The 144,179-nt window shown below is 46.3% G+C and overlaps 1 protein-coding gene across 1 annotated transcript; it reads left to right on the forward strand.

Annotated features, from left to right (window-relative positions):
* The first annotated feature begins 8,733 nt into the window (after positions 1-8,733).
* Positions 8,734-119,675, forward strand: LOC141047029 (uncharacterized). Its single transcript, XM_073541940.1, has 7 exons — positions 8,734-8,837; positions 108,072-108,221; positions 108,351-108,530; positions 108,614-108,737; positions 108,821-108,918; positions 109,117-109,207; positions 118,703-119,675. Exons 2-7 carry the CDS (start codon positions 108,141-108,143, stop codon positions 119,620-119,622), a joined length of 1,494 nt encoding a protein of 497 aa, XP_073398041.1. The 5' UTR covers positions 8,734-8,837; positions 108,072-108,140; the 3' UTR covers positions 119,623-119,675.
* Positions 119,676-144,179: the final 24,504 nt, after the last annotated feature.

The following is a 144,179-nucleotide window of genomic DNA, read 5'->3' on the forward strand; positions in this document are numbered from 1 at the left end:
AGAATAATGGAGCCTCCAGCACCGACCTCCACCCGCAGAGCCGCACTCCACATAGAGAATAATGGAGCCTCCAGCACCGACCTCCACCCGCAGAGCCGCACTCCACAGAGAATAATGGAGCCTCCAGCACCGACCTCCACCCGCAGAGCCGCACTCCACATAGAGAATAATGGAGCCTCCGGCACCGACCTCCACCCGCAGAGCCGCACTCCACATAGAGAATAATGGAGCCTCCAGCACCGACCTCCACCCGCAGAGCCACACTCCACATAGAGAATAATGGAGCCTCCAGCACCGACCTCCACCCGCAGAGCCACACTCCACATAGAGAATAATGGAGCCTCCAGCACCGACCTCCACCCGCAGAGCCGCACTCCACATAGAGAATAATGGAGCCTCCAGCACCGACCTCCACCCGCAGAGCCGCACTCCACATAGAGAATAATGGGGCCTCCAGCACCGACCTCCACCCGCAGAGCCACACTCCACAGAGAATAATGGAGCCTCCAGCACCTACCTCCACCCACAGAGCCGCACTCCACATAGAGAATAATGGAGCCTCCGGCACTGACCTCCACCCGCAGAGCCGCACTCCACATAGAGAATAATGGAGCCTCCAGCACCGACCTCCACCCGCAGAGCCGCACTCCACAGAGAATAATGGAGCCTCCAGCACCGACCTCCACCCGCAGAGCCGCACTCCACATAGAGAATAATGGAGCCTCCAGCACCTACCTCCACCCACAGAGCCGCACTCCACATAGAGAATAATGGAGCCTCCGGCACTGACCTCCACCCGCAGAGCCGCACTCCACATAGAGAATAATGGAGCCTCCAGCACCGACCTCCACCCGCAGAGCCGCACTCCACAGAGAATAATGGAGCCTCCAGCACCGACCTCCACCCGCAGAGCCGCACTCCACATAGAGAATAATGGAGCCTCCGGCACCGACCTCCACCTGCAGAGCCGCACTCCACAGAGAATAATGGAGCCTCCAGCACCGACCTCCACCCGCAGAGCCGCACTCCACATAGAGAATAATGGAGCCTCCAGCACCGACCTCCACCCGCAGAGCCGCACTCCACAGAGAATAATGGAGCCTCCAGCACCGACCTCCACCCGCAGAGCCGCACTCCACAGAGAGAATAATGGAGCCTCCAGCACCGACCTCCACCCGCAGAGCCGCACTCCACATAGAGAATAATGGAGCCTCCAGCACCGACCTCCACCCGCAGAGCCGCACTCCACATAGAGAATAATGGGGCCTCCAGCACCGACCTCCACCCGCAGAGCCACACTCCACATACATGGCTGCTCTCAGTGCTCTGTGCTGTGCGCACAGGACCTGTGATGAGGTCACAGGAGGGGAGGAGACAGGGGTCACATGATCGGGGGCCCTGACACCTTACCTCCTGTGATCTCATCACAAGCTTTTGCACGCTACCAGCAGCATCGGCGTTCAGGCTACTTGTAGATGCTGCTGGTAGCAGAGCACATAATGCCGCCCCCACGGTCACTCACTTTTAGGTGGGGAGAAGATGGAGTGCCATTGCAGCAGCCAGCAGGAATGTGGTGGGGGCCCCCTTAGAAGCTCTTGTGGTGGGGGCCCCGGGGCTGAAGCCCCGCCTGCCCTGCCTATAATCCGGCCCTGCGCGGTGGCGGATTATAATGGGGCAATTTACTGGCCTGGGCTGTGGGCCCCTTAACCCCACTGGGCCCGGGGCAACTGCCCAAATTGACCTCATTATAATCCGCCACTGATTTACACCCACATATGGGGTATCAGTGTACTCAGGACAAATTGTACAATAACTTTTAGGGTCCTGTTACCCTTGGAAAAATAAAAATTGGGGGTGAAAAGATCATTTTTGTGGAAAAAATATGATTTTTTAATTGTATGGCTATACGTTATAAACTTCTGTGAAGCCCTTGTGGGTTCAAAGTTCTCACCACATATCTAGATAAGTTCCTTGGGGGGTCTAGTTTCCAAAATGGGGTCACTTGGGGGGTTTCCACTGTTTAGGTACATCAGGGGCTCTCCAAACGCGACATGGCGTCCGATCTGAATTCCAGCCAATTTTGCATTGAAAAAGTCAAACGGCGCTCCTTCCCTTCTGAGCTCTGCCATGCGCCGAAACAGTGGTTCCCCCCCACATATCAGGTATCAGCGTACTCAGGACAAATTGCACAATAACTTTTGCAGTCCAATTTCTCCTGTTACCCTTGGTAAAATAAAGAAAATTGAACCTGAAGTATTTTTTTTGTGAAAAAAAGTTAAATGTTCATTTTTTTTTTTAATATTCAAAAAATTCCTGTGATGCACCTAAAGGGTTAATAAACTTCTTGAATGTGGTTTTAAGCATCTTAAGGGGTGCAGTTTTTAGAATGGTGTCACTTTTGGGTATTTTCTATCATATAGACCCCTCAAAGTGGCTTCAAATGTGAAGTGGTCCCTAAAAATAAAATGGTGTTGCAAAAATGAGAAATCACTGGTCAATTTTTAACCCTTATAACTTCCTAACAAAAAAAAATTTTGGTTCCAAAATTGTGCTGATGTAAAGTAAACATGTGGGAAATGTTATGTATTAAGTTTTTTGTGTGCCGTATCGCTGTGATTTAAGGGCATAAAAATTCAAAGTTGGAAAATTGCGAAATTTTCAAAATTTTCGCCAAATTTCCGTTTTTTTCACAAATAAACGCAAGTTATTTGAATGCAATTTTACCACTAACATGAAGTACAATATGTCACGAGAAAACAATGTCAGAATCACCGGGATCCATGGAAGCGTTCCAGAGTTATGACCTCATAAAGGTACAGTGGTCAGAATTGTAAAAATTGGCCCGGGAGTTAACGTGCAAACCACCCTTGGTAGTGAAGGGGTTAATAGAAGCCTGGGGTGAGAATCAGAGCGCTGAGGGATTTACCCTAACTTCCATACCGGAGATCCGTTTAAGAGAGGCCTGGGGTCAGTACCAAATCGCAGAGTGGATTTGCCCTCACTTCCATGCCGGGGATCGCTTTAAAAGGGGCCAGAATCAGAGCGGAGTGGATTTGCCCTGACTTGCATACCAATGATCCCTTTAATAGAATCCTGGGGTCAGAATCAGAGCACTGAGGGATTTGCCCTAACTTCCATACTCGGGATCCCTTTAAGAGAGCCTGGAGTCAGAACCAGAACGTAGAGGGATATGCCCTAACTTCCATACCGGAGATCCCTTTAAGAGAGGCCTGGGGTCAGTACCAAAGCGCAGAGTGGATTTGCCCTCACTTCCATACCGGGGATCCCTTTAAGAGACCATGGGATCAGAACCACAGCGCTGAGTGGAACGGTCCTAACTTCCGTACCGGGGATCCCTTTAAGAGAGGCCTGGTGTCAGAATCAGAGCGCTGAGGGATTTGCCCTAACTTCCATACCGGAGATCCCTTTAAGAGGGAAGATGTGCCTAAGGGATGGAGGATGTGTGATGGGTATATGGGCACGGGAGGGGGTGATTAATTTCTGTCATGTGCTCTCTGCTCCTTTCTGGGGGGCAGACAATGGCTGGCAGCTTATGTTCCCGGGGATGCTAGATTTCTCCTACCCGGTCAGTGTCTGCTGAGGTGTTGTCGTGGAATGGGAAAACTGTTGCTCATAACAACCAATCACAGCTCAGCTTAATTAAACAGCTCTGGTAAAATAAAAGATGCTTCGTGATTGGTTGGTGATACACACATACATTCAGCTTTATATATATATATATAGATTGTGTGGAAAGGAGAAAAAAATAAAATTAATGCAAAAATATGAGAATTATAAAACAGTTCTAAAATATATGCTTTGTAACTGATATTTTCATTAAAAAAATATCCATCTATAAATAAACCACCAACAAAAAACATATACATACGCAAACAGAAACACACACAAACATTTACTGATATGCATGCCCTAGCTATGAGCCTGTTCTACGCCCGGGTGGCGAGCATTTTTATTGATATATGGTCTCCCATCCTGGTATGTGCTGCACCACTTCTATCTTGTATGCATGGCACCCCTCATCCCTATCCTGGTATGCATGGTACCCCTGATCCCTATCCTGATATGTATGGTACCCTCAAACCCCCCAATCCTGGTATGCATGGTCTCCTCACCCTCCAATCCTGGTATGCATGGTACCCCCTCATTCATCCCTATCCTGGTATGCATGGTACCCCCTCATCCCTATACTGATATGTATGGTCCCCTCACCCTCCAATCCTGGTATGCAAGGTACCCCCTTATCCATATGCTGGTATTCATGGTTCCATCACCCCCCATTACTGGTATGCATCGTACCCCCTTATCCATATCATGGTATGCATGGTCTCCTCACCCCCAATCCTGGTATGCATGGTCTCCTCACAACCCCAATCCTGGTATGCATGGTCCCCTTACCCCCCAATCCTGATACGCATTGTCCCTTCACCCCCCAATCCAAGAATGAATGGTCCGTCACCTCCCAATCCTGGTATGCATGGTCCCATCACCCCCAATCCTGGTATGCATGGTCCCCTCACCCTCCAATCCTGGTATGCATGGTACCCCCTCATCCCTATCCTGATATGTATGGTCCCCTCACCCCCCAATCCTGGTATGCAAGGTACCCCCTTATCCAAATACTGGTAATCATGGTTCCATCACCCCACATTACTGGTATGCATCGTACCCCCTTATCCATATCATGGTATGCATGGTCTCCTCACCCCCCAATCCTGGTATGCATGGTCCCCTTACCCCCCAATCCTGATACGCATTGTCCCTTCACCCCCCAATCCAAGAATGAATGGTCCCGTCACCTCCCAATCCTGGTATGCATGGTCCCATCACCCCCCAATCCTGGTATGCATGGTCCCCTCACCCCCCAATCCTTGTATGCATGGTCCCCTCATCCCCAATCCTGGTATACATGGCACCCTGAACCTACCAATTCTGGAAAGTATGGTCCCTTCATCCCCAATCCTGGTATGCATGGTCCCCTCATCCCCAATCCTGGTATGCATGGTACCCCTCAAGCCCCCTATCCTGGTATGCATGGTCCTCTCACCCCCCTGTCCTGGTATGCATGGTCTCCTCACCCCCCTATCCAGGTATGCATGGTCTCCTCACCCCCCAATCCTGGTATGCATGGTCTCCTCACCCCCCAATCCTGGTACGCATGGTCCCCTCACCCCCCAATCCTGGTATGCATGGTCTCTTCACTCCACAATCCTGGTATGCATGGTCCCCTCACCCCCCTTTTGTGGTATGCATGGTCCCCTCACCCCCTTTTGTGGTATGCATGGTCCCCTCACCTGACCTTTCCTGGTATGCATGGTCCCCTCACCCCCCAATCCTGATAAGAATGGTCCCATCACCCCCCAATCGTGGTATGCATGGTCCCCCTCACCTCCCTTTCCTGGTATGCATGGTCCCCCCTCTCCCTCCTATCCTGGTATGCATGGTCTTCTCACCCCCCTATCCTGATATGCATGGCCCCCTCACCCCTAATCCTGGTATACATGGTCCCTCTCACCCCCCTTTCCTGGTATGCATGGTTCCCTCACCCCCCTTTCCTGGTATGCATGGTTCCCCTCAACCCCCTTTCCTGGTATACATGGTTCCCCTCACCCCCCTATCCTGATATACATGGTCCCCCTCACCCCCCTTTCTTGGTATGCATGGTCCCCCCTCACCCCCCTATCCTGGTATGCATGGTCTTCTCACCCACCTATCCTGATATGCATGGTCCTTTCACTCCCCCTTCCTGGTATGCATGGTCCCCTCACCCCCTATTTCTGGTATACATGGTCCCCCTCACCCCCCTTTCCTGGTATGCATGGTCCCCTCACCCCCCCTTTCCTGGTATGCATGGTATTCTCACCCCCCTATCCTGAAATGCATGGTCCCCTCACCCCTAATCCTGTTATACATGGTCCCCCTAACCCCCCCTTTCCTGGTATACATGGTCCCCCTCACCCCCCTATCCTGGTATACATGGGCGCCCTCACCCCCCTTTCCTGGTATGCATGATCCCCCCTCACCCCCCTTTCCTGGTATGCATGGTATTCTCACCCCCCTATCCTGATATGCATGGTCCCCTCACCCCTAATCCTGGTATACATGGTCCCCTCACCCCTAATGCTGGTATACATGGTCCCCCTAACCCCCCCTTTCCTGGTATACATGGTCCCCTCACCCCCCTATCCTGGTATACATGGTCGCCCTCACCCCCCTTTCCTGGTATGCATGATCCCCCCTCACCCCCCTATCCTGGTATGCATGGTCCTCTCACCCCCCCATTCCTGGTATGCATGGTCCCCTCACCCCCTATTTCTGGTATATATGGTCCCCCTCACCCCCCTTTCCTGGTATACATGGTCCCCTCACCCCCTATTTCTGGTATATATGGTCCCCCTCACCCCCCTTTCCTGGTATGCATGGTCCCCTTACCCCCTATTTCTGGTATATATGGTCCCCCTCACCCCCCTTTCCTGGTATGCATAGTCCCCTCACCCCCCCTTCCTGGTATGCAAGGTCCCCTCACCCCCTATTTCTGGTATATATGGTCCCCCTCACCCCCCTTTCCTGGTATGCATGGTCCCCTCAACCCCCCTTCCTGGTATGCATGGTCCCCTCACCAACTATTTCTGGTATACATGGTCCCCTCACCCCCCCCTTCCTGGTATGCATGGTCCCCTCACCCCCTATTTCTGGTATACATGGTCCCCTCACCCCCCCCCTTCCTGGTATGCATGGTCCCCTCACCCCTAATTCTGGTATGCATGATTCCTCTCACCCCTATTAAACTGCACACATACAAAAAAAAAAAATTATACTCACCTTTCTTCCCTGTGTCCAGCGCTGTCCCGTTCTGCCGGAGGCTAGGGGAGGAGTCTAGCGCCGGAGTACGCGCATGCCCATACCACGCTGTCTGGCGCCATATTGCTGAAGACACATTGCAAATGTGTCTTCAGTAAAATGGCGCTGGATCGCGCTATGCGCATGCGCGATTCCGGCCGCACTCTTGCCCCGTTCTCCGGCTGAAGAGAAGCGTCATGGCAACGCTCCTCCCGGTCAGGTAAGTATGGCACCGGAGATAGCGGTATGCAGTGTGTACGCGTACCGCCATCTCTGACGCCATACACACTCCTCACCGCTGGATGCCTCATTCTGTCTGGAGCCAGACTGCACAGGCGCGTGGCGCTTGCGCAGTCTATAAAGGCTACAGATAGTGACGCTTAGCCGGTTATAGTGTGTATATATATATACACTCACTGGCCACTTTATTAGGTACACCATGCTAGTAACGGGTTGGACCCCCTTTTGCCTTCAGAACTGCCTCAATTCTTCGTGGCAGAGATTCAACAAGGTGCTGGAAGCATTCCTCAGAGATTTTGGACCATATTGACATGATGGCATCACACAGTTGGCGCAGATTTGTCGGCTGCACATCCCTGATGCGAATCTCCCGTTCCACCACATCCCAAAGATGCTCTATTGGATTGAGATCTGGTGACTGAGGAGGCCATTTGAGTACAGTGAACTCATTGTCATGTTCAAGAAACCAATCTGAGATGATTCGAGCTTTATGACATGGCGCATTATCCTGCTGAAAGTAGCCATCAGATGCCTGTTCTTAGCTGAGAGGAGTGGTACCCAGTGTGGTCTTCTGCTGCTGTAGCCCATCTGCCTCAAAGTTCGACGCACTGTGCGTTCAGAGATGCTCTTCTGCCTACCTTGGTTGTAACAGGTGGCAATTTGAGTCACTGTTGCCTTTCTATCAGCTCGAACCAGTCTGCCCATTCTCCTCTGACCTCTGGCATCAACATGGCATTTCTGGCCACAGAACTGCCGCTCAGTGGATTTTTTTTCTTTTTCAGACCATTCTCTGTAAACCCTAGAGATGGTTGTGCGTGAAAATCCCAGTAGATCAGCAGTTTCTGAAATACTCAGACCAGCCCTTCTGGTACCAACAATCATGCCACGTTCAAAGGCACTCAAATCACCTTTCTTCCCCATACTGATGCTCGGTTTGAACTGCAGGAGATTGTCTTGACCATGTCTACATGCCTAAATGCACTGAGTTGCCGCCATGTGATTGGCTGATTAGAAATTAAGTCTTAACACACAGTTGGACAGGTGTACCTAATAAAGTGGCCAGTGAGTGTATATATCTATTCTTTCGTTTGTGTTTAAACAGTCATTGGGCTCCATTATACGTCCATTTTGCAAGCCGGCGAGAAAATCTTGGCATACGAATGACATACGGATGCTGACATGCACAATACGGAGCCACACCCTGATAATGGATGACATGCGGATGCTTAGATGTGAGAACATCGCTTCCTCGCATTCCAATCGGATGACATACGGATCACTGCTCATGAAACATTGATGCGATTCTAGGACGCTAAAAAATGAACCGAGTTTTTATAGGTTGTGTGTGACTCAGCCGGACTCTGGAAGGGGTTAAATAAGCGAGATTTCGGCATTTTCGCTCCTGGTATGGAGTCGATAGCACAATCATATGTCGCCATATAGTAGACGTCCGGTAACTGGTGATAATTCCCTCATGTGTGGGGTCTATTTGTCTCCAAGCAGAGAAATCACACGTTACATTCCACACATAACACTGTGTAGAAAAGGCGACGCAGGGTAATTGTGCCAGTAGTGAGGGGAAATAATGGCGGGAATGTCACTGACTGAGGAGAAGTCTCCATGTAGCGTCTGCACTCCGGAGATCATGTGACCCCTGACTCCTCCCCTCCTGTGACCTCATCACAGGTCCTGTGCGCACAGAGCAGCCATATATGTGGAGTGCGGCTCTGCGGGTGGAGGTAGGTGCTGGAGATTCCCCATTACTGGGTGCGGGGGACATTAACCCCTTCAGCACTGAGACTCTTTTGGGGTCTTTGTTGCCACTTTATAAGAATCATAACGTTTCTGCGCTGTTTCCTGTAAATAGATACATACGACCCAACTATGGGAGACAGGAATAATAATAATCTTTATTTTTATATAGCGCTAACATATTCCGCAGCGCTTTACAGTTTGCACACATTATCATAGCTGTCCCCGAAGGGGTTACAATCTAAATTTCGTATCAGTATGTCTTTGGAATTGAGGAAGGAAGTGAGAACAATCCGTTTCCTCATAGTACAGGGCCCCTTTCTTGCCCCCACACAGTGTAATGCCCCCATTATGCCCCTTATTCAGTATATATGATGCCCCCCACACAGTATAATGCCCCCATTATTCCCCTTATTCAGTATATATGATGCCCCCACACAGTATAATGCCCCCATTATGCCCCTTATTCAGTATATATGATGCCCCCCACACAGTATAATGCCCCCATTATGCCCCTTATTCAGTATATATGATGCCCCCCACACAGTATAATGCCCCCATTATTCCCCTTATTCAGTATATATGATGCCCCCACACAGTATAATGCCCCCATTATGCCCCTTATTCAGTATATATGATGCCCCCACACAGTATAATGCCCCCATTATGCCCCTTATTCAGTATATATGATGCCCCCACACAGTATAATGCCCCCATTATGCCCCTTATTCAGTATATATGATGCCCCCCGCACAGTGTAATGCCCCCATTATTCCCCTTATTCAGTATATATGATGCCCCCACACAGTGTAATGCCCCCATTATGCCCCTTATTCAGTATATATGATGCCCCCACACAGTGTAATGCCCCCATTATGCCCCTTATTCAGTATATATGATGCCCCCCACACAGTATAATGCCCCTTATTCAGTAAATATGATGCCCCCCACACAGTGTAATGCCCCCATTATGCCCCTTATTCACTATATATGATGCCCCCCACACAGTGTAATGCCCCCGTTATGCCCCTTATTCAGTATATATGATGCCCCCACACAGTGTAATGCCCCCATTATGCCCCTTATTCAGTATATATGATGCCCCCACACAGTGTAATGCCTCCATTATGCCCCTTATTAAGTACTAGCTGAAGAGCCCGGCGCTGCCCGGGCATAGTAACTAACTGTGGTTAGTTATAGAAAATTATAATTATCCTCCATCCCATAGTCCCATGCCCTTATACCCATCATACATATCCACGATCCCATAGGCCCGTGCCCATATACCCATCATACATATCCTCCATCCCATAGTCGAGTGCCCATATACCCATCACACATCCTCCATCCCATAGTCCCATGCCCATATACCCATCATACATATTCTCCATCCCATAGTCCCTTGCCCATATACCCATCACACATCCTCCATCCCATAGTCCCGTGCCCATATACATATCCGCCATCCCATAGTCCCGTGTCCATATACCCATCATACATATCCTCCATCCCATAGTCGAGTGCCCATATACCCATCACACATCCTCCATCCCATAGTCCCATGCCCATATACCCATCACACATCCTCCATCAAATAGTCCCGTGCCCATATACATATCCGCCATCCCATAGTCCCGTGTCCATATACCCATCATACATATCCTCCATCCCATAGACCAGTGCCCATATACCCATCACACATCCTCCATCCCATAGTCCCGTGCCCATATACATATCCGCCATCCCATAGTCCCGTGCCCATATACCCGTCATACATATCCTCCATCCCATAGTCCGGTGCCCATATACTCATCACACATCCTCCAATCCATAGTCAACCATTGCGACATCATAATGAGCGGCGGCGGGGATTGCAACCTTTGATGACATCAGCGTCGCCATGCTAACCATTGTGACATCATAATGAGGGGCGGGGCTTGGCGTGCACACACTGCTTCCCCAGTATGCAAATAGGGGCATTGTGACATCACAATGAGGGGCGGGGCTTGACGCGCACACACTTTTCCCCCAGTATGTAGATAGGGGCAAAATTGTTTGGCGAATTGGAACGCGCAGAGTTAAAATTTCGCCTCACAACATAGCTTAGGACGCTCTCGGGGTCCAGACGTGCGATTGTACCAAATTTTGTGGCTGTAGCTGCGACGGTGCGGATGCCTATCCCGGACATACACACATACACACACACATACATACATACACACACACTTACATACACACTTTGAGCTTTATATATTAGATATATGATGCCCCCACACAGTGTAATGCCCCCATTATGCCCCTTATGCAGTATATATGATGCCCCACACAGTGTAATACCCCATTATTCCCCTTATTCAGTATATATGATGCCTCCCACACAGTGTAATGCCCCCATTATGCCCCTTATTCAGTATATATGATGCCCCCACACAGTGTAATGCTCCCATTATGTCCCTTATTCAGTATATATGATGCCCCCAGACATTGTAATGCCCCCATTATGCCCCTTATTCAGTATATATGATGCCCCCACACAGTGTAATGCCCCCATTATGCCCCTTATTCAGTATATATGATGCCCCCCACACAGTGTAATGCCTCCATTATGCCCCTTATTCAGTATATATGATGCCCCCACACAGTATAATGCCCCCATTATGCCCCTTATTCAGTTTATATGATGCCCCCACACAGTGTAATGCCCCCATTATTCCCCTTATTCAGTATATATGATGCCCCCCACACAGTATAATGCTCCCATTATACCCCTTATTCAGTATATATGATGCCCCCCGCACAGTGTAATGCCCCCATTATGCCCCTTATTCAGTATATATGATGCCCCCACAGAGTGTAATGCCCCCATTATGCCCCTTATTCAGTATATATGATGCCCCCCACACAGTGTAATGCCTCCATTATGCCCCTTATTCAGTATATATGATGCCCCCACACAGTATAATGCCCCCATTATGCCCCTTATTCAGTATATATGATGCCCCACACAGTGTAATGCCACCATTATTCCCCTTATTCAGTATATATGATGCCCCCCACACAGTATAATGCCCCCATTATGCCCCTTATTCAGTATATATGATGCCCCCCGCACAGTGTAATGCCCCCATTATGCCCCTTATTCAGTATATATGATGCCCCCACACAGTGTAATGCCCCCATTATGCCCCTTATTCAGTATATATGATGCCCCCCACACAGTATAATGCCATTATGCCCCTTATTCAGTAAATATGATGCCCCCCACAAAGTGTAATGCCCCCATTATGCCCCTTATTCACTATATATGATGCCCCCCACACAGTGTGATGCCCCCATTATGCCCCTTATTCAGTATATATGATGCCCCCACACAGTGTAATGCCCCCATTATGCCCCTTATTCAGTATATATGATGCCCCCACACAGTGTAATGCCCCCATTATGCCCCTTATTCAGTATATATGATGCCCCCACACAGTGTAATGCCTCCATTATGCCCCTTATTAAGTACTAGCTGAAGAGCCCGGCGCTGCCCGGGCATAGTAACTAACTGTGGTTAGTTATAGAAAATTATAATTATCCTCCATCCCATAGTCCCATGCCCTTATACCCATCATACATATCCACGATCCCATAGGCCCGTGCCCATATACCCATCATACATATCCTCCATCCCATAGTCGAGTGCCCATATACCCATCACACATCCTCCATCCCATAGTCCCATGCCCATATACCCATCATACATATTCTCCATCCCATAGTCCCTTGCCCATATACCCATCACACATCCTCCATCCCATAGTCCCGTGCCCATATACATATCCGCCATCCCATAGTCCCGTGTCCATATACCCATCATACATATCCTCCATCCCATAGTCCAGTGCCCATATACCCATCACACATCCTCCATCCCATAGTCCCGTGCCCATATACATATCCTCCATCCCATAGTCCCGTGTCCATATACATATCCTCCATCTCATAGTCCCGTGCCCATATACCCGTCATACATATCCTCCATCCCATAGTCGAGTGCCCATATACCCATCACACATCCTCCATCCCATAGTCCCATGCCCATATACCCATCATACATATTCTCCATCCCATAGTCCCATGCCCATATACCCATCACACATCCTCCATCCCATAGTCCCGTTCCCATATACATATCCGCCATCCCATAGTCCCGTGTCCATATACCCATCATACATATCCTCCATCCCATAGTCCAGTGCCCATATACCCATCACACATCCTCCATCCCATAGTCCCGTGCCCATATACATATCCGCCATCCCATAGTCCCGTTCCCATATACCCATCATACATATCCTCCATCCCATAGTCCCGTGCCCATATACATATCCTCCATTCCATAGTCCCGTGCCCATATACATATCCTCCATCCCATAGTCCCGTGCCCATATACCCATCATACATATCCTCCATCCCATAGTCCGGTGCCCATATACTCATCACACATCCTCCAATCCATAGTCAACCATTGCGACATCATAATGAGCGGCGGCGGGGATTGCAACCTTTGATGACATCAGCGTCGCCATGCTAACCATTGTGACATCATAATGAGCGGCGGGGCTTGGCGTGCACACACTGCTTCCCCAGTATGCAAATAGGGGCATTGTGACATCACAATGAGGGGCGGGGCTTGACACGCACACACTTTTCCCCCAGTATGTAGATAGGGGCAAAATTGTTTGGCGAATTGGAACGCGCGGGGTTAAAATTTCGCCTCACAACATAGCTTAGGACGCTCTCGGGGTCCAGACGTGCGGCTGTACCAAATTTTGTGGCTGTAGCTGCGACGGTGCGGATGCCTATCCCGGACATACACACACACATACATACATACATACACACATACATACACACTTTGAGCTTTATATATTAGATATATGATGCCCCCCACACAGTATAATGCCCCCATTATGCCCCTTATTCAGTATATATGATGCCCCCACACAGTATAATGCCCCCATTCTGCCCCTTATTCAGTATTTATGATGCCCCCCGCACAGTGTAATGCCCCCATTATGCCCCTTATTCAGTATATATGATGGCCCCACACAGTGTAATGCCCCCCACACAGTATAATGCCCCCATTATGCCCCTTATTCAGTATATATGATGCCCCCCACACAGTGTAATGCCCCCATTCTGCCCCTTATTCAGTATATATGATGCCCCCACACAGTGTAATGCCCCATTTGCCCCTTATTCAGTATATATGATGCCCCCTCACAGTGTAATGCCCCATTTTGCCCCTTATTCAGTATATATGATGCCCCCCACACAGTGTAATGCCCCCATTATGCCCCTTATTCAGTATATATGATGCCCCCACACAGTGTAATGCCCCCATTATGCTCCTTATTCAGTATATATGATGCCTCCCCACACAGAGTAATGCCCCCATTATTCCCCTTATTCAGTATATATGATGCCCCCCCACACAGTGTAATGCCCCCATTATACCCCTTATTCAGTATATATGATGCCCCCACACAGTGTAATGCCCCCATTATGCCCCTTATTCAGTATATATGATGCCCCCCACAGAGTGTAATGCCCCATTTTGCCCCTTATGCAATATATATGATGCCCCCCACACAGTGTAATGCCCCCATTATGCCCCTTATTCAGTATATATGATGCCCCCACACATTATAATGCCCCCATTCTGCCCCTTATTCAGTATATATGATGGCCCCACACAGTGTAATGCCCCCATTACACCCCTTATTCAGTATATATGATGCCTCCCCACACAGTGTAATGCCCCCATTGTTCCCCTTATTCAGTATATATGATGCCCCCCCCACACAGTGTAATGCCCCCATTATGCCCCTTATTCAGTATATATGATGCCCCCAAACAGTGTAATGCCCCCATTATGCCCCTTATTCAGTATATATGATGCCCCCACACAGTGTAATGCCTCCATTATGCCCCTTATTAAGTACTAGCTGAAGAGCCCGGCGCTGCCCGGGCATAGTAACTAACTGTGGTTAGTTATAGAAAATTATAATTATCCTCCATCCCATAGTCCCATGCCCTTATACCCATCATACATATCCACGATCCCATAGGCCCGTGCCCATACACCCATCATACATATCCTCCATCCCATAGTCGAGTGCCCATATACCCATCACACATCCTCCATCCCATAGTCCCATGCCCATATACCCATCAAACATATTCTCCATCCCATAGTCCCTTGCCCATATACCCATCACACATCCTCCATCCCATAGTCCCGTGCCCATATACATATCCGCCATCCCATAGTCCCGTGTCCATATACCCATCATACATATCCTCCATCCCATAGTCGAGTGCCCATATACCCATCACACATCCTCCATCCCATAGTCCCATGCCCATATACCCATCACACATCCTCCATCAAATAGTCCCGTGCCCATATACATATCCGCCATCCCATAGTCCCGTGTCCATATACCCATCATACATATCCTCCATCCCATAGTCCAGTGCCCATATACCCATCACACATCCTCCATCCCATAGTCCCATGCCCATATACATATCCGCCATCCCATAGTCCCGTGCCCATATACCCGTCATACATATCCTCCATCCCATAGTCCGGTGCCCATATACTCATCACACATCCTCCAATCCATAGTCAACCATTGCGACATCATAATGAGCGGCGGCGGGGATTGCAACCTTTGATGACATCAGCGTCGCCATGCTAACCATTGTGACATCATAATGAGGGGCGGGGCTTGGCGTGCACACACTGCTTCCCCAGTATGCAAATAGGGGCATTGTGACATCACAATGAGGGGCGGGGCTTGACGCGCACACACTTTTCCCCCAGTATGTAGATAGGGGCAAAATTGTTTGGCGAATTGGAACGCGCAGGGTTAAAATTTCGCCTCACAACATAGCTTAGGACGCTCTCGGGGTCCAGACGTGCGATTGTACCAAATTTTGTGGCTGTAGCTGCGACGGTGCGGATGCCTATCCCGGACATACACACATACACACACACATACATACATACACACATACATACACACTTTGAGCTTTATATATTAGATATATGATGCCCCCACACAGTGTAATGCCCCCATTATGCCCCTTATGCAGTATATATGATGCCCCACACAGTGTAATGCCCCCATTATTCCCCTTATTCAGTATATATGATGCCTCCCACACAGTGTAATGCCCCCATTATGCCCCTTATTCAGTATATATGATGCCCCCACACAGTGTAATGCTCCCATTATGTCCCTTATTCAGTATATATGATGCCCCCAGACATTGTAATGCCCCCATTATGCCCCTTATTCAGTATATATGATGCCCCCACACAGTGTAATGCCCCCATTATGCCCCTTATTCAGTATATATGATGCCCCCCACACAGTGTAATGCCTCCATTATGCCCCTTATTCAGTATATATGATGCCCCCACACAGTATAATGCCCCCATTATGCACCTTATTCAGTTTATATGAAGCCCCCACACAGTGTAATGCCCCCATTATTCCCCTTATTCAGTATATATGATGCCCCCCACACAGTATAATGCTCCCATTATACCCCTTATTCAGTATATATGATGCCCCCCGCACAGTGTAATGCCCCCATTATGCCCCTTATTCAGTATATATGATGCCCCCACACAGTGTAATGCCCCCATTATGCCCCTTATTCAGTATATATGATGCCCACACAGAGTGTAATGCCCCCATTATGCCCCTTATTCAGTATATATGATGCCCCCCACACAGTGTAATGCCTCCATTATGCCCCTTATTCAGTATATATGATGCCCCCACACAGTATAATGCCCCCATTATGCCCCTTATTCAGTATATATGATGCCCCACACAGTGTAATGCCCCCATTATTCCCCTTATTCAGTATATATGATGCCCCCCACACAGTATAATGCCCCCATTATGCCCCTTATTCAGTATATATGATGCCCCCCGCACAGTGTAATGCCCCCATTATGCCCCTTATTCAGTATATATGATGCCCCCACACAGTGTAATGCCCCCATTATGCCCCTTATTCAGTATATATGATGCCCCCCACACAGTATAATGCCCCCATTATGCCCCTTATTCAGTAAATATGATGCCCCCCACAAAGTGTAATGCCCTCATTATGCCCCTTATTCAGTATATATGATGCCCCCCACACAGTGTAATGCCCCCATTATGCCCCTTATTCAGTATATATGATGCCCCCACACAGTGTAATGCCCCCATTATGCCCCTTATTCAGTATATATGATGCCCCCACACAGTGTAATGCCTCCATTATGCCCCTTATTAAGTACTAGCTGAAGAGCCCGGCGCTGCCCGGGCATAGTAACTAACTGTGGTTAGTTATAGAAAATTATAATTATCCTCCATCCCATAGTCCCATGCCCTTATACCCATCATACATATCCACGATCCCATAGGCCCGTGCCCATATACCCATCATACATATCCTCCATCCCATAGTCGAGTGCCCATATACCCATCACACATCCTCCATCCCATAGTCCCATGCCCATATACCCATCATACATATTCTCCATCCCATAGTCCCTTGCCCATATACCCATCACACATCCTCCATCCCATAGTCCCGTGCCCATATACATATCCGCCATCCCATAGTCCCGTGTCCATATACCCATCATACATATCCTCCATCCCATAGTCCAGTGCCCATATACCCATCACACATCCTCCATCCCATAGTCCCGTGCCCATATACATATCCTCCATCCCATAGTCCCGTGCCCATATACATATCCTCCATCCCATAGTCCCGTGCCCATATACCCGTCATACATAGCCTCCATCCCATAGTCGAGTGCCCATATACCCATCACACATCCTCCATCCCATAGTCCCATGCCCATATACCCATCATACATATTCTCCATCCCATAGTCCCATGCCCATATACCCATCACACATCCTCCATCCCCTAGTCCCGTGCCCATATACATATCCGCCATCCCATAGTCCCGTGTCCATATACCCATCATACATATCCTCCATCCCATAGTCCAGTGCCCATATACCCATCACACATCCTCCATCCCATAGTCCCGTGCCCATATACCCATCATACATATCCTCCATCCCATAGTCCCGTGCCCATATACATATCCTCCATCCCATAGTCCCGTGCCCATATACATAGAATCATAGAATCGTAGAGTTGGAAGGGACCTCCTGGGCCATCTGGTCCAACCCCCTGCTCAAAGCAGGATTCGCTAAATCATCCCAGTCAGATGTCTGTCCAGCCTCTGTTTGAAGACTTCCATTGAAGGAGAACTCACCACTTCTCGTGGCAGCCTGTTCCACTCATTGATCACTCTAACTGTCAAAAAGTTTTTTCTAATATCTAATCTGTGTCTCCTCCCATTCAGTTTCATCCCATTGCTTCTAGTCTTTCCTTGTGCAAATGAGAATAAAGTTGATCCTTCTACAATGTGACAGCCCTTTAGATATTTGTAGACAGCTATTAAGTCTCCTCTCAGTCTTCTCTTTTGCAAACTAAACATTCCCAAATCCTGCAACCTTTCCTCATAAGACAGGGTTTGCAGACCGGTCACCATTCTGGTCGCTCTTTTCTGAACTTGCTCCAGTTTGTTGATGTCTTTTTTAAAATGTGGTGCCCAAAACTGGACACAATATTCCAGATGAGGTCTGACCAAAGAGGAGTAGAGGGAAATAATGACTTCACGTGATCTAGACTGTATGCTTCTGTTAATACATCCTAGAATTGCATTTGCCTTTTTTGCTGCTGCATCACACTGTTGACTCATATTCAGTCTGTGATCTATTAGTATACCTAAGTCTTTCTCACATGTGCTGTCACTTAGCCCTATTCCTCCCATTCTATATATGTTTTTTCCATTTTTATTGCCCAGATGTAGTACTTTGCATTTCTCCCTGTTAAAAACCATTCTGTTAGTTGCTGCCCACTTCTCCAGTTTATTTAAATCTTTTTGAATCCTCTCTCTCTCTTCTCTAGTATTAGCTATCCCTCCTAGCTTTGTGTCATCAGCAAATTTAATCAGTTTACCCTCAATTCCTTCATCTAAATCGTTGATAAAGATGTTGAACAATACAGGGCCCAGGACAGAGCCCTGTGGTACCCCACTTGAGACATTCTTCCAACTGGATGTGCAGCCATTTACGACCACTCTTTGGGTCCGATCACTAAGCCAGTTATGAATCCACCTAACAGTTGCCTTGTCCATTCCATACTTAATCATTTTTTCAATAAGGATTGTATGAGAGACTTTGTCAAATGCTTTGCTGAAGTCAAGATATACTATATCTACAGCATTTCCTTGATCCACCCAATCAGTGATACCGTCATAGAAGGAAATTAAGTTAGTCTGACATGACTTATTAGTTACAAACCCATGCTGACTCTGTTTAATCACTTCATTCTTATCCAGGTATTGACATACATGTTGTTTAATAATTTGTTCAAAGATCTTTCCTGGTATAGAAGTCAGACTCACCGGCCTATAGTTACCTGGGTCCACCTTCTTCCCCTTTTTGAAGATAGGAACAACATTTGCTCTTCTCCAGTCTTCTGGCACTTCTCCTGTTCTCCAAGAATTTTCAAAGATTATAGAGAGGGGTTCAAAAATTTCTTCTGCTATCTCCTTCAGTACTCTGGGGTGTAATTCATCTGGACCTGGAGACTTGAATTCATTTAGGCTAGCTAAGTGTTTCCTCACTATCTTTCTGTTTATAGATATCCTGGATTCTTCTATTCCCTTAATAGGACAGTGAATAACAGTTGATGTTACATTTCCTTTCTGAGAGAAAACAGATGCAAAATAGGAATTTAAAAGTTCAGCCTTCTCAACATCCTGTCTTACCATTTCATCATTTTCATCCTGTAAAAATCCTATAGCATCTTTGACTTTTCTTTTACTTTTGACATATCCCCAAAATCCTTTATTATTGCTTTTGACATCTCTTGCAAGCCTCAATTCATTTTCAGCTTTAGATAATCTGATTTGTGCCCTGCAGGTTCTGCAGACAGCATTATATTCTTCTTTAGATATGCCTCCCTCTTTCCATTTTATAAACATTTTTTTCTTCCTTTTTAGCATGTGCTTAAGTTCTGTGTTCATCCATCCTGGTTTCCTTAACTGCTTCCTATTCTTCCCTCTTTTCGGAATTTTTAACAACTGTGCTTTGAGAATTTCATTTTTCAAGATTTCCCATCCTTCCTGGACATTTTTGTCTTTAAGGATATCCAGCCATTGGATCCCTCCAATTCTCTTTCTGAATCCCTTAAAATCTGCCTTTCTGAAATCTAACCTTGACGTCTGAGTCTTCACAGGTCTTCCGCCTCTAGTTATCCAAAATTCTAAAATAGCATGGTCGCTACCTCCTAGGGTCCCAGCCACTTTTACCTCCTCAACCATTTCCTCCCTGTTTATAAGGATTAGATCCAAGGTAGCAGTTCCCCTTGTTTTCTCCCTTACCTTTTGGAAGATAAAGTTGTCAGCAAGAGAGGATAAGAATTTCCTTGACCTGTTAGTTTTGCCTGAGAGAGATTCTCCATCCCATAGTCCCGTGCCCATATACCCATCATACATATCCTCCATCCCATAGTCCGGTGCCCATATACTCATCACACATCCTCCAATCCATAGTCAACCATTGCGACATCATAATGAGCGGCGGCGGGGATTGCAACCTTTGATGACATCAGCGTCGCCATGCTAACCATTGTGACATCATAATGAGCGGCGGGGCTTGGCGTGCACACACTGCTTCCCCAGTATGCAAATAGGGGCATTGTGACATCACAATGAGGGGCGGGGCTTGACACGCACACACTTTTCTCCCAGTATGTAGATGGGGACAAAATTGTTTGGCGAATTGGAACGCGCGGGGTTAAAATTTCGCCTCACAACATAGCTTAGGACGCTCTCGGGGTCCAGACGTGCGACTGTACCAAATTTTGTGGCTGTAGCTGCGACGGTGCGGATGCCTATCCCGGACATACACACACACATACATACATACACACATACATACACACTTTGAGCTTTATATATTAGATATATGATGCCCCCCACACAGTATAATGCCCCCATTATGCCCCTTATTCAGTATATATGATGCCCCCACACAGTATAATGCCCCCATTCTGCCCCTTATTCAGTATATATGATGCCCCCCGCACAGTGTAATGCCCCCATTATGCCCCTTATTCAGTATATATGATGGCCCCACACAGTGTAATGCCCCCCACACAGTATAATGCCCCCATTATGCCCCTTATTCAGTATATATGATGCCCCCCGCACAGTGTAATGCCCCCATTCTGCCCCTTATTCAGTATATATGATGCCCCCACACAGTGTAATGCCCCATTTGCCCCTTATTCAGTATATATGATGCCCCCTCACAGTGTAATGCCCCATTTTGCCCCTTATTCAGTATATATGATGCCCCCCACACAGTGTAATGCCCCCATTATGCCCCTTATTCAGTATATATGATGCCCCCCACACAGTGTAATGCCCCCATTATGCCACTTATTCAGTATATATGATGCCCCCACACAGTGTAATGCCCCCATTATGCTCCTTATTCAGTATATATGATGCCTCCCCACACAGAGTAATGCCCCCATTATTCCCCTTATTCAGTATATATGATGCCCCCCCACACAGTGTAATGCCCCCATTATACCCCTTATTCAGTATATATGATGCCCCCACACAGTGTAATGCCCCCATTATGCCCCTTATTCAGTATATATGATGCCCCCCACAGTGTAATGCCCCATTTTGCCCCTTATGCAATATATATGATGCCCCCCCACACAGTGTAATGCCCCCATTATGCCCCTTATTCAGTATATATGATGCCCCCACACATTATAATGCCCCCATTCTGCCCCTTATTCAGTATATATGATGCCCCCCGCACTGTGTAATGCCCCCATTATGCCCCTTATTCAGTATATATGATGCCCCCACACAGTATAATGCCCCCATTCTGCCCCTTTTTCAGTATATATGATGCCCCCCGCACAGTGTAATGCCGCCATTATGCCCCTTATTCAGTTTATATGATGGCCCCACACAGTGTAATGCCCCCATTATGCCCCTTTTTCAGTATATATGATGCCCCCCACACAGTATAATGCCCCCATTATGCCCCTTATTCAGTATATATGATGCCCCCCACACAGTGTAATGCCCCCATTATGCCCCTTATTCAGTATATATGATGCCCCCACACAGTGTAATGCCCTCATTATGCTCCTTATTCAGTATATATGATGCCTCCCCACACAGTGTAATGCCCCCATTATTCCCCTTATTCAGTATATATGATGCCCCCCACACAGTGTAATGCCCCCATTATGCCCCTTATTCAGTATATATGATGCCCCCCACACAGTGTAATGCCCCCATTATGCCCCTTATTCAGTATTTATGATGCCCCCACACAGTGTAATGCCCCCATTATGCCCCTTATTCAGTATATATGATGCCCCCCACAGTGTAATGCCTCCATTATGCCCCTTATTCAGTATGTATGATGCCTCCCACACAATGTAATGCCCCCATTATGCCCCTTATTCAGTATATATGATGCCCCCCACACAGTGTAATGCCCCTTATTCAGTATATATGATGCCCCCACACAGTATAATGCCCCCATTATGCCCCTTATTCAGTATATATGATGCCCCCCACACAGTGTAATGCCCCTTATTCAGTATATATGATGCCCCCACACAGTATAATGCCCCCATTATGCCCCTTATTCAGTAGATATGATGCCCCCACACAGTATAATGCCCCCATTATGTCCCTTATTCAGTATATATGATGCCCCCACACATTGTAATGCCCCCATTATGCCCCTTATTCAGTATATATGATGCCGCCCACACAGTGTAATGCCCCCATTATGCCCCTTATTCAGTATATATGATGCCCCCACACAGTATAATGCCTCCATTATGCCCCTTATTCAGTATATATGATGCCCCCACACAGTGTAATGCCCCATTATGCCCCTTATTCAGTATATATGATGCCCCCCCACACAGTGTAATGCCCCATTTTGCCCCTTATGCAGTATATATGATGCCCCCCCACACAGTGTAATGCCCCCATTATGCCCCTTATTCAGTATATATGATGCCCCCCATGTAGTATAATGCCCCATTATGCCCCTTATTCAGTATATATGAATCCCCCACACAGTGTAATGGCCCATTTTGCCCCTTATTCAGTATATATGATGCCCCCACACAGTGTAATGCCCCATTTTGCCCCTTATTCAGTATATATGATGCCCCCCACACAGTGTAATGCCTCCATTATGCCCCTTATTCAGCATATATGATGCCCCCCACACAGTGTAATGCCCCCATTATTCCCCTTATTCAGTATATATGATGCCCCCACACAGTGTAATGCCTCCATTATGCCCCTTATTCATTATATATGATGCCCCCCACACAGTATAATGCCACCATTATGCCCCTTATTCAGTATATATGATGCCCCCACACAGTGTAATGCCCCATTATGCCCCTTATTTAGTATATATGATGCCCCCACACAGTATAATGCCCCCATTATGTCCCTTATTCAGTATATATGATGCCCCCACACATTGTAATGCCCCCATTATGCCCCTTATTCAGTATATATGATGCCGCCCACACAGTGTAATGCCCCCATTATGCCCCTTATTCAGTATATATGATGCCCCCACACAGTATAATGCCTCCATTATGCCCCTTATTCAGTATATATGATGCCCCCCCACACAGTGTAATGCCCCATTTTGCCCCTTATGCAGTATATATGATGCCCCCACACACAGTGTAATGCCCCCATTATGCCCCTTATTCAGTATATATGATGCCCCCCACGTAGTATAATGCCCCATTATGCCCCTTATTCAGTATATATGAATCCCCCACACAGTGTAATGGCCCATTTTGCCCCTTATTCAGTATATATGATGCCCCCACACAGTGTAATGCCCCATTTTGCCCCTTATTCAGTATATATGATGCCCCCCACACAGTGTAATGCCTCCATTATGCCCCTTATTCAGCATATATGATGCCCCCCACACAGTGTAATACCCCATTATTCCCCTTATTCAGTATATATGATGCCCCCCCACACAGTGTAATGCCCCCATTATACCCCTTATTCAGTATATATGATGCCCCCACACAGTGTAATGCCCCCATTATGCCCCTTATTCAGTATATATGATGCCCCCCACAGAGTGTAATGCCCCATTTTGCCCCTTATGCAATATATATGATGCCCCCCACACAGTGTAATGCCCCCATTATGCCCCTTATTCAGTATATATGATGCCCCCACACAGTGTAATGCCTCCATTATGCCCCTTATTCATTATATATGATGCCCCCCACACAGTATAATGCCACCATTATGCCCCTTATTCAGTATATATGATGCCCCCACACAGTGTAATGCCCCATTATGCCCCTTATTTAGTATATATGATGCCCCCCCACACAGTGTATTGCCACCATTATGCCCCTTATTCAGTATATATGATGCCCCCCACACAGTGTAATGCCCCCATTATTCCCCTTATTCAGTATATATGATGCCCCCACACAGTGTAGTGCCCCCATTATGCCCCTTATTCAGTATATATGATGCCCCACAAAGTATAATGCCCCCATTTTGCCCCTTATTCAGTATATATGATGCTCCCACACAGTGTAATGCCCCATTTTGCCCCTTATTCAGTATATATGATGCCCCCCACACAGTGTAATGCCCCCATTATGCCCCTTATTCAGTATATATGATGCCCCCACACAGTGTAATGCCCCATTATGCCCCTTATTCAGTATATATGATGCCCCCCCACACAGAGTAATGCCACCATTATGCCCCTTATTCAGTATATATGATGCCCCCCACAGTGTAAAGCCCACATTATTTTCCCTTATGCAGTATATATGATGCCCCCCACACAGTGTAAGGCCCCTTATTCAGTATATATGATGCCCCACACATAGTATAATGCCACCATTATGCCCGTTATGCAATATATATGGTGCCCCCCACACAGTGCAATGCCCCATTATGCCCCTTATTCAGGATATATGATGCCCCACACAGTGTAATGTCCCATTCTGCCCCTTATGCAGTGTATATGATACCCCCCACACAGTATAATGCCCCCATTCTGCCCCTTATTCAGTAGATATGATGCCCCCACACAGTATAATGCCCCCATTATGCCCCTTATTCAGTATATATGATTCCCCCACACACGGTGTAATGCCCCCATTATGCCCCTTATGCAGTATATATGATGCTCCCCACACAGTGTAATGCCCACATTATGCCCCTTATGCAGTATATATGATGCCCCCCACACAGTATAATGTCTCCATTATGCCCCTTGTTCAGTATATATGATGCCCCCCACACAGTGTAATGCCCCCATTATTCCCCTTATTCAGTATATATGATGCCCCCACACAGTGTAATGCTCCCATTATGCCCCTTATTCAGTATATATGATGCCTCCCACACAGTGTAATGCCCCCATTATGCCCCTTATTCAGTATATATGATGCCCCCACACAGTGTAATGCTCCCATTATGTCCCTTATTCAGTATATATGATGCCCCCACACATTGTAATACCCCCATTATGCCCCTTATTCAGTATATATGATGCCCCCACACAGTGTAATGCCCCCATTATGCCCCTTATTCAGTATATATGATGCCCCCCACACAGTGTAATGCCTCCATTATGCCCCTTATTCAGTATGTATGATGCCACCACACAGTATAATGCCCCCATTATGCCCCTTATTCATTATATATGATGCCCCCACACAGTGTAATGCCCCCATTATTCCCCTTATTCAGTTTATATGATGCCCCCCAATAATGCCCCCATTATGCCCCTTATTCAGTATATATGATGGCCCCCGCACAGTGTAATGCCCCCATTATGCCCCTTATTCAGTATATATGATGCCCCCCACACAGTATAATGCCCCCATTATGCCCCTTATTCAGTATATATGATGCCCTCCACACAGTGTAATGCCCCCATTATGCCCCTTATTCAGTATATATGATGCCCCCACACAGTGTAATGCCCCCATTATGCCCCTTATTCAGTATATATGATGCCCCCACACAGTGTAATGCCCCCATTATGCCCCTTATTCAGTATATATGATGCCCCCCACACAGTATAATGCCCCCATTATGCCCCTTATTCAGTATATATGATGCCCCCCACACAGTGTAATGCCCCCATTATGCCCCTTATTCACTATATATGAGGCCCCCCCACACAGTGTAATGCCCCCATTATGCCCCTTATTCAGTATATATGATGCCCCCACACAGTGTAATGCCCCCATTATGCCCCTTATTCAGTTTATATGATGACCCCCACACAGTGTAATGCCTCCATTATGCCCCTTATTCAGTATATATGATGCCCCCCACACAGTGTAATGCTCCCATTATGCCCCTTATTCAGTATATATGATGCCCCCCACACAGTGTAATGCCCCCATTATGCCTTTTATTCAGTATATATGATGCCCCCCACACAGTGTAATGCCCCCATTATGCCCCTTATTCAGTATATATGATGCCCCCACACAGTGTAATGCCCTCATTATGCTCCTTATTCAGTATATATGATGCCTCCCCACACAGAGTAATGCCCCCATTATTCCCCTTATTCAGTATATATGATGCCCCCCACATAGTGTAATGCCCCCATTATACCCCTTATTCATTATATATGATGCCCCCACACAGTGTAATGCCCTTTATTCAGTATATATCATGCCCCCCACACAGTGTAATGCCCCATTTTGCCCCTTATGCAGTATATATGATGCCCCCCCACACAGTGTAATGCCCCCATTATGCCCCTTATTCAGTATATATGATGCCCCCACACATTATAATGCCCCCATTCTGCCCCTTATTCAGTATATATGATGCCCCCCGCACAGTGTAATGCCCCCATTATGCCCCTTATTCACTATATATGAGGCCCCCCCACACAGTGTAATGCCCCCATTATGCCCCTTATTCAGTATATATGATGCCCCCACACAGTGTAATGCCCCCATTATGCCCCTTATTCAGTTTATATGATGACCCCCACACAGTGTAATGCCTCCATTATGCCCCTTATTCAGTATATATGATGCCCCCCACACAGTGTAATGCTCCCATTATGCCCCTTATTCAGTATATATGATGCCCCCCACACAGTGTAATGCCCCCATTATGCCTTTTATTCAGTATATATGATGCCCCCCACACAGTGTAATGCCCCCATTATGCCCCTTATTCAGTATATATGATGCCCCCACACAGTGTAATGCCCTCATTATGCTCCTTATTCAGTATATATGATGCCTCCCCACACAGAGTAATGCCCCCATTATTCCCCTTATTCAGTATATATGATGCCCCCCACATAGTGTAATGCCCCCATTATACCCCTTATTCATTATATATGATGCCCCCACACAGTGTAATGCCCTTTATTCAGTATATATCATGCCCCCCACACAGTGTAATGCCCCATTTTGCCCCTTATGCAGTATATATGATGCCCCCCCACACAGTGTAATGCCCCCATTATGCCCCTTATTCAGTATATATGATGCCCCCACACATTATAATGCCCCCATTCTGCCCCTTATTCAGTATATATGATGCCCCCCGCACAGTGTAATGCCCCCATTATGCCCCTTATTCAGTATATATGATGGCCCCACACAGTGTAATGCCCCCATTATGCCCCTTATTCAGTATATATGATGCCCCCCACACAGTATAATGCCCCCATTATGCCCCTTATTCGGTATACATGATGCCCCCCGCACAGTGTAATGCCCCCATTATGCCCCTTATTCAGTATATATGATGGCCCCACACAGTGTAATGCCCCCATTACGCCCCTTATTCATTATATATGATGCCTCTCCACACAGTGTAATGCCCCCATTATTCCCCTTATTCAGTATATATGATGCCCCCCACACAGTGTAATGCCCCCATTATGCCCTTTATTCAGTATTTATGATGCCCCCACACAGTATAATGCCCCCATTCTGCCCCTTATTCAGTATATATGATGCCCCCCGCACAGTGTAATGCCGCCATTATGCCCCTTATTCAGTATATATGATGGCCCCACACAGTGTATTGCCCCCATTATGCCCCTTATTCAGTATATATGATGCCCCCCACACAGTATAATGCCCCCATTATGCCCCTTATTCAGTATATATGATGCCCCCCCCAGAGTGTAATGCCCCCATTATTCCCCTTATTCAGTATATATGATGCCCCCACACAGTGTAATGCCCCCATTATGATCCTTATTCAGTATATATGATGCCTCCCCACACAGTGTAATGCCCCCATTATTCCCCTTATTCAGTTTATATGATGCCCCCCAATAATGCCACCATTATGCCCCTTATTCAGTATATATGATGGCCCCCGCACAGTGTAATGCCCCCATTATGCCCCTTATTCAGTATATATGATGCCCCCCACACAGTATAATGCCCCCATTATGCCCCTTATTCAGTATATATGATGCCCTCCACACAGTGTAATGCCCCCATTATGCCCCTTATTCAGTATATATGATGCCCCCACACAGTGTAATGCCCCCATTATGCCCCTTATTCAGTATATATGATGCCCCCACACAGTGTAATGCCCCCATTATGCCCCTTATTCAGTATATATGATGCCCCCCACACAGTATAATGCCCCCATTATGCCCCTTATTCAGTATATATGATGCCCCCCACACAGTGTAATGCCCCCATTATGCCCCTTATTCACTATATATGAGGCCCCCCCACACAGTGTAATGCCCCCATTATGCCCCTTATTCAGTATATATGATGCCCCCACACAGTGTAATGCCCCCATTATGCCCCTTATTCAGTTTATATGATGACCCCCACACAGTGTAATGCCTCCATTATGCCCCTTATTCAGTATATATGATGCCCCCCACACAGTGTAATGCTCCCATTATGCCCCTTATTCAGTATATATGATGCCCCCCACACAGTGTAATGCCCCCATTATGCCTTTTATTCAGTATATATGATGCCCCCCACACAGTGTAATGCCCCCATTATGCCCCTTATTCAGTATATATGATGCCCCCACACAGTGTAATGCCCTCATTATGCTCCTTATTCAGTATATATGATGCCTCCCCACACAGAGTAATGCCCCCATTATTCCCCTTATTCAGTATATATGATGCCCCCCACATAGTGTAATGCCCCCATTATACCCCTTATTCATTATATATGATGCCCCCACACAGTGTAATGCCCTTTATTCAGTATATATCATGCCCCCCACACAGTGTAATGCCCCATTTTGCCCCTTATGCAGTATATATGATGCCCCCCCACACAGTGTAATGCCCCCATTATGCCCCTTATTCAGTATATATGATGCCCCCACACATTATAATGCCCCCATTCTGCCCCTTATTCAGTATATATGATGCCCCCCGCACAGTGTAATGCCCCCATTATGCCCCTTATTCAGTATATATGATGGCCCCACACAGTGTAATGCCCCCATTATGCCCCTTATTCAGTATATATGATGCCCCCCACACAGTATAATGCCCCCATTATGCCCCTTATTCGGTATACATGATGCCCCCCGCACAGTGTAATGCCCCCATTATGCCCCTTATTCAGTATATATGATGGCCCCACACAGTGTAATGCCCCCATTACGCCCCTTATTCATTATATATGATGCCTCTCCACACAGTGTAATGCCCCCATTATTCCCCTTATTCAGTATATATGATGCCCCCCACACAGTGTAATGCCCCCATTATGCCCTTTATTCAGTATTTATGATGCCCCCACACAGTATAATGCCCCCATTCTGCCCCTTATTCAGTATATATGATGCCCCCCGCACAGTGTAATGCCGCCATTATGCCCCTTATTCAGTATATATGATGGCCCCACACAGTGTATTGCCCCCATTATGCCCCTTATTCAGTATATATGATGCCCCCCCACACAGTGTAATGCCCCATTTTGCCCCTTATGCAGTATATATGATGCCCCCCACACAGTGTAATGCCCCCATTATGCCCCTTATTCAGTATATATGAATCCCCCACACAGTATAATGCCCCATTTTGCCCCTTATTCAGTATATATGATGCCTACACACAGTGTAATGCCCCATTTTGCCCCTTATTCAGTATATATGATGCCCCCACACAGTGTAATGCCCCCATTTTGCCCCTTATTCAGTATATATGATGCCCCCCACACAGTGTAATGCCCCCATTATTCCCCTTATTCAGTATATATGATGCCCCCACACAGTGTAATGCCTCCATTATGCCCCTTATTCATTATATATGATGCCCCCCACACAGTGTAATGCCCCTTATTCAGTATATATGATGCCCCCACACAGTATAATGCCCCCATTATGCCCCTTATTCAGTATATATGATACCCCCCACACAGTGTAATGCCCCTTATTCAGTATATATGATGCCCCCACACAGTATAATGCCCCCATTATGCCCCTTATTCAGTATATATGATGCCCCCACACAGTATAATGCCCCCATTATGTCCCTTATTCAGTATATATGATGCCCCCCCACAGTGTAATGCCCCATTATGCCCCTTATTCAGTATATATGATGCCCCCCCACACAGTGTAATGCCCCATTTTGCCCCTTATGCAGTATATATGATGCCCCCCACACAGTGTAATGCCCCCATTATGCCCCTTATTCAGTATATATGAATCCCCCACACAGTGTAATGGCCCATTTTGCCCCCTTATTCAGCATATATGATGTCCCCACACAGTATAATGCCCCATTTTGCCCCTTATTCAGTATATATGATGCCTACACACAGTGTAATGCCCCATTTTTCCCCTTATTCAGTATATATGATGCCCCCCACACAGTGTAATGCCCCCATTATTCCCCTTATTCAGTATATATGATGCCCCCACACAGTGTAATGCCTCCATTATGCCCCTTATTCATTATATATGATGCCCCCCACACAGTATAATGCCGCCATTATGCCCCTTATTCAGTATATATGATGCCCACACACAGTGTAATGCCCCATTATGCCCCTTATTTAGTATATATGATGCCCCCCACACAGTGTAATGCCCCCATTATTCCCCTTATTCAGTATATATGATGCCCCCACACAGTGTAATGCCCCCATTACGCCCCTTATTCATTATATATGATGCCTCTCCACACAGTGTTATGCCCCCATTATTCCCCTTATTCAGTATATATGATGCCCCCCACACAGTGTAATGCCCCCATTATGCCCTTTATTCAGTATTTATGATGCCCCCACACAGTATAATGCCCCCATTCTGCCCCTTATTCAGTATATATGATGCCCCCCGCACAGTGTAATGCCGCCATTATGCCCCTTATTCAGTATATATGATGGCCCCACACAGTGTATTGCCCCCATTATGCCCCTTATTCAGTATATATGATGCCCCCCACACAGTATAATGCCCCCATTATGCCCCTTATTCAGTATATATGATGCCCCCCCCACAGTGTAATGGCCCCATTATTCCCCTTATTCAGTATATATGATGCCCCCACACAGTGTAATGCCCCCATTATGATCCTTATTCAGTATATATGATGCCTCCCCACACAGTGTAATGCCCCCATTATTCCCCTTATTCAGTATATATGATGCCCCCCCACACAGTGTAATGCCCCCATTATGCCCCTTATTCAGTATATATGATGCCCCCACACAGTATAATGCCCCCATTATGCCCCTTATTCAGTATATATGATGCCCCCCACACAGTGTAATGCCCCCATTATGCCCCTTATTCAGTATTTATGATGCCCCCACACAGTGTAATGCCCCCATTATGCCCCTTATTCAGTATATATGATGCCTCCCACACAGTGTAATGCCTCCATTATGCTCCTTATTCAGTATATATGATGCCCCCACACAGTGTAATGCCCTCATTATGCCCCTTATTCAGTATGTATGATGCCTCCCACACAATGTAATGCCCCCATTATGCCCCTTATTCAGTATATATGATGTCCCCCACACAGTGTAATGCCCCTTATTCAGTATATATGATGCCCCCACACAGTATAATGCCCCCATTATGCCCCTTATTCAGTATATATGATGCCCCCCACACAGTGTAATGCCCCTTATTCAGTATATATGATGCCCCCACACAGTATAATGCCCCCATTATGCCCCTTATTCAGTATATATGATGCCCCCACACAGTATAATGCCTCCATTATGCCCCTTATTCATTATATATGATGCCCCCCACACAGTATAATGCCGCCATTATGCCCCTTATTCAGTATATATGATGCCCACACACAGTGTAATGCCCCATTATGCCCCTTATTTAGTATATATGATGCCCCCCACACAGTGTAATGCCCCCATTATTCCCCTTATTCAGTATATATGATGCCCCCACACAGTGTAATGCCCCCATTACGCCCCTTATTCATTATATATGATGCCTCTCCACACAGTGTAATGCCCCCATTATTCCCCTTATTCAGTATATATGATGCCCCCCACACAGTGTAATTCCCCCATTATGCCCTTTATTCAGTATTTATGATGCCCACACACAGTATAATGCCCCCATTCTGCCCCTTATTCAGTATATATGATGCCCCCCGCACAGTGTAATGCCGCCATTATGCCCCTTATTCAGTATATATGATGGCCCCACACAGTGTATTGCCCCCATTATGCCCCTTATTCAGTATATATGATGCCCCCCACACAGTATAATGCCCCCATTATGCCCCTTATTCAGTATATATGATGCCCCCCCCACAGTGTAATGGACCCATTATTCCCCTTATTCAGTATATATGATGCCCCCACACAGTGTAATGCCCCCATTATGATCCTTATTCAGTATATATGATGCCTCCCCACACAGTGTAATGCCCCCATTATTCCCCTTATTCAGTATATATGATGCCCCCCCACACAGTGTAATGCCCCCATTATGCCCCTTATTCAGTATATATGATGCCCCCACACAGTATAATGCCCCCATTATGCCCCTTATTCAGTATATATGATGCCCCCCACACAGTGTAATGCCCCCATTATGCCCCTTATTCAGTATTTATGATGCCCCCACACAGTGTAATGCCCCCATTATGCCCCTTATTCAGTATATATGATGCCCCCCACACAGTGTAATGCCTCCATTATGCTCCTTATTCAGTATATATGATGCCCCCACACAGTGTAATGCCCTCATTATGCCCCTTATTCAGTATGTATGATGCCTCCCACACAATGTAATGCCCCCATTATGCCCCTTATTCAGTATATATGATGTCCCCCACACAGTGTAATGCCCCTTATTCAGTATATATGATGCCCCCACACAGTATAATGCCCCCATTATGCCCCTTATTCAGTATATATGATGCCCCCCACACAGTGTAATGCCCCTTATTCAGTATATATGATGCCCCCACACAGTATAATGCCCCCATTCTGCCCCTTATTCAGTATATATGATGCCCCCACACAGTATAATGCCCCCATTATGTCCCTTATTCAGTATATATGATGCCCCCACACATTGTAATGCCCCCATTATGCCCCTTATTCAGTATATATGATGCCCCCCACACAGTGTAATGCCCCCATTATGCCCCTTATTCAGTATATATGATGCCCCCACACAGTATAATGCCTCCATTATGCCCCTTATTCAGTTTTTATGATGCCCCCACACAGTGTAATGCCCCATTATGCCCCTTATTCAGTATATATGATGCCCCCCCACAGTGTAATGCCCCATTATGCCCCTTATTCAGTATATATGATGCCCCCCACACAGTGTAATGCCCCATTTTGCCCCTTATGCAGTATATATGATGCCCCCCACACAGTGTAATGCCCCCATTATGCCCCTTATTCAGTATATATGAATCCCCCACACAGTGTAATGGCCCATTTTGCCCCCTTATTCAGCATATATGATGTCCCCACACAGTATAATGCCCCATTTTGCCCCTTATTCAGTATATATGATGCCTACACACAGTGTAATGCCCCATTTTGCCCCTTATTCAGTATATATGATGCCCCCATACAGTGTAATGCCCCCATTTTGCCCCTTATTCAGTATATATGATGCCCCCCACACAGTGTAATGCCCCCATTATTCCCCTTATTCAGTATATATGATGCCCCCACACAGTGTAATGCCTCCATTATGCCCCTTATTCATTATATATGATGCCCCCCACACAATATAATGCCGCCATTATGCCCCTTATTCAGTATATATGATGCCCCCACACAGTGTAATGCCCCATTATGCCCCTTATTTAGTATATATGATGCCCCCCACACAGTGTATTGCCATCATTATGCCCCTTATTCAGTATATATGATGCCCCCCACACAGTGTAATGCCCCCATTATTCCCCTTATTCAGTATATATGATGCCCCCACACAGTGTAATGCCCCCGTTATGCCCCTTATTCAGTATATATGATGCCCCACACAGTATAATGCCGCCATTATGCCCCTTATTCAGTATATATGATGCCCCCACACAGTATAATGCCGCCATTATGCCCCTTATTCAGTATATATGATGCCCCCACACAGTGTAATGCCCCATTATGCCCCTTATTTAGTATATATGATGCCCCCCACACAGTGTATTGCCACCATTATGCCCCTTATTCAGTATATATGATGCCCCCCACACAGTGTAATGCCCCCATTATTCCCCTTATTCAGTATATATGATGCCCCCACCCAGTGTAATGCCCCCATTATGCCCCTTATTCAGTATATATGATGCCCCACACAGTATAATGCCGCCATTATGCCCCTTATTCAGTATATATGATGCCCCCACACAGAGTAATGTCCCCATTATGCTCCTTATTAAGTATATATGATGCCCCCCACACAGTATAATGCCCCCATTATGCCCCTTATTCAGTATATATGATGACCCCACACAGTGTAATGCCCCATTATGCCCCTTATTCAGTATATATGATGCCCCCCACATAGTGTAATGCCACCATTATGCCCCTTATTCAGTATATATGATGCCCCCTACACAGTGTAATGCCCCCATTATGCCCCTTATTCCGTATATATGATGCCCCCCACAGTGTAATGCCCCAGTTATGCCCCGTATTCAGTATATATGATGCCCCCCACACAGTGTAATGCCCCCATTAAGCCCCTTATGCAGTATATATGATGCCCCCCACGGTAATGCCCCCATTATGCCCCTTATTCAGTATATATGATGCCCCACACAGTATAATGCCGCCATTATGCCCCTTATTCAGTATATATGATGCCCCCACACAGAGTAATGTCCCCATTATGCTCCTTATTAAGTATATATGATGCCCCCCACACAGTATAATGCCCCCATTATGCCCCTTATTCAGTATATATGATGACCCCACACAGTGTAATGCCCCATTATGCCCCTTATTCAGTATATATGATGCCCCCCACATAGTGTAATGCCACCATTATGCCCCTTATTCAGTATATATGATGCCCCCTACACAGTGTAATGCCCCCATTATGCCCCTTATTCCGTATATATGATGCCCCCCACAGTGTAATGCCCCAGTTATGCCCCGTATTCAATATATATGATGCCCCCCACGCAGTGTAATGCCCCCATTATGCCCCTTATGCAGTATATATGATGCCCCCCACGGTAATGCCCCAATTATGCCCCTTATTCAGTATATATGATGCCCGCACACAGTATAATGCCCCCATTATGACCCTTATGCAGTATATATGACGCCCCTACACAGTGTAATGCCCCCATTATGCCCCTTATTCACTATATATGATGCCCCCGACACAGTATAATGCCCCATTTTGCCCCTTATTCAGTATATATGATGCCCCCACACAGTGTAATGCCCCATTTTGCCCCTTATTCAGTATATATGATGCCCCCTCTCAGTGTAATGCCCCATTTTGCCCCTTATTCAGTATATATGATTCCCCCCACACAGTGTAATGCCCCCATTATGCCCCTTATTCAGTATATATGATGCCCCCCACAGTGTAATGCCCACATTATTTTCCCTTATGCAGTATATATGATGCCCCCCACACAGTGTAATGCCCCTTATTCAGTATATATGATGCCCCACACATAGTATAATGCCACCATTATGCCCCTTATTCAGTATATATGATGCCTACACACAGTGTAATGCCCCATTTTGCCCCTTATTCAGTATATATGATGCCCCCACACAGTGTAATGCCCCATTTTGCCCCTTATTCAGTATATATGATGCCCCCCACACAGTGTAATGCCCCCATTATTCCCCTTATTCAGTATATATGATGCCCCCCACACAGTGTAATGCCCCCATTATTCCCCTTATTCAGTATATATGATGCCCCCACACAGTGTAATGCCTCCATTATGCCCCTTATTCATTATATATGATGCCCCCCACACAGTATAATGCCGCCATTATGCCCCTTATTCAGTATATATGATGCCCCCACACAGTGTAATGCCCCATTATGCCCCTTATTTAGTATATATGATGCCCCCCACACAGTGTATTGCCACCATTATGCCCCTTATTCAGTATATATGATGCCCCCACACAGTGTAATGCCCCCATTATTCCCCTTATTCAGTATATATGATGCCCCCACACAGTGTAATGCCCCCGTTATGCCCCTTATTCAGTATATATGATGCCCCACACAGTATAATGCCGCCATTATGCCCCTTATTCAGTATATATGATGCCCCCACACAGTATAATGCCGCCATTATGCCCCTTATTCAGTATATATGATGCCCCCACACAGTGTAATGCCCCATTATGCCCCTTATTTAGTATATATGATGCCCCCCCACACAGTGTATTGCCACCATTATGCCCCTTATTCAGTATATATGATGCCCCCCACACAGTGTAATGCCCCCATTATGCCCCTTATTCAGTATATATGATGCCCCCACACAGTGTAATGCCCCCATTATGCCCCTTATTCAGTATATATGATGCCCCACACAGTATAATGCCGCCATTATGCCCCTTATTCAGTATATATGATGCCCCCACACAGAGTAATGTCCCCATTATGCTCCTTATTAAGTATATATGATGCCCCCCACACAGTATAATGCCCCCATTATGCCCCTTATTCAGTATATATGATGACCCCACACAGTGTAATGCCCCATTATGCCCCTTATTCAGTATATATGATGCCCCCCACATAGTGTAATGCCACCATTATGCTCCTTATTCAGTATATATGATGCCCCCTACACAGTGTAATGCCCCCATTATGCCCCTTATTCCGTATATATGATGCCCCCCACAGTGTAATGCCCCAGTTATGCCCCGTATTCAGTATATATGATGCCCCCCACACAGTGTAATGCCCCCATTATGCCCCTTATGCAGTATATATGATGCCCCCCACGGTAATGCCCCAATTATGCCCCTTATTCAGTATATATGATGCCCGCACACAGTATAATGCCCCCATTATGACCCTTATGCAGTATATATGACGCCCCCACACAGTGTAATGCCCCAATTATGCCCCTTGTTCAGTATATATGATGCCCCCGACACAGTATAATGCCCCATTTTGCCCCTTATTCAGTATATATGATGCCCTCCACACAGTGTAATGTCTCCATTATGCCCCTTATTCAGTATATATGATTCCCCCCACACAGTGTAATGCCCCCATTATGCCCCTTATTCAGTATATATGATGCCCCCCACAGTGTAATGCCCACATTATTTTCCCTTATGCAGTATATATGATGCACCCCACACAGTGTAATGCCCCTTATGCAGTATATATGGTGCCCCCCACACAGTGCAATGCCCCATTATGCCCCTTATTCAGGATATATGATGCCCCGCACAGTGTAATGTCCCATTCTGCCCCTTATGCAGTATATATGATACCCCCCACACAGTATAATGCCCCCATTCTGCCCCTTATTCAGTATATATGATGCCCCCACACAGTATAATGCCCCCATTATGCCCCTTATTCAGTATATATGATTCCCCCACACACGGTGTAATGCCCCCATTATGCCCCTTATGCAGTATATATGATGCTCCCCACAAAGTGTAATGCCCACATTATGCCCCTTATGCAGTATATATGATGCCCCCCACACAGTATAATGTCTCCATTATGCCCCTTATTCAGTATATATGATGCCCCCCACACAGTGTAATGCCCCCATTATTCCCCTTATTCAGTATATATGATGCCCCCACACAGTGTAATGCTCCCATTATGCCCCTTATTCAGTATATATGATGCCTCCCACACAGTGTAATGCCCCCATTATGCCCCTTATTCAGTATATATGATGCCCCCACACAGTGTAATGCTCCCATTATGTCCCTTATTCAGTATATATGATGCCCCCACACATTGTAATACCCCCATTATGCCCCTTATTCAGTATATATGATGCCCCACACAGTGTAATGCCCCCATTATGCCCCTTATTCAGTATATATGATGCCCCCCACACAGTGTAATGCCTCCATTATGCCCCTTATTCAGTATGTAAGATGCCCTCACACAGTATAATGCCCCCATTATGCCCCTTATTCAGTATATATGATGCCCCCACACAGTGTAATGCCCCCATTATTCCCCTTATTCAGTTTATATGATGCCCCCCACACAGTATAATGCCCCCATTATGCCCCTTATTCAGTATATATGATGCCCCCCGCACAGTGTTATGCCCCTATTATGCCCCTTATTCAGTATATATGATGCCCCCACACAGTGTAATGCCCCCATTATGCCCCTTATTCAGTAGATATGATGCCGCCACACAGTGTAATGCCCCTATTATGCCCCTTATTCAGTATATATGATGCCCCCACACAGTATAATGCCCCCATTATGCCCCTTATTCAGTATATATGATGCCCCCCACACAGTGTAATGCCCCTTATTCAGTATATATGATGCCCCCACACAGTATAATGCCCCCATTATGCCCCTTATTCAGTATATATGATGCCCCCCCACACAGTGTAATGCCCCCATTATGCCCCTTATTCAGTATATATGATGCCCCCACACAGTATAATGACTCCATTATGCCCCTTATTCAGTATATATGATGCCCCCACACAGTGTAATGCCCCATTATGCCCCTTATTCAGTATATATGATGCCCCCCCACACAGTGTAATGCCCCATTTTGCCCCTTATGCAGTATATATGATGTCCCCCCCACACAGTGTAATTCCCCCATTATGCCCCTTATTCAGTATATATGATGCCCCCACACAGTGTAATGCCCCATTATGCCCCTTATTCAGTATATATGATGCCCCCCGACATAGTGTAATGCCACCATTATGCCCCTTATTCAGTATATATGATGCCCCCCACACAGTATAATGCCCCATTTTGCCCCTTATTCAGTATATATGATGCCCCCACAGAGTGTAATGCCCCATTTTGCCCCTTATTCAGTATATATGATGCCCCCTCTCAGTGAAATGCCCCATTTTGCCCCTTATTCAGTATATATGATGCCCCCCACACAGTGTAATGTCTCCATTATGCCCCTAATTCAGTATATATGATTCCCCCCACACAGTGTAATGCCCCCATTATGCCCCTTATTCAGTATATATGATGCCCCCCACAGTGTAATGCCCACATTATTTTCCCTTATGCAGTATATATGATGCCCCACACATAGTATAATGCCACCATTATGCCCCTTATTCAGGATATATGATGCCCCACACATAGTATAATGCCCCCATTCTGCCCCTTATTAAGTATATATGATGCCCCCCACGTAGTATAATGCCCCATTATGCCCCTTATTCAGTATATATGAATCCCCTACACAGTGTAATGGCCCATTTTGCCCCCTTATTCAGCATTTATGATGCCCCCACACAGTATAATGCCCCATTTTGCCCCTTATTCAGTATATATGATGCCTCCACACAGTGTAATGCCCCATTTTGCCCCTTATTCAGCATATATGATGCCCCCCACACAGTGTAATGCCCCCATTATTCCCCTTATTCAGTATATATGATGCCCCCACACAGTGTAATACCTCCATTATGCCCCTTATTCATTATATATAATGCCCCCATTATGCCCCTTATTCAGTATATATGATGACCCCACACAGTGTAATGCCCCATTATGCCCATTATTCAGTATATATGATGCCCCCCCACATAGTGTAATGCCACCATTATGCCCCTTATTCAGTATATATGATGCCCCCACAGTGTAATGCCCCCATTATGCCCCTTATTCCGTATATATGATGCCCCCCACACAGTGTAATGCCCCAATTATGCCCCCACACAGTGTAATGCCCCAATTATGCCCCTTATTCAGTATATATGATGCCCCCTCTCAGTGTAATGCCCCATTTTGCCCCTTATTCAGTATATATGATGCCCCCCCACAGTGTAATGCCCCCATTATGCCCCTTATTCAGTATATATGATGCCCCCACACAGTGTAATGCCACCATTATGCCCCTTATTTAGTATATATGATGCCCCCCACAGTGTAATGCCCACATTATTTTCCCTTATGCAGTATATATGATGCCCCCCACACAGTGTAATGCCCCTTATTCAGTATATATGATGCCCCATACAAAGTATAATGCCACCATTATGCCCCTTATGCAGTATATATGGTGCCCCCCACACAGTGCAATGCCCCATTATGCCCCTTATTCAGGATATATGATGCCCCACACAGTGTAATGTCCCATTCTGCCCCTTATGCAGTATATATGATACCCCCACACAGTATAATGCCCCCATTCTGCCCCTTATTCAGTATATATGATGCCCCCACACAGTATAATGCCCCCATTATGCCCCTTATTCAGTATATATGATTCCCCCACAAACGGTGTAATGCCCCCATTATGCCCCTTATGCAGTATATATGATGCTCCCCACACAGTGTAATGCCCACATTATGCCCCTTATGCAGTATATATGATGCCCCCCACACAGTATAATGTCTCCATTATGCCCCTTATTCAGTATATATGATGCCCCCCACACAGTGTAATGCCCCCATTATTCCCCTTATTCAGTATATATGATGCCCCCACACAGTGTAATGCTCCCATTATGTCCCTTATTCAGTATATATGATGCCCCCACACATTGTAATACCCCCATTATGCCCCTTATTCAGTATATATGATGCCCCCACACAGTGTAATGCCCCCATTATGCCCCTTATTCAGTATATATGATGCCCCCCACACAGTGTAATGCCTCCATTATGCCCCTTATTCAGTATGTATGATGCCCCCACACAGTATAATGCCCCCATTATGCCCCTTATTCAGTATATATGATGCCCCCACACAGTGTAATGCCCCCATTATTCCCCTTATTCAGTTTATATGATGCCCCCCGCACAGTGTAATGCCCCCATTATGCCCCTTATTCAGTATATATGATGCCCCCACACAGTGTAATGCCCCCATTATGCCCCTTATTCAGTATATATGATGCCCCCACACAGTGTAATGCCCCCATTTATGCCCCTTATTCAGTATATATGATGCCCCCACACAGTATAATGCCCCCATTATGCCCCTTATTCAGTATATATGATGCCCCCCACACAGTGTAATGCCCCCATTATGCCCCTTATTCAGTATATATGATGCCCCCACAAAGTATAATGCCCCCATTATGCCCCTTTTTCAGTATATATGATGCCCCCACACAGTGTAATGCCCCATTATGCCCCTTATTCAGTATATGATGCCCCCCCACACAGTGTAATGCCCCATTTTGCCCCTTATGCAGTATATATGATGCCCCCCACACAGTGTAATGCCCCCATTATGCCCCTTATTCAGTATATATGATGCCCCCACACAGTGTAATGCCCCATTATGCCCCTTATTCAGTACATATGATGCCCCCCGACATAGTGTAATGCCACCATTATGCCCCTTATTCAGTATATATGATGCCCCCCACACAGTATAATGCCCCATTTTGCCCCTTATTCAGTATATATGATGCCCCCACACAGTGTAATGCCCCATTTTGCCCCTTATTCAGTATATATGATGCCCCCTCTCAGTGTAATGCCCCATTTTGCCCCTTATTCAGTATATATGATGCCCCCCACACAGTGTAATGTCTCCATTATGCCCCTTATTCAGTATATATGATTCCCCCCACACAGTGTAATGCCCCCATTATGCCCCTTATTCAGTATATATGATGCCCCCCACAGTGTAATGCCCACATTATTTTCCCTTATGCAGTATATATGATGCCCCCCACACAGTGTAATGCCCCTTATTCAGTATATATGATGCCCCACACATAGTATAATGCCACCATTATGCCCCTTATTCAGGATATATGATGCCCCACACATAGTATAATGCCCCCATTCTGCCCCTTATTAAGTATATATGATGCCCCCCACGTAGTATAATGCCCCATTATGCCCCTTATTCAGTATATATGAATCCCCTACACAGTGTAATGGCCCATTTTGCCCCCTTATTCAGCATTTATGATGTCCCCACACAGTATAATGCCCCATTTTGCCCCTTATTCAGTATATAAGATGCCTCCACACAGTGTAATGCCCCATTTTGCCCCTTTTTCAGTATATATGATGCCACCCACACAGTGTAATGCCTCCATTATGCCCCTTATTCAGCATATATGATGCCCCCCGCACAGTGTAATGCCCCCATTATTCCCCTTATTCAGTATATATGATGCCCCCACACAGTGTAATGCCTCCATTATGCCCCTTATTCATTATATATAATGCCCCCATTATGCCCCTTATTCAGTATATATGATGACCCCACACAGTGTAATGCCCCATTATGCCCCTTATTCAGTATATATGATGCCCCCCACATAGTGTAATGCCACCATTATGCCCCTTATTCAGTATATATGATGCCCCCACACAGTGTAATGCCCCCATTATGCCCCTTATTCCGTATATATGATTCCCCCCACAGTGTAATGCCCCAGTTATGCCCCGTATTCAGTATATATGATGCCCCCCACACAGTGTAATGCCCCAATTATGCCCCCCACACAGTGTAATGCCCCAATTATGTCCCTTATTCAGTATATATGATGCCCCCACACAGTATAATGACTCCATTATGCCCCTTACTCAGAATATATGATGCCCCCATACAGTGTAATGCCCCATTATGCCCCTTATTCAGTATATATGATGCCCCCCCACACAGTGTAATGCCCCATTTTGCCCCTTATGCAGTATATATGATGCCCCCCCACACAGTGTAATGCCCCCATTATGCCCCTTATTCAGTATATATGATGCCCCCACACAGTGTAATGCCCCATTATGCCCCTTATTCAGTATATATGATGCCCCCCGACATAGTGTAATGCCACCATTATGCCCCTTATTCAGTATATATGATGCCCCCCACACAGTGTAATGCCCCCATTATGCCCCTTATTCCGTATATATGATGCACCCCACAGTGTAATGCCCCAATTATGCCCCGTATTCAGTACATATGATGCCCCCCACACAGTGTAATGCCCCCATTATGCCCCTTATGCAGTATATATGATGCCCCCACAGAGTGTAATGCCCCCATTATGCCCCTTATTCAGTATATATGATGCCCCCCACACAGTGTAATGCCTCCATTATGCCCCTTATTCAGTATATATGATGCCCCCCACACAGTGTAATGCCCCCATTATGCCCCTTATTCAGTATATATGATGCCCCCACACAGTATAATGCCTCCATTATGCCCCTTATTCAGTATATATGATGCCCCCACACAGTGTAATGCCCCATTATGCCCCTTATTCAGTATATATGATGCCCCCCACACAGTGTAATGCCCCATTTTGCCCCTTATGCAGTATATATGATTCCCCCCACACAGTGTAATGCTCCCATTATGCCCCTTATTCAGTATATATGATGCCCCCCACGTAGTATAATGCCCCATTATGCCCCTTATTCAGTATATATGAATCCCCCCACACAGTGTAATGGCCCACTTTGCCCCCTTATTCAGCATATATGATGCCCCCACACAGTATAATGCCCCATTTTGCCCCTTATTCAGTATATATGATGCCTCCACACAGTGTAATGCCCCATTTTGCCCCTTATTCAGTATATATGATGCCCCCACACAGTGTAATGCCCCATTTTGCCCCTTATTCAGCATATATGATGCCCCCACGCAGTGTAATGCCTCCATTATGCCCCTTATTCATTATATATGATGCCCCCACACAGTATAATTCCCCCATTATGCCCCTTATTCAGTATATATGATGCCCCCCACACAGTATAATGCCGCCATTATGCCCCTTATTCAGTATATGTGATGCCCCCACACAGTGTAATGCCCCATTATGCCCCTTATTCAGTATATATGATGCCCCCCCACACAGTGTATTGCCACCATTATGCCCCTTATTCAGTTTATATGATGCCCCCAACAGTGTAATGCCCCCATTATTCCCCTTATTCAGTATATATGATGCCCCCACACAGAGTAATGTCCCCATTATGCTCCTTTTTAAGTATATATGATGCCCCCCACACAGTATAATGCCCCCATTATGCCCCTTATTCAGTATATATGATGACCTCACACAGTGTAATGCCCCATTATGCCCCTTATTCAGTATATATGATGCCCCCCCACATTGTGTAATGCCACCATTATGCCCCTTTTTCAGTATATATGATGCCCCCCACACAGTGTAATGCCCCTTATTCCGTATATATGATGCCCCCCACAGTGTAATGCCCCAATTATGCCCCGTATTCAGTATATATGATGCCCCCCACACAGTGTAATGCCCCAATTATGCCCCTTATTCAGTATATATGATGCCCCCACACAGTATAATGCCCCCATTATGACCCTTATGCAGTATATATGACTCCCCCACACAGTGTAATGCCCCCATTATGCCCCTTATTCAGTATATATGATGCCCCCCACACAGTATAATGCCCCCATTATTCCCCTTATGCAGTATATATGATGCCTCCACACAGTGTAATGCCCCCATTCTTCCCCTTATTCAGTATATATGATGCACCCCACACAGTGTAATGCCCCATTTTGCCACTTATTCAGTATATATGATTCTACAACACAGTGTAATGCCCCCATTATGCCCCTTATTCAGTATATATGATGCCCCCACACAGTGTAATGCCCCATTTTGCCCCTTATTCAGTATATATGATGCCCCCACACAGTATAATGCCCCATTTTGCCCCTTATTCAGTATATATGATGCCCCCACACAGTGTAATGTCTCCATTATGCCCCTTATTCAGTATATATGATGCCCCCCACACAGTGTAATGCCCCCATTATGCCCCTTATTCAGTATATATGATGACCCCACACAGTGTAATGCCCCCATTATGCCCCTTATTCAGTATATATGATGCCCCCACAGTGTAATGCACCCATTATGCCCCTTATTCAGTATATATGATGCCCCCACACAGTATAATGCCCCCATTATGCCCCTTATTCAGTATATATGATGCCCCCACACAGTGTAATTCCTCATTATGCCCCTTATTCAGTATATGTGATGCCCCCCCACACAGAGTAATGCCACCATTATGCCCCTTATTCAGTATATATGATGCCCCCCACAGTGTAATGCCCACATTTTCCCTTATGCAGTATATATGATGCCCCCCACACAGTGTAATGCCCCTTATTCAGTATATATGATGCCCCACTCATAGTATAATGCCCCCATTATGCCCCTTATGCAGTATATATGGTGCCCCCCACACAGTGCAATGCCCCATTATGCCCCTTATTCAGGATATGTGATGCCCCACACAGTGTAATGTCCCATTCTGCCCCTTATGCAGTATATATGATACCCCCCACACAGTATAATGCCCCCATTATGCCCCTTATGCAGTATATATGATGCTCCCCACACAGTGTAATGCCCACATTATGCCCCTTATGCAGTATATATGAAGCCCCCCACACAGTATAATGCCCCCATTATGCCCCTTATTCAGTATATACAGTATGATGCCCCCCACATAGTGTAATGCCCCCATTATTCCCTTTATTCAGTATATATGATGCCCCCACACAGTGTAATGCCCCCATTATTCCCCTTATTCAGTATATATGATGCCCCCCACACAGTATAATGCCCCCATTATGCCCCTTATTCAGTATATATGATGCCCCCCGCACAGTGTAATGCCCCCATTATGCCCCTTATTCAGTATATATGATGCCCCCCGCACAGTGTAATGCCCCCATTATTCCCCTTATTCAGTTTATATGATGCCCCCCACACAGTATAATGCCCCCATTATGCCCCTTATTCAGTATATATGATGCCCCCCGCACAGTGTAATGCCCCCATTATGCCCCTTATTCAGTATATATGATGCCCCCACACAGTGTAATGCCCCCATTATGCCCCTTATTCAGTATATATGATGCCCCCACACAGTGTAATGCCCCATTATGCCCCTTATTCAGTATATATGATGCCCCCACACAGTATAATGCCCCCATTATGCCCCTTATTCAGTATATATGATGCCCCCCACACAGTGTAATGCCCCTTATTCAGTATATATGATGCCCCCACACAGTATAATGCCCCCATTATGCCCCTTATTCAGTATATATGATGCCCCCCACACAGTGTAATGCCCCCATTATGCCCCTTATTCAGTATATATGATGCCCCCACACAGTATAATGACTCCATTATGCCCCTTATTCAGTATATATGATGCCCCCACACAGTGTAATGCCCCATTATGCCCCTTATTCAGTATATATGATGCCCCCATTATGCCCCTTATTCAGTATATATGATGCCCCCACACAGTGTAATGCCCCATTATGCCCCTTATTCAGTATATATGATGATGCCCCCCGACATAGTGTAATGCCACCATTATGCCCCTTATTCAGTATATATGATGCCCCCCACACAGTGTAATGCCCCCATTATGCCCCTTATTCCGTATATATGATGCCCCCCACAGTGTAATGCCCCAATTATGCCCCGTATTCAGTACATATGATGCCCCCCACACAGTGTAATGCCCCCATTATGCCCCTTATGCAGTATATATGATGCCCCCACAGAGTGTAATGCCCCCATTATGCCCCTTATTCAGTATATATGATGCCCCCCACACAGTGTAATGCCTCCATTATGCCCCTTATTCAGTATATATGATGCCCCCCACACAGTGTAATGCCCCCATTATGCCCCTTATTCAGTATATATGATGCCCCCACACAGTATAATGCCTCCATTATGCCCCTTCAGTATATATGATGCCCCCACACAGTGTAATGCCCAATTATGCCCCTTATTCAGTATATATGATGCCCCCCACACAGTGTAATGCCCCATTTTGCCCCTTATGCAGTATATATGATGCCCCCCCACACAGTGTAATGCTCCCATTATGCCCCTTATTCAGTATATATGATGCCCCCCACGTAGTATAATGCCCCATTATGCCCCTTATTCAGTATATATGAATCCCCCCACACAGTGTAATGGCCCACTTTACCCCCTTATTCAGTATATATGATGCCCCCACACAGTATAATTCCCCCATTATGCCCCTTATTCAGTATATATGATGCCCCCCACACAGTATAATGCCGCCATTATGCCCCTTATTCAGTATATATGATGCCCCCACACAGTGTAATGCCCCATTATGCCCCTTATTCAGTATATATGATGCCCCCACACAGTGTAATGCCCCATTATGCCCCTTATTCAGAATATATGATGCCCCCCCCCCACACAGTGTATTGCCAACATTATGCCCCTTATTCAGTTTATATGATGCCCCCCACACAGTGTAATGCCCCCATTATTCCCCTTATTCAGTATATATGATGCCCCCACTCAGAGTAATGTCCCCATTATGCTCCTTATTAAGTATATATGATGCCCCCCACACAGTATAATGCCGCCATTATGCCCCTTATTCAGTATATATGATGACCTCACACAGTGTAATGCCCCATTATGCCCCTTATTCAGTATATATGATGCCCCCCCACATAGTGTAATGCCACCATTATGCCCCTTATTCAGTATATATGATGCCCCCCACACAGTGTAATGCCCCCATTATGCTCCTTATTCCGTATATATGATGCCCCCCACAGTGTAATGCCCCAATTATGCCCCGTATTCAGTATATATGATGCCCCCCACACAGTGTAATGCCCCAATTATGCCCCTTATTCAGTATATATGATGCCCCCACACAGTATAATGCCCCCATTATGACCCTTATGCAGTATATATGACTCCCCCACACAGTGTAATGCCCCCATTATGCCCCTTATTCAGTATATATGATGCCCCCCACACAGTATAATGCCCCCATTATGCCCCTTATGCAGTATATATGATTCCCCCACACACAGTATAATGTCCCATTATTCCCCTTATGCAGTATATATGATGCCTCCACACAGTGTAATGCCCCCATTCTGCCCCTTATTCAGTATATATGATGCCCCCCACACAGTGTAATGCTCCCATTATGCCCCTTAGTCAGTATATATGATGCCCCCACACAGTGTAATGCCCCATTTTGCCACTTATTCAGTATATATGATTCCACCACACAGTGTAATGCCCCCATTATGCCCCTTATTCAGTATATATGATGCCCCCACACAGTGTAATGCCCCATTTTGCCCCTTATTCAGTATATATGATGCCCCCACACAGTGTAATGCCCCCATTATGCCCCTTATTCAGTATATATGATGCCCCCACACAGTGTAATGCCCCCATTATGCCCCTTATTCAGTATAGATGATGCCCCCACAGTGTAATGCACCCATTATGCCCCTTATTCAGTATATATGATGCCCCCACACAGTATAATGCCCCCATTATGCTCCTTATTCAGTATATATGATGCCCCCCACAGTGTAATGCCCACATTTTCCCTTATGCAGTATATATGATTCCCCCCACACAGTGTAATGCCCCTTATTCAGTATATATGATGCCCCACACATAGTATAATGCCCCCATTATGCCCCTTATGCAGTATATATGGTGCCCCCCACACAGTGCAATGCCCCATTATGCCCCTTATTCAGGATATGTGATGCCCCACACAGTGTAATGTCCCATTCTGCCCCTTATGCAGTATATATGATACCCCCCACACAGTATAATGCCCCCATTATGCCCCTTATGCAGTATATATGATGCTCCCCACACAGTGTAATGCCCACATTATGCCCCTTATGCAGTATATATGAAGCCCCCCACACAGTATAATGTCTCCATTATGCCCCTTATTCAGTATATATGATGCCCCCCACATAGTGTAATGCCCCCATTATTCCCTTTATTCAGTATATATGATGCCCCCACACAGTGTAATGCCCCCATTATTCCCCTTATTCAGTATATATGATGCCCCCCACACAGTATAATGCCCCCATTATGCCCCTTATTCAGTATATATGATGCCCCCCGCACAGTGTAATGCCCCCATTATGCCCCTTATTCAGTATATATGATGCCCCCGCACAGTGTAATGCCCCCATTATACCCCTTATTCAGTATATATGATGCCCCCCACACAGTATAATGCCCCCATTATGCCCCTTATTCAGTATATATGATGCCCCCACACAGTGTAATGCCCCCATTATTCCCCTTATTCAGTATATATGATGCCCCCACACAGTGTAATGCCCCCATTATGCCCCTTATTCAGTATATATGATGCCCCCCACAGAGTGTAATGCCTCCATTATGCCCGTTATTCAGTATGTATGATGCCCCCACACAGTATAATGCCCCCATTATGCCCCTTATTCAGTATATATGATGCCCCCACACAGTGTAATGCCCCCATTATTCCCCTTATTCAGTTTATATGATGCCCCCCACACAGTATAATGCCACCATTATGCCCCTTATTCAGTATATATGATGCCCCCCGCACAGTGTAATGCCCCCATTATGCCCCTTATTCAGTATATATGATGCCCCCACACAGTGTAATGCCCCCATTAGGCCCCTTATTCAGTATATATGATGCCCCCACACAGTATAATGCCCCCATTATGCCCCTTATTCAGTATATATGATGCCCCCCACACAGTGTAATGCCCCTTATTCAGTATATATGATGCCCCCACACAGTATAATGCCCCCATTATGCCCCTTATTCAGTATATATGATGCCCCCCACACAGTGTAATGCCCCCATTATGCCCCTTATTCAGTATATATGATGCCCCCCACACAGTGTAATGCCCCCATTATGCCCCTTATTCAGTATATATGATGCCCCCACACTGTATAATGACTCCATTATGCCCCTTATTCAGTATATATGATGCCCCCACACAGTGTAATTCCCCATTATGCCCCTTATTCAGTATATATGATGCCCCCCCACACAGTGTAATGCCCCATTTTGCCCCTTATGCAGTATATATGATGCCCCCCCACACAGTGTAATGCCCCCATTATGCCCCTTATTCAGTATATATGATGCCCCCACACAGTGTAATGCCCCATTATGCCCCTTATTCAGTATATATGATGCCCCCCGACATAGTGTAATGCCACCATTATGCCCCTTATTCAGTATATATGATGCCCCCCACACAGTGTAATGCCCCCATTATGCCCCTTATTTCGTATATATGATGCCCCCCACAGTGTAATGCCCCAATTATGCCCCGTATTCAGTACATATGATGCCCCCCACACAGTGTAATGCCCCCATTATGCCCCTTATGCAGTATATATGATGCCCCCACAGAGTGTAATGCCCCCATTATGCCCCTTATTCAGTATATATGATGCCCCCCACACAGTGTAATGCCCCCATTATGCCCCTTATTCAGTATATATGATGCCCCCACACAGTATAAGGCCGGTTTCACATTAGCGCTTTTTAAGCGCACGCACGGCCGGGGGTAGCTCCGCCCCCGAGCCGGCTCTCTGCCCGGCGTGCCCGTCCCTTGCTTGTAGCGCCGCCTACTAGCGGACAGCGGCGCCTGCGATCGGCACACCCTATCTTTAGCATAGGGTGCGCAGATCGTGCGCAGGCCGTGCGCTAGTTGCGCTTTGACCTGCGCTGCGCACTTTTGATGGTGCGCCGTGCGCGCCAAAATCCGAAAAGTTCGATTTTGGCGCGCACGGCGCACCGTCAAAAGTGCGCAGCGCAGGTCAAAGCGCAACTAGCGCACGGCCTGCGCACGATCTGCGCACCCTATGCTAAAGATAGGGTGCGCCGATCGCAGGCGCCGCTGTCCGCTAGTAGGCGGCGCTACAAGCAAGGGGCGGGCACGCCGGGCAGAGAGCCGGCTCGGGGGCGGAGCTACCCCCGGCCGTGCGTGCGCTTAAAAAGCGCTAATGTGAAACCGGCCTTATGCCTCCATTATGCCCCTTATTCAGTATATATGATGCCCCCACACAGTGTAATGCCCAATTATGCCCCTTATTCAGTATATATGATGCCCCCCACACAGTGTAATGCCCCATTTTGCCCCTTATGCAGTATATATGATGCCCCCCCACACAGTGTAATGCTCCCATTATGCCCCTTATTCAGTATATATGATGCCCCCCACGTAGTATAATGCCCCATTATGCCCCTTATTCAGTATACAGTCATGGCCAAAAGTATTGACACCCCTGCAATTCTGTCAGATAATTCTCAGTTTCTTCCTGAAAATGATTGCAAACACAAATTCTTTGGTATTATTATCTTCATTTAATTTGTCTTAAATGAAAAAACACAAAAGAGAATGAAGCAAAAAGCAAAACATTGATCATTTCACACAAAACTCCAAAAATAGGCCGGACAAAAGTATTGGCACCCTCAGCCTAATACTTGGTTGCACAACCTTTAGCCAAAATAACTGCGACCAACCGCTTCCGGTAACCATCAATGAGTTTCTTACAATGCTCTGCTGGAATTTTAGACCATTCTTCTTTGGCAAACTACTCCAGGTCCCTGATATTTGAAGGGTGCCTTCTCCAAACTGCCATTTTTAGATCTCTTCACAGGTGTTCTATGGGATTCAGGTCTGGACTCATTGCTGGCCACCTTAGAAGTCTCCAGTGCTTTCTCTCAAACCATTTTCTAATGCTTTTTGAAGTGTGTTTTGGGTTATTGTCCTGCTGGAAGACCCATGACCTCTGAGGTAGACCCAGCTTTCTCACACTGGGCCCTAAATTATGCTGCAAAATTTGTTGGTAGTCTTCTGACTTCATAATGCCATGCACACGGTCAAGCAGTCCAGTGCCAGAGGCAGCAAAGCAACCCCAAAACATCAGGGAACCTCTGCCATGTTTGACTGTAGGGACCGTGTACTTTTCTTTGAATGCCTCTTTTTTCTCCTGTAAACTCTATGTTGATGCTTTTGCCCTAAAAGCTCTACTTTTGTCTCATCTGACCAGAGAACATTCTTCCAAAATGTTTTAGGCTTTTTCAGGTAAGTTTTGGCAAACTCCAGCCTGGCTTTTTTATGTCTCGGGGTAAGAAGTGGAGTCTTCCTGGGTCTCCTACCATACAATCCCTTTTCATTCAGATGCCGACGGATAGTACGGGTTGACACCGTTGTACCCTCGGACTGCAGGGCAGCTTGAACTTGTTTGGATGTTAGTGGAGATTCTTTATCCAACATCCGCACAATCTTGCATTGAAATCTCTTGTCAATTTTTCTTTTCCGTCCACATCTAGGGAGGTTAGCCACAGTGCCATGGGCTTTACACTTCTTGATGACACTGCGCACGGTAGACACAGGAACATTCAGGTCTTTGGAGATGGACTTATAGCCTTGATATTGCTCATGCTTCCTCACAATTTGGTTTCTCAAGTCCTCAGACAGTTCTTTGGTCTTCTTTCTTTTCTCCATGCTCAATGTGGTACACACAAGGACACAGGACAGAGGTTGGGTCAACTTGAATCCATGTCAACTGGCTGCAAGTGTGATTTAGTTATTGCCAACACCTGTTAGGTGCCACAGGTAAGTTATAGGTGCTGTTAATTACACAAATTAAAGAAGCATCACATGATTTTTCGAACAGTGCCAATACTTTTGTCCACCCTCTTTGTTATGTTTGGTGTGGAATTATATCCAATTTGGCTTTAGGACAATTCTTTTTGTGTTTTTTCATTTAAGACAAATTAAATGAAGATAATAATACCAAAGAATTTGTGTTTGCAATCATTTTCAGGAAGAAACTGAGTATTATCTGACAGAATTGCGGGGGTGTCAATACTTTTGGCCATGACTGTATATGAATCCCCCCACACAGTGTAATGGCCCACTTTGCCCCCTTATTCAGCATATATGATGCCCCCACACAGTATAATGCCCCATTTTGCCCCTTATTCAGTATATATGATGCCTCCACACAGTGTAATGCCCCATTTTGCCCCTTATTCAGTATATATGATGCCCCCACACAGTGTAATGCCCCATTTTGCCCCTTTTAATCAGCATATATGATGCCCCCCACTCAGTGTAATTCCCCCCATTATTCCCCTTATTCAGTATATATGATGCCCCCACACAGTGTAATGCCTCCATTATGCCCCTTATTCATTATATATGATGCCCCCACACAGTATAATTCCCCCATTATGCCCCTTATTCAGTATATATGATGCCCCCCACACAGTATAATGCCGCCATTATGCCCCTTATTCAGTATATATGATGCCCCCACACAGTGTAATGCCCCATTATGCCCCTTATTCAGTATATATGATGCCCCCCCCACACAGTGTATTGCCACCATTATGCCCCTTATTCAGTTTATATGATGCCCCCCACACAGTGTAATGCCCCCATTATTCCCCTTATTCAGTATATATGATGCCCCCACTCAGAGTAATGTCCCCATTATGCTCCTTATTAAGTATATATGATGCCCCCCACACAGTATAATGCCCCCATTATGCCCCTTATTCAGTATATATGATGACCTCACACAGTGTAATGCCCCATTATGCCCCTTATTCAGTATATATGATGCCCCCCACATAGTGTAATGCCACCATTATGCCCCTTATTCAGTATATATGATGCCCCCCACACAGTGTAATGCCCCCATTATGCCCCTTATTCCGTATATATGATGCCCCCCCACAGTGTAATGCCCCAATTATGCCCCGTATTCAGTATATATGATGCCCCCACACAGTATAATGCCCCCATTATGACCCTTATGCAGTATATATGACTCCCCCACACAGTGTAATGCCCCCATTATGCCCCTTATTCAGTATATATGATGCCCCCCACACAGTGTAATGCCCCAATTATGCCCCTTATTCAGTATATATGATGCCCCCACACAGTATAATGCCCCCATTATGACCCTTATGCAGTATATATGACTCCCCCACACAGTGTAATGCCCCCATTATGCCCCTTATTCAGTATATATGATGCCCCCCACACAGTATAATGCCCCCATTATGCCCCTTATGCAGTATATATGATTCCCCCACACACAGTATAATGTCCCATTATTCCCCTTATGCAGTATATATGATGCCTCCACACAGTGTAATGCCCCCATTCTGCCCCTTATTCAGTATATATGATGCCCCCCACACAGTGTAATGCTCCCATTATGCCCCTTAGTCAGTATATATGATGCCCCCACACAGTGTAATGCCCCATTTTGCCACTTATTCAGTATATATGATTCCACCACACAGTGTAATGCCCCCATTATGCCCCTTATTCAGTATATATGATGCCCCCACACAGTGTAATGCCCCATTTTGCCCCTTTTAATCAGCATATATGATGCCCCCCACTCAGTGTAATTCCCCCCATTATTCCCCTTATTCAGTATATATGATGCCCCCACACAGTGTAATGCCTCCATTATGCCCCTTATTCATTATATATGATGCCCCCACACAGTATAATTCCCCCATTATGCCCCTTATTCAGTATATATGATGCCCCCCACACAGTATAATGCCGCCATTATGCCCCTTATTCAGTATATATGATGCCCCCACACAGTGTAATGCCCCATTATGCCCCTTATTCAGTATATATGATGCCCCCCCCACACAGTGTATTGCCACCATTATGCCCCTTATTCAGTTTATATGATGCCCCCCACACAGTGTAATGCCCCCATTATTCCCCTTATTCAGTATATATGATGCCCCCACTCAGAGTAATGTCCCCATTATGCTCCTTATTAAGTATATATGATGCCCCCCACACAGTATAATGCCCCCATTATGCCCCTTATTCAGTATATATGATGACCTCACACAGTGTAATGCCCCATTATGCCCCTTATTCAGTATATATGATGCCCCCCACATAGTGTAATGCCACCATTATGCCCCTTATTCAGTATATATGATGCCCCCCACACAGTGTAATGCCCCCATTATGCCCCTTATTCCGTATATATGATGCCCCCCCACAGTGTAATGCCCCAATTATGCCCCGTATTCAGTATATATGATGCCCCCACACAGTATAATGCCCCCATTATGACCCTTATGCAGTATATATGACTCCCCCACACAGTGTAATGCCCCCATTATGCCCCTTATTCAGTATATATGATGCCCCCCACACAGTGTAATGCCCCAATTATGCCCCTTATTCAGTATATATGATGCCCCCACACAGTATAATGCCCCCATTATGACCCTTATGCAGTATATATGACTCCCCCACACAGTGTAATGCCCCCATTATGCCCCTTATTCAGTATATATGATGCCCCCCACACAGTATAATGCCCCCATTATGCCCCTTATGCAGTATATATGATTCCCCCACACACAGTATAATGTCCCATTATTCCCCTTATGCAGTATATATGATGCCTCCACACAGTGTAATGCCCCCATTCTGCCCCTTATTCAGTATATATGATGCCCCCCACACAGTGTAATGCTCCCATTATGCCCCTTAGTCAGTATATATGATGCCCCCACACAGTGTAATGCCCCATTTTGCCACTTATTCAGTATATATGATTCCACCACACAGTGTAATGCCCCCATTATGCCCCTTATTCAGTATATATGATGCCCCCACACAGTGTAATGCCCCATTTTGCCCCTTATTCAGTATATATGATGCCCCCACACAGTATAATGCCCCATTTTGCCCCTTATTCAGTATATATGATGCCCCCACACAGTGTAATGTCTCCATTATGCCCCTTATTCAGTATATATGATGCCCCCCACACAGTGTAATGCCCCCATTATGCCCCTTATTCAGTATATATGATGCCCCCACACAGTATAATGCCCCCATTATGCCCCTTATTCAGTATATATGATGCCCCCACACAGTGTAATGCACCCATTATGCCCCTTATTCAGTATATATGATGCCCACACAGTGTAATGCCCCATTATGCCCCTTATTCAGTATATGTGATGCCCCCCCACACAGAGTAATGCCACCATTATGCCCCTTATTCAGTATATATGATGCCCCCCACAGTGTAATGCCCACATTTTCCCTTATGCAGTATATATGATGCCCCCCACACAGTGTAATGCCCCTTATTCAGCATATATGATGCCCCACACATAGTATAATGCCCCCATTATGCACCTTATGCAGTATATATGGTGCCCCCCACACAGTGCAATGCCCCATTATGCCCCTTATTCAGGATATGTGATGCCCCACACAGTGTAATGTCCCATTCTGCCCCTTATGCAGTATATATGATACCCCCCACACAGTATAATGCCCCCATTATGCCCCTTATGCAGTATATATGATGTTCCCCACACAGTGTAATGCCCACATTATGCCCCTTATGCAGTATATATGAAGCCCCCCACACAGTATAATGTCTCCATTATGCCCCTTATTCAGTATATATGATGCCCCCCACATAGTGTAATGCCCCCATTATTCCCTTTATTCAGTATATATGATGCCCCCACACAGTGTAATGCCCCCATTATTCCCCTTATTCAGTATATATGATGCCCCCCACACAGTATAATGCCCCCATTATGCCCCTTATTCAGTATATATGATGCCCCCCGCACAGTGTAATGCCCCCATTATGCCCCTTATTCAGTATATATGATGCCCCCCGCACAGTGTAATGCCCCCATTATACCCCTTATTCAGTATATATGATGCCCCCCACACAGTGTAATGCCCCCATTATTCCCCTTATTCAGTATATATGATGCCCCCACAGAGTGTAATGCCCCCATTATGCCCCTTATTCAGTATATATGATGCCCCCCACACAGTGTAATGCCTCCATTATGCCCCTTATTCAGTATATATGATGCCCCCACACAGTATAATGCCCCCATTATGCCCCTTATTCGGTACATATGATGCCCCCACACAGTGTAATGCCCCCATTATTCCCCTTATTCAGTATATATGATGCCCCCCTCACAGTATAATGCCCCCATTATGCCCCTTATTCAGTATATATGATGCCCCCCACACAGTGTAATGCCCCCATTATGCCCCTTATTCACTATATATGATGCCCCCCACACAGTGTAATGCCCCCATTATGCCCCTTATTCAGTATATATGATGCCCCCACACAGTGTAATGCCCCCATTATGCCCCTTATTCAGTATATATGATGCCCCAAACACAGTGTAATGCCTCCATTATGCCCCTTATTAAGTATATATGATGCCCCCTACACAGTATAATGCCCCCATTATGCCCCTTATTCAGTATATATGATGCCCCCACACAGTGTAATGCCCCCATTATGCCCCTTATTCAGTATATATGATGCCCCAAACACAGTGTAATGCCTCCATTATGCCCCTTATTAAGTATATATGATGCCCCCTACACAGTATAATGCCCCCATTATGCCCCTTATTCAGTATATATGATGCCCCCACACAGTATAATGTCCCCATTCTGCCCCTTATTCAGTATATATGATGCCCCCCGCACAGTGTAATGCTCCCATTATGCCCCTTATTCAGTATATATGATGCCCCCACACAGTGTAATGCCCCCATTATGCCCCTTATTCAGTTTATATGATGCCCCTTATTCAGTATATATGATGCCCCCCACACAGTGTAATGCCCCCATTATGCCCCTTATTCAGTATATATGATGCCCCCACACAGTGTAATGCTCCCATTATTCCCCTTATTTAGTGTATATGATGCCCCCACACAGTGTAATGCTCCCATTATGCCCCTTATTCAGTATATATGATGCCCCCACACAGTGTAATGCCCCCATTATGCTCCTTATTCAGTATATATGATGCCTCCCCACACAGTGTAATTCCCCCATTATTCCCCTTGTTCAGTATATATGATGCCACCACACAGTGTAATGCCCCCATTATGCTCCTTATTCAGTATATATGATGCCCCCACACAGTGTAATGCTCCCATTATTCCCCTTATTCAGTGTATATGATGCCCCCACACAGTGTAATGCTCCCATTATGCCCCTTATTCAGTATATATGATGCCCCCACACAGTGTAATGCCCCCATTATGCTCCTTATTCAGTATATATGATGCCTCCCCACACAGTGTAATTCCCCCATTATTCTCCTTATTCAGTATATATGATGCCCCCCACACAGTGTAATGCCTCCATTATGCCCCTTATTCAGTATATATGATGCCCCCACACAGTATAATGCCCCCATTATGCCCCTTATTCAGTATATATGATGCCCCCACACAGTATAATGCCCCCATTATGCCCCTTATTCAGTATATATGATGCCCCCACACAGTGTAATGCCCCCATTATTCCCCTTATTCAGTATATATGATGCCCCAAACACAGTGTAATGCCTCCATTATGCCCCTTATTAAGTATATATGATGCCCCCTACACAGAATAATGCCCCCATTATGCCCCTTATTCAGTATATATGATGCCCCCCACACAGTGTAATGCCCCCATTATGCCCCTTATTCAGTATATATGATGCCCCCACACAGTGTAATGCCCCCATTATGCTCCTTATTCAGTATATATGATGCCTTCCCACACAGTGTAATTCCCCCATTATTCCCCTTGTTCAGTATAAATGATGCCACCACACAGTGTAATGCCCCCATTATGCTCCTTATTCAGTATATATGATGCCCCCACACAGTATAATGCCCCCATTATGCCCCTTATTCAGTATATATGATGCCCCCACACAGTGTAATGCCCCCATTATTCCCCTTATTCAGTATATATGATGCCCCAAACACAGTGTAATGCCTCCATTATGCCCCTTATTAAGTATATATGATGCCCCCTACACAGAATAATGCCCCCATTATGCCCCTTATTCAGTATATATGATGCCCCCCACACAGTGTAATGCCCCCATTATGCTCCTTATTCAGTATATATGATGCCTTCCCACACAGTGTAATTCCCCCATTATTCCCCTTGTTCAGTATAAATGATGCCACCACACAGTGTAATGCCCCCATTATGCTCCTTATTCAGTATATACGATGCCCCCACACAGTGTAATGCTCAAATTATTCCCCTTATTCAGTGTATATGATGCCCCCACACAGTGTAATGCTCCCATTATGCCCCTTATTCAGTATATATGATGCCCCCACACAGTGTAATGCCCCCATTATGCTCCTTATTCAGTATATATGATGCCTCCATTATGCCCCTTATTCAGTATATATGATGCCCCCCACACAGTGTAATGCCTCCATTATGCCCCTTATTCAGTATATATGATGCCCCCACACAGTATAATGCCCCCATTATGCCCCTTATTCATTATATATGATGCCCCCACAGTGTAATGCCCCCATTATTCCCCTTATTCAGTATATATGATTCCCCCCTCACAGTATAATGCCCCCATTATGCTCCTTATTCAGTATATATGATGCCCCCCGCACAGTGTAATGCCCCCATTATGCTCCTTATTCAGTATATATGATGCCCCCCGCACAGTGTAATGCCCCCATTATGCCCCTTATTCAGTATATATGATGCCCCCACACAGTGTAATGCCCCCATTATGCCCCTTATTCAGTATATATGATGCCCCCACACAGTGTAATGCCTCCATTATGCCCCTTATTCAGTATATATGATGCCCCCACACAGTGTAATGCCCCCATTATGCTCCTTATTCAGTATATATGATGCCTCCCCACACAGTGTAATTCCCACATTATTCCCCTTGTTCAGTATATATGATGCCCCCACACAGTGTAATTCCCCCATTATGCCCCTTATTCAGTATATATGATGCCCCCCCACACAGTGTAATGCCCCCATTATGCTCCTTATTCAGTATATATGATGCCTCCCCACACAGTGTAATGCCCCCATTATTCCCCTTGTTCAGTATATATGATGCCCCCCACACAGTATAATGCCTCCATTATGCCCCTTATTCAGTATATATGATGCCCCCCCACACAGTGTAATGCCCCCATTATGCTCCTTATTCAGTATATATGATGCCTCCCCACACAGTGTAATGCCCCCATTATTCCCCTTGTTCAGTATATATGATGCCCCCTACACAGTGTAATGCCCCATTATGCCCCTTATTCAGTATATATGATGCCACCACACAGTATAATAGTAGAAAACACTGTGTGAACTACTGTAGTGGTGCCAAGTTAGGTTCCCAAACCATATAAAATGAAAACCTGGCAATCAACTTAATGCTTGGTGAGGCAGTTTATTGTAGTACCAGAAAACGTTTCGGTCGATATAGACCTTCATCAGTTACTACAGTGTGAAAAGAAATAAATAAACAAAAATAAATAAAGTATGTACAAAAATCACATAGAATGCAATTCGGTCGATATATACAATATTATACAAGAAATACTACAACAGAGACCAAAAAATATATCTTGGGTGCTCAGATTGAAGGAGAAAAGGATAAGACATACCGTGCTAGTATGTGTGAAAGTAGCTTGAAGGAGGGCGCTTTTTATGTTATTCACTGCTAACGCCTAAAAAGAAGTGATTAGCGCTGTTAAAGTGTATACATAAGGTCAATGAGGTGGTGTTACAGGATGGTACATACCAGAAATCAAATGGTCAGAAAGCTGCTGTAACGCAGGATAATCTGTAAGGTAAACGTCACGTAGGATGACATAAGACAGCGGTAAAGTATGCAGTATATCAAAGTTGTGAGTGTCGCTATAAATGGCGAGGTAGTTACCTTAATAGTTGAAAATATCAGCGCAGCCTGTTCCTCCTGGACGTGATAAACACCACTTGTCAGTGGAGACAGAGGCGAGCTGAGCTTAAGTGGAGGAAGGGCGGGTCTATGGCCTTGACGGACAGGAGGGTAGGGCCAATGGGAGAGAGCTGGGTGGTGACGTCAGCTGAACTAAGATGGCTGCGCACTCAGAAGCAAAATAGGATGCATTATAGTGTAATAAAGGGTTATGGAGTCAGGATGCACTGTTTTTCTGTGTGAAATTCATAGCGGTATGGGGGGGAGACTATGAGGAATGTGTATACATCAGAATGTATTGATTATGTGACACTGTTTTATCCATATGATGGGTGATTATGTATCACTATGTGGGGGAAGAAAATATATGTACATGCATACATGAGACATTATTACATATGGAAACAAGTGGGAAAGAGGATGAATAAATAAATACACCAAACAAGGACACTGAGGATGGATCCAAGAATAGAGAGGAATTTTCCATGGAAAGCATATAGTATAAGATGGGTGCAGTCCAACAGTACCATAGGTGCAGATCACATCAATATAAGTGACTCTATAAAAAAGAGATAAAAGTTAGTCATGTTTGAAACGTAATCATAATCAACATTCTTATGAGATAATGGTACAAAATTATTATACAAAAGATAATAAATCATAATCTCGGTTTAAACCTTTAGGTTCAAGTGTCTCGAGGGTGTGTATCCAAAAGGCCTCACGGCGTTTTAGAGTGGTGATCCTATTGCCACCTCGTCTGGGTTGAGGGACGTGTTCAATGACCTGGAACTGTAACTGGGAGATATTATGGCCAAAGGTGATGAAATGAGAAGGAATGGGAAGCAGAAGGTTCTTGCACCGAATGGTGGATTTATGTTTCGAGATCCTATCCCGAATGGCCTGGGTAGTCTCGCCAACATATAGTCGTCCGCACGGACACTTTATAAGGTACACGACAAATGAGGTGTCGCACGTGAAAAATCCATTTATAGGGAAGCTTTTTCCTGTAAGGGGATGATGGAATTTATTGCCTTTAAGCACGTTGCTGCACTGCATACAATGCAGACAGGGGAAAGTACCTGTCTTTGGTCTCTGTAGAAAACGCTGTGTGTTATGAATAGTAGTGCCTATGTCAGCTTTGACTAGGCTGTCTCTGATGTTTGGTGCTCTCCGAAAACAGGGTAGAAAAGGATGCTGGAATTCTGGTATGTCAGGGTGGGCGGTAGAGAGAAGATGCCAATTTTTCCTGATAGACTTGTGGATGATATAGGAGAAAGGATGAAAGGAATGGACAAACGGGATTTCTGATGTACTCCATAAATACTCACTTCTAGGTGTTCTTGATACTAAAACTTGTGACTATCTCACCAATACCAACCCAGTCACACCAGTTTTTTATACATTACCAAAAGTTCACAAAAATTTACAACATCCACCCGGGAGACCGATTGTAGCTTCAAGCGACTCTATCCTGTCACCTATTGCCATCTTTCTAGAAAAAATTTTGACTCCATTAATCTGCAAAGCCAAATCTTTCATACTAGATACAGGAGCTTTCCTAAATACGTTAAAGGAATTGGGCACCATCCCTACAGACGCCATTTTGGTTTCACTAGATGTGAAGGACCTATATACTTCTATTCCACATATTGAAGGCATCAACTCCATCCACCGTCTACTATCCAATTCTGACATGGACCCAGACCAAGTGAACCTCTGTATAGAACTTTTAACACTTGTTCTAACTACTAACCATTTTTTATTCCAGGACACCTTTTACTTACAGATCCGTGGCACCGCGATGGGCTCGAACGTAGCACCCCCGTATGCAAATTGTTACATGGCAGATTTCGAAGAAAACATCATCTACAAAAATGACTTATTCAAATCCAACACTCTTCTGTGGAAACGCTATATCGATGATGTATTTTGCATATGGGGGGGCACGTTGGAGTCCCTTCTCTCCTTCTTTGATATACTCAATTCCTCCTGGCCAGGTATTTCTTTTACAATTAGTCACGATTCACACAAGATGAATTTTCTGGACACCATGATCATCAAGGATCCTAACGGCATACTGTCCTCTGACCTATATACTAAATCCACAGACCGTAACAGTTTGTTACATTATCAGAGTCTACACCCTTCATCCACAAAAAATGCGATTCCAAGATCACAATTTCATAGGGTGTCTAGGATTGTCTCTGATAATACTAATCGTTCAGTACGGCTTAATGAGATGTCTGCACGATTTTCAGAAAGGGGTTATCCCCCTTCAGTACTAGATGAAGCAAGGTCTGAAAGAACCTCCTCCCAAAATAGACCCACCAACCGGATCCCGTTTGTCCATTCCTTTCATCCTTTCTCCTATTTCATCCACAAGTCTATCAGGAAAAATTGGCATCTTCTCTCTACCGACCACCCTGACATACCAGAATTCCAGCATCCTTTTCTACCCTGTTTTTGGAGAGCACCAAACATCAGAGACAGCCTAGTCAAAGCTGACATAGGCACTACTATTCATAACACACAGCGTTTTCTACAGAGACCAAAGACAGGTACTTTCCCCTGTCTGCATTGTATGCAGTGCAGCAACGTGCTTAAAGGCAATAAATTCCATCATCCCCTTACAGGAAAAAGCTTCCCTATAAATGGATTTTTCACATGCGACACCTCATTTGTCGTGTACCTTATAAAGTGTCCGTGCGGACGACTATATGTTGGCGAGACTACCCAGGCCATTCGGGATAGGATCTCGAAACATAAATCCACCATTCGGTGCAAGAACCTTCTGCTTCCCATTCCTTCTCATTTCATCACCTTTGGCCATAATATCTCCCAGTTACAGTTCCAGGTCATTGAACACGTCCCTCAACCCAGACGAGGTGGCAATAGGATCACCACTCTAAAACGCCGTGAGGCCTTTTGGATACACACCCTCGAGACACTTGAACCTAAAGGTTTAAACCGAGATTATGATTTATTATCTTTTGTATAATAATTTTGTACCATTATCTCATAAGAATGTTGATTATGATTACGTTTCAAACATGACTAACTTTTATCTCTTTTTTATAGAGTCACTTATATTGATGTGATCTGCACCTATGGTACTGTTGGACTGCACCCATCTTATACTATATGCTTTCCATGGAAAATTCCTCTCTATTCTTGGATCCATCCTCAGTGTCCTTGTTTGGTGTATTTATTTATTCATCCTCTTTCCCACTTGTTTCCATATGTAATAATGTCTCATGTATGCATGTACATATATTTTCTTCCCCCACATAGTGATACATAATCACCCATCATATGGATAAAAACAGTGTCACATAATCAATACATTCTGATGTATACACATTCCTCATAGTCTCCCCCCCATACCGCTATGAATTTCACACAGAAAAACAGTGCATCCTGACTCCATAACCCTTTATTACACTATAATGCATCCTATTTTGCTTCTGAGTGCGCAGCCATCTTAGTTCAGCTGACGTCACCACCCAGCTCTCTCCCATTGGCCCTACCCTCCTGTCCGTCAAGGCCATAGACCCGCCCTTCCTCCACTTAAGATCAGCTCGCCTCTGTCTCCACTGACAAGTGGTGTTTATCACGTCCAGGAGGAACAGGCTGCGCTGATATTTTCAACTATTAAGGTAACTACCTCGCCATTTATAGCGACACTCACAACTTTGATATACTGCATACTTTACCGCTGTCTTATGTCATCCTACGTGACGTTTACCTTACAGATTATCCTGCGTTACAGCAGCTTTCTGACCATTTGATTACTGGTATGTACCATCCTGTAACACCACCTCATTGACCTTATGTATACACTTTAACAGCGCTAATCACTTCTTTTTAGGCGTTAGCAGTGAATAACATAAAAAGCGCCCTCCTTCAAGCTACTTTCAAACATACTAGCACGGTATGTCTTATCCTTTTCTCCTTCAATCTGAGCACCCAAGATATATTTTTTGGTCTCTGTTGTAGTATTTCTTGTATAATATTGTATATATCGACCGAATTGCATTCTATGTGATTTTTGTACATACTTTATTTTTGTTTATTTATTTCTTTTCACACTGTAGTAACTGATGAAGGTTTATATCGACCGAAACGTATTCTGGTACTACAATAAACTGCCTCACCAAGCATTAAGTTGAGTGCCAGGTTTTCATTTTATCTTAACCCACACAGTATAATGCCCCCATTATGCCCCTTATTCAGTATATATGATGCCCCCCACACAGTGTAATGCCCCCATTATGCCCCTTATTCAGTATATATGATGACCCCCACACAGTGTAATGTCCCCATTATGCCCCTTATGCAGTATATATGATGCCCCCCACACAGTGTAATGCCCCCATTATGCCCCTTATTCAGTATATATGATGACCCCCACACAGTGTAATGTCCCCATTATGCCCCTTATTCATTATATATGATGCCCCCCACACAGTGTAATGCCCCCATTATGCCCCTTATTCAGTATATATGATGACCCCCACACAGTGTAATGTCCCCATTATGCCCCTTATTCAGTATATATGATGCCCCCCACACAGTGTAATGCCCCCATTATGCCCCTTATTCAGTATATATGATGCCCCCCACACAGTGTAATGCCCCCATTATGCTCCTTATTCAGTATATATGATGACCCCACACAGTGTAATGCCCCCATTATGCCCCTTATTCAGTATATATGATGCCCCCACACAGTGTAATGCCCCCATTATTCCCCTTATTCAGTATATATGATGCCCCCCACACAGTGTAATGCCCCCATTATGCTCCCCACACAGTATAATGCCCTCATTATGCCCCTTATTCAGTATATATAATGCCTCCCACACAGTGTAATGCTCCCATTATGCCCCTTATTCAGTATATATGATGCCCCCCACACAGTGTAATGCCTCCATTATGCTCATTATTCAGTATATATGATGCCCCCCACACAGTGTAATGCCTCCATTATGCTCCTTATTCAGTATATATGATGCCCCCACACAGTGTAATGCCCCCATTATTCCCCTTATTCAGTATATATGATGCCCCCACACAGTGTAATGCCCCCATTATGCCCCCCACACAGTATAATGCCCTCATTATGCCCCTTATGCAGTATATATGATGCCCCCACACAGTGTAATGCCCCATTTTGCCCCTTATTCAGTATATATGATGCCTCCCACACAGTGTAATGCCCCCATTATGCCCCTTATTCAGTATATATGATGCCTCCACACAGTGTAATGCCCCATTTTGCCCCTTATTCAGTATATATGATGCCCCCACACAGTGTAATGCCCCATTTTGCCCCTTATTCAGTATATATGATGCCCCCCACACAGTGTAATGCCTCCATTATGCCCCTTATTCAGCATATATGATGCCCCACACACAGTGTAATGCCCCCATTATTCCCCTTATTCAGTATATATGATGCCCCCACACAGTGTAATGCCCCCATTATGCCCCTTATTCATTATATATGATGCCCCCACACAGTATAATGCCCCCCATTATGCCCCTTATTCAGTATATATGATGCCCCCCACACAGTATAATGCAGCCATTATGCCCCTTATTCAGTATATATGATGCCCCCACACAGTGTAATGCCCCATTATGCCCCTTATTCAGTATATATGATGCCCCCCACACAGTATAATGCCCCCATTATGCCCCTTATTCAGTATATATGATTCCCCCCCACACGGTGTAATGCCCCCATTATGCCCCTTATTCAGTATATATGATGCCCCCCACACAGTGTAATGCCCCCATTATGCTCCTTATTCAGTATATATGATGACCCCACACAGTGTAATGCCCCCATTATGCCCCTTATTCAGTATATATAATGCCCCCCACACAGTGTAATGCCCCCATTATTCCCCTTATTCAGTATATATGATGCCCCCCACACAGTGTAATGCCCCCATTATGCTCCCCACACAGTATAATGCCCTCATTATGCCCCTTATTCAGTATATATGATGCCTCCCACACAGTGTAATGCTCCCATTATGCCCCTTATTCAGTATATATGATGCCCCCCACACAGTGTAATGCCTCCATTATGCTCATTATTCAGTATATATGATGCCCCCCACACAGTGTAATGCCTCCATTATGCTCCTTATTCAGTATATATGATGCCCCCACACAGTGTAATGCCCCCATTATTCCCCTTATTCAGTATATATGATGCCCCCACACAGTGTAATGCCCCCATTATGCCCCCACACAGTATAATGCCCTCATTATGCCCCTTATGCAGTATATATGATGCCCCCACACAGTGTAATGCCCCATTTTGCCCCTTATTCAGTATATATGATGCCTCCCACACAGTGTAATGCCCCCATTATGCCCCTTATTCAGTATATATGATGCCTCCACACAGTGTAATGCCCCATTTTGCCCCTTATTCAGTATATATGATGCCCCCACACAGTGTAATGCCCCATTTTGCCCCTTATTCAGTATATATGATGCCCCCCACACAGTGTAATGCCTCCATTATGCCCCTTATTCAGCATATATGATGCCCCCCACACAGTGTAATGCCCCCATTATTCCCCTTATTCAGTATATATGATGCCCCCCACACAGTGTAATGCCCCCATTATGCCCCTTATTCAGTATATATGATGACCCCCACACAGTGTAATGTCCCCATTATGCCCCTTATTCATTATATATGATGCCCCCCACACAGTGTAATGCCCCCATTATGCCCCTTATTCAGTATATATGATGACCCCCACACAGTGTAATGTCCCCATTATGCCCCTTATTCAGTATATATGATGCCCCCCACACAGTGTAATGCCCCCATTATGCCCCTTATTCAGTATATATGATGCCCCCCACACAGTGTAATGCCCCCATTATGCTCCTTATTCAGTATATATGATGCCCCCACACAGTGTAATGCCCCCATTATTCCCCTTATTCAGTATATATGATGCCCCCACACAGTGTAATGCCCCCATTATGCCCCCCACACAGTATAATGCCCTCATTATGCCCCTTATGCAGTATATATGATGCCCCCACACAGTGTAATGCCCCATTTTGCCCCTTATTCAGTATATATGATGCCTCCCACACAGTGTAATGCCCCCATTATGCCCCTTATTCAGTATATATGATGCCTCCACACAGTGTAATGCCCCATTTTGCCCCTTATTCAGTATATATGATGCCCCCACACAGTGTAATGCCCCATTTTGCCCCTTATTCAGTATATATGATGCCCCCCACACAGTGTAATGCCTCCATTATGCCCCTTATTCAGCATATATGATGCCCCACACACAGTGTAATGCCCCCATTATTCCCCTTATTCAGTATATATGATGCCCCCACACAGTGTAATGCCCCCATTATGCCCCTTATTCATTATATATGATGCCCCCACACAGTATAATGCCCCCCATTATGCCCCTTATTCAGTATATATGATGCCCCCCACACAGTATAATGCAGCCATTATGCCCCTTATTCAGTATATATGATGCCCCCACACAGTGTAATGCCCCATTATGCCCCTTATTCAGTATATATGATGCCCCCCACACAGTATAATGCCCCCATTATGCCCCTTATTCAGTATATATGATTCCCCCCCACACGGTGTAATGCCCCCATTATGCCCCTTATTCAGTATATATGATGCCCCCCACACAGTGTAATGCCCCCATTATGCTCCTTATTCAGTATATATGATGACCCCACACAGTGTAATGCCCCCATTATGCCCCTTATTCAGTATATATAATGCCCCCCACACAGTGTAATGCCCCCATTATTCCCCTTATTCAGTATATATGATGCCCCCCACACAGTGTAATGCCCCCATTATGCTCCCCACACAGTATAATGCCCTCATTATGCCCCTTATTCAGTATATATGATGCCTCCCACACAGTGTAATGCTCCCATTATGCCCCTTATTCAGTATATATGATGCCCCCCACACAGTGTAATGCCTCCATTATGCTCATTATTCAGTATATATGATGCCCCCCACACAGTGTAATGCCTCCATTATGCTCCTTATTCAGTATATATGATGCCCCCACACAGTGTAATGCCCCCATTATTCCCCTTATTCAGTATATATGATGCCCCCACACAGTGTAATGCCCCCATTATGCCCCCACACAGTATAATGCCCTCATTATGCCCCTTATGCAGTATATATGATGCCCCCACACAGTGTAATGCCCCATTTTGCCCCTTATTCAGTATATATGATGCCTCCCACACAGTGTAATGCCCCCATTATGCCCCTTATTCAGTATATATGATGCCTCCACACAGTGTAATGCCCCATTTTGCCCCTTATTCAGTATATATGATGCCCCCACACAGTGTAATGCCCCATTTTGCCCCTTATTCAGTATATATGATGCCCCCCACACAGTGTAATGCCTCCATTATGCCCCTTATTCAGCATATATGATGCCCCCCACACAGTGTAATGCCCCCATTATTCCCCTTATTCAGTATATATGATGCCCCCACACAGTGTAATGCCCCCATTATGCCCCTTATTCATTATATATGATGCCCCCACACAGTATAATGCCCCCATTATGCCCCTTATTCAGTATATATGATGCCCCCCACACAGTATAATGCCGCCATTATGCCCCTTATTCAGTATATATGATGCCCCCACACAGTGTAATGCCCCATTATGCCCCTTATTCAGTATATATGATGCCCCCCACACAGTGTATTGCCACCATTATGCCCCTTATTCAGTATATATGATGCCCCCCACACAGTGTAATGCCCCCATTATTCCACTTATTCAGTATATATGATGCCCCCACACAGTGTAATGCCCCCATTATGTCCCTTATTCAGTATATATGATGCCCCACACAGTATAATGCCACCATTATGCCCCTTATTCAGTATATATGATGCCCCCACACAGAGTAATGTCCCCATTATGCTCCTTATTAAGTATATATGATGCCCCCCACACAGTATAATGCCCCCATTATGCCCCTTATTCAGTATATATGATGACCCCACACAGTGTAATGCCCCATTATGCCCCTTATTCAGTATATATGATGCCCCCCACATAGTGTAATGCCCCATTATGCCCCTTATTCAGTATATATGATGCCCCCCACAGTGTAATGCCCCAATTATGCCCCTTATGCAGTATATATGATGCCCCCCACAGTGTAATGCCCCAATTATGCCCCTTATTCAGTATATATGATGCCCCCACACAGTATAATGCCCCCATTATGACCCTTATGCAGTATATATGACGCCCCCACACAGTGTAATGCCCCCATTATGCCCCTTATTCAGTATACATGATGCCCCCCCACACAGTATAATGCCCCCATTATGCCCCTTATGCAGTATATATGATTCCCCCACACACAGTGTAATGTCCCATTATTCCCCTTATGCAGTATATATGACGCCTCCACACAGTGTAATACCCCCATTATGCTCCTTATTCAGTATATATGATGCCCCCACACAGTATAATGCCCCTTATTCAGTATATATGATGCCCCCCACACAGTGTAATGCCCCCATTATGCCCCTTATTCAGTATATATGATGCCCCCCACACAGTGTAATGCCCCCATTATGCTCCTTATTCAGTATATATGATGCCCCCACACAGTATAATGCCCCCATTATGCTCCCCACACAGTATAATGCCCTCATTATGCCCCTTATTCAGTATATATGATGCCTCCCACACAGTGTAATGCTCCCATTATGCCCTTTATTCAGTATATATGATGCCCCCCACACAGTGTAATGCCTCCATTATGCTCCTTATTCAGTATATATGATGCCCCCCACACAGTGTAATGCCTCCATTATGCTCCTTATTCAGTATATATGATGCCCCCACACAGTGTAATGCCCCCATTATTCCCCTTATTCAGTATATATGATGCCCCCACACAGTGTAATGCCCCCCACACAGTATAATGCCCTCATTATGCCCCTTATGCAGTATATATGATGCCCCCACACAGTGTAATGCCCCATTTTGCCCCTTATTCAGTATATATGATGCCTCCCACACAGTGTAATGCCCCCATTATGCCCCTTATTCAGTATATATGATGCCCCCACACAGTGTAATGCCCCATTTTGCCCCTTATTCAGTATATATGATGCCTCCACACAGTGTAATGCCCCATTTTGCCCCTTATTCAGTATATATGATGCCCCCACACAGTGTAATGCCCCATTTTGCCCCTTATTCAGTATATATGATGCCCCCCACACAGTGTAATGCCTCCATTATGCCCCTTATTCAGCATATATGATGCCCCCCACACAGTGTAATGCCCCCATTATTCCCCTTATTCAGTATATATGATGCCCCCACACAGTGTAATGCCCCCATTATGCCCCTTATTCATTATATATGATGCCCCCACACAGTATAATGCCCCCATTATGCCCCTTATTCAGTATATATGATGCCCCCCACACAGTATAATGCCGCCATTATGCCCCTTATTCAGTATATATGATGCCCCCACACAGTGTAATGCCCCATTATGTCCCTTATTCAGTATATATGATGCCCCACACAGTATAATGCCACCATTATGCCCCTTATTAAGTATATATGATGCCCCCCACACAGTATAATGCCCCCATTATGCCCCTTATTCAGTATATATGATGACCCCACACAGTGTAATGCCCCATTATGCCCCTTATTCAGTATATATGATGCCCCCCACATAGTGTAATGCCCCATTATGCCCCTTATTCAGTATATATGATGCCCCCCACAGTGTAATGCCCCAATTATGCCCCGTATTCAGTATATATGATGCCCCCCACACAGTGTAATGCCCCCATTATGCCTCTTATGCAGTATATATGATGCCCCCCACACAGTGTAATGCCCCAATTATGCCCCTTATTCAGTATATATGATGCCCCCACACAGTATAATGCCCCCATTATGACCCTTATGCAGTATATATGACGCCCCCACACAGTGTAATGCCCCCATTATGCCCCTTATTCAGTATACATGATGCCCCCCACACAGTATAATGCCCCCATTATGCCCCTTATGCAGTATATATGATTCCCCCACACACAGTGTAATGTCCCATTATTCCCCTTATGCAGTATATATGATGCCTCCACACAGTGTAATGTCCCCATTCTGCCCCTTATTCAGTATATATGATGCCCCCCACACAGTGTAATGCTCCCATTATGCCCCTTATTCAGAATATATGATGCCCCCACACAGTGTAATGCCCCATTTTGCCACTTATTCAGTATATATGATGCCACCACACAGTGTAATGCCCCCATTATGCCCCTTATTCAGTATATATGATGCCCCCACACAGTATAATGCCCCCATTATGCCCCTTATTCAGTATATATGATGCCCCCACACAGTGTAATGCCCCATTTTGCCCCTTATTCAGTATATATGATGCCCCCTCACAGTGTAATGCCCCATTTTGGCCCTTATTCAGTATATATGATGCCCCCACACAGTGTAATGCCTCCATTATGCCCCTTATTCAGTATATATGATGCTCCCCACACAGTGTAATGCCCCCATTATGCCCCTTATTCAGTATATATGATGCCCCCACACAGTATAATGCCCCCATTATGACACTTATGCAGTATATATGACGCCCCCACACAGTGTAATGCCCCCATTATGCCCCTTATTCAGTATACATGATGCCCCCCACACAGTATAATGCCCCCATTATGCCCATTATGCAGTATATGATTCCCCCACACACAGTGTAATGTCCCATTATGCCCCTTATGCAGTATATATGATGCCTCCACACAGTGTAATGACCCCATTCTGCCCCTTATTCAGTATATATGATGCCCCCCACATAGTGTAATGCTCCCATTATGCCCCTTATTCAGAATATATGATGCCCCCACACAGTGTAATGCCCCATTTTGCCCCCTTATTCAGTATATATGATGCCACCACACAGTGTAGTGCCCCCATTATGCCCCTTATTCAGTGTGTATGATGCCCCCACACAGTATAATGCCCCCATTATGCCCCTTATTCAGTATATATGGTACCCCCACACAGTGTAATGCCCCATTTTGCCCCTTATTCAGTATATATGATGCCCCCTCACAGTGTAATGCCCCATTTTACCCCTTATTCAGTATATATGATGCCCCCTCACAGTGTAATGCCCCATTTTGCCCCTTATTTAGTATATATGATGCCCCCCACACAGTGTAATGCCCCCATTATGCCCCTTATTCAGTATGTATGATTCCCTCACACAGTGTAATGCCCCCATTATGCCCCTTATTCAGTATATATGATGCCCCCACACAGTGTAATGTCTCCGTTATGCCCCTTATTCAGTATATATGATGCCCCCCACACAGTGTAATGCCCCCATTATGCCCCTTATTCAGTATATATGATGCCCCCACACAGTGTAATGCACCTATTATGCCCCTTATTCACTATATTTGATGCCCCCCACACAGTATAATGCCCACATTATGCCCCTTATTCAGTATATATGATGCCCCCACACAGTGTAATGCCACCATTATGCCCCTTTTTCAGTATATATGATGCCCCCCACAGTGTAATGCCCACATTATTTTCCCTTATGCAGTATATATGATGCCCCCCACACAGTGTAATGCCCCTTATTCAGTATATATGATGCCCCACACATAGTATAATGCCCCCATTATGCCCCTTATTCAGTATATATGATGCCCCCACACAGTATAATGCCCCCATTATGCCCCTTATTCAGTATATATGATTCCCCCCCACACGGTGTAATGCCCCCATTATGCCCCTTATTCAGTATATATGATGCCCCCACACAGTATAATGCCACCATTCTGCCCCTTATGCAGTATATATGATACCCCCCACACAGTATAATGCCCCCATTCTGCCCCTTATTCAGTATATATGATGCCCCCCACACAGTGTAATGCCCCCATTAAGCCCCTTATGCAGGATATATGATGCCCCCCACACAGTGTAATGTCCCATTATTCCCCTTATGCAGTGTATATGATGCCCCCACACAGTGTAATGCCCCCATTCTGCCCCTTATTCAGTATATATGATGCCCCCACACAGTGTAATGCCCCATTTTGCCCCTTATTCAGTATATATGATTCCCCCTCACAGTGTAATGCCCCATTTTGGCCCTTATTCAGTATATATGATGCCCCCCACACAGTGTAATGCCTCCATTATGCCCCTTATTCAGTATATATGATGCCCCCCACACAGTGTCATGCCCCCATTATGCCGCTTATTCAGTATATATGATGCCCCCACACAGTATAATACCCCCATTATGACACTTATGCAGTATATATGACGCCCCCACACAGTGTAATGCCCCCATTATGCCCCTTATTCAGTATACATGATGCCCCCCACACAGTATAATGCCCCCATTATGCCCATTATGCAGTATATGATTCCCCCACACACAGTGTAATGTCCCATTATGCCCCTTATGCAGTATATATGATGCCTCCACACAGTGTAATGACCCCATTCTGCCCCTTATTCAGTATATATGATGCCCCCCACATAGTGTAATGCTCCCATTATGCCCCTTATTCAGAATATATGATGCCCCCACACAGTGTAATGCCCCATTTTGCCACTTATTCAGTATATATGATGCCACCACACAGTGTAGTGCCTCCATTATGCCCCTTATTCAGTATATATGGTGCCCCCTCACAGTGTAATGCCCCCATTATGCCCCTTATTCAGTATATATGATGCCCCCACACAGTGTAATGCACCTATTATGCCCCTTATTCAGTATATTTGATGCCCCCCACACAGTATAATGCCCCCATTATGCCCCTTATTCAGTATATATGATGCCCCCACACAGTGTAATGCCACCATTATGCCCCTTTTTCAGTATATATGATGCCCCCACAGTGTAATGCCCACATTTTTTTCCCTTATGCAGTATATATGATGCCCCCCACACAGTGTAATGCCCCTTATTCAGTATATATGATGCCCCACACATAGTATAATGCCCCCATTATGCCCCTTATTCAGTATATATGATGCCCCCACACAGTGTAATGCCCCCATTATGCCCCTTATGCAGTATATATGATGCCCCCACACAGTATAATGCCACCATTCTGCCCCTTATGCAGTATATATGATACCCCCCACACAGTGTAATGCCCCCATTCTGCCCCTTATTCAGTATATATGATGCCCCCCACACAGTGTAATGCCCCCATTAAGCCCCTTATGCAGTATATATGATGCCCCCCCACACAGTGTAATGTCCCATTATTCCCCTTATGCAGTATATATGATGCCCCCACACAGTGTAATGCCCCCATTCTGCCCCTTATTCAGTATATATGATGCCCCCATTCTGCCCCTTTTGCAGTATGTATGATTCCCCCCCACACAGTGTAATGCCCCCATTCTGCCCCTTATGCAGTATATATGATGCCCCCACACAGTATAATGACCCCATTATGCCCCTTATTCAGTGTATATGATGCCCCCCATACAGTGTAATGCCCCTTATTCAGTATATATGATGCCTCCACACAGTGTAATGCCTCATTATGCCCCTTATTCAGTATATATGATGCCCCCTACATAGTATAGTGCCCCCATTCTGCCCCTTATGCAGTGTATATTACGCCCCCCACATAGTATAATGCCCCATTATACCCTTTATGCAGTTTATATGATGTCCCCCATACAGTGTAATGCCCCTATTATGCCCCTTTATCAGTATATATGATGCCCCCCACACAGTGTAATGCCCCATTATGCCCCTTATTCAGTATATATGATGCCACCATTATGCCCCTTATGCAGTATATATGATGCCCCCCGCACAGTGTAATGCCCCATTATGCCCCTTATTCAGGATATATGATGCCCCACACAGTGTAATGTCCCATTATGCCCCTTATTCAGTATGTATGATTCCCCCCACACGGTGTAATCCCCCATTATGCCCCTTATGCAGTATATATGATGCCCCCCACACAGTATAGTGTCTCCATTATGCCCTTTATTCAGTATACCGTATTTTTCGCTTTATAAGACGCTCCGGATTATAAGACGCACCACAATTTTTGAGGAGAAAAATAAGTAAAAAATATTTTTTATTAAAATGGTGGTGCCTCTTATAATCCTTGCATCTTATTGCTTACCGGGGTTGGTGGCTGCGGTGTAGAGGGGTCCCAGGCTCGCTGCTGGAGGAGGCAGGCGTGGAGTGATGCTGCAGGCCGCATTCAGGGATGAGGGGGGTCTCCGATGTGTGCTGTTGCTGCTGCAGAGTCTTGTGCTGGTGTCAGGTTTCTCCACTTGTCCGGCGGTTGGAGGCCGGTGCTGCGGGTGCTCCGGTGCGGCGTTGTGTGCCCATCGATGCCCGGGGCTCTGCCGACATTGTTCGACAGACCAGAGCCCCAGCATTTCCTCTGTTCCCTGTATATGTGCGCTGAAGTGCCGGTAAAAAAAAAATGGCCGCCGGCGCGTGCGCAGATGGGATCTCGGGACCAGTTCTCGAGAGATGAGATCTGAAATCTCATCTCTCGAGAGCTGGGTCCCGAGATCCCATCTGCGCACGCGCGGCGGCCATTTTTTTGCAGGCACCACCGCGCGCACACAGGGAACCCAGGGAAAATGGCTGCCGGCGCGTGCGCAGATGGGATCTCGGGACCCACCTCTCGAGAGATGAGATTTCAAATCTCATCTCTCGAGAACTGGGTCCCGAGATCCCATCTGCGCACGCGCCGGCGACCATGTTTTTACCGGCACACAGGGAACTGAGGAAATGCCGGGGCTCTGGCCTGTCGCACAATGTTGGCAGAGCCCCGGGCATCGACGGGCACACAACGCGGCACCGGACACACCCGCAGCAGCGGCCAGCAACCGCCGGACGCCCCCGATCACAGCCTAGGTAAGGCATGTCCGCTTTGTAAGACGCACCCCTGTTTTCCCCCCAAATTTTGGGGAAAAAAAGTGCGTCTTACAAAGCGGAAAATACGGTATATTGTTGTGAGTTCATTTTCCCCTTCACCGTTGAGGTCTGATGAACTCCCTCTTCTGGTGAAGGAGGGTAGTGAGGCTGATTGCCAGGCACCTGGGCAGGATGATGATGACTGGGTGACGGGAGTTACTGACTGGATATAAGGCAGCCGACTCCCTTCTGCCTTGCTGGTGATCTCTCTGAGGGATTCTAGGAGACCAGTCTGATTCCTGCTCCTCCAAAAGCTAAGTTTTCTGCTCTACTTTTTGCATTTGTGTTTTGGTTTTGTTTTGCATTGTTTTCCTTGATTTCTGCCATTCCCTGCTGGGGTGAGCTGAATTCCTTTTTGCTCTGTCTTCAGAAAATACCTGAGTGCTGATATGGTCTTTTTGAGGCCTAGCGTCTTCAGGGCTTTTTTCCCTATCAGCTGTTGGCTCTTGTTTTGATAGGGTTTTGGCGGATTACAGACAGCAGCTTTTCTGTCCTGTCCTATCTAGTTAGCTTGTGCCCCATCATTTGCTCAGCATATCTTTCTATCTGTGTGAGTGTTTTTTCATCTTGCTTCACCGTCATTATATGTTGGGGGCTGCCTATTGCTTTGGGGTCTGCTCTGGGGCAGTTTAGATTTCCCTTTCTGTCTTTAGGCTATGTAGTTCTCCGGCTGTGATCGAGGGGTCTAGGGCACCGTAGGACCCCCCCACGGCTACTGCTAGTTGTTGTTGATAGGTTCAGGGGTCAGCAATCCGATAGCTGCCAACTTCTCTGGTTTTCTGGACTTAGCTAGTATTTCTGTTTTTGCCTCCTACAGTGACTCATTCATAACAGAATCACCCGCCATACCGCAGATCCTAGTGTACTCAATAGCAGGAAAGAATTGTAAAAAAAAAAAAAAAAAAGTGTGTATATTTTTTCCTCTATATCTCCGAGGCCGTAGGGGGAATTTTTTTTTCTCTCAATGGAGATAAAGCAATTGTCTGATAGTGTGGAGCAGCTCGCTGCGGAAGTGCGGGGAATTTCCGCCTACCTTGCTCATTCACATGCTGCTGAACCAAAGATCCCTACTCCTGATGTGTTTTTTGGGGATCGGTCTACATTTTTGAATTTCAAAAATAATTGTAAATTATTTTTTGCCTTGAAGCCTAACTCGTCAGGGAGCTCCGCGCAGCAGGTTAAAATTGTCATCTCTTTGCTGCGTGGCGATCCCCAGGATTGGGCGTTTTCTTTGAAACCAGATGATCCTATTCTGACTAATGTGAACGCATTTTTTCAAGCCTTGGGGTTGTTGTATGACGAACCTAATGCTATTGATCAGGCTGAAAAGACCCTCTTGGCATTGAGCCAGGGTCGAGATTCTGCAGAATTGTACTGTCAAAAATTCCGAAAGTGGGCGGTCCTTACTACCTGGAATGATAATGCCTTGGCAGCTCTCTTTCGGAAGGGTTTGTCTGAAGCCGTAAAAGATACTATGGTGGGATTTCCTGTTCCCTCTGGTCTTGACGATTCTATGTCATTAGCCATTCAGGTTGATCGGCGTTTACATGAACGCAGGACTGCACGAGAGGTGTTGCCACCTGTTGAACAAATGTCTGAACCTATGCAATGTGATAGAGTTTTGTCCAGGGAGCAATGTCAGGAGTTCAGAAGGCGTAATAAGCTGTGTTTTTTTTGTGGAGATGCCTCGCATATTATTTCTGTCTGTCCTAAACGAGAGAAACGTTTTGCACACACGTTTTCTGTGGGTGGTTTTCAACCTAAGTTTCTTCTGGCTATTACTCTGATCTGCTCCCTGTCCACATTTTTCGCCAAGGCTTTTGTGGATTCGGGAGCAGCCCTGAACCTAATGGACTTGGATTTTGCTAAACATTGTGGATTTCCTATGACACCTCTGCGGACGCCTATCCCTTTGAGGGTGATTGATGCTACTCCTTTGGCGAAAAATAAACCTCAGTTTTGGACCCAGGTGGTAATGCGGGTCGCCCCAGACCATCAAGAAAATTGCAGATTTTTGGTGTTGCATAATTTGCATGATACCATTGTTCTGGGGTTTCCCTGGTTGCAAATTCATAATCCAGTTTTGGATTGGAAATCTGTGTCTGTGGTGAGTTGGGGTTGTCGGTGTGCCCTTAGTGAGGCTCCGGTTTTTTCCACCTCTCCTCAGTCGCATGATGTTCCTGACTATTTGGCGGATTTTTATGATGTATTTAGTGAGAATGAGTCTGCGTCTTTGCCTCCTCATAGGAGTTATGAGTGTGCAATTGAACTGAGCCCGGGGTGTAAATTTCCCAAGGGTCGGCTCTTCAATTTATCTGTACCCGAGCACGAGGCTATGCGATCCTATATTAAGGAGGCGTTGGAGAAGGGTCATATTAGACCATACTCTTCACCCTTAGGTGCTGGGGTTTTTTTCGTGGCCAAAAAGGATCTGTCATTAAGGCCTTGTATTGATTATCGTCCCCTCAACAAAATTACTATTAAATATCAGTATCCGTTACCCCTGATTTCGGATTTATTAGCCAGAGTTAAAGGTGCTTGCTGTTTTACCAAGCTTGACATCAGGGGGGCGTATAATCTTATCCGCATTAAGCATGGGGATGAATGGAAGACGGCGTTTAATACTCCGGAGTGACATTTTGAGTACCTGGTGATGCCTTTTGGGCTCACTAATGCCCCTTCTGTCTTCCAGTGCTTCATGAATGATATTTTCCGAGACTTTGTGGATAAATTTTTGATTATCTATCTGGATGATATTTTGATCTTCTCCAAGGATTGGGATTCTCATGTGGAACATGTTCGGACTGTGTTCCGGATCTTGAGGGAGAATTCCCTGTATGTCAAAGGATCAAAATGCCTTTTTAGGGTACAGAGGATTTCTTTTTTGGGATTTATTTTGTCTCCTTCAATTATTGAAATGGACCCGGCCAAGGTACAGGCCATTTATGATTGGGTTCAGCCCACTTCTTTGAAGGCCCTCCAGAAGTTTTTGGGTTTTGCTAATTTTTATCGGAAATTTATAGCAAAATTTTCTAGTATTGCCAAGCCATTGACTGATCTGACTAAGAAGGGTGCTGATGTGTTGAATTGGTCTCCGGAGGCTGTTTCTTCCTTTCAGGAGCTGAAACGAAGATTCACTTCTGCCCCGGTTTTGCGGCAACCTGATGTCTCACTCCCATTCCAGGTAGAGGTGGACGCTTCTGAGATTGGTGCAGGAGCTGTTTTGTCCCAAAAGGATCCTGTAACATCTAAAATGAATCCCTGTGCTTTCTTTTCCCGAAAGTTCACTCCATCTGAACGTAACTATGATGTGGGGAATCGGGAACTGTTAGTCATGAAATGGGCATTTGAGGAGTGGAGACATTGGTTGGAGGGAGCTAAACATCAAGTCGTGGTCCTCACTGACCACAAGAATTTGATTTTCCTGGAGTCGGCCAAACGCTTGAACCCTAGACAGGCTAGGTGGGCCTTGTTTTTTACACGTTTTGATTTTGTGGTCTCTTTTCTTCCTGGCACTAAGAATGTCAAGGCTGACGCTCTCTCTAGGAGCTTCTTTGCTGATTCTCCTGTGGTGACCAAGCCTGCTACCATCTTAGGCGAAGGGGTAGTTCTTTCTGCTATCTCGCCCGATTTGAGACGTGCTCTGGAAGAGTTCCAGGAGGACAAACCTGAGCGTTGTCCCAGTGGAAAGTTGTATGTTCCTGACCAGTGGAAGAAGAGAGTGATGTCTGAAGTTCATTGCTCTGCATTGGCTGGTCATCCAGGTATTTTTGGTACTAGAGATCTGGTGAGTCGGTCTTTTTGGTGGCCCGCCTTGCCTCGTGATGTCAGGAATTTTGTGCAGTCCTGCGGGACTTGCTCCCGGTCTAAACCTTGTTCTCGCTCTAGTGGGTTGTTGATGCCTTTGCCGGTTCCCAGGAGGCCATGGACCCATATTTCAATGGATTTCATCTCTGATATGCCTGTCTCTCAGAGAGTGACTGTTATTTGGGTGATTTGTGATAGGTTCTCTAAGATGGTTCATCTTGTACCACTCCCTAAGTTGCCATCTTCCTCTGAGTTGGTGCCCCTGTTTTTGCAACAGGTGGTTCGCTTGCACGGGATTCCTGAGAACATTGTATCTGACAGAGGAGTTCAGTTTGTGTCTAGATTTTGGAGGACTTTCTGTTCCAAGCTGGGAATTCAGTTGTCCTTCTCCTTTGCTTTTCACCCTCAGACCAATGGGCAGACGGAGATAACAAACCAGACCTTGGAGTCGTGTTTGAGATGTTTTATTTCCACTGATCAGGATGATTGGTTTTCATTTTTGCCCTTGGCCGAATTTGCTTTAAATAATAGAGCTAGTTCTGCCACTTTGATGTCACCTTTTTTTGTAACTTTGGGTTTCATCCTCGATTTTCTTCAGGGCAGGTGGAGCCTTCTGCCTGCCCAGGTGTTGACACTGTGGTGGAGAGAATGCACCAGATCTGGGACCAAGTGGTGGATAAGTTATCTCTCTCCCAGGAAAAGGCCCAGCAGTTTTCCAACCGACATAGGACCATTGGTCCCCAGTTTAAGGTTGGTGATATGGTTTGGTTATCATCAAAAAATATCGCTATGAAGGTGTCTTCTCCTAAGTTTAAGCCTAGATTTATTGGACCTTACAGATTTTGGAGATTATTAATCCGGTCTCTTTTCGTTTGGCTCTTCCTGTCACATTTAAAATCCATAATGTGTTTCATAAGTCCTTGTTGAAGAGGTTTGTTGAACCAGTAGTTCCTGGGGTGGCACCTCCGGACCCTGTATTGGTTGAAGGTAACATGGAATATGAGGTAGAGAAGATACTGGATTCCCGTCTGGCTAGACGGAGACTCCAGTATTTGGTTAAGTGGAAGGGTTAAGGTCAGGAGGATAATTCCTGGGTCTCTGCGTCTGATATTCATGCCAAAAGATTGGTGCGTGCCTTTCATCGGGCTCACCCTGATCGCCCTAGTGGCGTGGATGAGGGTTCGGTGACCCCTCCTCAAGGGGGAGGTACTGTTGTGAGTTCATTTTCCCCTTCACCGTTGAGGTCTGATGAACCCCCTCTTCTGGTGAAGGAGAGTAGTGAGGCTGATTACCAGGCACCTGGGCAGGATGATGTTGACTGGGTGATGGGAGTTACTGACTGGATATAAGGCAGCCGACGCCCTTCTGCCTTGCTGGTGATCTCTCTGAGGGATTCTAGGAGACCAGTCTGATTCCTGCTCCTCCAAAAGCGAAGTTTTCTGCTCTACTTTTTGCATTTGTGTTTTGGTTTGGTTTTGCCTTGTTTTCCTTGATTTCTGCCATTCCCTGCAGGGGTGAGCTGAATTCCTTTTTGCTCTGTTTTCAGAAAATACCTGAGTGCTGATATAGTCTTTTTGAGGCCTAGCGTCTTCAGGGCTTTTTTCCCTATCAGCTGTTGGCTCTTGTTTTGATAGGGTTTTGGCGGATTACAGACAGCAGCTTTTCTATCCTGTCCTATCTAGTTAGCTTGGGCCCCATCATTTGCTCAGCCTATCTTTCTATCTGTGTGAGTGTTTTTTCATCTTGCTTCACCGTCATTATATGTTGGGGGCTGCCTATTGCTTTGGGGTCTGCTCTGGGGCAGTTTAGATTTCCCTTTCTGTCTTTAGGCTATGTAGTTCTCCGGCTGTGATCGAGGGGTCTAGGGCACCGTAGGAACCCCCCACGGCTACTGCTAGTTGTTGTTGATAGGTTCAGGGGTCTGCAATCCTATAGCTGCCAACTTCTCTGGTTTTCTGGACTTAGCTAGTATTTCTGTTTTTGCCTCCTACGGTGACTCATTCATAACAATATATGATGCCCCCCAGACAGTGTAATGCCCCCAACATGCCCCTTATTCAGTATATATGATGCCCCCCACACAGTGTAATGCCCCTTATGCAGTATGTATGATACCCCCCACACAGTATAATGCCCCCATTTTGCCCCTTATGCAGTATATATGATGCCCCCCACACAGTGTAATGCCCCCAACATGCCCTTTATTCAGTATATATGATGCCCCCCACACAGTGTAATGCCCCCAACATGCCCCTTATGCAGTATATATGATGCCCCCCACACAGTGTAATGCCCCCAACATGCCCCTTTTGCAGTATATATGATGCCCCCCACACAGTGTAATGCCCCTTATGCAGTATATATGATGCCCCCCACACAGTATAATGCCCCCATTATGCCCCTTATGCAGTATCTATGATGCCCCCCACACAGTGTAGTGTCCCATTATGCCCCTTATGCAGTATATATGATGCCCCCCACGCAGTGTAATGCCCCCATTCTGCCCCTTATGCAGTATGTATGATTCCCCCCCACACAGTGTAATGCCCCCTTTTGCACCTTATTCAGTATATATGATGCACTCCACACAGTATAATGACCCCATTATGCCCCTTATTCAGTATATATGATGCCCCCCACACAGTGTAATGCCCCCATTATGCCCCTTATGCAGTATATATGATGCCCCCCACACAGTGTAATGCCCCCAACATGCCCCTTATGCAGTATATATGATGCCCCCCACACAGTATAATGCCCCTTATGCAGTATATATGATGCCCCCCCACACAGTGTAATGTCCTATTATGCCCCTTATGCAGTATATATGATGCCCCCCACACAGTGTAATGCCCCCAACATGCCCCTTATGCAGTATATATGATGCCCCCCACACAGTGTAATGCCCCCAACATGCCCCTTTTGCAGTATATATGATGCCCCCCACACAGTGTAATGCCCCTTATGCAGTATATATGATGCCCCCCACACAGTATAATGCCCCCATTATGCCCCTTATGCAGTATCTATGATGCCCCCCACACAGTGTAGTGTCCCATTATGCCCCTTATGCAGTATATATGATGCCCCCCACACAGTGTAATGCCCCCATTCTGCCCCTTATGCAGTATGTATGATTCCCCCCCACACAGTGTAATGCCCCCTTTTGCCCCTTATTCAGTATATATGATGTCCCCCACACAGTATAATGCCCCCATTTTGCCCCTTATGCAGTATATATGATGTCCCCCACACAGTATAATGACCCCATTATGCCCCTTATTCAGTATATATGATGCCCCCCACACAGTATAATGACCCCATCATGCCCCTTATGCAGTATATATGATGCCCCCTACATAGTATAATGCCCCATTCTGCCCCTTATGCAGTGTATATGATGCCCCCCACATAGTATAATGCCCCCATTATGCCCCTTATTCAGTATATATGATGCCCCCCCACACAGTGTAATGCCCCCATTATGCCCCTTATTCAGTATATATGATGCCCCCGACACAGTGTAATGCCCCTTATGCAGTATATATGATGCCCCCCACACAGTGTAATACCCCATTATGCCCCTTATTCAGTATATATGATGCCCCCCACACAGTATAATGCCTCCATTATGCCCCTTATTCATTATATATGATGCCCCCCACACAGTGTAATGCCCCCATTTTGCCACTTATTCAGTATATATGATGCCCCCCACACAGTATAATGCCCCCATTATGCCCCTTATTCAGTATATATGATGCCCCCTGCACAGTGTAATGCCCCTATTATGCCCCTTATGCAGTATATATGATGCCCCCCACACAGTGTAAGGCCCCCATTATGCTCCTTATTCAGTATATATGATGCCCCCACACAGTATAATGCCCCCATTATGCCCCTTATTCAGTATACTGTATATGATGCCCTCCACACAGTGTAATGTCCCCATTATGCCCCTTATTCAGTTTATATGATGCCCTCCACACAGTGTAATGCCCCCATTATGCACCTTATTCAGTATATATGATGCCCCCCACACAGTGTAATGCCCCATTATGCCCCTTATGCAGTATATATGATGCCCCCCACACAGTGTAATACCCCATTATGCCCCTTATTCAGTATATATGATGCCCCCCACACAGTATAATGCCTCCATTATGCCCCTTATTCATTATATATGATGCCTCCCACACAGTGTAATGAAACCATTGTGCCCCTTATTCAGTATATATGATGCCCCCCACACAGTATAATGATCCCATTATGCCCCTTATCCAGTATATATGATGCCCCCTACACAGTGTAATACCACCATTTTGCCACTTATTCAGTATATATGATGCCCCCTCACAGTATAATGCCCCCATTATGCCCCTTATTCAGTATATATGATGCCCCCCACACAGTGTAATGCCCCTATTATGCCCCTTATGCAGTATATATGATGCCCCACACAGTGTAATGCCCCCATTATGCTCCTTATTCAGTATATATGATGCCCCCACACAGTATACTGCCCCCATTATGCCCCTTATTCAGTATATATGATGCCCTCCACACAGTGTAATGTCCCCATTATGCCCCTTATTCAGTTTTTATGATGCCCTCCACACAGTGTAATGCCCCCATTATGCCCCTTATTCAGTATATATGATGCCCCCCACAGTGTAATGCCCCCATTATGCCCCTTATTCAGTATATATGATGCCCCCCCACACAGTGTAATGCCCCCATTATGCCCCCACACAGTGTAATGTCCCCATTATGCCCCTTATTCAGTATATATGATGCCCCCCACACAGTGTAATGCCCCCATTATGCCCCTTATTCAGTATATATGATGCTCTCCACAGTGTAATGTCCCCATTATGCCCCTTATTCAGTATATATGATGCCCCCCCACACAGTGTAATGCCCCCATTATGCCCCTTATTCAGTATATATGATGCCCCCACACAGTGTAATGCCCCCATTATGCCCCTTATTCAGTATATATGATGCCCTCCACACAGTGTAATACCCCCATTATGCTCCTTATTCAGTATATATGATGCCCCCCACACAGTGTAATGCCCCCATTATGCCCCTTATTCAGTATATATGATGCCCCCACACAGTGTAATGCCTCCATTTTGCCCCTTATGCAGTATATATGATACCCCCCACACAGTATAATGCCCCCATTCGGCCCCTTATTCAGTATATATGATGCCCCCCACACAGTGTAATGCCTCCATTATGCCCCTTATTCAGTATATATGATGCCCCCCACACAGTGTAATGCCCCCATTATGCCCCTTATTCAGTATATATGATGCCCTCCACACAGTGTAATGCCCCCATTATGCCCCTTATTCAGTATATATGATGCCCTCCACACAGTGTAATGCCCCCATTATGCCCCTTATGCATTATATATGATGCCCCCCACACAGTGTAATGCTCCCATTCTGCCCCTTATTCAGTATATATGATGCCCCCACACAGTATAATGCCCCCATTATGCCCCTTATTCAGTATATATGATGCCCTCCACACAGTGTAATGCCTCCATTATGCCCCTTATTCAGTATATATGATGCCCCCCACACAGTGTAATGCCCCCATTATGCCCCTTATTCAGTATATATGATGCCCTCCACACAGTGTAATGCCCCCATTATGCCCCTTATTCAGTATATATGATGCCCCCACACAGTGTAATGCCCCCATTATGCCCCTTATTCAGTATATATGATGCCCCCCACACAGTGTAATGCCCTCATTATGCCCCTGTAAGTAGGTGACCGGATACAACACACAGAGAAACCGGAAGTAATCAATATCATTATTTCACTGATAGTGGGAATTGTGGTCACTATGGCATCAATGAATAATAAAAAACAGGGTGACTACGTGGTGAAATCTACAATATTAGATATACAATGAATTCTCTGGCTCACTCTCAATGTAATAACAGCCTGTAACCATATGTTACTTTACATACTGACAAGGGTCATTTTCCTGACACATATGGTCGACAACACTGTCTCTTCTGTGAGTCTCCTGGGCCCCCTTCACTTCAACCAGTTTTCACCTTGTCTGTTAGGGTGTGTGCATACGTAAGCGTTTTCTTTCGCGTTTTTTAAGCGTTTTTACCGGCAAAAACGCTTAAAAAAGCTTAAAAGAAACATCCCATTCATTTTAATGAATTCTGCACTTTTTGTGCATATTGATGCGTTTTTTTCCGCGAAATAAACGCATCGCGGTAAAAAACGCAGCATGCTCATTAATTTTGCGGAAAAATCTGCATTTCTAACTATTTTCTATGAGACTGGGGACGCTCCGGAAAAAATCGCGGCAAAAACGCACAGAAAAAAACCCAGCGTTTTCTGGGAAGGAGTCTGTTTTTTTGTCAGGAATTTTCTGCATACGTGGGTACATAGCCTTGTACTAAAGTGGACCAACACCTGTACTGACATCAGTGCCGGAAGCAATGGTCTGGCTCACTCGCGCCTCCTCCTCTTCACTGCAGGCCTATACTACTGAGCGGAATCCCCTCACAGATCATTGGCACATCCGTCTCTTGTATCAGAAGTAATAAGAGCTGGGACTCTGCTCTTGCCTGGCGTAGTGAGTCTTGACTGGCGTAGGTTAGGTTCTTGGGCCTTGACAGGCAAAGTCTGGACTCCGGGTCTTGACCACTGCAGGTCTGGTTCTCGTGCCTTGGCTGGCATAGTTTGGACTCTGGGACTCATCTGGTGCTGCCTGGGTTCTGCTACCACATCCAGCTCCCTCAGGCACTTTACCATGGCCTGGTACCTCAGATTCTTCCCTGGCATCTGTTTTTTTGTTTTTTTTTTTGATTGGCACCAAATCTGTTCTGGTTTTGAAGCTATGGCCTTTATAATAACAGGAAACTGCATCATCAAGGTTACCTGACCTGGTGTACCATCTAGACTCTTTCTTCCTGAAACTCCCCCTCTTCCCATTGATTCCGTAGGGTCCCATTTGGATGGCATATGGCAGTCTTTTTATACAAATGCCGCACAACTCTGAGGATTCGCTCTTATGACACACCATTTTACACCCCTTATGCAGTATATATGATGCCCCTCACACAGTATAAAGTTTCCACAGTACTGGCATCTCTCACACACAAGATATTTCCACAGTATCAGATAAGATAATCCTTTAATCGTCCCACCATGGGGAAATTCAGAGCATTACAGCAGCAAGGCAGGAACAAGTACAGATACAGATGCATAAAGGCATTACATTGACAGTAGGTAGGTACATATACGAAAAAAAAAGATATAACCGGACTATCACAACTTTGGATCTATCAGTTCACTGTTTGGGTCGTTCTCCGTTTTGGACAGTGCTGGTTATACAGCCTAACTGCAGCAGGAAGGAAGGACTTTCGATAGCGCTCCCTCTCACATTTAGGATGAAGTAGCCGGTCACTGACAGTACTGCACATCTTTGTCACAGTATCACTATACCCCCAGACATAGTATAATGTTCTCACAGTACTGCCATTCTCTCCACACAGTATAATGTTTCCATAGTACCAACATCCCGCCACCACCACCACACAGTGTAATGTTCCCACAGGACCACCATCCCCCTACATAGTATAATGTTCCCACAATAGCAGGTTCCCATACACACAGGATAATGTTTCCACAGGACTGGCATCCCCCTCACACACAGTATAGTGTTCCCACAGTACTGCCTTCCCCCCACTTTCTAGTGTTCCCACAGTACTGCCCCCTACATGCACAATATGGTACCATCCACCCCACCGACAACCTCACAGCTAATTAAGAAATACTCACTCAGCCTCATTCTTGGTGCAGATACTAATGACCCCAGGATCTATGGGATATTTACCATATGATAGCTGGATAGGCAGGAGTCTATGATCCATAAAGGTGGCCCACTCAGTCCCTATGATGCCCATGAATTGAGAGGGCTCATGGGGTTTGGTATTGGTCACCCTCTCCTTTTCATCATCACAATTTCAGAGATATCCACATTCCCATGATGGTGAATAGAATAGTGAATCAGGGAGTCGGAAGCTCCGGATCCACCATTCAGCCTTCACCTGTGAGTCTGAGACTCCGTGCACTGCAGGTACAATGACGTCACTACATCACACCTGTATATGGAGCCTCAGTACTCACACTTCAGAGACTGGAGCAGCGCACCTCGGGAACAGGGTTGGGTGAGTAGTGTGTGTGCATTTTTAAATATCAGGAATTGTGGGGGCTTAATATTAAGAGAATGTGTGGCTGGTAGGGGCATTATACTGAGTTAGGGGTTGTGGTGGACTGTAAATGCTTCCATACTAACTGCGGGCCCTTATTTTGTGTAGCAGGTTGTGGTGGCCATAATACTATGTGAGGTGCTGTGGGGGCCGTCATACTGTGTGGGGTCTGTGGGGGCCATCATACGGTGTGGGAGACCTCATTCTGAGCTACATGGGCACAAAGAACAAATTCCTTGTCAGATAGGGATATGTAAGCGAGAAATACAGACCTTTGGTCTGATTGCATACTTGAATTGATATTGTGTTGTGTGCCAGGAGGGAGACATCAGATAGTACGTTCTGAAGGAAAGCAAAGATATAATGGCAGTGAGAATCTTGATTGCAGCAGAGAGAATAGCAGAGACAAAGAGTAGGGTGAGGTTCTTAGCTCAGGTTTGCTGGACTATTTGACTTCTAATAAAAGATATGTACCGCCACATGTAACCGGAAAGTTCCTGACTCTGCATAATGCAGAAGAAGCATTCATAAAGTGTTGTGCCTGCTGTCTGATGTACAGTGGGTACGGAAAGTAACCAGACCCCTTTAAATTTTTCACTCTTTGTTTCATTGCAGCCATTTGGTAAGTTCAAAAAAGCATTTTATAGAGTGATGTGCTGCTATCTCATGTATATACTTCTCATCATGTTCTTAAGTAAAGGAAAATTTCTTTTGGACTTTGCTCTCCCTCATTCATCTCCATACCATCTGGTCCAGGCCTGCCAAGTACAACAGCAACATGTGATCTGCAGTCAGGAGATATGACTCCGCCAAATATAAATTTTATATATATATTATATTTTTTTTTTTTTCCTTTGGGGGGTCCAATTCCAGCTTTTACTGTCAGACCTGTGATTTCTATCTACACAGCAGTGTATAGGATAATAGGGTATAATAACACTGTTATGGACGTGACTTAACTCACGTTGTGCAGTGACTGTTTTCCCTATAGAGACGGATATTTCTTGTTGCTAAAACTGATTTTTTTTTTTTATTTTTTTTTTATTTTTTTTTTTTTTTCCACATTAAACCTTTTTTAAGCTTTTGTAAACACCTCTGATGGCTCCGGTGATGCACTGTACTACTGTAGTGCTGTGTATCATCACTGCCTGTCAGTATAATACTAACGTCCTCATACACATGAGATAAGTGTTGGCTGAACGGCCATTTGGCAGACGGCTATCTCTCCCGACTCCCCCATACACACACACATTCCAGCTTTCCTGTGCTCTGTATGAGAGAGTCGCCTCCAGACTCCTCTAGCGGAGGATTATCTACAGGGTAGGCCATTTATATGGATGCACCTAAATAAAATGGGAATAGTTGGTGATATCAATTTCCTGTTTGTGACACATTAGTATATGGGAGGGGGGAAACTTTTTAAGATGGGTGGTGACCATGGTGTCCATTTTTAAGTTGGCATTTTGGATCCAGCTTTATTTTTTCCAATGGGAAGAGGGTCATGTGACACATCAAACTTACAGAGAATTTCAGAAGAAAAACAATGGTGTGCTTGGTTTTAACGTAACTTTATTCTTTCATGAGTTATTTACAAGTTTATAACCACTTGTAAATTGTGTTCAAAGTGCTGCCCATTGTGTTGGATTGTCAATGCAACATTCTTCTCCCACTCTTGACACACTGATAGCAACGCCGCAGAAGAAATGCTAGTCTAAGGCTAGTTTCACATTTGCATCTTTGTGCGCAGAGCATTGTGCACAAGTAGAAACGCATGCAAAAACACGCATGCGTTTGCGGTTTTTATGTGCATGCATTCTCTAGGTGTCACATTTCACAGGAGGAAAATCCTTGAAAAATCCTTGAACAGACTCCACCAATGGGACACCAGTGGGCGTGTGTCATAGGAAGGGGGTGGTTTAAACCAGTGTCTAGACATGTTTACTCTTAAAATGCATGCGTACGCATGTCCATGCGCACGCCTACGTTCCCGTAGACTGTAATGCGTTGTGTTAACGCATTCCGTGCGCAAGCGTACGCATGCGTTTTTTTGCCGACTTTGGACGGACCCAAAAATGCAACATGTTGCATCCGGTGCATCTAGTCGCACACCTAAAAAAAAAAACACATGCGCACAAAAACGCAAACGCATGCAAACGCAAGACCATGCGTACGCCATGTTAAACATAGGTACGCATGATGGATGCGCACGATGCGCTGTGCACAAAAATGCTAATGTGAAACCAGCCTAAGGGGGTCATACTCCTTGTAGGAATGCTCGGACCTGACACCCATAATGTGGTGGTGCACCATCTTGCTGGAAACACTCAGGGAACGTGCCATCTTCAGTGCATAAAGAGGGCAACACATCATCATGGAGCAATTTCAGATATCCAGTGGTATTGAGGTTTCCATTGATGAAGAATGGCCCCACTATCTTTGTACCCCCTATACCACACCATACCATCAATTATGGGTGTCAGGTCCGAGCAATCCTACATGAAAAGTTTCCTGGAAAGTGGATTGGTCGTCATGGGCCAGTTGAATGGCCACCAAGGTCTCCCCATCTTGACCCCCCTTAGACTTTTATCTTTGGGGTCATCTGAAGGCAATTGTCAGTGCTGTGAAGATACGAGATGTGCAGCATCTGAAGCAATGGATACTGGAAGCCTGTGCTAGCATTTCTTCTGCAGTGTTGCTATCAGTGTGTATAAGTGTAGGTGGGCACCACGAACAATATAACATACTGTACATGTAGGAGCTGGGGCAACACTGTGCCAGGGAGATTAAATGAAAAAAAAAAGAGAGAAAAGAGACACAGGATAACATGCACACAACAGCAGAATGTCCATGTGAAGAAAGGCTTTTATTTGACATACAATAGCCAGGAAGGTCCAAGTGTACAATAAAAACAATTAAAACCACAAATAGAGCAAAAGTGGGCAGGTGAAGAAGTCATGCAGTATACAGAAAGAGAAATAATTATATCATTACATATTTCAAGTATGCCTTCACAACAATGCCCTCTATCACCATATAATATGCATAGAATATTTAGTATAAACATGTGGACAAATTGCAACAGTAAAATCTGATCAACCTACTAGTCACTTGAATAATGAGGAAAAGACACAAATAGTGACAAATGGTAGGTATATGAACAATCCAAATGATTACCATGCAAGCCCATAGATGAGGGAAGGCAATTGCTGGATCACATAAAAATCCCACGTATACTCACACTGCCCACAATGCCCAACGCGTGTCGCTGCTTGGCTGCAGCTTCGTTAGGGGAAGTAGCCAGGAATGATATCAGGTCCCCTTTATAGTACAATTGCAATTGTAATCACTACAGCGCACGCCGCCGACACCTGAGTGCGGCGTTAGGCCGGTTTCACATTTGCGCTTTATAGCGCAGCGACAGCCTGCGCACGGCCGCCGCTAAGCCCCGCCCCCTGTCGGCTCCCTGCCCGCCCCATCCGGTCATCGCCGCCTACTAGCGCACATGGGCGCTTGCGATCTGCGCATCCTATCTTTAGCATAGGGAGATCGTGCGCTGGCCGTGCGCTAGCAGGATTTTGCCGTGCGCAGCGCACTTTTGAAGGTGCGCCCGTGTGCGCCGAACGCAGCATGTTGCATTTCGGCGTGCACGGCGCACCTTTAAAAGTGCGCAGCGCATGGCAAAATCCTGCTAGCGCACGGCCAGCGCACGATCTGCGCACCCTATGCTAAAGATAAGGTGCGCAGATCGCAAGCGTCCATGTGCGCTAGTAGGAGGCGATGACCGGATGGGGCGGGCAGGGAGCCGGGAGGGGGCGGGGCTTAGCGGCAGCCGCGCGCGGGCCGTCGCTGCGCTATAAAGCGCAAATGTGAAACCGGCCTTAGCTGTGTGATAAAAATAAGACCGGGGAGGGGGAGGGCGATTGTTAACCCTTCCTCCTCACACAGCCCAGCATCCAAGAATAACATCAGTGCTCCTTATACTGTCAGCCTGAAAAAATAAGATAACAAAAGCGCCAGTATCCTGCAGCAGTGTCCATGCTCAGAGTCACATATAATACCAAAATACATGCAAATACTAAATATAGAAGACAAAATAATAATAATGCACTTATAACATGGGAACTGCACCTCAAAAAACTGCAGCATGTGAACAATGTGTCCTAAAAATAGTGAAAGCACAGACGATCAGCAAGAAATATATATACCTTTAAATATGTTGAAAGGGTAATACTTATTCATGGATTACATCAATCAGGTACCAACAGTAAGGTAAATATCATCAGAGCTGAAAAAATCTTCCTTAAAAATAGAAGATACCATGGTTCATAGTACCAAACTAAATAGTCAATTCAATAACTGTTACTAAATTACTGGTCAGACTATATATTTTTTAAAAAGCTCAGATTATTTAACGCAACACCCAATATGATTGATGGTATAAATAAATCCTATCATGAGGAAAAATTCATTTATTTTTTTCCTTTTTTTCCCTTCTTTTTAGATGGCACTGAAGGGCCTACCATATCCAAACTATCAAAACAGAGCCAAATTAGCTCTAATAAAAATCATGATAGAAAACAGCAGGAAAAAAAGGATGCATAGAGATACACAAAAAACACCCAATCGACACAAAAAAGCCCTAAAGATATCAACACCAATCAGGCCATAAGGAAGCCAGTGAAGGACAGATCTTCATTAATGCCTCCAGGTCTGACTGTATTCAGTTGAGAGATCCATCTCGCCTCCAACCGCAATAATTCACTCTATCAGTTTTGCGAATATTGGGTTTGATCCTCTGCAAGCCTACCTGGTTTGACTATTATGAAATTCCAAAAAATGTGAAGCCACTGAGCTCAAGCTTTTGCCCTTGGCCAGGTCTGACCCAGCCAAACTGATGATGGAAGTGTGCTGCTGCACACGTTTACGCAATTCTTGGGATGTCTGTCCAATGTAAACTTTGGAACATGGACAGACTAATGCGTATATGACGTTGTGCGTTTTACAATTAATGTAATCTCGTAACTGGTATTCACATCCATCCTGCGGGTTAGTGAAAGTGTGGGTGCGAGTCATGAAACCGCACACATTACACTCCCCACACGGAAAGGAGCCCCGTAAGCGAAATCCTGTTTGGGTTCTTACAGTGGGCCTGACAAAATGACTCCGCACAAGCGAGTCCGGCAAATTGGGTGCTTTCCGTGCAGTTAGAAGAGGTCTTTCAGGTAAGAGATTAGAGATGCGTACATCAGTTTTCAAAATTTGCCAATCAGTCTCAAAAAGTTTCCTCACTTTGTCCCACTGGTTGTGGAACATCGTGATGAAACGAATCTGACTGTCACCAGTCTGTGAGACAGGTTTCAAAAGCTCTTCACGAGTGACAGAGGTGACCCCACGAAATGCCTGACCTATCGTGGACCTTGGATAATGTCTCTGACGCAGTCTATTGAAGATCCCTAGATTGTGTCCTGAAATCAACAAAGTCCGTATAATTTTGGCGCAATCTCGCAAATTGACCATAGGGTATGCCCCTTTTCAAATGTTCAGGATGAAAGCTCCTATAGTCTAGAAGACTGTTAGTTGCCGTTGCTTTTCGGAAAAGGTCGGTACAAATCCGATTGTCCTGAAGAGAGAGCCTGAGATCCAAAAAATCTACAGTGGAAACAGAAAAATGATAAGTTAAATGTGTATTTAACGAATTCCAATTAAGAGACGCAATGAAGTTCTCACAATCTGTAACAGAGCCAGTCCAAATTAAGAAAATGTCATCAATAAAACGAAACCATGTAAAAACATGTTTTTGAAAGTAAGGCGATGGGTACACAAGCTCTGCCTCCCACCAACCCAAAAAGAGGTTGGCAAAGGAGGGGGCGCAGCGGGCACCCATCGCCGTACCTGATACCTGTCGAAAAAAAACCCAAATCAAAAATGAAATAATTGTGTGTCAAAACAAATTTTAACAAACTGAGGAGAAAATCATTGTGTCCCAAATCGCAATTAGTCTGGTGGCTTAAAAAATATTCAATAGCCCTTAGTCCCAAATCATGTGGAATATTTGTATAGAGAGACTCAACGTCAATTACAACCAGTAACGCCGGACTAGACAGTTGAATAGAATTCAACTTATGAATTAAGTCCAGAGAGTCTCTCAAATAAGATAGTAAATTCAGGACCAAGGGCTGGAGAAAAAAATCCAAATAGATGCAGGCCTTCTCTCCAAGACCCCCTATTCCAGCAACAATGGGCCTGCCCGGTGGGTTAGATAGATTTTTGTGCACCTTAGGCAATAAATAAAAGGTTGGCACAACTGTTTTTTTAACAAAAATGTAGTCCTTCTCCTGTTTTGTGATTACGCCCTCATCGAGTGCAACACACAACAACCGTTCGCGTTTTCGGTTGAACACTTGTGTTGGATCCGATGGTAATTTGTGATAGTATTCTCGATTATCCAACTGTCCCCTGGCCTCACTGACATAAAGTTCAGTAGGCCATAGAACAACATTCCCCCCCTTGTCAGCCATTTTGATCAAAAAGGTATCATTGGAATTCAAGTCATGTAAAGCCTTCTTGTCCATCATAGTCAAATTTTGTTGGCTAGTGGAGTCCTGAGTAAGTTGTAAATTCTCATTCCTCATAACATCAAAGAATGTTTTAACTGACGGTATGATACACAAGGGGGGTGGAGTTGTAGAAGGATTTCTGTGGGGAAAACGCTTCCTACCTAGATCATTTTCATTAAGGAGGTCAAGCAAATTGAGGAAGACACGTCTGTCAATTGATAAAGAGGACTCAGGTAGCAGGTCTGGTTTACAATGCAACAACTGTAAAATGATTTTCCTACAAAATAAGAGCAAGTCTTTTATTAACACAAATTTGTCAGTGGTCTGCATTGGGGAAAATGTAAGACCCCGCTGTAAGACTGACCTTTCAGGGTCAGTCAGCATGTGAGTGGACAAATTGATGACTTGAAGTTGTTGACTACCAGTGTCTACCGTTTGTACCTCCTCCTCTGGGTGGTCTGATGATTGCGTTGTCTCGTGTTTTTTCTTTTTCAGTCTCCCACGCCTGGTCCGCCGTCTGTCGCTGTTGTCTGATGCTAAAAAATCACTTGAACTGTTCTCAGAGTGCGAGACTAATGTGCTCTGGACCCTAGGGAAAACACCCCTTCTATTTCCTGAATGCCTCCACTTATAAGCTAGGTCCTTCTCATAAGGAAAATAAAGTTATGTTAAAACCAAGCACACCATTGTTTTTCTTTTGAAATTTTCAGTAAGTTTTATTTGTCACATGACCCTCTTCCCATTGAAAAAAATAAAGTTGGATCCAAAATGGCCAACTTAAAAATGGCCGCCATGGTCACCACCCATCTTGAGAAGTTCCCCCCCTCCCATATACTCATGTGCCACAAACAGGACGTTAATATCACCAACCATACCTATTTTATTTTGGTGTATTCATATAAATGGCCCACCCTGTGCAGGAAGAACAAACGGATTAGCCTCTGAAATTCAGGATGCCAGATCCTTCTCTGCCCTGAGATCATCTGTCGGGAGGCCCCCAAATACGTTATGTAGTCGCCCAAACCCCCCGAAATCAGTGATTTCATGTAACTATAGTCTAATGTGTATGGGGGCAATAAAAGGTAACTTATTGGACGCTGCCTCTGGCCCGGACTAATAGACCTTCGTACATTGCAGGCCCAGAGACCATTATTAGGCATGTAAGTATCATAGTAACTAGGCTGTCCCATACTATCGAGTACTTGGGGTCGGAGGGCATTCAGCCTAACTCTGTCACACCTTCTTAGATGCCATGTTTGCTTTTCACAGCAGCAAGTGGTTAAACTGGCAGGGTTTTTGTTGCAGCTGCACCTGTGCCATCCCTGCAGTGTACAGCTATGCTCTGGTACCCAAAAGAGTGAATTAGGAAAAAAAAGTTTCACTTGTTAAAAAATAATAAAATGTGTCTTCTGCTTTTTTTTATGTTTGTTTTTTTTTTTTTTTTTTTTTTTTAATTTTTACAAGAATTGTTAGTGCCAAGTTTCTTTTTAAACATTTTAATATCTGCATTTTCTGGTGTTTTACCCTTAGCCACAACAGTACCCACATGAGAGAGGGGATCCCCCCATAGGAACGGGAAACCTACAGAATAAAAGGGGCAGCCCCCCTCTCCTCCTCAGTTGGTTTCCTGTTCCTATCGGAATCTATGGTGTACCTGTGGAAAAAGCATACCTGGGCCAAATGCATGCTGACTGTGCGGTGTCTGTGAGAACGGCAGGGGCTGTGGCACCAGAAACAGCACCGGGGGAGCCCCTGCCTGTCAGCCCCCCTCATCTGATCATCTCCGTGAGGACTGCCCGGTCTCACGAGGGCAAGCGCGGTGATGTCGAATCCAGCAGTGGTCGCCGGCCGGTGTTTTCTGTATGAGGAACTTCCAGGGTGGCCGCGCAGGCGCAGTGACATCGGGACCGGCATGCCTGACCCGAAACCGGTTGGTACAGGTCCCCCAGTAGGAGGTAGATTAAGATTTTTCTTCCGTAAGTGGAAGGAGGTAACATCGAGTCGTTGGATCCTTGACCTAATAAGATTTGGGTTGAATTTGGAATTTTATCGAATTCCTCGGGATTCATTTATTATTATTATTATTATTATTATTTATTGTTCTAGCGCCATTTATTCCATGGCGCTTTACATGTGAGGAGCGGTATACATAAAAACAAGTACAATAATCTTAAACAATACAAGTCATAACTGGTACAGGAGGAGAGAGGACCCTGCCCGCGAGGGCTCACAATCTTCAAGGGATGGGTGATAATACAGTAGGCGAGGGTAGAGCTGGTCGTGCAGCGGTTTGGTCGATCGGTGGTTACTGCAGGTTATAGGCTTGTCGGAAGAGGTGGGTCTTCAGGCTCTTTTTGAACGTTTCGATGGTAGGTGAGAGTCTGATATGTTGTGGTAGAGAGTTCCAGAGTAGGGGTGATGCGCGAGAGAAATTTTGTATGCGATTGTGGGAAGAGGAGATAAGACGGGAGTAGAGAAGGAGATCTTGTGAGGATCAGAGGTTGCGTGCAGGAAAGTACCGGGAGACGAGGTCACAGATGTATGGAGGAGACAAGTTGTGGATGGCTTTGTATGTCATGGTTAGGGTTTTGTAATGGAGTCTCTGGGCAATTGGGAGCCAGTGAAGGGATTGACAGAGGGGAGAAGCTGGGGAATAGCGGGGGGACAGGTGGATTAGTCGGGCAGCAGAGTTTAGAATAGATTGGAGGGGTGCGAGAGTGTTTGAGGGGAGGCCACAGAGCATGAGGTTGCAGTAGTCAAGGCGAGAGATGATGAGGGCATGGACTAGGGTTTTTGCAGATTCTTGGGTGAGGAATGAACGGATGCGTGAAATATTTTTGAGTTGAAGTCGGCAGGAAGTGGAAAGGGTTTGGATATGTGGTTTGAAGGAGAGATCAGCGTCAAGGATTACTCCGAGGCAGCGAGCTTGTGGGACTGGGGAGAGTGGGCAGTCATTTACTGTAATTGATAGGTTCGTAGGGGGGGGTCACGTGAGATGGGGGAAAGATGATGAATTCTGTTTTGTCCATGTTGAGTTTCAGATATCTAGTGGAGAAGAAGGATGAAATAGTGGACAGACATTGAGGGATTCTGGTTAGTAGGGAGGTGATATCTGGTCCAGAGATGTAGATCTGTGTGTCATCAGCATAAAGATGATACTGAAAGCCATGAGATTCTATGAGCTGTCCCAGGCCAAAGGTGTAAATAGAGAACAGCAGGGGCCCAAGGACTGAACCTTGTGGGACTCCGACAGATAGGGGGCGAGGTGAGGAGGTGGTGTGTGAGTGGGAGACGCTGAATGTCCGGTCTGTTAGGTATGATGAGATCCAGGAGAGGGCCAAGTCTGTGATGCCGAGGGATGAGAGGGTCTGTAATAATAGGGAATGGTCCACTGTGTCAAAGGCAGCCGACAGGTCCAGGAGGAGGAGGACAGAGTAGTGTCGCTTGCTCTTGGCAGTTAAGAGGTCATTGGTGACCTTAGTAAGGGCAGTTTCAGTGGAGTGGTGTGACCGGAAGCCAGATTGTAAGCGGTCGAAGAGGGAGCAAGAAGAGAGATGGGAGGACAGTTCAAGGTAGACGTGTTGTTCCAGTAGCTTGTATATAATGACATCTCTTAAATCGCCGGTACAGCAGAAGGCTCTCGAATCAGAGATTTTGACCCTATTATCTAAAAGAGTCCTGGTGGAGGTCCCTGAGGGTCAGGAAGAAAGGGGGTTTTATTCCCCTTTGTTCCTGGTTTCCAAACCAGATGGTTCATTCAGGACTATTATAAATCTTAAGAAGTTGAATACGTTTCTGTCATGGTCACGTGTCTCAGGACGCAGATGATGCCGCAAGGCGAACCCATAACACACGCGACCCTGGATACACCGCCTCCAGTGGGGCGCATTTAAATAATAAAAACGTGCAGGTGGATACGCCACCTCCACCTGGCGAATTTAGGTATTACACGTTATACATACAATATCTGGAAACACCGCCTCCAGTAAGGCGCATTTAAATAATAAAGGGGGGAACCTGGGTAACTTTAACAATGGTGGGCCCTGCAATAGGGAAAAGGGAATTGGAGACCTCCTGAGCTCCCCTGAGCCAGTGTCCCTGCACTCCTAACGTTCCCTATGCCGGTTTCGCACCGGGCGCCGCACGCGTACCTCAACGCCCTAGCTCGCCCTGACCCTAAACCCTCACTAGGGAACAGGTCGGTGCGGAAACTAATCCCACCACTGCACTAATAACACACATGAGGAAAGAGACAATACAGGGGAAACACCACTTAGCTTTGCTCTGTTGCGTGCGCTCCTAGCAACAGAGCCCTCCACCTGAGTGCATCTTCTCCTCCACCCGGATCCATCACCATAACAGGATCCTTCACCTTAGTGCAACTTTGGAGCAGAGTCCAACACCAGTTGCAGCTGCTTAGAACCAGAGTCCCAAGGATGAGTTCAGCTGCTGACACGAAGTCGAGCATGCTTGAGTCCAGCTCAGCGGCCAAGTCCCACATGGTGAGTGCCACTCTCCATAGTCGCCTCTCCACCAGCCCATGCAGACACTTCCCGCTGACACCATCACTGCGACTCCACCACGCCATGCCAGCCCTTCGTCCAGACACCATAGCTGAAACACATCCCCCCTGGCTAAGCTGCGCAGGACTCCTCACCAGCTCCATCCTTCATCCAGGCTCTCCAAAAACAGAGTGAACACAAACTCACAATATCACAGGCAGTGATTGCACACCTCTAGCACACCTTTATAGGTTGTAACACCTGATACATGATTAAGTGCACAAAACCTAAAGTGCAATATCAAAACCACCACCGGGGACAGTCAAGACACCTTGGAACTTTCCAAAGTAAAAAAAAGTTCACCCAGTGATTTAAAACTGTCAGATCACTTCAGATCATGACAGTTTCTTTATAGTCGTACATTCAAAATGGAATCAATCAGATCTACTATCAAAATTTTACTCCCCAGATGTAAGATTGCTGGGCTGGATTTGAAGGGTGCCTACTTCCATCTTCCCATACACATCAAACACCAGCAGTATCTCAGAGTGGTAGTCAGCCTGGCAGGCCGGACCCGCCATTTCTCCAGTCACCTTCCACGGCAGCTACATCGGAGGATGTCTTCCCCGCCCTAATAGGGGACAGGAACACAAAGAGGTTAAATACCCCTCCCCTTCCTGCAACCACCAGTCTTTTCCTGTCCCCTATGGGGCATGAAGAGGTCTACGATGGTGCTGCCGTGGCCGGCGATCGGGAGCACCCCACGTCCTGTACCAGCTGGGATACCTGTCAGATGCCGGGCAGCCGAGGTCGGGGACCTTGCTCTCCTCCTCTGGTGGCTGCTCCCGTCTCCGTCTGCATGGTGGGACTCGGGACTCTCCCGCCTCTCCTGCGCCTCCTTCGGGGTTAAAGCGAGGTGGTAATGTGCGCGCCGGGGGCCTCCAGAAAGCTCTCCGGCTTCCTCCTCCGTGCTGCCGGTTCCTGGTGGCTCACGCTGGCCTGGGGTGGTGTTCCTCCACTTCGGCCGTTACTGGGCTTTTCACTGGGGTGCGCGTCGCCTAGGGGTGCGCGTCACTTCCGATCTGTCCCTATGCGTTCCACGGTGGAGCGCCGGGGGGGTGCGTTACTCCTGGGACCAGCGGTCACATTCTGGGGCGTCCTCATGTGGTCCCCCCCATTGGGCCAAAGGGAGGAGGAGGTGCACAAACAACGCTGGACCCTCGATCTTTCAAGGTCCAGGTGAGATCACCAGGTAAGACACCTGTCTGACACTGACTGTAGACGGCATGGACGGTGACAAGCCCTCTCTCTCTGCGTCGGCGGAGCCCAGCGTACCCCCTCCTACTGTAAGTAGCAGGCGTCGGCCCTGGCTATCCAGCATTTATTTACTAAAATGTCATAGCATACCTCTCTCTAATATGGGGAGAAAAGGGCTCTGACCCTATGAGGAGCTGCCAGACTCCCTCGACATACGGGGAAAGCTCTGCCCATCCTGTACGGAGAGGTCCTTCACACTGAGCAGCCCTCTCTCCTGGATAGCGTCAAATCCCTCATAATACAGGAGGTTCACTCTTCCATGGCTCCCTTCTCCCAGACCGCCTCCCTCTAGGAGGAGGAGGAAAGCTCTGATAGAATCAGACTCAGGCGAAATTCAGTCCTCGGATTCAGAGGACGCTCGGGAGATTGAGGGTTCCTTTTCCACGTCCACCCCTAAAACCAGGGAACAGAAAATATCACTTGGTTCCGAGAATATGGGTGAGCTAATCAGTATGGTTAAGAGCATGATAGGGGTGGAGGAGGAAGAAGTTAAATACACGGTACAGGACGAGATGTTGGGCTGAAGCCCAAAGAAGGTGTCCTGTACACGAGAATGTACAGAATCTGATCCTCCATAAAAGGAGGCCTCCCTAAAAAAAAAAAGCCTATCCCTTTGAGGGCTCCTCCCAGCTCAAAGATCCAATGGATCGAGAAAAATAAATATATATATATATATATATATATATATATATATATAATATATAATATATTTTTTTTTGAGAGCTTATCAAGGAAGTCCTGGGACACCTCTACAAATCTGCTAGGAGCTAATATAGCTTTCAGATGCCCTGTCTCTATGATTTCGCACAGACTCAGGGCACCTCAGGGGAAAAGATACCTGTCGCCCTACCCCTACTGCAGAAAGCAACGAGGTTCTTAGCCGATGCTTTCGCTGGCGGTCGCTAAACAACTTGAGACCAGGCCGGGACCAGGGCGGAAGATCAGCCTGTAATTCGCAGGTCTCAGGTAATTCTTTAATGCACCGTCTCTTCTAGGCTGAGCGTGACTGCTCTCGCCAGGTCCGGGTAGCCGCAAAAGCGGCCGTCCTTTCTAACTCCTCTAGAGGAGTGACCTGATTAAAATCCTAAGGGAGGCGCCTTATCTCCAAATGGTGCGCCATCCCCTTCCAGGGCCACTATGTGTTCAAGCTTGTCCAGGATAACATCCTGGACAAAGCTTCGGACAAAAGGATCTCTTCCGGAACATAGAAATCCTAGGAGACGGATTTTTCGTCCCTCCCGTGACCAAACCTCTGTCAACAGCTATTCTAAGCTGAATTTGCATGCCCTCGTCAGATCACAGCCGCTAAGCAGCTTGAGGCTGGGCCAGTACCGGCATGAGAGACTGACTGGGAATCCCTGGTCCTGTTGACATACTCAGGAAGAGTATAGGGGGCAAGGGCAGGAACATCCTTGTCCCTAACCATCAACAGACCCCAGATAAGCAATGACGCCCGGTTGGGGGTCATCTCTCACTCTTTTTTAACCCGCTGGCAGTCCATCTCCACAAATCAGTGGGTCCACCTTACCATACAAGATGGACTAAAAATTGGGTTCGAGAGTCCTTCCCCGTAATGCTTAGGGGTAACCTCCCTACAGCCTCCACACCTTCAGGGCTCCTTACCAAGAGATCTGCTCCGGTAGAACGCGTGCGTGCCAAAGCGGGAGAAGGACATGGCCGTTACGCACGTCCCTTCCTGGTGACGAAGCCATCAGAGAAAAACCGAATCATCATAAGCCTGAAGCCATTAAACAAATCGGTCCGGTACAGGCAATTCAAAATGGAGTCAGTCAGGGGCAGTCCCGCTCATCGGACAGAACTGGGTAATGGCAACGGTAGATCTGAAGGGTGCATATTACCAAGTGCCAATCCATCCGACCATGTATCTCTCCAAGATCATGGCGGAAGCAGTGGTTTTCATCCGGCACCAGGGGATAGGCGTTATCCCATATCTGGACGACTTCCTCCTCTCTATACCATCTATCTCATGTCAGAAGATGGACGTAGGAAAGACCCCGGGGATAATAAGATCCCTGGGTTGGATACCGAACCTGGTCTATCCCTCCACGAGAAGGAAGCTTCTGGGAGTTCTCTCGGACTCAAGGGGAAAGACATCCTTCTTACCTAAGGTTTGTCAGGTCGACCTTGTCCACAAAAGAACCTGGTTCAGGACCAGCGGGCACCGACCCTCAGAGTCAATGTATGCTCTAGGATCTCTGACCACATGCACCCAGGCGGTTTCTTGGGTTCAGGCCCACACCCAAATGCTACAAAGCCACGTGCTTTTACATTCCAGGATCCGCCTGGCCTACACGGGGACAAATTCCATTGTCCTGAAGGACTCCCCTCCCTGGTCAGGTTAAACCGGCCCTGAGGTGGTGGTTGAACTACCGAAATCTTCAGAAGGGAGTCAGCCAGATTCAGCTTCCCTTGAAAACACTCCGCTCAGATGCCAGCCAACGAGGCTGGGGCGCAGTAGTAGAGAGATCCTATTTTCAGGGGCGATGGCTGCCGAGCATCAGCACCAGTTCCTCAAATCTGAGAGAACTGAAGGCGGTAGGAAAAGCGCTAAAAGACGTCATCATCGCTAATCCCAAATCGCCACGTCTGCATCTACTCGGACAACATGACCACAGTGGCCTATCTCCAGCCAAGTGGGTACGAAGTACGCTGGCCTGAAGGCAATAGCAGCAAGGATCTTCTCCTGGTCAGTACGTCTGAAATGATCAGACAACACCCAGGCAGATTTCCTCAGTCGAGAAGAAATTCATCCGGAGGAGTGGTGCCTGGACCAGACGGTATTCGTGTCCCTAGCTTCAAGATGGGGTGGAGGTGGACCTAGTCGCCAACAGGCAAAATGCGAAGACAGAGGTATTCGTCTCCCTCAACCACATGGACGGAGTGCAAAGAATAGATGCCCTTCACCCAATGGTGAGATTCCAACCTCGCATATACCTGCCCACCCATACCGATGCGGGCAAAAAACATCTCAGGAAATCCAGACGGACCGAGTTCCCACAATACTAATCGCCCCTCTGTGGGCCAGAAGAAGTTGGTACAGTGCCCTACTTGCCATGGCCCAGGAAAGCCCTGGCTTCTACCCCAAAAAGGGCGACCACCTTCACCAAGGTCCTCTGCTACACCCGGACGTAGGCAAACGGAACCTGGCAGCGTGGTTATTAAAGCCGAATTCCTAAGAGCCAAATGGCTCTCGGATAGGGTAATCCAAACACTTCAGGAAAGCCAAAAACCAATAACCAAGGCCATCTATGCCAAGGTCTGGGAAAAGGTTTACGCCCTGGTGCTCTCCAGGCACCCCTGATCCCTTCCATCCCAGTGCAGCACAGACCCTAGACGTTTACAAAAGGTCTAGAACAGGGCCTTATCCACAGCACACTAAAGGTATAAATATTAGCTCTTAGCACCTTTTTTGATCTTGACCTGGCCAGCCACCGCTGGATCAAATGATTTTATGGCTTCGGCAGCCAGGATTCGTCCTGAACTCCGCAGTCAGGGGCCTCCTTGGGATCTCAACACCGTGCTCAACACCCTAACCTAAGATCCATTTGAGCCTCTAGATTCCTTGACCATGAAAACCTAACCCTTTAACCGTCTTCTTAGTCGCAATTACTGCGGCTAGACGTATAGGAGAATTGCAGGCCCTGTCAATTCAAGAAGCTTACCTTGTAATCATTACAGATAATATCTTGAGATTAGATCACGCCTTTCTACTCAAACTTTCATAGGGATCAGGACATTGTACTGTCCTCATTCGGCCCAAGCTCTTCCAACCATAAGGAATAGACCTTCCACACTCTCAACATTTGCAGAGTGGTCCTGTCTACCGACAATAGAGTGAAGCCTAGCGGATTCACCAGAATTTATTCATCCAGTTCTCAGGACGAAATAAGGGCAAGAAGGTGTCAAAGAACACGATCGCGAATTTGATCACACAATCTGTCTGCCTGACCTATGCATCACAGAAGCTGGCTCCACCCGCCTCACTGAGGGCACATCCTACCCGTGCAATAGCAACATCATGGGCAAAAAAGGGGAATGCTTCGTCAGAGCGGATATGCAGAGCCGCCACCTGGTCGTCCATCCACACGTTCACCAGACTTTACAGGCTAAATTTCAATGGGGATTTAACATTTGGCAGACGAGTGCTGCAGGCCGTGATCCCCCCTAGAGAAATTAACTGTTGGTATTACTCCGATGTAACTGTCGTGGAAGGTGACAGGAGAAAATAGAATTAGACTTACCGGTAATTCGGTTTCTAGGAACATTCCACGACAGCACTAATTTCCCTCCCTATCTGATATTCTTATTGGATGATTCCTGCACTTTGGTGGTAACTATTCATACTGGTGTCCAGGAAAACACTGGTGGTTGCAGGAAGGGGAGGGGTATTTAACCTCTTTGTGTTCCTGTCCCCTATTAGGGCGGGGAAGACATCCTCCAATGTAGCTGTCGTGGAAGGTTCCTAGAAACCGAATTACCGGTAAGTCTAATTCTATTTTTCAATTCACAGCAATGCCGTTCAGTCTTTGATGGCTCCTCGAGTGTTCACAAAAGTAATGTTAGAGGTGATGGCTTATTTGCATCAAAAGGATACACTAATTATACCCTACCTAGATGATTTCCTGGTGGTAGGAAGATCGGCCTCCCAATGTAAAATTCGCCTTTCTGACACAATTTCGTCCTTACAGGCGTGGGGATGGATTATCAATTTCGAAAAATCCAGGCTGATTCTGGAAACCCTTCTGTCGTTCCTGGGACTATACCTTGACTCCGTAAGTCAAAAGTGTCTTCTCCCAGAGACAAAGAAATTGACCATAGTGACAAAGGTCAGATCAGCGATGAGTAATCCTCAAATGTCATTAAGGGAGTCCATGTCCCTTTTGGGGTCCCTTACCTCATGTATTCCAGCAGTCCAATACGCCCAGAAGAATGTTTGCGGGGATTTTAGAGGGTATAGTAATCCTTTCCGATGGAGGATTACACTTCTTGTCTTGGTGGTTGGATGAAAACCATCTTTCCAAGGGGGTTCCATGGATTGTAAAACCATCCAGAATAATTACCACTGATGCTAGTCCCGAGGGATGGGGCACTCATATGGGAGATAGCCTAGCTCAGGGCCGGTGGGATGCTAAGGAAGTGGAACACTCCTCTAATTGGAAGGAATTAAAAGCAGTTAGTTACGCTTTAAATCATTTTCTTCCACAGCTTCGAGGATCTCACGTAAGAATCTTATCGGACAATATATCTGCTGTTGTGCACATATATATGATATATTCATATATGTGATGTGCTATATGTGCAATATATGTGTTATATCGTGAATGGATCACTTGGTAATGGTTGTGTGTAGATAGTTATATAGATTAAGCTATTAGAATTGGTTTGATAAATATTGAACTAATACTTGGCGGTTCCTCTCGTACTCTGAAATTCAACGGAGGATGAGGGGGGGGTCGCCCCTTTTATTCTGTAGGATTCCTGTTCCTATCGGCGGATCCCCTCTCTCATGTGGGTGCTGACGTCTACTCTCTAAAAGAGCATTACCGGTAAGTAATCCGGCTTTTTTTCTTGTAATATAGGAAAGCCTAAGGCCAGAAATAAACCCCATTATGGAGACTTTTGGATCAAATAATTTCTGTCCGTGGTTTTGTGCAAACACAAAAGCTTTTAAAAAAGCCTCAAACTTCTGTGTGTGAATCAGACATGAGATCTAACGTAATAGAAGATTACAGTGCGGGGAAGACGGGAAACCTTCATATAGACGGCCGGTGGGGATGGAGTCAGTGACGGACTCTGGACAAATATGTGTCTAGAGCCGTAGTAGAAGATGAAGATGTCGTCCTCATCATGAAGTAGTTATTTCTCCTGTCCCGTGTAATGAATATCTCCTGCAGTATTGCTAATGCCGATTCCAGTGTCGGGAAATGAGACGAGAATTAGCGTTATGGAAGATGAGTCTATGAGGAACGTATTCAGCTGCCGACTCCGAGGGAGAAACTGCTTGTTGCCTGTGGCCTAAATATATGTTTTATTAGTAGATGTAAAGAAGAAAACTAAATACTGTAAAATAATCTCATATGTTTCCCTTATTATCTCCAGTAATTGTATTATTACACAGGATTTTTATGATGTTACATCGGCTCATCTTCTCATTCAGGTCTCTACAATATCGGATCCTCTCAGTGAAGATCTTCTGTATAAGAGAATTTTCCTGATTTACTGATCAATGATGGATATGGACAGAGACAAGATGGAGGAGAGGATATTACACCTCACCCTAGAGATCCTCTTCTGGCTTACTGGAGAGGTGAGAGATTCTGATGACGTCACATTACATCATTCTTATCTATGGGAATAACAGATGGACAGAACTGGAGAGGTGAGGACTCTGGAAATGTCTGTAGTGAGATTTATTAATGTGTCTCTCCATAACCAGGATTACACAGTAGTGAAGAAGACCTCTAGTGAGCGCTGTCAGGACCCTGTGTCTGAGGGATGGGGAAGAACCCTGAGCCCAATCACGGGGCCTCCACCTCACCCCCTGATACATGAGGACATCAATGACCAGAAGATCCTAGAACTCGCCTACAATTTGATTGAGCTGCTGACTGGAGAGGTAACACTGCTGGGAATGCTGGGACATTATACAGTAACTCTATGAAAGGATCGGGGGGATGATGGTATCATTGTATGTTTCAGGTTCCTATAAGGTGTCAGGATGTCGTCGTCTGTTTCTCCATGGAGGAGTGGGAGTATTTAGAAGGACACAGATATCTGTACAAGGACGTCATGATGGAGGTTCCCCAGCCCCTCACATCACCAGGTAGTAGACAGGACTAAATACACACGGCCTATAATTATCTGTATGTAAAGAAAAAATTCAGTCCCTGTATGTGTTTCCTCCAGATCTCTCCAGCAACATGACAACACCAGAGAGATGTCCCCGTCCTCTTCTTCCGCAGGACTGTAAACAAGAAGATTCCAATGTTCCTCAGGATCATCAGGTAGATGGAGAGAAGGTGTCATGAGATCTCCCCTATGATGTGTAGACGGCTGTGAAGATCTTGTGCTCAGTCTTGTTTTATCCACCAGTATTATATGCTTTATACTTGTGTAATGAGAACGGTGGAGATGGCAGGATTAGAGCTGATCATAGATGTGACTTCTCCATCTGTCTGTGACTTTTACAATATTTGTTTCAGGGTGAAGATCTGACCCATATTAATACTACAGAGACATATGTGAGGGGTGATGAGCGGTGTAAAGAGGAGATTCCTACATATGACTACCCAGGTGAGTAGTAACCACTAAATGCAGAGAAGTCACAGATTCTTCTCAGATACCGGCTGCAGCTGCTTTATCGGTGGTGTAGTCTGGTCATATCACAATCGTGTGATCACCATTTGGCCTCAAGACCACAACATTCTCCTCCTCCCAAAACTGTTCTAATGACTTTGGGCATTAAAAGCCCTTTTCTATAGAACTTACCACCTGAAGGATCCACCTACCCTCTGGGATTAGGAGACTCTCACCATTACCTGCCCAATCTGTAAACTACAAAGCCAAATGACAGTGTACATAGAATGCGCTGACAAGTTAGAAAATCACTTGAAGAAAACTATTATGGTGGGTCTGTAAGAGAAAGTAGAGGGTAATGATGCTGTTGGCTTCCTAGATCCCTGATATCTTATTGGGTGAATCTACCTTCTCTCCCTTCTGTGCTGCTGAATGTTCTCATATGGTCCCTACAAGACCAGGTCCAGTCTTTCTGGCCAGACTTCACTTATATGATAAACAACATTAAATGTGCAGTGAGGCCAAGTGTGAATTTCTGTAAAATAACAACAGAGTTTCCTTTTATCTTGACTTTTCACTTTGTATTAAAACTAATTTCAAGGAGGATTGTGATAAACTACAGGAAAACCATTACACTGTGCCATGATATATCTCTAAGCTGTGTGTGGCTGATGGCTGTAATATACAATTATTCACACCTGCAGGAGATGTGTTGGCATGGCTCGAGCCCTGGTTTCCTGGATGCATTTCATGTCATAAATTCCATTATGCTTTCTATCCTAAGGAATTCAGATTACTGCACAATCTCTCCTGAAATGTAGAACGCTAATACTTTCTCTACTCTTCTGGTTAGGACTCATAACCATATATGAGTGCAACTCTGGTTTACTGTTGGAGCTCTCCCCTCGTACATACGTTGTTGTTGGGGATGTTTTCAAATAATTTTATTGTTTTTTTAGAAATAAACAGGGTAGGGAAAGGAAGGAAGGGAGTGGGGAATAAACAACCTTGTACAGGTACGGGAAAAATTTTTAAAAACTAGAGAACCCACAAATAGGCATAGAATAACATATTCGATATATGTTATTGTTGTTGGGGATGTAACCTTTTTATTCTATGTCTATTTTTACCTATTCATTCTGTATAATAGTTTGATTGTGGTGGGATTGTCCTGCGTCACTAATGTGAGTCTGTAACTCCCTGATAGTCCTGGTGATGAAATCCGTCTTGTGGTTGTTGTTTAATCTGTATTTGTAGTTTCCAGTTAATGAGATTCTCGTGCTCTGGGGCGGGGCTGTGGGCAGGGATTTATGTGGTGCATCTGTGTTGGCTTATGACAGGTCACTGATCCCTCAGTAACCTGCCCCCTATTTTACATAATGCATATAATAGTGTTGATGTTATTGTTGATAATACCTATAATATTGTGGCTATTGTGAGGCTTAGAAAAAAAATTACATCCAGCAAAATGTGACCGGTGATGGCGGCGCCAGTGCAGTAGCATCTATAAGTAAGAGATAGATGATACTGGACAGGCACCGTCAGTGTCATTGTGTAAAGTAGGGGGCAGGTCAGTGAGGATCAGTGACCTGTCATAAGCCAATACAGATGAATATGTAATCAGAGCACCAAGTAAAGCCCCGCCCACATCCCCACCCCGGAGCACGAGAATCTCATTAACTGAAAACTACAAATACAGATGAAACAACAACCACAAGACGGATTTCATCAACCAAGGTAAGATTGTAATCAGTATAACTGTGCCAACCTGACCGTGTAGGTTACTGTGCACAATCCTGCTGACAGGTTTCCTTTAAGACATCTCAGCTCTGCACTATTACACACAGTTAACCCCTTAACACCGGAGCTTTTTTCGATTTAGCGTTTTCGTTTTTAGCTCCTTTCTTCCCAGAGCCATAACTTTTTTATTTTTTCATCAATATGGCCGTGGGAGGGCTTATTTTTTCTGTGACGAGTTGTACTTTTGAATGACATTATTGGTTTTACCATGTAGTGTACTAGAGATTGGGAAAAAAATTCCAAGTGCAGTGAAATTGCAAAAAAAGTGCAATCCCACACTTGTTTTTTGTTTCTCTTTTTTTCTAGGTTCACTAAATGCTAAAACTGACCTGCCATTATGATTCTCCAGGTCATTACGAGTTCATAGACACCAAATATGTTTTGGTTCTTTTTTAACTAAAATCCAAACTTTTCTAAAAAAATTAAAAATTGCGTCGTTTTTCGATACCCGTAGTGTCTCCATTTTTCATTATCTCTGGTTGGGTGAGAGCTTATTTTTCGTGCACCGAGCTGATGCTTTTAATGATACCATTTTGGTGCAGATACGTTCTTGTGATCGCCCATTATTGCATTTTAATGCAATGTCGCGGCAACCAAAAAACCCCACAATTCTGGCATTTTGACTTTTGTTCTTGCTACACCGTTTAGCGATCAGGTTAATCCTTTTTTTTATTCATAGATCGGGCGATTCTGAATGTGGCAATACCAAATATGTGCATGTTTGAGGGTTTTTTTTTTTATTTTGAATGGGGCTAATGAACTTATGTTTTTTTATTTTTTTAAAAACATTTTTCTTTGACTTTTTAGGCATGCTTCAATAGTCTCCATGGGAGACTAGGAGCTGCCATAGCCTGATCGGCTCAGCTACATAGAGGTGATGCCAGATCATCTCTATGTAGCTGAATTACTGACTTGCTATGAGCGTCGACCACTGGGTGGCACTCACAGCAAACCGGCACTGACAACCATAGAGGTCTCCAGGAGACCTCTGGTTGTTATGCCGACGAACCGATGACCCCCGATCACGTGGTGGAGGTCACCAGTGTGCGTATTTCCAGCACGATTGCTGGGAGCGCCATTTATATGCCTCTGTCAGAGTTTGACAGCGGCATTTAACTAGTTAATAGTCGCAGGTGGATCGCGATTCCCTCCGTGGCTATTGCGGGCACATGTCCACTGTTCAAAACAGGTGACTTGTCCCAGAAAAGATGTGGGCTCACCGTCGGAGCCCACATCAAAGCGGGGGATACCGACATCGGCGTATTATTACATGCGATGTCGGTAAGGGGTTAAATGTGTAATATATCTTCTTGAAACTCATCTGACAGAAAATATTGGACCTTACAATAGTTTAGATTGTGAAGCCTCCGATCCCCGTACTCTAAATACCCCAGATAGGTTTCACATCTAGCTAATCATTCATTACTGACTGTTGAGTTTGATCATTTCAGTAGATGTGTTATTGTCTATACTCGCAGTTTTTGATTACAGTAGTTAGTGTCCAAAATACTCTGATTTAACCTCTTCCCGCAGTCAGTTTTGTGTTCTTAATCAGGCCCCATTTTTAAAATCTGACATGTCACTTTATGTGGTGATAACTTTGGAATTATTCACAAAGGATAATAGAAAACAAATGGATCTTACAAATTATTTTCCAAATTCGCACAATACCCTACATACGGTTGTACACTCCTGTCTGGGCACATGGCAGTGTTCAGAAGGGAAGGAGCGCCATTTAGCTATTTGAATGCAGTTCTAGCTGGAATAGTTTGCAGACACAATGTATTGGGTCACCTGGAAGCTCAAAAGATGTCCACCATGAGCATGGTTGGCCCCATCTTCTCTGCTTTCTATATCTCAAGGATTGCCTTGCTCATCGCCCTTTAACACCCTTACATGGATCAGGACTTACACCGGGACCCCTAGGCTTGGACCATGTTGTTACCTGCTAGTCTGTGGTATTAGATAGCAAGAAGAATAGTCGGGTACCTGGTTCAGAACCAGAAGGACAGAATCAGAAGACACAAGAGTAGTCCGCAAACGGGCCACGGTCACAACAGGTAACAAATACACAAGAAGCCACAAGCTGCACACAGAGGATTGAATCAGAGGAGAACAAGGCTGCATCTGGCAGATTCCGGCCATATGCTTTGAGCTTTAGTAGGGTGTGGTACTTTCCAAATGGCTGAAGTAGGGAGCAGATTACTCCAGCTGGACAGCAGGAACAGATCCCAGATGAGATTGGACACATCATTTGCAGAAGCCCTAATATAACTAAATTACAGAAAACCAGAATAGTCGAAATCCCCATAAAGTGATTCCATTTTATGAATTAATTCTCTGATGTTATAATCTATAAACAAGTGGTCAAAATTGTTGCTACCCCTCATTTAATGACAGAAAAACCCACAATGATTACAGAAATAACTTGAATCTGACAAAAGTAATAATAAAAAAATCTATGAAAACGAACAAATGAAAGTGAACAAATGAAAGTCAGACATTGCTTGTCAACCATGCTTCCACAGAATTTAAAAAAATAAAAATAAAACTCATGGAATGGGCCTGGACAGAAATGATGATATCCCTAAAAATAATGTGACAAAAGGGACATGTTAAATCGCGGTGTGTCCACTAATTAGCATCACAGGTGTCTGCAATCTTGGAATCAGTGAGTGGGCCTGTATAGAGGGCTATAGATACTCACTGTGCTGTTTGGTGACATGGTGTGTATCACACTCAACAAGGGCCAGAGGAAGCAAAGGAAAGAGTTGTCTCAGGAGATTAGAAAGAAAATTATAGACAAACATGTTAAAGGTAAAAGTTATAAGACCATCTCCAAGCAGCTTGATGTTCCTGTGACCAGGGTTGCCACTAGGAAATTCGGGGCCCCATACTGGCAAAATTTATGGGGCCCCCCTTGAGACTCTGACAAGGCTCCACCCCCAGTTCCGCCTCCACCCTAGCTCCTCCACCACACAAACCTTCCAAAATCCCTCCGCCCTTTCACTTCTAAGCTACTGGATTATCCTGAGCACTGCTGCCTTATGTTATCATTGGGCATTTGGTTTTCCAGCAGGTCAGGATCATCCAGTAGCTTATATATACATTGCTATTGGGGAGTCGAAGGGGGAGGGGGAAGGAATCATTATACAATCATTCCATCCCCCTCCCCAATAGCAATGTATATATACGGTAAGTACAATCACATACTGAAATGGTGGACAAACGAATACATGGACTTGTTATTTACTCACTCAGCCAGTGTTGCCGCCGCGCCCACCACCCAGTCAAGAAGAATCTAATGGTCGTCTCAGCCTGCCCACCGCTGCCGCCTCAGCGTGCCCACCAAATAAATGGAAAGTGTATATTATTACATATATAATCACTGATTATACACTACAAAAAAATCTTTATTGGTAATTTTTAAAAACTGATAAATTATAGAACGTAAATACACCTCAAAACATAATGCTAAGTGATTATGTACAAAAAACAAAAAAAATTAAATAGGAGTCAAGAGTAAAGGGCTGATCACCCCATTTAGTTTACTAACTTTTATACAGTCATAATTCCAAAACTCTTTAGGGTATGTTCCCTCGGTCAGTAAATGCTACGGTAAAGTAGACCCCTTAAGGAACTTATCTAGATGTGTGGTGAGCACTTTGAACCCCCAAGTGCTTGACAGTTTATAATGTAGAGCCATAAAAATAAAAAATCTATTTTTTTTCACAAAAATGACCTTTTCACCCCCAATGTTTTATTTTACCAAGTGTAACATGAGAAATTGGACCCTAACAGTTGTTGTGCAATTTGTCCCGAGTAGGCTGATACCCCATATAGGACTACAGGCTGAGCTTCAGGTGGAGACAGTCAACATGCTGGTACTGTGCAGCACAGTCTGTGCTGACTAAAAGGATAGGACTACGGGCTGAACTGCAGGTGGAGACGGTGAACATGTTGGTACTGGTCACAGCACAGTCTGTGCTGACTAAAAGAATAGGACTACGGGCTGAGCTGCAGGTGGAGACAGCCAGCATGCTGGTACTGGTCAGCACAGTCTGTGCTGACTAAAATGATATGACTACGGGCTGAGCTGCAGGTGGAGACAGTCAACAATGTGCCTACTAATCATGGACGCTGGCTCACCCCATCAGCCCCCTGGCTCCCCCCATCATCAGCCGGGCCCCTGGCTCCCCCAGACCCCCATGATCAGCCGGGCTCCTGGGTCCCCCAGACCCCCATGATCAGCCGGACCCCTGGCTCGCCCAGACCGCCATCATCAGCCGGGCCCCTGGGTCCAACCAGACCTCCATCATCAGCCGGCCCCCTTGCTCCCCCAGACCCCCATCAGCCGGGCCCCTGGCTCCCCCAGACCCCCATCAGCTGGGCCCCTGGCTCCCACAGTCCCCCATGAACAACCTGGCCCCTGGCTCCCCCATGAACAACCGGGCCCCTGGCTCCCCCATGAACAGCCGGGCCACTGGCTCCCCACAGGACCCCCATGAACAGCTGGGCCCCTGGGACCCCCATGAACAGCTGGGCCCCTGGCTCCCCACAGGACTCCCATGAACAGTCGGACCCCTGGCTCCCCCATGAACAGCCGGGCCCCTGGCTGCCCACAGCTCCCCCATGAACAGCCAGGCCCCTGGCTCCCCACAGGACCCCCATGAACTGCCGGGCCCCTGGCTCCCCCATGAACAGCTGGGCCCCTGGCTCCCCCAGGAACAGCCGGGCCCCTGGCTCCCCCAGGAACAGCCGGGCCCCTGGCTCCCCCAGGAACAGCCGGGCCCCTGGCTCCCCATGAACAGCCGGGCCCCTGGCTCCCCACAGGACCCCCATGAACAACTGGGCCCCTGGGTCCCCCATGAACAGCCGGGCCCCTGGCTCCCCACAGGACTCCCATGAACAGTCGGGCCCCTGGCTCCCCACAGGACCCACATGAACAGTCGGGCCCCTGGCTCCCCCATGAACACCCGGGCCCCTGGCTCCCTACAGGACCCCCATGAACAGCTGGGCCCCTGGCTCCCCCATGAACAGCCGGGCCCCTGGCTCCCCCATGAACACCCGGGCCCCTGGCTCCCTACAGGACCCCCATGAACAGCTGGGCCCCTGGCTCCCCCATGAACAGCTGGGCCCCTGGCTCCCCCATGAACAGCCGGGTCCCTGGCTCCCCCATGAACAGCCGGGCCCCTGGCTCCCTACAGGACCCCCATGAACAGCTGGGCCCCTGGCTCCCCCATGAACAGCCGGGTCCCTGGCTCCCCACAGGACCCCCATGAACTGCCGGGCCCCTGGCTCCCCCATGAACAGCCGGGCCCCTGGCTCCCCACAGGACCCCCATGAACAGCCGGGCCCCTGGCTCCCCCATGAACAGCCGGGCCCCTGGCTCCCCACAGGACCCCCATGAACAGCTGGGCCCCTGGGTCCCCCATGAGCAGTCGGGCCCCTGGCTCCCCACAGGACCCCCATGAACAGCTGGGCCCCTGGGTCCCCCATGAGCAGTCGGGCCCCTGGCTCCCCATGAACAGCCGGTCCCCTGGCTCCCCACAGGACCCCCATGAACAGCTGGGCCCCTGGCTCCCCATGAACAGCCGGGCCCCTGGCTCCCCACAGGACCCCCATGAACAGCTGGGTCCCCCATGAGCAGTCGGGCCCCTGGCTCCCCACAGGACTCCCATGAACAGTCGGGCCCCTGGCTCCCCCATGAACAGCCGGGCCCCTGGCTCCCCACAGGACCCCCATGAACAGCTGGGCCCCTGGCTCCTCCATGAACAGCCGGGCCCCTGGCTCCCCCATGAACAACTGGGCCCCTGGCTCCCCACAGGACCCCCATGAACAGCTGGGCCCCTGGCTCCCCCATGAACAGCCAGGCCCCTGGCTCCCCACAGGACCCCCATGAACAGCCGGGCCCCTGGCTCCCCCATGAACAGCCAGGCCCCTGGCTCCCCCATGAACAGCTGGGCCCCTGGCTCCCCACAGGACCCCCATGAACAGCCGGGCCCCTGACTCCCCACAGGACCCCCATGAACAGCCAGGCCCCTGGCTCCCCCATGTTCAGCCGGGCCCCGACAGACAGAGACATAAAAAGAATACCTTACCTGCTCATTCGCCGGGCGCCGCCTCGCCGTCCACCGCACCGTCAGACCGACGTCTTCTGCTCTGCTACCCGGTGCAGCCAGTCCCACGCCGACGCTACGTGCACACCGCTCTTCTTGCTCAGGAATGAGGAAGTGAAGAGCAGCGTGTGACGTAACATGAGCCGGGGGCAGTGCTGGACCATAGTGCACTGGGGGGAGGTAGAGAGGAGGAGGAGCCAGGCGCTGCACCGATATCTTTCCCTTCCTTGCCATGTCACAGTGAAACACGGGGAGAAAAAGCCAGGGCAGGCTGAGGGGGGCCGGGCGGGCCCGGGCCTCTGAACAAATTGTAGGGGGGGGCCCGGCCAGGACCCGAGCGGCGAGCGCGGACCGGGCTGCCAGCGCCCAGCGTGCTTGGGCGCCGCCGGGCCCGGGCGGGCCCCCCTAATCACCGGGGCCCCATACAGCTGTAATGGCTGTCATGCCCTGATGGCGGCCCTGCCTGTGACTACAATTGCACATATTATTCAGAAATTTAAGCTCCATGGGACTGTAGCAAACCTCCCTGGACATGGCCGCAGGAGGAAAATTGATGACAAATCAAAGAGACTGATAATACGAATGGTAACAAAATAGCCCAGAAAAACATCTAAACAGATTAAAGGTGAACTTCAAGCTCAAGAAACATCAGTGACAGATCGCACCATCCATCATAGTATTATTATTATTATTATTTGAGCCAAAGTGAACTTCATAGGAGTCGGCCAAGGAGGACACCATTGTTGAAAAAAAAAAGAAAAGCCAGCCTGGAATTTGCCAAACTACATGCTGATAAGCCACAAAGTTTTTGGGAGAATGTCCTATGGACAGATGAGACAAAAATGAAACTTTTTGGCAAGGCACATCAGCTCTATGTTCACAGATGGAAAAATGAAGTATATCAAGAAAAGAACACTGTCCCTACTGTGAAACCTGGAGGAGGTTCTGTTATGTTCTGGGGCTTCTTTGCTGCATCTGGCAAAGGGTGTCTAAAATCTGTTCTGGGTACAATGAAATGAGTGGATGTTGGAGAGTGAAAATTACACATTTGCCATTTTATTACCCAACACATAGTGCCCAGTTTGTGCTCCAGGAGACACACACCCCAAATTTAGTGGATTCTTCTCACTATAATATTGCTAAATACAGGAATACTAAATGTTGTTTGAGTACACTGCAAGACTCCGAAGTGAGAGTGGATTTTGCTGGATTGGCTTATAGAACCCTTGTTGCTTTTCAACAGCCTTTGAGCCACTAATAGTGTGGGAACCTATGTTTTTTCCAATGAAAGATGATTGACCTGAGTGGAGACTTGTTTTTTGTGAGATGAGAATTGGTATTTTCCCCTACATAACATTGGTTTCTTTTTATTCGATATTTGGGAGGCAGAATGAACAAACAGTTGAACGCCACACACTAATGGTTCATCTGACAAGATTTTCTATTCTACTGTGAACTGTTATTCTCTTTAGTTTTTTACATAGCTTGCCATTTTTATGGAAAAAGTAGAAATATTCAAAATATAAAACTCAAGGATATTTAATTAAAAAATTATTGTTTTTTATCTTAACAGATGACTGTACCAGGAGATCAGTGGGACAGCTGACATCTTCAGTTTTTAAATCTGATGATCTTGAGATCCTACAAGATACAATTGAAGTGAATGAGATTTCTCCAGATATACCATCATCCATTCACAGCAAAGATCTGCCATCTGATCCAGTGAAACAGGTCCCATCTACTAAGAAAAATCAAAGTCGCAAAAGAGGCATTAAAAAACAAACTGCTCCTAAAGCAAATAAGCCTTTTTCATGTTCAGAATGTGGGAAATATTTTACATGGAAATCACATTTTGTTACTCACCAGAGAATTCACACAGGGGAGAAGCCTTTTTTCTGTTCAGAATGTGGGAAATGTTTTAATCGGAAATCGGTTCTTGATAGCCACCAGAGAACTCACACGGGGGAGAAGCCTTTTTCATGTTCAGAATGTGGGAAATGTTTTGCACATAAATCATATTTTGTTACTCACCATAGAATTCACACAGGGGAGAAGCCTTTTTCCTGTTCAGAATGTGGGAAATGTTTTAACCGGAAATCGGTTCTTGATATTCACCAGAGAACTCACACAGGGGAAAAGCCTTTTTCATGTTCAGAATGTGGGAAATGTTTTAACAGTAAATCAGAATGTGTTAAGCACCAGAGAACCCACACAGGAGAGAAGTCTTTTTCCTGTTCAGAATGTGGGAAATGTTTTACAGATAAATCAGGTCTTATCCGTCATCATATATCTCACACAGGGGAGAAGCCTTTTTCCTGTTCAGAGTGTGGGAAATGTTTTGCACATAAATCACATTGTGTTACGCACCAGAGGACCCATACAGGAGAGAAGCCTTTTTCCTGTTCAGAATGTGGGAAATGTTTTAACCGGAAATGGCTTCTCGTTAGACATCAGATCAGTCACACAGAGGAGAAGCCTTTTTCATTTTTTTAATGTTGGAAATATTTTACTTGGAAATCAACTGTTAATAAACATCAGAGATGTAACATTGGGAAGAAGCATTTTTTATGTTCATAATGTTGAAAAAGTTTTAACCAAAACTGGATCTTCTTAAATGGGTTGTCTCTTGTGATTCCTCATGTTTACTGACAAAAGGATAAAACTAAACTTTATTAATTCCAAATGTAAAACTATACCCATTATTCACTCCCTGAATTTTCATGTACTATCTATTCCTGACTAACCGCCACTGGAGTGGCTTATAAACTTACAAAATATATAAATATATAGTTTGAAGTCTGGGGTATCCCCATATATGCTAGTTTTCTGACTTTTTCGGATAACATGATACATGATTTTAGTTTTTTTTTTGTCTTGTCTCTCTTGAATATAGGTCAATATTAAATAAAGTCTGAAGAGTCACCTTTGGTGAGGACAGTGTAGAACTATCCCGAACAGAGTTACCTTGTCATGGTGGGATGGCTTTTATGCTATTTTTGATCAAAAACAATATTACTAAAAACTCTGTATTATTTAGATGCACTTTTACTTATTTAGTTACAGCAGGGTTTTTGCTCATTTTCTTTTGTAGGTTTTGTGTTTTATGGTCAATGTGAACATGCATTTATGTGCTGCATGTGTTAGAATCTGCTCAGTTTGTGACTATCCGCCATTTTCTTGTAGTGTTCTGGCTGCTGGTCTTTTTCCCCTGGTGCTGAGTTTGCCTTTGGTCAGGTGATTGTATCACCCTTTATTAACCTGTACCTGTCTCCCATTCCTTGGTGGACAACAATGTTAATCCGCTTGAAGTCTGGCTTGGAGCCTTACTTTGCTTTCTGTGTGTTTAATGCAGTTCTGGGACCTCTGGTTCTGCTAGCCTTGGTTTCTGTTTTCAGTTTGTTTTTGCAGTCTTATTTCTTTTCTCTGTTAGGAGGTGACCCGTTTTTGTACCCAGTCCTTATATCTTTCAGGGACCCCCTACCCCCATCTATAGGTCTTAGCTTGAGATTAGCCTAGGATCATCGGTAGGTCTAGTCACAAGGAACTCCATTGTAGGGCATCAGCCTAGTCGCAGTGCAGGGTCAGTTTTCCCCCTCCTACCCTTGTCCTGTGCTGCAGAACCGTAACAGCATGTGTATCAACTCAAAGCAAGCTCAGTTTTTGTGTTTTTTCTTTGTATTTTTGCATTCTCTGCAAACCGGGGTGTGACCTCCCTCTCTTGAGCTGGAAATTGTTTATAAGGCTTCCCCAGACTGGTGTCTACTGTTTGGGACACAGTCCTTTTGTTCTGCCCTTGTTCACACATTGAGGTCAACTTTGACACATGGCAAGGTTTCTTAATATTAGACAGTGTAGGACTATCCCGAGCAGAGTTACCTTGTCGTGGTGGGATGGCTTTTATGCTATTTTTGATCAAAAACAGTATTACTAAAAACTCTGTATTTAGATGCACTTTTGCTTTTATTTATTTAGTTACAGCAGGGTTTTTGCTCACTTTGTCTTTTGTAGGTTTTGTGTTCAATATTAAATAAAGTCTCCTGATGAGTCGCCTTTGGTGAGGACAACGAAACCCGTAGAAATGAGAGGCTTGGAAGAGCGAGTGTGTATACGTCACCTCACCCTATATACTGAGACGTGGGGTATATGTGTGGTAATAGCAGGTACGCAAGATGGTATCCTCCAACGGGCTGGAGGATAGCGGCTGCGGGCGGCAGCGGGCAGGCCGCAACCCCGGGCTGGAGGATAGTGGCAGTCTCCTGTTGGTCAGCTCGGCGCCTTCTCCCTGCAGGCCACTGTAAGTCTCCCTTCTGCTGCTGGGCTCCTCTCTGGTCGCTGCTTGTCATTCTGGCTCTCTGGCGCTCCCACAGTCTCCTGCTCCGTCTCCGCCGTTCTGCTGACTCCCTGCCCCTTTTATATTTGCTCCTCCCCCTGCTGTCCTGTCAGTCTCAGCGGTCCACCTACTCACTCTGTCCCCCGGGTACAGTTCCCTTAGGAACCTAGACGGCGGTCCCCTTGGTTCTGGCCCGGACACTCTGCGGGGGCCCTCCCTCCTACACTCCCCCATCCTGTGTGCTCGCCAGTGCTCGGGCGAGGGCCTTAGTAGGCTCGGATTGGCCTGTGTAGATGTCAGTTTTTGTTGCCATATGAACTGGTCCTGTTCGTACCGTTCGGGGGGATTGCCAGCTGTTGACCGCTCGGAGCGTCTAAGTTCGACTGTGGTGGAGTCTTCCGGGGTGGTGGACGGTGGCGGGCTAGTCGATTCGGGTGGGCTAGTTGGGCCAGTTGAGTTGTCATTGAGTGGAGAGCCCACGGGTATCGTTGGGAAGTCTTCCTCATCGTCCAGGTTCCAGGCCACTGGCAGTGGTTCGGGGACCTGGGGGGTAGGCTCAGGTTGCACGGGATCGGTGGAAGTACAAAGGCGTAACATATTGTGCACAGTGCGAGTGGGAAGTGTTCCGTCTTTCTCGGGTCTTATTTCGTATACAGGTCCATCGGGGCTCATGTGGCGCAAGACTCTGCAGGGACTTTCTTCCCAGGGTGGTTCTAATTTATTCTGGGGGCGTTGGTCTAGTACGAGTACCGGTCTCCAGTTTGGAGGTTGGGGGGTGGAGGCAGATTCCTTCCTGGGTGCTCTAAGTCCTGGAGTTTTGTATGAACAATTCGGTGGAGGGTTTGCAGCCTGTGTCGGTGATTTCGTACCCACGATGATACTCCGGTCCAGGGCTGGGGCTCCTCTGGGTTCAATTCTACCTCCGTGATCCCTTTGCCGTCTCGCCCGAATAGCAGGGAGTAGGGGGTATAGCCGGTAACTCGGTGCACCCGGTTGTTATAGAACCATACTAGTTCAGGGACATATTCGGGCCAGCATGCCTTCCTGTCACTCTTCCAAGGTACACAGCATTTTAATTAATGTCTGATTAAATCGTTCACAGGCCCCGTTTCCCTGCGGGTGGTAAGGCGTGGTCTGGGATTTGTCGATACCGTAGAGACGATGTAGCTCCTCCATAACTTTTCCCAGGAAGCATGCTCCTTGGTCGGAATGTATTCATTGAGGGCAGCCGTACACTTGTATAAAGTTTCTACTAATTGCGGAGGCGGCCGACTCCGCGGTTTGGTCTTGGGTGGGAGTGACCACAGCGAACTTAGTGAAATGGTCCACCATGACGAGGCAGTATTTGTACCCCTGGAATGCGGGACCAATAGTCAAGTAGTCCACTGTCAAAAGTTCAAAGGGGCACTGATGTTACTATCGTTTGCACTGGGGCTCGCTGTGCCGGCAGTTTGGCTAACTCGCATAGGCGGCAGGCCTGGCAAGTCTCGTCCACAGCAGCATGCAGGCGCGGATGGTAAATTATCTGCTGCAACCATTGCAAGGTCTTTTGAGCCCCGAAGTGGGCCCTTTTTTCGTGGGCTTCTCGGGGCAGTTCGTTAAGTTGGACTCCAGACACAAATACCTGCCAAGTTGTCGTAGACGTTGCCCGTGATATTGTTTTACAATACAATAGTCCCCTTCTGATGACCAGTCTCTCCCATTGTCGTCACATCAGCAACATATCCTGAGTCAAAGTCTGTCTTTGAGAGTCAGTGGGTAGTTTACCGGCGGCTACCCATCATCGTAGGAGCCCAATTTCTTCATCTTCTTGCTGGTGTTGGATCCATCTATCACGGGATTGTTCCAGCATACCCCTCAGGGGTTCCGAGGGGGATTCTTTCTGGGTGGCAGCCGTGAGCACGGTGGCGGTGAGGGCGAATGGTGTCTCTTCCCCTTCCAGTTCATCGTCTCTACTTTTCCCTGGGATTGTATGTCGGATCCTGGAGAGGGCGTCAGTGTGTACATTTTCGGCTCCTCTTTTATAGATGATCTCATAGTTGAATTTGGCCATCCGGGCCACCCACCTCTGTTCCAGAGCTCCCAGTTTGGCATTCTCCAAATGGGCCAGAGGGTTGTTGTCAGTCCGCACCACCATTTCGGAGCCCGCCAGGTACTCTGCGAACCGCTCCGTCATGGCCCACACTACTGCGAGGAGCTTGAGCTTAAAGGAGCTGTAATTGTCAGGGTTGCGCTTGAAGTCATGAAGTGATCGGCTTCCATAAGCGATTACTCTCTCCCGGCCGTCTTGAACTTGTGACAATACAGCCCCTAGCCCGTGGAGGTTCCCATCAGTGTGTAGGATGAACGGTTGCGAGAAATCCACATAAGCTAACTCCGGGGCACCCAAGAGCGCAGCTTTAAGGTCTTGGAAGGTCTCTTCTTGCGGTTGTTGCCACTGGATTTTCCGCCCATTTGCCCCGGCGGGAGCCCTTTTCAGCAGGTCGTGCAGGGCTCGGGCTCGACATGCAAAATTCTTTACGAAACTATGGTAGTATCCGGCCAACCCCAGGAAGGCCCGCACGTCCCTTATCATCTCGGGGGTAGGCCATCCCTGGATGGCAGCAAACTTTTCCAAGGACGGTATTACGCCCTCCACCGAGATGATATGCCCCAAATATTCGATCTGGGTGTGAAATAGGTGGCATTTCTGGGGTTTTACCTTCAACCCGTACTTTTGCAGCTGGCCGAGTACCTGCCCCAAATGCCTCAGGTGGTCCTCAAATGTGGCAGCATAGATGATGATATCTTCTAGGTATATCAACGTGGCCTCGAAATTGAGATCCCCCAGACACCGCTCCATCAACCGCTGAAAGGTCCCTGGGGCGTTGGCCAGCCCGAACGGCATCCGATTGAACTCAAACAGTCCCATGGGAAGAATGAACGCCGTCTTAGCCCTGTCTTCTTCCTACATGGGCACTTGCCAGTACCCACTAGCCAGGTCTAAAGTCGAGAAGTATGTCGCCTTCCCCAAGGCGGACAAGGATTCTTCTATGCGGGGTAGTGGGTACGAGTCTTTGATGGTGCAGGTGTTCAGTTTTCGACAGTCCACACAGAACTGTAGGATTTGAGCTAGTAAAGTTTTCACCTCCTGGTAGAGCTGTGGAGGAATTTGCCGATAACGTTCGCGGATGGGGGCCGCTCCTGCCGTGGGAATTCCATGGGTGATGGCAGTGGTACATCTAAAATCATCCTCGTGACTGGCAAATACCTCGTGGTACTGTCCGAGTAGTGTTTTTACCTGGGAAAGTTGGGCTGAAGTCAGGCCGAAGAGCTCGGCCCGCATTTGTTCCAGGATGTTTCGACCCTTCTCTTCGATTGAGGTCTCGGCAGCCTGCAGAGTCCGAATAGTCACTGCCCAAGGGTCCTCGGGTTGCACTCTTAATTGGACCGCAGGGGCCGGCAGCACTTCTTCCAAAGCGGTCCCCTTCCGCACTGTGGTCAGGGAGCGGGCCACCAGTATGCCAGGAGGCAAGCGCTCCGAGTAGTATGGCTCCACCTGCATCTCTATGCCCTCCAATGGTATCGAGGCTCGGATTGGCAGGGCCACCACTGTCTGCCTAGGGGGCAGCACAAGCAGGGGAGCCGCTGGCGCGATGACTTTGCCCAGAGCCTCGCCCTCCTGGCAGTCCTGGAGGACTCGCGCTTCCCGCACCAACTGCTGGAATACCTGTCCTTGGGCCGTGCGGGAACCCCACTGCTTCAGGGTCTCGTGCGTGGGGTCATTGAGGAGCAGATTGCCGAACTCCCGCAGAATGTTCATTCCCAGAATGACTGGATGCTGCTTATTGGTTTCCCCTTGAGTCAGGACCTCTCCTCGGCGGCCGAGGGATTTACAACACAGTGTCACCTGCACCCACACTACTCCAGCAACAGGGACCGATAGTTGATTGGCGGCTACCAGTCTGATCATGGACCCCCACTGGGGTCTCACTGCCTCGGGGAAATGCCGGAAATAAGTTGCAGGCATGGTTGTTACTTGCGACCCCGTGTCCACTAGGCACTGGATGGCACGGCCCTCGACTTCTGCCCATACCACCGGACAGTTTGCGACCAAATCTTCGGGACTTCCACCACCCCTGATCGTGGATTCTGGCTCCGAGCGGTGTCCCCCCCAGCCCGGAGCCCTCTAGTTTAATGGCTGTCAGGGTGGGTACCTCCCACGCCGCGGACACTCTCGGGCGAAGTGGCCCGGCTCCCCGCACTCATAGCACCGGGGCTGCGATGACCAGCCGCCTCGGGTAGGGCGAGGCCCCCAGGGCCCGGGATTGAAACTAGGCCGTCCAGTCCCGGACTCGGTCCTTCTTTTCACTTCGGCCTACTCGCCCTTGATGTTCTTCAACTCTTGTTTCATCTCTTCTATCCATCGGGGCTCCTCGACAGCATTCACGGAGACCTCCACACTTCGGACCTTCCCCACGGGGACCGCCATTCCCTGCTCCTGCTCTCGAGAGCGTGCCTGACTTCCCACCTCTGAAAATTCCATACGTAGGTTCACTCTGACCTGCTCCCGTAATGCCTGCTTTATCAATGGGTCTCGCAGTCCAGTCACCAACAGGTCGCGTAGGGTAATGTCGATAGGTCCTACTCCTATGCCATCCTTCCGTTCGATGGCCGTGTATAACTCTTGGATTACATTCATATACTGGGTGATGGTCTCCCCCTGCATCCGACTAAACAACTGGGTCCTCAACTCTCCCACTTTGGTCGGGTCCCCATGGGTCTGTTCTAAAATCTGCAAAACTCTACCAAAGGTGTTGCAGTGTCCCGGGGGCCTCAACATAACTGAATTCCGAGCCTCCCCGTCTAATGCCATGAGAGCTACTTCAGCTTCCAGGTCAGGAGTCATCGGGTGCATCTGAAAGAGCCCTCGCATTCGCTCTGTCCAGCTCCATAGCATGGTATTGGAGCCGGAAAACCTAGGCAGGTTGCTTAGCATAGCCCCCAACGACATGCTGGACCGGGGACCTTCGTTATCTGTTGAATTCACGTCCCTGCTCTGGTCTGGGGCGCCGTTGTCCGCGCTCGGAGACTGCATCCTGCCAACTACGCCAAATGTGGTAATAGCAGGTACGCGGGATGCAGTGACGAGACACGAGACTATTTTGTGCTTTAGATAGTAACTTTTATAACTGGAAGCCACTAGGGCTATCCTAAGCAACCACACAAAATAACAGCAGTCGTCCACGCAGAGACTCAGCACAAAAAAACACTAAAATGAGAACACGACTACTCCGGCGAAGGCCGGTCACTATAGGGCCGCCTATGGGTCCTTAGTTCTATTTAGTCTCTTATTGGTCCAGACGTCCCTCGGCGTCCCGGATGATGGAGCTTCGACGTCGCAGCCGTTGGGCCCAGCCGATGAGGATCTGGCGTAGTCTTCGGGCGTTCTGACGCCCAGGCGAGGTGGGGGCACAACAGGCCCTAGGCGAGTCCTTTGCTGGAGCACCCCCCTGTAAGGGCAGCGGGGTTCTGCCTGTTAGCGGGATGAAGGAGGCCGCAGCCCCCAGGCAGGGGTGAGCCGCAGTTATGTGGAGTGGCGGTTGGTAGGCTGCGTGCACGGCCTAGGGCCGTGCAGAGGGTTTCACTGATGGCAAGGGGCAGGCCCCAACTGCAGACTGCAGCAGGGTGGTGGCGGCTGCGGGCGGTAACGGATAAACCGCAGCCATGGACTGGAGTGGCGCGGTAACGGCCGCAGGCGGCAGTGGACAGGCCGCAACCACGGGCTGGAGGGGAGCGGCAACGGCCGTGGGCGATAGCGGGCAGGCTGCAACGGGCTGGAGGATAGCAGCCGCGGGCGGCAACGGGCAGGCCGCGACTCCGGGCTGGAGGATAGCGGCAGTCTCCTGTTGGTCAGCTCGGCGCCTTCTCCCTGCAGGCCACCGTAAATCTCCCTTCTGCTGCTGGCCTCCTCTCTGGTCGCTGCTTATCGTTCTGGCTCTCTGGCGCTCCCACAGTCTCCTGCTCCCTCTCTGCCGTTCTGCTGACTCACTCCCCTGCACGCTCCCTGCCCCTTTTATATTGGCTCCTCCCCCTGCTGTCCTGTCAGTCTCAGCAGTCCACCTACTTACTCTGTCCCCTGGGTACAGTTCCCTTAGGAACCTAGACGGCGGTCCCCTTGGTTCCGGACCGGACACTCTGCGGGGGCCCTCCCTCCTACATATGTTTTTTCTATTAGTCATCTTTTGACTAACCTTCAGGGAGTGAATTGTGAATATAGGTTTACATTTGGAATTAATACAGTGGGTGCGGAAAGTATTCAGACCCCTTTACATTTTTCACTTTGTTTTATTGTAGCCATTTGGGATATTCAAAAAAGGTCAATTTATTTCTCATTAATGTACACTCTGTACCACATCTTGACTGAAAAACACAGAAATGAACAAAGTTTTGTAAATTTATTAAAAAAGAAAAACTGAAATATCACATTGTCATAAGTATTCAGACCCTTTTCTCATTATTGAGTAGAAGCACCCTTTTGAGCTAGAACAGCCATGATTCTCCTTGATAATGATGCTGCAAGTTTTTCACACCGAGATTTGAGGATCCTCTGCCATTCTTCCTTGCAGATCCTCTCCAGTTCTGTCAAGTTGGATGGTGAACGTTGGTGGACAGCTATTTTCAGGTCTCTCCAGAGATGCTCAATTGAGTTTAGGTCAGGGCTCTGGCTTGGCCAGTCAAGAATGGTCACAGAGTTATTCTGAAGCCACTCCTTTGTTATTTTAGCTGTGTGCTTAGGGTCATCGTCTTGTTGGAAGGTGGACCTTTGGCCAAGTCTGAGGTCCAGAGCACTCTGGAAGATGTTTTCATCCAGGATATCTCTGTACTTGGCCGCATTCATGTTTTCTTCAATTGTAACCAGTCGTCCTGTCCCTGCAGCTGAAAAACACCCCCATAGCATGATGCTGCCACCATCATGTTTCATTGTTGGGATTGTATTGGGCAGGTGATAAACAGTGCCTGGTTTTCTTCACACATACCGCTTAGAATTATTACCAAAATTTTCTATCTTTGTCTCTTCAGACCTGAGGATCTTATTTCTCATAGTCTGGGAGTCCTTCATGTGCTTTTTTTAGCAAACTCTATGTGAACTTTCATGTTTTGTACTTAGGAAAGGCTTGCGTCGGGCCACTCTGCCATAAAGGCCCGACTGGTGGAGGGTTGCAGTGATAGTTAACTTTGTGGAACTTTCTCCCATCTCCCTACCTGTGGAGCTCAGCCACAGTGATCTTGGGGTGGTTCTTTACCTCTCTCACCAAGGCTCTTCTCCCACGATTGCTCAGTTTGTCTGGATGGCCAGGTCTAGGAAGACTTCTGGTTGTCCCAAACTTCTTCCATTTAAGGATTATGGAGGCCACTGTGCTCTTAGGAACCTTGAGTACTACAGATATTCTTTTGTAACCTTGGCCAGATCTGTGCCTTTCCACAATTCTGTCTCTGAGCTCCTTGGCCAGTTCCTTTGACCTCATGATTCTCATTTGGTCTGACATGCACTGTAAGCTGTGAGGTCTTATATAGACAGGTGACAAATCAAGTCCTATCTGTTTAATTAAACATAGCTGGACTCCAGTGAATGGTTAATTTAAACAGACAGATGGTTAGTCCATATAAGGATAACCAGCATAAGCCTCAGTATAAATAGATGCATGTCTATGAAAAGGCACATATATGACAATTTATCAGATGGGAAACATATTGAAGTAAAAATGGGCTAGCATACAAGCAAAGGCATATGAGCTTAAATCATCTATCTTAGACAATATCCATAATTAGTTTAACCAACAAGAAATCTAATTAATACCTGTGGCCATAATGTGCTCTGAGGAGGCAGAACCATCTCAAGGAGAATCGCACGGAAATGGACAGCATGTGACTTAAATATGAGTGTCTGAGCAAAGAGTCTGAATACTTATGACCATGTGATATTTCAGTTTTTCTTTTTTAATAAATTTGCAAAAATTTCTACATTTTGTTTTTTTTCAGGCAAGATGGGGTGCAGAGTGTACATTAACCCCTTAATCCCATGTGACGTACTATCCCGTCCATGTGCCCTGGGACTTAATTCCCAGGGACGGGATAGTACGTCACAGCGATCAGCGGCGCCCACGTAGTGAGCGCCGCTGATCGCGGCCGGGTGTCAGCTAATTATCACAGCTGACACCTGGCACAATGTGTCAGGGGCGGCCACGGACCGCCCCGACATGTTAACCCCTTGCACACCGCGATCAAACACGATCGTGGTGTACCGGGGGTTAAAGGGAAGCATCGGCAGGGAGGGGGCTCCCTCCGTGCTTCCCTGAGCCCCCCACGGCAGCACAATGTGCAGCGCTGCTGTGGGGGGCTCTATCCCTGCAGGCCCCCGAATCCAAGATGGCGACAGGGACCTTCGGGGGCCTGCAGGGAGCTGGCTTCCTCATGCCAGCAAAGCGCAGGCAAGAGGAAGCCTGCTGCACTGCCTGTGACAGATCGCTGATCTGTCACAGTGATCTGTGATGTGACAGATCAGCGATCTGTCACAGGACAGTGATGTCCCACCTGGGACAATGTAATAAAGTTAAAAAAAAAAGTTAAAATAATTTTAAAAAATCGCTAAATAAATTAGAAAAAAAAATTTCCCCCAATAAATTCATTTTTTGGAAATAAAAAACAAAAGTACACATATTTGGTATCGCCGCATCCGTAACGACCTGCCTATAAAACTTTCCCATTAGTTAACCCCTTTAGCAAACCCCTTAAAAAATACAAATAAAAACGAAGCAAAAAATGATTTATCATACCGCCGAACAAAAAGTGCAATAACGCGTGATCAAAAAGATGCATATAAATATCCATGGTACCGCTGAAAACGTCATCTTGTCCCGCAAGAAACGAGCCGCCATACAGCATCATCAGCAAAAAAATAAAAAAGTTATAGCTCGCAGAATAAAACGATGCAAAAATAATTTTTTTATATAAAATAGTTTTCAATGGATAAAACCGACAAAACATAAAAAAACCTAAATGAGGTATCGCTGTAACCGTACTGACCCGAAGAATAAAACTGCTTTATCAATTTTACCGCACGCGGAACGGTGTAAACGCACCCCCCAAAAGAAATTCATGAAACGCTGGTTTTTGTTCATTCTGCGTCCCAAAAATCGGAATAAAAAGCGATCAAAAGATGTCACGTGCCCGAAAATGATACCAATAAAAACGTTAACTCGTCCCGCAAAAAATAAGACCTCACATGACTCGGTGGGTCAAAATACGGAAAAATTATAGCTCTCAATATGTGGTGATGCAAAAACTATTTTTACAATAAAAAGCGTCTTTTAGCGTGTGACAGCTGACAAACCTAAAAACCGCCATAAATAGTAAATCAAACCCCCCCGTTATCACCCCCTTAGTTAGGGAAAAATAATAAAATTAAAAGAAAATGTATTTATTTCCATTTTCCCATTAAGGTTAGGGTTAAGGCTAAGGTTAGGGCTAGGGTTAGGGCTGAGATTACGGTTTGGGTGTGTTGGGGTTAGATTTGGAGTTAGAATTGGGGGTTTCCACTGTTTATGCACATCAGGTGCTCTCCAAATGCAACATGGCGTCTGATCTCAATTCCAGCCAATTCTGCGTTGAAAAAGTCAAATGGTGCTCCTTCCCTTCCAAGCTCTGCCATGCGCCCAAACAGTGTTTTACCCCCACATATAGGGTATCAGCCTACTCAGGACAAATTGCAAAACAACTTTTGGGGTCCAATTTCTCCTGTTACCCTTAGGAAAATAAAAAATTGGGGGGCAAAAATATCATTTTTGTGGAAAAAAAATGATTTTTTTATTTTCACGCCCGGGCATTATAAACTTCTGTGAAGCACTTGGGGGTTCAAAGTGCTCACCACACATCTAGATAAGTTCTGTGGGGGGTCTAGTTTCCAAAATGGGGTCACTTGTGGGGAGTTTCAATAGTTTAGGCACATCAGGGGCTCTCCAAACGCACATGACACCCGCAGACCATTCCATCAAAGTCTGCATTCCAAAACGTCACTACTTCCCTTCCGAGCGCCGACGTGTGCCTATACAGAAGTATTCTCCCACATATGGAGTATCAGCGTACTCAGGACAAATTGGACAACAACTTTTGGGGTCCAATTTCTCCTGGTACCCTTGGGAAAATAAAAAAATTGGTGACTAAAAGATCATTTTTGTGGAAAAAATACGATTTTTTTTATTTTCAAGCCCGGGCGTTATAAACTTCTGTGAAGCACTGGAGGGGTCAAAGTGCTCAACACACATCTAGATAAGTTCCTTGGGGGGGTCTAGTTTCCAAAATGGTGTCATTTGTGGGGGGTTTCCACTGTTTTGATACATCAGGGGTTTTCCAAACGCGACATGGTGTCCGATCTCAATTCCAGCCAAAAACGTCAAATGGCGCTGCTTCCCTTCCGAGCTCTGCCATGCGCCCAAGTAGTGGTTTACCCCCACATGTGGGGTATCAGCATACTCAGGACAAATTGCACAATAACTTTTAGGATCCTGTTACCCTTGGAAAAATAAGAATTGAGGGTGAAAAGATCATTTTTGTGGAAAAAATATGATTTTTTAATTGTATGGCTATACATTATAAACTTCTCGAAGCCCTTGTGGGTTCAAAGTTCTCACCACATATCTAGATAAGTTCCTTGGGGGGTCTAGTTTCCAAAATGGTGTCATTTGTGGGGGGTTTCCACTGTTTTGGTACATCAGGGGTTTTCCAGTCGCGACATGGTGTCCAATCTCAATTCCAGCCAATTTTGCATTGAAAAAGTCAAACGGCGCTCCTTCCCTTCTGAGATCTGCCATGCGCCGAAACAGTGGTTCCCCCCACATATCAGGTATCAGCGTACTCAGGACAAATTTCACAATAACTTTTGCAGTCCAATTTCTCCTGTTACCCTTGGTAAAATAAAAAAAATTGAACCTGAAGTATTTTTTTTGTGAAAAAAGTTAAATGTTTATTTTTTTTAAATATTCAAAAAATTCCTGTGACGCACCTAAAGGGTTAATAAACTTCTTGAATATGGTTTTGAGCACCTTAAGGGGTGCAGTTTTTAGAATGGTGTCACTTTTGGGTATTTTCTATCATATAGACCCCTCAAAGTGGCTTCAAATGTGATGTGGTCCGTAAAAATAAAATGGTGTTGCAAAAATGAGAAAACGCTGGTCAATTTTTAACCCTTATAACTTCATAACAAAAAAAAATTTTGGTTCCAAAATTCTGCTGATGTTAAGTAAACATGTGGAAAATGTTACTTATCAAGTTTTTTGTGTGCCGTATCTCTGTGATTTAAGGGCATAAAAATTCAAATTTGGAAAATTGCAAAATTTTCGCCAAATTTCCATTTTTTTCACAAATAAACGCAAGTTATTTGAATGAAATTTTACCACTAACATGAAGTACAATATGTCACGAGAAAACAATGTCAGAATCACCGGGATCCATGGAAGCGTTTCAGAGTTATAACCTCATAAAGGGACAGTGGTCAGAATTGTAAAAATTGGCCCGGTCATTAACGTGCAAACCACCCTTGGGGCTTGGGGTTAATGAGGGAAAAAAAAAACTTTTTTTGAATTTACCAAATGGCTGCAATGAAACAAAGAGTGAAAAATTTAAAGGGGTCTGAATACTTTCCGTACCCCCTGTAACATTTAGTTTTATCCTTTTGTTAGTGAATCTTCTAATCAAGGGATATTTATATATAATTTGTATATGTGTGTGTGTGTATATATATATAATATATATACAGTACCGTATTTTCCGGCGTATAAGACGACCCCCAACTTTTCTAGTTAAAATATAGAGTTTGGGATATACTCACTGTATAAGACTACCCCTCTTCCAATGCACATATGGAAAAAATAAAAAAAATCAGATTTGATTTCAATATGGTAATTTTAATTCAAATGCTTATGACATGCAGGTACTCAGGTACGGTACTTAGCAGGAAAAATGTCACTTTTAAATATAAAGCTGTTTATCATCAAACACGTATAATATAACAGTGCAAGTGGATTAAACTTTTCCTAATTCACTCTAAAGCTGAAAGGAAGGATAAGACAATAAACCCATGGGAGCTGCCATGCTGTTTGTTTTTTAAGCTGTGAACCAAACTGGAACTGATATTGATAGGAGGAAGATAGCAAACAATAGAGACCGGGCAAGTCGAGTTAGCAACGACCATCCTAACTGCAAGCTACGGTACCGTATTTTTACAGGTTTTGCTGGCGTGACAGTTTCCATTTAAAAGCCTTCAAAATCCTCCTGTTCATCATCTGATGCCATAAGTACATAAATGACATCTTGTGCTACATCTGTAAGGCAGTCATCGTATGGATTGAATTCCGTATCAGATGGTGTGGGCTCAGCTTCGGCTTCCTCTTCATCTTGCCACAAGTAGTCGTCCTCCATACCATCTAATGAATTTGATATGCCACGCTTCTTGAAAGACTTGATTACTGTTTCTGCATCAAAATCATTCCAGGCTTTTACGACAAACTTGCACAAAACATCCAACTGTGGTGCACGCATGTTTCCTCCTTTTGTGAATGACTTTTCACCACTAACCATCCATTCATTCCACTGTTCTCGATTGCGATCTTTAAATGGCTCGTTTAGGCGCACATCCAGTGGCTGTACCAACGATGTCAATCCTGCAAGAATCACTCCCGCATGTGTATTTAGTTTTGCTAGCCTTTGCTTGGTGCTGGGAGTTAAATGAGCCTTGATCATATCCCACACCAGTAGACTACAGTTTTGAATAAGTCCACCTGGTCGCCTGCTCCATACATTATCAAGCCATAGCTTTACCCCTTCCTCATCCATCCAGCCTTTTTCATTCACATGTATAAAACAACCAACAGGGAACTTGAGTTTCGGCATTGTTTTTCTTTTAAAAATAATCATTGGTCTCAGTTTGGCGCCATCAGCTGTGCATCCTAGCACCACTGTAAAGCTGGACTTCTCATGCCCCGTTGTTTTAATTAAAACTTTTTACACCTTTTTGATGGACAGTTTTATTTCTAATCATCAAAATTCATTGGAGTCTCATCCATATTTCCAATATTACTTTACGGATAGCCATGTTTAGAGCACTGTTTAATTACGTATCAATGGAAACTATTTAGCATGCTATCAAGATCTGCAGGTAATTTTTGGGCAATTTTTGTCTTTTGCTTCAGTACCATATTACGCCTTGCCATGAACCTAGTACACCAGGATACAGTGGCCTTAAAGCTGTTGCTGTGATCTGGCTTAGATTTGGCCCACTGAAGTGCAAACAAACGTATTTGACTTCTTGTCACTACATAACCATTTTGGCGATGCTCATTCACCATGTCTGCTACGTGTTTTTCAAGTTCTGGCCAATGTGGGGTGCCTCTTCCTAATGCACACTTACCCCTCGGCATACTCTTTAATGCTTTTTCATTTGCTTTCCAGTCCCGAACCATCTTTTCTGTTACTCCATATTGTCTTGCAGCAGCGCAGTTATTATGTTCCATGGCAAAGTTTACAACTTTAAGTTTAAAACTGACTTCATACTTCTTTCTTCTTGCTCGTGGAGCCATGATGGGGTTTAGACTGCTGGACATTTGTATTGTACTGTATGTACTGGTGAACAGGTACAGATACTGGTGATGTACTGGTATCCAGTATACAACAACCAGCCAATGTACCTTACCAGCGATTGGCTGGCTGTTGTATAAATCCTGCTTGGATTGGTCAGCTCTCCCTGCCTGCCCAGCCCCCCAGTGCCCAAGACAGAGCGCATCCCCTGTACCTATTACTGGTACCTCCAGAGAGCGCTGTGTCCAGAAAAACACCCGTCTGCTCTCCATCCTGTCCCACCCCCCAAGACAGAGTGCATCCCTTGTACTTCCAGCGCTGTGCTAAGAAAACCATGCCTCTTTCATCCATCTGTCCTGCCCTTGTTTCTCTGCCTCACTCGCTCCTAAGGACTGAAGCGGTGCAGGCGCGTATGTGTGCGATCCAAGTGGCAGAGAAGATACAAGAGCGTGACAGACAGATGAAAGAGGCGTGTCTTTGGGGCACAGCAAAGCACAGTGCTGCTCTCTCCATACCCGGGACGCCAGTGGAATGCCCCGCGGGACCTGGGGGTACTCGGTATCTGGCCCGTCGACTTCAATGGGGGACGGTGTCACGGTGGCGGTGACCCGGTCCGTGGCCCAGAGGCGTCCGGTAATAAAATGGGAAAGTTGTGTGGTATTTATGTGGTAACAATGAAGATAAAGTTTATAGATGGTTAAATACGTGACGCCACCTGTGGTATTCTGGTCAGGTGACCAGCGCTGCGGTGTTGTTCCCGAGACTGTTGGTGTGTCGCAGTTGAGGTGAAACTAGCTCTCCACAGGTCGAGCAATAGTCCCAGGGCAAAGATGTTAAATTAATAGTCAAAATGGCTGTGAACGTTGGGGTGCAGAGAAATGAGAGAAAGAGAGGTGCAGTTTCTTTACCTTTTACTGGCAATTGGCTGCAATCCGGAGTACCACATACAGGTGATGGAATGAGTCTGGCTCGCCTGGAGGCATTCAGCGGGTCCACCTGCCAGGTGGGGATTTAGGACCTTCCTTCTGCGCTTTGTGTGTGGGTCTCCGCTGTTTATAACCTGTACGGCTGTCAGCATGAGCCTATTCCACGGGTACCGTCCTTTTCACAGTCGGCCCCAGGCTTCTTATCCGCTGCTGTGCCCTCAGGTGTTCAATGTCGCACAGGAATTTACAATTCCCTGTACTTTAAGATTCGGCGGCAGGACATACAGTTCCTGTCCCCCCAGGACTCTGCCGAACAGGTGGGTCACTATCTTGTGTCTCTGCCCACTCATGATGGGGTAATGGGTTCAACGTTACCTCTCGTACGATAAAGCGCTTATTCCTTACTCCTTGAGAGCGCTGGGCTGCAATTGGACGGTGGAAGGCTGGTAACTCGATTTCTTCGAGGTCTTTTTGATCTTTTCCCCCGTCTGGTGAATTGGGCATCCTGGACAGCGCATCCGCATTAGCGTTCTTATGTCCTGCTCGGTACTTGATGGTGAACTCTTAGTTGGACAGCCGGGCCATCCATCGCTGCTCAAGTGCCCCAAGCTTTGCCGTTTCAAGGTGGGTTAACGGATTATTGTCCGTGTAGATGGTGAACTTTGCGGAAGCCAAGTAGTGCTTGAAGCGCTCTTACCGCCCAGACTATGGCGAGGAACTCCAGCTTAAAGGAACTGTAGTTGTCGGGGTTCCTCTCAGTGGGACGAAGCTTCCTGCTGGCGTAGGCAATCACTCTCTCTCTGTCTTTCTGCACTTGTAACAGCACTGCTCCCAATCCCACATTGCTGGCGTCAGTGTAAAGTACAAATGGTTGGTCATAGTCAGGGTAGGCCAGGACCTCATCTCCTGTGAGGGCCAATTTCAACTTGGTGAAGGACTCTTCTATCCTTTTGTTCCACTCGAACGGAAGATTTTTGTTCTTGGCCTTCTTGGATTGGCCCACTAGAAGATCTTGCAGCGGTGCTGCTATCTTGGTGAAGTTCTTGATAAATCTTCGGTAGTAGCCTACTAACCCAAGAAATTGCCTCACTTCATGGATAGTGCTGGGTCTTTTCCCGTCCCGGATAACGGTGACTTTGTCAGGATCGGGTGCCACACCTTCCGTGCTCACCACATGGCCTAGGTACTGCACCTTGGGTTTCAAAAGGTGACATTTGGACGGCTTTACTTTCAGGCCAAAGTTTGACAGGGCTTCGAACACCTCGGCTAGGTGCTTCAAATGGTCTTCGTAGGTTTTGGAGAAGACGATGATGTCATCCAGTTACAGCAGAACGGTTTCAAAGTTTTTATGTCCAAGGCAGCATTCCATTAACCGCTGAAATTTTCCTGGCACATTGCTGAGCCCAAACGGCATGTAGTTAAACTCGCAGAGGCCCATTGGTGTTGTAAACGCTGTCTTCTCTTTGCCTCTGCCACAGGAACCTGCCAATACCCACTGGTGAGATCTAAGGTAGAGAAATAATTAGCAGTTTTCAGTGCAGCTAGTGATTCCTCAATTCTAGGCAATGGGTAAGCGTCTTTATGTGTAATGCTGTTAATCCGCCTGTAGTCTACACACATTTTCATAGTACTGTCTTTCTTTTTAATGAGGACTAATGGAGCTGCCCAGGGGCTACAGCTATCTCTGATTACCCCAGCCTCCTTCATCTCTCGTAACATACTCTTGGCACATTGGTTGTGTGCTGGGGGTACAGGCCGGTGTCTCTCTTTAATGGGTGGATGATCTCCGGTGGAGATATGATGTTGAACCCCTTTTGCCTGCCCAAAATCTAGAGGATGCTTGCTGAAGACCCGTTCAAATTCGAGCCACCCGGTAAGCCCCATGCTTATGGTGTGAAGGGGTGGAGTCAGTGCCTACGTGTAGCTGCTGACACCAATCCTCCTGTTGCCCTTCAGAGACATTCTCTTCCACCTTGTCAGATGGAAGCAAGGGTTCTAGTGTCTCGATTGCATTGTTACTGACGGTGAACAATTTAGCAAGGGTGGCATACCGGGGTAACTGGACCTCTCTCTCCCCACAATTTAAGATGCGTATTGGTACTCTCCCCTTGCGGACATCAACTACCTCTCTGGCTGTCAGGATAGTGGGCCTACTATCAGAATACATGGGTTCTACCAGAGCTTGGTAATCTTGACCCCTTAGGCCTATTGCTGCCCGACACCAAATTAACATTTCACTTCTGGGAGGTACTGCAATGGGGAAAGGATTACTTACTCTGACACTGCTGACTTCTCCACCAGACAGCTCTACCTGTTGTCTCTGCATCAGGGCTCTGTTCTCCTTTTGGAGGACCCGTTGCTGACTGGAGCTGGCGGTCTCTGCTACCTGTTGTAACAAAACAATAATTTCTCCAAGACAATTTTCAATTACATTAGTGCCTAAAGTGATCATTGGATGGCATTCTCGTTTGTCAATATCAACTATTATCAAACCTTGCGATTGCAATTCTACTCGGCCAATCTTGATGGTCACCTCTTAATATCCCATCTGAGGCAAGGGTTGACCATTGCTGGCAAAAATGGAAAGGTCTTTATCTGGGCTATGAGTAATGTCTGAATCTGCCTAGTACTGCTTAAAAAGAACATATGGTATCGTCACCTGGGAGCCGGTGTCCAGTAAAGCGTTCATTGGAAAACCGTCAATCACAACAGGCAAGACTGGTCGTCCTCCTACGTACTTGTCTCACCAATTTGGTGGGCCTGGTCGTCTTACTCCTGGGGGTTGGCCCTTTGCCCCAGGGGTTGCTTGTTTAAATGACAATATCTTGCTAGGTGTCCTGCCTTGTTGCAGCGGCGACAGATGGGCTGTCCGTCCTCGTCGTAACGGTCGCTGTCTCTCCCTCTGGTCGGTGGGATCCTCTTCTGCTGTCGCCACGGGACGTCTTCTGGACTGGAGGCCAGCTGGATCTTCTTCTTTGGAATCACTTGCAGGGACTGCACAGTTTTTGTGAGTGTAGCCACACTTTTAGTTAGTTCCTTGACTTGGAGACGTAAGTCTGCAGCAGAATCATCATCTTGGGACAGCTTGTCAGTCTCAATAGAGGTCTTTTGAAAGGATGCTGTCTCCTGCTGGTGTGTAATTGCAGGATGCTTAGAGGGCTCTGTACTGCTAGGGTTCGGTTCACGTAGCACTGTGATGGCTCTATCCTTAAAGTGTGCAAAGTCCAATTCAGGATTTTGTAGGGCCATTATGCGCAGCTGTGTCCTTTGGTTTTTAGACTGGAGTCCCTCTTTGAACTGCTCTGTTAATAATCTTCATCTTGCACGCTCTCAGGGTCAATCTGCTTTACGGCCTGTAGTGCCTCCTGACGATTAAGGGCATAATCCCGTATACTGTCCTGCACTCTCTGTTTGCACCCAAAGAATCTCATTTTTATCTCTGTTGCAGTACGGGTATCAAAAGTGTCTTTCAGTCTGGCTAAGATTTGTTTGACAGTTCTTTTATCAGTGTCCGGCCAGGACTTTACTTCCCTCTGAGCCGCACCAGTTAACTGGCCAATGAGGATACTGAATTTTTGACTCAGACAGGGGGTACACTTTGAACAAACTACTTAGTCTTTCTTTAAAATTGCTCAGGGTGTGCCGCTCCCCTGAGTACTGAGGTAACCAGGCTGCTCTTGGTATACATGGCATTGATAGCGGCATTATTGAGGCTGCGGCTGCGCCCGCCGCTGAATCTTCACCCGCGTTGGGCATTTTCTTCCTGTTTTTCAGTTGCTCACAATAGAGCGCAGCTCCAGCTTCACTGGCACGCCCCTCTCTGCTCGCACGCACTGTGTGACGCAGTTATGGTGGTTATTTGAAAGCTCAGTAAAGTCTTTAGCACTCAATTTAATAAAGTCTATGGCGCACAGTACCCAGCTTTGCCAGGCTCTTCGTACCCAACTTTGGTGGCTCGCTAAATCCTGTTCGTGACGCCAGTTAGAGCACCCCACGGGACCTGGGGGTACTCGGTACCGGGCCCGTCGACTTCAATGGGGGACGGTGTCACGGTGGCGGCGACCCGGTCCGTGGCCCAGAGGCGTCCAGTAATAAAATAGGGGAAAGTTATGTGGTATTTATGTGGTAACAATGAAGATAAAGTTTATAGATGGTTAAATACGTGACGCCACCTGTGGTATTCTGGTCAGTGGTGACCAGCGCTGCGGTGTTGTTCCCCTGAGACTGTTGGTGTGTCGCAATTGAGGTGAAAATAGCTCTCCACAGGTAGAGCAACAGTCCCAGGGCAAAGATGTTAATTTAATAGTCAAAATGGCTGTGAACGTTGGGGTGCAGAGAAATGAGAGAAAGACACAGAGAAGGTGCAGTTTCTTTACGTTTTACTGGCAATTGGCTGCAATCCGGAGTACCACATACAGGTGATGGAATGAGTCCGGCTCGCCTGGAGGCATTCAGGGGATCCACCTTGCCAGGTGGGGATTTTGGACCTTCTTTCTGCGCTATGTGTGTGGGACTCCGCTGTATATAACTATGCTGCAACCCTCAATTGCGTGATGATTTCACTAACCTGTACGGCTGTCAGCGTGAGCCTATTCCACGGGTACCGTCCTTTTTGCCGTCGGCCCCAGGCTCCTTATCCGCTGCTGTGCCCTCAGATGTTCAATGTTGCACAGGAATTTACAATTCCCTGTACTTTCAGATTCGGCGGCAGGACGTACAGTTCCTGTCCACCCAGGACTCTGGCGTCCCTTTCCCTCTATTAGCGCTTCGCTCTGGGGTCAGCTATACGCAATATTAGCTTCCCCAGAGTCTCTTATCTCTGCTCGTGTCCTTTTCCTTCTTCTTAGATCAGCTGCCTCTCCTTAACTGACAGGATCTTCCAGAAAGATCTCTTTACCTCACATTTTAACTGCCTTGTCATTTCTCACAGTTGCTCTTGTTTCCATGACAACTCCCTCAGCTGACTTTTAGCGGACTCACCAACCCCTCACTCTGCTGGCCAGAATTTATAAGGCATCTCCCTTTTCTGACCTGCAGCAGGAATTGTGATTTAATCTTTTACCTGGCATGGGGTTCCTTTCTGCCTCCAAGCATGACTTCACCTCTTAGAGGGAGGTGATGTCACTGTGACATACAGACTCTGGGGTGTCACACCAGCAGCTCGTTTCCCCGGTAAGGTGCCCCCTCGCCGCCCCCCCCACCATATATGCCGACCCCTCCACAACCGCCATATAAGGCGACCGCAGACTGCTCCACAATTGCTGTATAAGGCGATACCGGCGTATAAGACGACCCCTGACTTTTTGACGGATTTTAGGGGGTTAAAAAGTCATCTTATACGCCGGAAAATACGGTATATACAGTCATATGTTAAAGTTTGGGCACCCCTATTAATGTTAACCTTTTTTCTTTAAAACAATTTTGGTTTTTGCAACAGCTATTTCAGATTCATATATCTAATAACTGATGGACTCAGTTATATTTCTGGATTCAAATGAGGTTTATTGTACTAACAGAAAATGTGCAATCTGCATTTTAACAAAATTTGACTGGTGCAAAAGTATGGGCACCTCAACATAAAAGTGACATTAATATTTCGTAGATCCTCCTTTTGCAAAAATAGCCTCTAGTCACTTCCTGTAGCTATTAATCAGTTCCTGGATCCTGGATGAAGGTATTTGTGACCATTCCTGTTTACATAACAATTCCAGTTCAGTTAAGTTTGATGGTCGCCGAGCATGGACAGCCCACTTCAAATCATCCCACAGATGTTCAATGATATTCAGGTCTGGGGACTGGGATGGCCATTCCAGAACATTGTAATTGTTCCTCTGCATGAATGCCTGAGTAGATTTGGAGCGGTGTTTTGGATCATTGTCTTGCTGAAATATCCATCCCCTGCATAACTTCAACTTCGTCACTGATTCTTGCACATTATTGTCAAGAATCTGCTGATACTGAGTTGAATCTATGCAACCCTCAACTTTAACAAGATTCCAGGTGCCGGCATTGGCCACACAGCCCCAAAGCATGATGGAACCTCCACCAAATTTTACTGTGGGTAGCAAGTGTTTTTCTTGAAATGCTGTCTTTTTTAGCCTCCATGCGTTAACGCCTTTTTGTATGACCAAACAACTCAATCTTTGTTTCATCAGTCCACAGGACCTTCTTCCAAAATGTAAATGGCTTGTCCAAATATGCTTTTGCATACAGTGGGGAAAAAAAGTATTTAGTCAGTCAGCAATAGTGCAAGTTCCACCACTTAAAAAGATGAGAGGCGTCTGTAATTTACATCATAGGTAGACCTCAACTATGGGAGACAAACTGAGAAAAAAAAATCCAGAAAATCACATTGTCTGTTTTTTTTTTTCATTTTATTTGCATATTATGGTGGAAAATAAGTATTTGGTCAGAAACAAAATTTCATCTCAATACTTTGTGATATATCCTTTGTTGGCAATGACAGAGGTCAAACGTTTTCTGTAAGTCTTCACAAGGTTGCCACACACACTGTTGTTGGTATGTTGGCCCATTCCTCCATGCAGATCTCCTCTAGAGCAGTGATGTTTTTGGCTTTTCGCTTGGCAACACGGACTTTCAACTCCCTCCAAAGGTTTTCTATAGGGTTGAGATCTGGAGACTGGCTAGGCCACTCCAGGACCTTGAAATGCTTCTTACGAAGCCACTCCTTCGTTGCCCTGGCGGTGTGCTTTGGATCATTGTCATGTTGAAAGACCCAGCCACGTTTCATATTCAATGCCCTTGCTGATGGAAGGAGGTTTGCACTCAAAATCTCACGATACATGGCCCCATTCATTCTTTCATGCACCCGGATCAGTCGTCCTGGCCCCTTTGCAGAGAAACAGCCCCAAAGCATGATGTTTCCACCACCATGCTTTACAGTAGGTATGGTGTTTGATGGATGCAACTCAGTATTCTTTTTCCTCCAAACACGACAAGTTGTGTTTCTACCAAACAGTTCCAGTTTGGTTTCATCAGACCATAGGACATTCTCCCAAAACTCCTCTGGATCATCCAAATGCTCTCTAGCAAACTTCAGACGGGCCCGGACATGTACAGGCTTAAGCAGTGGGACACGTCTGGCACTGCAGGATCTGAGTCCATGGTGGCGTAGTGTGTTACTTATGGTAGGCCTTGTTACATTGGTCCCAGCTCTCTGCAGTTCATTCACTAGGTCCCCCCGCGTGGTTCTGGGATTTTTGATCACCGTTCTTGTGATCATTCTGACCCCACGGGGTGGGATTTTGCGTGGAGCACCAGATCGAGGGAGATTATCAGTGGTCTTGTATGTCTTCCATTTTCTAATTATTGCTCCCACAGTTGATTTCTTCACTCCAAGCTGGTTGGCTATTGCAGATTCAGTCTTCCCAGCCTGGTGCAGGGCTACAATTTTGTTTCTGGTGTCCTTTGACAGCTCTTTGGTCTTCACCATAGTGGAGTTTGGAGTCAGACTGTTTGAGGGTGTGCACAGGTGTCTTTTTATACTGATAACAAGTTTAAACAGGTGCCATTACTACAGGTAATGAGTGGAGGAAAGAGGAGACTCTTAAAGAAGAAGTTACAGGTCTGTGAGAGCCAGAAATCTTGATTGCTTGTTTCTGACCAAATACTTATTTTCCACCATAATATGCAAATAAAATGAAAAAAAAACAGACAATGTGATTTTCTGGATTTTTTTTTCTCAGTTTGTCTCCCATAGTTGAGGTCTACCTATGATGTAAATTACAGACGCCTCTCATCTTTTTAAGTGGTGGAACTTGCACTATTGCTGACTGACTAAATACTTTTTTTCCCCACTGTACCTCAGGCGACTCTGTTTGTGGCGTGCTTGCAGAAACGGCTTCTTTCGCATCACTCTCCCATACAGCTTCTCCTTGTGGAAAGTGCGCTGTATTGTTGACCGATGCACAGTGACACCATCTGCAGCAAGATGATGCTGCAGGTCTTTGGAGGTGGTCTGTGGATTGTCCTTGACTCTTCTCACCATTCTTCTTCTCTGCCTTTCTGATATTTTTCTTGGCCTGCCACTTCTGGGCTTAACAAGAACTGTACCTGTGTTCTTCCATTTCCTTACTATGTTCCCCACAGTGGAAACTGACAGGTTAAATCTCTGAGACAACTTTTTGTATCCTTCCCCTGAAAAGCTATGTTGAATAATCTTT

The sequence above is a fragment of the Dendrobates tinctorius genome, unplaced genomic scaffold (assembly GCF_039654945.1).
Source record: "Dendrobates tinctorius isolate UK_male_01 unplaced genomic scaffold, ASM3965494v1 ptg000126l, whole genome shotgun sequence".
Taxonomy (NCBI): domain Eukaryota; kingdom Metazoa; phylum Chordata; class Amphibia; order Anura; family Dendrobatidae; genus Dendrobates; species Dendrobates tinctorius.

What these genes read in the sequence shown, in the direction of transcription:
- LOC141047029 (XM_073541940.1), top strand. Translation starts at nt 108,141, where the DNA reads ATGATGGATATGGACAGAGACAAGATGGAGGAGAGGATATTACACCTC. An exon ending in CCAGCCCCTCACATCACCAG is followed by an intron (nt 108,738 to 108,820) that starts GTAGTAGACAGG and finishes TGTTTCCTCCAG; the next exon opens with ATCTCTCCAGCAACATGACA. An exon ending in TCCTACATATGACTACCCAG is followed by an intron (nt 109,208 to 118,702) that starts GTGAGTAGTAAC and finishes TTATCTTAACAG; the next exon opens with ATGACTGTACCAGGAGATCA.